Here is a 144,179-nt window from a genome sequence, read left to right as displayed (position 1 = left end):
CAAAGCCAGGGATTGAATCCATGTCTCCTGCACTGACAGGCAGATTTTTTTTTATAACTGAGCCACCTGGGAAGCCCTTAACACGAGCTATTTTACTCCAACTTTGAGTTATAAGTCCTCTGAACAGTTTTGGATTACTATTTGGCCCTTTGGCTCGAAGTTAAAAACAGTTGACCTCCACTTGGTAAAAATACATGCCAAATTGCTCTTTGGAGTAAACTTGATTAAAATTTACAAGTTAAGGCAGCCATCTGGAAGCTGATTATCATTGGGGAAATGGAGGAGGATATCATTCCCATCATACAATGGAGACGAAAAGTGTTTATTTCCTCTCATGCTGGCTTAATTTTAAAGGGAAAGGTTAAAATGGAGAATATGAAAAACAGAACTTTGTTCCCATATATTCTCATTGCCTTCTCATGTAAATCTGAAGGCATTGTATGAAAACTGGAAGCTCCTAAGACCACCAATAGCAGGAACTGAAACAATCTAAAATTAGATATTAATGGGGAAAGTCTCTGGGGATGTTCAAAAATGTTCTTTTGTTTGTTTTCTTTTGTGTCATTAAGTAAATGTTGTAAATCATAGGTCAAAGTTTCTGGAATGCTTCCAAAAAGCCAACTCCCTTTTGCACTGAGTACAAATACCAAAAGAATTACATTAAACTAATAGGAATTCACTATGAAAAACATTCATAATATAAAAATAAAGTTAAGCAAAAGGCGTGACTATTAATTAAAGAAAAACATGAGTTCTCAAACTATGGTAAGGAGTAGATAGTAATAAACAACAGGTGCAAAAGTAATGAAAAAATACTTATGTGCCATTTTGAGGAAGCACGATCTAGAGAGAGAGAGAACCAAGATTCCCAGTCAGTCCTTGCCTATGGAGAAAATCCCTTCAGTCAAACTCAACCCTGACTCGTCATCAGTTTAATGAACCCATTCCTGAAACTACTCCCCAGACCCAGGAGAAATAATAAACCCACCCACAGCAGTCCCATTGCATGGAAGATACAGCTGTATTTCATATTTATATCATTATGCTTATACTATAGGAAAGTGTACACATGCCATTCACTATTAATATTACAAATATGTATTGACCATATTCAATTTACCAGAAAAATGTACCAGAGTCTTAGTAAATTCTGGTGAGTGATCCTGCCACTTGGGGATTTTACTGGCTACTGAGGGAGACAGATAACAAACAACGAAGTAAATCTATAGAGAAATGGCTGAGAAACATAATTTGACAGATTCAGCATTTTAGGTAGCTGCTGCTGCTAAGTCGCGTCAGTCGTGTCCGACTGTGCGACCCCATAGATGGCAGCCCACCAGGCTCCCCCGTCCCTGGGATTCTCCAGGCAACAACACTGGAGTGGGTTGCCATTTCCTGCTCCAATGCATGAAAGTGAAAAGTGAAAGTGAAGTCACTCAGTCGTGTCCGACTCTTAGTGACCCCATGGACTGCAGCCTACCAGGCTCCTCCACCCTTGGGATTTTCCAGGCAAGAGTACTGGAGTAGGGTGCCATTGTAGAGCAGACACAAATACACACGTGACTGAGAGTGAAGTGGGTAGAATGAACACCACACCAAAGCCACGACCTGATACAAAAGGCCTCAAATGCCAAGCTGAGAAGTTTAGACTTGATTTTTATGTCTAGTATTTCAACTGGTAGGGGATTCAAAAATATACATTTTAACAAGCTTCCAGGATGATTCTGACTAAATCATCCAGTTTAATCAGATTAAAGTAACCTTTTTGCCATTATCAGAGATCCTCAGCATAGTTGATACATTATTTTTCCAGCATTACATACAATTACTATTTTTTCATAGTCTTAGAATGATACATTTTTAAATTTATATCAGTGATTTTTCAGTGGAAACATGGAGTTGCTGTTTTTATAGGTGAAAGATGTTCCAATGTCAGTAGTTACATATAATCCAATTCATTTACCTAAAGTTCATGAGTACTTAAGAAAATAATATCAAATATTTTAGGGCTTCTATATTTGGACCTTATTATTAACACAGAAGCTTAGAAACAAAGAAGCTTCAAAAACTGTCTTAATAAATCAATGTATCCAGTACACACTCATGTATCCCACAAATATTAGTTGAATGCCTAATATGGACCAGCATTGTTTTTGACCCTAGGGACACCACAATGAAGGCAAAATTCTTTGTTCTCAGAGTTTATATTATGAATAATTTTTGTTTATATTTACATATATTTATATTACTTATTTAAATAAATATAAACTTAATATATAAATAAATAAATAATATACATTCTTTATTTAAATAATATAAATATAAACATTATTTAATAAATAATGTGTATTATATATTTATATTATTTATATATATATATATTTTTAAGTTTATATTATTGTTGCAGGAAGGGGGACCCCTTCCAGGGCCCATAACTGGGCTCTTGTCTAACACTTGGAAATGCGTTGTCCGAGGAGACACATGTGCTGACAAAGCAAGAGATTTTACTGGGAAAGGACACCCGGGTGGAGAGCAGTAGGGTAAGGGAACCCAGGAGAACTGCTCTGCCACGTGGCTCGCAGTCTTGGGTTTTATGGTGATGGGATTAGTTTCTGGGTGGTCTTTGGCCAATCATTCTAATTCAGAGTCTTTCCTTGTGGCGCACACATCACTCAGCCAAGATGGATGCTAGCAAGAGGGATTCTGGGAAGTGGATGGACACGCGGTGTCTCCTTTCGACCTTTCCTGAACTCTTCCAGTTGATGGTAGCTTATTAGTTCCATATTCCTTATCAGGATCTCCTGTCCTAAAACAACTCATGAAAATGGTTACTATGGTGCCTGGCCAAGGTGGGCGGTTTCAATCAGTGTTATCGATGTTGGTAACAGTGTAACTCTAGATATGGGAAGAAGCAACAAGAGGGAATATTTTCCTGGACCAAGAGGCTAGTAAGACAGGTGGTCCAGAGAATTTTGGATACTGTTTTATGGCCTAGTCCAGTAACAATGCACATTAAGTGGCCTGTCAACAAAATCTTCGCCAAACCTGAGAATGGACTTTCTCAGCACCATGGGATAAAATGGTCATGAAATGCCCCCCTCAAAATCATGGTCAAGTTTATAAGCAAAAAGGGGCTCTGCCAACTGAAGACTGACACTTGCCATCTATATCTACAAAGATTAAATCATGGCTGCTGCAACTGCTGACTTTCAATGCCCCTGAAAGATGTTCAGGGTGAAAATCAAGAATGAGGCACTCTGTGCTCTAGGAAAAACTGGCAGAACAGGCCTTCAGATAGTTAGATCTTTTCAGGAGAAGACTTTATGAGTCCCAATTCTTGCATCTTCTCATGCCTAGAGAAACACTGACGTTGTTAATGGTGAAATCTGCTTTGGCTATTAAGGAAAAGTTTACAATTAAAAGTCAAAATAGAGTAGCTATGGTTCAGATATCCTGGGAAATAACCAGGTGATCTATGGGAGTACTTTCAGATTAGACCTTGTATTGCTAAACACTTGAGTTTTCTGAGTCGTGTCAGGCTTGGATGCCACCATTCTCAAAACAATGTGTGCTGGAAGCTAGTAATTGCAACCTTACTTTTTATAAAACTAGACAACAGGCTACCTGGCTACAAGTCTCCCTGAAGTGCCAGGTCCAGACTGGGTTTCAGGCCTATTCTTCTAAAAAGAAATGAGATTTATTTTGTCTACTAAATTCCAGTTATCATTCCCCCAACTACTTCTAAGTGGGTCTGTTACACCAAAATGGCAGACCAAGGGATTGAGATTTTAATCATGCAAGACTCAGATCTAGAACTTGGAACTCAGAAATACTTCCAATTCAGTGTCTATACTCCAAGCTGAGGCAGTCCTATGCTCCATTTTGACAGGGAGTTATCACAGTCATAGCTGCCTGCTGCTACTGCTGCTAAGTCACTTCAGTCATGTCCGACTCTGTGCGACCCCAGAGATGGCAGCCCACCAGGCTCCCCCGTCCCTGGATTCTCCAGGCAAGAACACTGGAGTGGGTTGCCATTTCCTTCTCCAATGCAGGAAAGTGAAAAGTGAAAGGGAAGTCGCTCAGTCGTGTCCGACTCTTAGCGACCCCATGGACTGCAGCCTACCAGGCTCCTCTGTCCATGGGATTTTACAGGCAAGAGTACTGGAGTGGAGTGCCATGGCCCTCTCCACATAGCTGCCTAGTTCCCTAAATTAAAACTGAGTAGAACTCTGTGGGGCTCTGGAGTATATCTGGAGTATAGATCAGTTCTGTGTTCTCCATTGTCTGTAGGATATAGGCTTCATTCAGCCTCCTTGACCTTCCCTGAGTTCCAAAGGGTGGATTCAAACAATTGCTAATCGGGGAAGGGAGGGATATAGAAACAGGAGAAACAATCAAAGGTTGGTACAGCCTCCAGACAGAGTCCTGGTTCCTACTCAAAGAAATATGGATAACGATGTCTTTGAGCCCCCACCCAGGTGGAGGATGGTAACTTCAGACCGAACACAAGATTCCTGGAGCACAGCTCTGTTGCCTCACCACCAACCGATCAAAAAGGGTCACAAACCCTGCAACCCTCACCCCAAATGTTGCCTTCTGTTTCCGGGGACCAGAGATGACCATCCTGTTAGGTCCCCTGTTTGGCCCTTGTCTATTTCATCTCTGAGAGGGGCCAACAGTTTCAAACTAAATTGCTGTTACTACAAGGGTGGAAGCTGGTTTCAGATGTGGAACACCCCAACTTAGATCAGGTAGAGAGAGACTTCTGCTCTGCTAGGCAGGCCTATGCCCATGCACAGCAGGAAGAAGTTACAGAAGAAAGAGACCACTGCCCCAATTCCCAAGAAGTATCTTGAGTGTGAAGTCTCTCAGGGGGGAGTTGTTAGGGGAAGCACACTGATTGAAACCACCCACCCTGGCCAGGAACCATAGTAACCATTTGCATGAGTTGTTTCATGACAGGAGATCCTGATGAGGAATATGGAACTAATAAGTCACCACCAACCGGAAGACTTCAGGATAGGTCGAAAGGAGACACCGCGTGTCCGTCCACTTCCCAGAATCCCTTTCGCTAGCATCCATCTTGGCTGAGTGATGTGTGTGCCACAAGGAAAGACTCTGAATTAGAATGATTGGCCAAAGACCACCCAGAAACTAATCCCATCACCATAAAATCCAAGACTGCGCCACGCGGCAGAGCAGTTCTCCTGGGTTCCCTTACCCTACTGCTCTCCACCCGGGTGTCCTTTCCCAGTAAAATCTCTTGCTTTGTCAGCACATGTGTCTCCTCGGACAATGCATTTCTAAGTGTTAGACAAGAGCCCAGTTTCGGGCCCTGAAAGGGGTCCCCCTTCCTGCAACATTATGAATAAATTTTTAAGACTTCATCTAGAAAAACCTGAGCTTAATTTTGTCCTGGCCCTGAACTGGCTGAATTTCTTTGAGAAAAATATCCAGGTCTCTAATTCATGACACAAAAAAATTTTAATATATAATCTGTACACATCACTTGCCATTAAATTTCAAGTTTCTGTTTTCACCCAGATTTCATAAACTCCCAAGCTTTTCTCAGATTTTTATGTCAACAATTTATTAATATCTTACTTCATAATACTCTTTAGTTTGATTTTGCTGTCTTTATAGTAAGAGTTCCATTTTTTAATTACTTTTTTCACTTTTTTATTATTGTACTTCTGACAGGTATATTTTCACTTCTTTAATTTCTTATCAGAGTCATAGAACTGATATGAGACATCAGGCAAAATAAAGTGCTTGCCCAATTGTCATTAAGGCCAACATATTCTTGACGTTACTTCTTGAAAGCCTTATAGGAAAGGATAAAGAACCATAGGAAAGCAGACTATATTCCCTCTGAGATATACCTCCTTTACTTGAACAAACTGTGCTTTCTTCGGGCTTGATGATTCCAAAATACAAAGAAAAGGAGAGAAAACAAGAAAAAGATAACAAAAATGTTGTTTCAAATATTTATAAAGGCATACTGGTTTTATGTTTTGTTTTCTTTTTAAATTTGCGGCCTTTAAAATAACAAGTAGGCTATAAATCAAAACACTGTTAAGAATTATTTTAAAATGTAAACTATAATGAAGAATAAGCTAATTACAGTGACCTCTTAAAATAACTTGGAAGAATAGGGGTGGGGAGGCAAGGTACGAAAGTATCTATATTAATAACTATGATTATTTGCTGCTACTTCTTTCAAGTATGTAGACATTTAATCAGAAAAGAAGTCAGAAAATCAATAAATAAGTTTTAAGGGTCTTTTAAGACTCAGGGACAATAGGAGAGACAAAAATAAAAAAGATAAATAAAATATGTTCCTTGCTCAGAAAGATCTTCCGGCTTGTTCTTCAGGAAATTGAAAAGGAAACAGTGAATTTCTGGTGTCTGGGGAGACAGGAGGAGCAGTAGCAGGGGAGTTATTGATGAGGATTAGAGCCTCAGGACAACATAAAGTTTCCAAATATTTAAAATCCCCTAATTTTTTTTTAAATCCACTAAATCCTCCATATTTTTATAGATGAGACTATTAACTAAAAAGAAACAAGAATACATTTGTTCATGGAAATACTTTCTCAGGAGTGCAGAAAAAGCTGAATGAGCCTTTTCACTCTGTAGGTTGTGCCTAGAAATTCCTTTTGGCTGGTTGTCAAGATGAGTCAATAGGTAGAAAGCCTTAAAACCAGGCTATAGGCAAATTGCAGATGTAATCAAGGAGATAAATTCTTTTAGAGATTCTTATTAGTCTTGTGACACCTAGACTTCTCCTCTGCACTTAAATTACCTCCAAGAGAGTAAAATGCAAGAAAATTTCTTTCTAGGAGTATTTTAAAGAATATAAATAAACATGTAGAATTTCTTTGCCAAACTTTCTAAACTCCTTATATTACTGGCAAAGGGGCTTCCCAGGTGGTGCTAGTGGTAAAGAACTTGCCTACTAATGAGGAGACTCAGGTTCGATCCCTGGGTTGGGAAGATCCCCTGGAAGAGGGCATGGCAACTAACTCCAATATTCTTGCCTGGAGAATCCCAAGAATTGTGAAGCCTGGTGAGCTACAGTCCATGGGGTCACAAAGAGTCGGATGCAACTGAAATGCTTTGACATGCACACTCAGCATAACATACAAATGACAGCAAAAATGGAAATGTTGTCACTTATTTGTCCATGACAAGTCATGTAATAACGAGAGAATAACTGACTGAAGGTAAATTTGTGTTAGGCTTTGGATTCTTTTGATGTCCTAGATCTGAATTCCAAACAGTTAATATTCTTTCCTGGGATTCCTTTGTGTTTCTTTCAGATAGGCCTGATACTAGTCTGCATAGGAAGGAATTTTTAGTTTTAATACCAGTTTTCGTAAAAATGCTTTTTTTTTATCCTTTTGAAGAAAGACTAAAAAGTATGTTTATGAGTATTCTGTATTTACAAAGACAATCTCATCCTTGTTTAAGACCCCCAAGGTTGATTAGCCCAGTATAATTAATACTACATAAAGTCATACTTGGACTTCCCTGGTGGCTTAGACAGTAAAGCGTCTGTCTACAATGCAGGAGACCTGGGTTTGGTCCCTGGGTCAAGAAGATTCCCTGGAGAAGGAAATGGCAACCCACTCTAGTACTCTTGCCTAGAAAATCCCATGGACTGAGGAGCCTGGTGTCCAAGGGGTAGCAAAGAGTCGGACACTACTGAGCGACTTCACTCACTTCTAAAGTCATATTTAAGAAACAAAATAGAGGCAGACACAAATTAAATAACATAAAAAATTCCAGGTGCATTCAGTGGAAATGTCATGAGATTCTCAGGCTACTATGATTCTCTTCAAAATGAAGCACAAAATTAACCTTATAATAATAAACAGTATTCCATACATAGTGCAGTTAATCTCAATGAGATACTGTCTATTCCAATCATTACCTATGCAGATGATGCCACATTTATGGCAGAAAGCAAAGAAGAACTAAAAAGCCTCTTGATGAAAGTGAAAGACAAGAGTGAAAAAGTTGGCTTAAAGCTCAACATTCAGAAAATGAAGATCATGGCATCTGGACCCATCACTTCATGGCAAATAGATAGGGAAACAGTGGAAACAGTGACAGACTGTATTTTGGGAGGCTCCAAAATCACTGCAGATGGTAACTGCAGCCATGAAATTAAAAGACACTTGCTCCTTGGAAGAAAAGTTATGATCTACCTAGACAGCATATTAAAAAGCACAGATATTACTTTGCCAACAACAATCCATCTAGTCAAAGCTATAGTTTTTCCAGTAGTCATGTATGGATGTGAGATTTGAACCATAAAGAAAGCTGATAACCAAAGAATTGATGCTTTTGAACTGTGGTGTTGGAGAAAACTCTTGAGAATCCCTTGGACTACAAGGAGATCCAGCCAGTCCATCCCAAAGGAAATCAGTCCTGAATATTCATTAGAAGGACTGATGTTGAAGCTGAAACTCCAATATTTGGCCACCTTATGTGAAGAACTGACTTATTTGAAAGACCCTGATGCTGGGAAAGATTGAAGGCAGGAGGAGAAGGGGACGATAGAGGATGAGATGGTTGGCTGTCATTACCAACTCAATAGACACGAGTTTGAATATACTCCGAGAGTTGGTGATGGACAGGGAGGCCTGGCGTGCTGCAGTCCATGGGGTCACAAAAAGTTGGACATGACTGAGTGACTGAACTGAACTAAATAGAGGGAATGATATATGGTTTGCTTGATGAAAGTGGACAGCAGATTGCTGCTGCTAAGTCACTTCAGTCGTGTCCGACTCTGTGTGACCCCATAGACGGCAGCCTATCAGGCTCCCCCGTCCCTGGGATTCTCCAGGTAAAAACACTGGAGTGGGTTGCCATTTCCTTCGCCAATGCATCAAAGTGAAGTCATTCAGTCATGTCCGACTCTTAGCGACCCCATGGACTGCAGCCTACCAGGCTCCTCCATCCATGGGATTTTCCAGGCAAGAGATTGGAGTGGGGTGCCATTGCCTTCTCTGGGACAGCAGATTACATGTCTTTAATGGTTGGTACATTGTGGCTTAATAAAAGCTCCTTCGGAAACATGTTTTTTAAAAGATGAAGTCATTTAGAATACATTTCCTTCCAAACACATTTGTATCATGCCTGCGTGTAGTATTTATCTACCTACAAACAGTATCAAGTAAAGTTTGATGCACAAAAACAAATAAACAAATAAAAGAATAAAAAAAAAAGTGAACTCATTTGTTAAGCACATTGTGTCTTTCACAGCAGGATACTTGACCCACACTATTTATTACTCACACCCATCTTGAGAATTCACCTGAGTATTTTAAGTGATCTGCTTACTGGAAAATCAATTTTAAATCTACTTTAAAACTACTCTAAAGAATAGACTTTCTAGTCTTTTATTCCAGAAATCTCTTCAATAATTGAATAATGTTTTGAAGTACATCCATCAATTCATTTATTCACTCATTATTCTAATGAGATTAATTGAAGGTCTAGGTACCTCAGGTACCATTGAAATTAAAAGGAAAAATGGAATCACTCTCCCCAGGAGGTCCTCAAGCCAAGGACATATAATTAAATAAGCAAGACTGGAATAAAACAGAATTTGGTGGCTTCCAAATAAGTTGAAATACTTTCAACTTAGAGAAAGTATTGGAAGATTTTGAAATAAGTGAAATAAAATTTAAGAAATATATATATTTATACATTTTTATATATTTTATATGTTATATATAAATTATATATATGAATTTATTTATATATTGTTATATATATTAAATTTATATATATATAAATATATATATTCATTTATATATATTTATATATAATATATTTACATATTTTCCTTCACAGAAGAAAAAGTGTATTCCTAACTCATGGAGACAAATAGTTTTCCTTAACCCTTTATGATCTCCTCTTAATAATTCTTATGGAACAAGAAAGGAAATCATTGCTTTGAGCTGTGCTGATCACATCTGGCCTGTGAATGAAGTCTCTTTCTTACCTTCCTTATTATTTACATTTCTAAAATAACTCACCATTTAAGATTGCTCTTTAAAACACCAAGAAATAAAATGTGAAAACAAGAAACGACAGAGAGAAGAGTTAACACACCAGTTTAAGCTGACATTATTTATGAACCAGAATAGCTACTCTTCAAAAGCCTGGCCAATGTGGGGATGTGTGACACTGGACATGATTGGTGGGGGAATTTGAAACCACTCAAGTTAGATCATACATATATCAATATATCTAGTCAACATTTGGGCAGAGTTGGTCCTTTCTTGAAAATATTGCCTACAGAAGGAAGTGATAAGCTAGAAGAAATTGGGCGACAGTAGGAAGTGATATATATTATCATTTAATAAAGTGCCATAGTCTGTTCTCTCAGTAGCAAAAGACATAAAATATAAAATTCTTAAAGTAAGACATTCTCTCTATCTGTGGGAAATAAGCTAGAGAATGCTAGCACCTCATTAGGAAAAAAAAAAAAAAAACATTCCCCAAACAACTGGAAAAATTACTAAAAACCAAGTATTTCAAAGAAATGATAAACATAATAAGGTTTTGGAAGTTGATTAGAACTAATCTAAATCATAAAATCTGGAAAAATATAGCAACATGCAAACAAGTTACAAATTGTCATTAAGGTCTTTTGTGAGAAGTTTTTCATCCTTGCTAATCCATGTATCTAATGGAAATACCCTTCCATGTGTATTTATTCTGGAATATTATTGGAAAACTTTAAAGAAACTAATTACTTTTTTAGAGAAAGATAGTGATATTCAAATTAAAAATGCCTCACTTTTATAAGAAAATTTAGTGAATTGGCTAGCTTGGATATTTAAATATGATGACTCAAATATAAACTTTATTTTTCCTCACATAGGTATGCATAAATGCAGTAGAAACTGGTACAATAGAAATAATTATTTTCATGTATAAAGCTTAAATGCAAAAAATTTTCTTCTTTATTTTACTGTAGAATAATTCCACTGGTCTATGCCCTGACCAGTAATGCTGAAGAAGCTGAACAGTTCTATGAAGACCTATAAGACTTTCTATGATGTCCAAAAAAGATGTCCTTTCCATTATAGCGGACTGGAATGCAAAAGTAGAAAGTCCAGACACACCTGGAATAACAGGCAAATTTGGCCTTGGAGTACAGAATGAAGCAGGGCAAAGGGTAATAGAGTTCTGCCAAGAGAACACACTGGTCATAGCAAACACTCTCTTCTAACAATACAAGAGAAGACTCTACACATGGACATCACCAGATGGTCAACACCGAAATCAGACTGATGATATTCTTTGCAGCCAAAGATGGAGAAGCTCTATACAGTCAGCAAAAACAAGACCGGGAGCAGACTGTGGCTCAGATCATGAACTCCTTACTGCCAAATTCAGACTGAAATTGAAGAAAGTAGGGGAAACCACTAGACCATTCAGGTATGACCTAAACCAAATCCCTTATGATTATACAATGGAAGTGAGAAATAGATTTAAGGGAGTAGATCTGATAGACAGAGTGTCTGATGAACTATGGACCAAGGTTCATGACATTGTACAGGAGACAGGGATCAAGACCATCCCCATGGAAAAGAAATGCAAAAAAGCAAAATGGCAGTCTGGGAGGCCTTACAAATAGCTGTGAAAAGAAAAGTGAAAAGCAAAGGAGAAAAGGAAAGATATACCCATTTGAATGCAGAGTTCCAAAGAATAGCAAAGAGAGATAAGAAAGCCTTCCTCAACGATCAATGCAAAGATAGAAGAAAACAACAGAATGGGAAAGACTAGAGGTCTCAAGAAAATAGAGATACCAAGGGAACATTTCATGCAAAGATGGGCTCAATAAAGGACAGAAATGGTATGGACCCAACAGAAGGAGAGATATTAAGAAGCGGTGGCAAGAATACAGAGAAGGACTATACAAAAAAGATCTTCACGACCCAGATAATCACTATGGTGTGATCACTGACCTAGAGCCAGACATTCTGGAATGTGAAGTCAAGTGGACCTTAGAAAGCATCACTACACACAAAGCTAGTGGAGGTGATGGAATTCCAGTTGAGCTATTCCAAATCCTGAAAGATGATGCTGTGAGAGTGCTGCAGTCAATATGCCAGCAAATTTGGAAATCTCAGCAGTGGTCCCAGGACTGGAAAAGGTCAGTTTTCATTCCAATCCCAAAGAAAGGCAATGCCAAAGAATACTCAAACTACCACACAATTGCACTCATCTCACACGTTAGTAAAATAATGCTCAAAATTCTCCAAGCCAGACTTCAGCAATACATGAACTGTGAACTTCCAGATGTTCAAGCTGGTTTTAGAAAAGGCAGAGGAACCAGAGATCAAATTGCCAACATACACTGGATCATCAAAAAAGCGAGAGAGTTCCAGAAAAACATCTATTTCTGCTTTATTGACTATACCAAAGCCTTTGACTGTGTGGATTACAATAAACTGCAAAATTCTTCAAGAGATGGGCATAGCAGACCACTTGACCTGCCTCTTGAGAAACCTATATGCAGGTCAGGAAGCATCAGTTAGAACTGGACATGAAACAACAGACTGATTCCAAATAGGAAAAGGAGTACATCAAGGCTGTATATTGTCACCCTGCTTATTTAACTTATATGCAGAGTACATCAGGGGAAACGCTGGGCTGGAGGAAGCACAAGCTGGAATCAAGATTGCCAGGAGAAATATCAATAACCTCAGATATGCAGATGACACCACCCTTATGGTAGAAAGCAAAGAAGAATTAAAGAGCCTCCTGATGAAAGTGAAAGAGGAGAGTGAAAAAGTTGGCTTAAAGCTCAACATTCAGAAAACTAAGATCATGGCATCTGGTCCCATCACTTCATGGCAAATAGATGGGGAAACAGTGGAAACAGCGATTGACTTTATTTTTCTGGGTTCCCAAATCACGGCAGATGGTGAATGCAGCTTTGAAATTAAAAGATGCTTACTCCTTGGAAGGAAACTTATGACCAACCTAGGCAGCATATTAAAAAGCAGAGACATTACTTTGTCAACAAAGGTCTATCTAGTCAAGGCTATGATTTTTCCAGTAGTCATGTATAGATGTGAGAGTTGGACTATAAAGAAAGCTGAGCAGTGAAGAATTGATGCTTTTGAACTGTGGTGTTGGAAAAACTCTTGAGAGTCCCTTGGATTGCCAGGAGATCCAACCAGTCCATCTTAAAGGAGATCATTCCTGGATGTTCATTGGTAGGACTGATGTTGAAGCTGAAATTCCAGTACTTTGGCCACCTGATGCGAAGAGCTGACTCATTTGAAAAGACCCTGATGCTGGGAAAGATTGAGGGCAGGAGGAGAAAGGGACGACAGAGGATGAGATGGTTGGATGGCATCACCAACTCAATGGACATGGATTTGGGTGGACTCCGGGAGTTGGTGATGGACAGGGAGGCCTGGACAGGGAGAACTGGCCTGCAGTTCATGGGGTCGCAAAGAGTCGGACAGAACTGAGTGACTGAACTGAACTGAATTCCACTGTACTCTATGCTCAGAATTCTGGTTTACTCATTCCATGAATACCATCCCCATGTTTTTTCTCTCATGTAGTATAAACACTATATGAAATTATTGTTATTCCAAGTTTCTGAGATCTTGGCATTGTTTGTTCATACAACATATCTTGTTCTAGTTTGATTAATGCTGAGACTTAATATTATATCAATACCTGTAAGAGAAAAAAATTTCCCACCAAATATCCATAGCTTAGAACTATGCCTAACCACATTCAGAACAATTTGATTCTGTCAAGTTAGCCAAAAGAATGGTCATTCTAACACAGAAATCACTCATTCTGTCAACAAATTTTGAATGCCTACCACCAATCAGGTAGTATGTCAAGATCTGAGACTAGAACAGTTAAATAATACTTATCATCTCCCCTAGTTATTTTGGAACTGCATTTGAGGAATTAAAAATGGAATGATTAAGTTTCATGTGTTGCAGAATACTATGAGCTAGAGAAGCCAAGAGTGGCAGGAAGAATACCTAGCCTCATATACTGGAATAGAAGGTATTTGGTTTTCACTTTTAAGAGGATAAGATATTAAATTTAACACTTGAAGGATTAAAGGAGCTATCCAAATTGGAGAAGTTTAAAGTAGTAAGAAAATTCAAGACAGAGGAATACATTTGTGCAAAATCTCTGAAATCCAGAGAAAGAAGGTCACATCAGTGGAGGTTAAGATGCTTAGTATGACGAGGGGTGTGGTGTGGTAACAAGAAAAGTGCCTGGAGTTCAAGGAGACGCTGCATCTTGAAGTGTCCTGTACACTGTGGAAGACTGACTGCTGCATGTTGAACTGAGTAGCCAAGTCAAGCAGGCTGTTTATCTGGCAGCCTAAATGAATGAGTGAGTGAGTGAGTGTGTGTGTTCATATTCCCTACGGTAACATATGTTGTACCTGTTACAGTTAATTTATTTCCCACCTATGATTTTCTTAGAATAATTATTATGCCAGGAAAAATCATGTATTTATTGTTCTCAAAGAATACTCAGAATGTTCCAGGTGAAGGCAGATGATAAAAAGAGTGATAATAAGGTCAAGTATGCTCAGGAACAGATGAACTTAGGAAGTCCACTCCTCACTAAACTGGAAATTTACTGTTGTCATTTGGGCTTCGAGTTTATTTATTCTGTCCAATTTCTCCCATTTGCTGTCATCCTTTCCAGACCCATCCTACACATCCAAGTCCTCATGACCTTCTACCCTAATTCGCAGCAAGATCTGGTTTAAGGAACAATCTTCAGCTCATTCCCTGCAAAGCAAAAGAGTAATACCAACCTAAATAACTTTGGTTTATGGTAATATAATCATCCTTCAAAAAAGCTAAAGTCATTTAAAAGTTTTATATTTCTGGATAATTTTATTTTGTGAAAGACCCTTTGAACAAACAATTTAAGAATCTTCTGTCTTCATATAAGTCACAAGTGTGTCCTTGTGGGACCTAGGGAAATTTATGGAATATTAAATTCATGGAATATTAAAACTCTGCACATGGATCTATACTAATACATTTAAAATGCACTGAAGAAGAATATGAGAAAAATATGGCACCAATTACTGTGCTATTACAATAAGTCAGAGAAGAGATAAGAAACAAAAGCAGAGGAAATATGAATGGAAAGGAGTCACAAGTCTGTGAGAGATTTCAGTTAAAAATGCAGATTCAACTTTCAATTTCTGGTTCTAATGTAGGGAGCTTGGAAGTCACCACTGAATCCTAACAAGTAAAAAGCTAAACAAACTGTAAAATCAACACTCTTTTTAGAACCCTAATAGAAGGAAGGTCACAGAGAAAATTGCTATCTCATCCCCAAACTGTAGAGACATAAAGACAAATACAGAGAATCACAACTTACCAGAGCAAAAACCTCTGTGGGAACCAGAGCCAGGGTAGAAATCCTGAACTGTAATTGACAAATTACCAGAGGCTCAATGTGGACAAGTCTGAGTGTTTAAAATTCCAAGGGGACTTGATCAGAGGTGGGCTCCCGTACTTTAACAACTTTTATCTCCTGGAGTTCAAGCAGGTTCTCACAGTGAAGATAAGCAAAAAATTTGCTCATGCTTCTGGCAGAGGGAAGGGAAAAGGAACTATTTTGAAACATGCCAGAGTACTCTATTGTTCTTAACAGGGTCTGCCCTCAGCAGAAACCCTTTTTTTTTTTTTTGCTGTGCACAACTTATGGGGGTCCCCTGACCAGTAATGGAGCCCTTGCCCATGCAGTGGAAGCCCAGAATCTTAACCAGAGGACCACCAGGAAAGTCCTTACCCGAAACCATTTAACCACAGCCTAATCTGCTGGGAATATATCAGAGCCTAACTGAAGTGGGAGAAGAGAAAATACCCAGCTCCAGCCCACTAGAGACATCCTGTTCCAACCTGGTGGAGGAGAGAGGACTGAGAAGCACTTGTGAAGTTCAGTCCAGAAGCACAGACTCACTAAACTGGGACCTACCTGCAGGAATGTAGAATGCTTCTCTTCCCCCAGCACACCTTATCATCACATTAGTAAAAGCCCATTACAGCAGTTCCTTTTACTTGGTAAAATTACAAGGCATACTTAGAGGTAAAAAGCCCAGTTTGAAGAGATAGAGCAAGCACCAGAAACCAGACTCAAGTATAGCAAGAATGTTATCCTACTGGGAACTGAAAGCAGCCATGATTAAGATCCTGAGGTAATGAAGTAGAAAGCATGCAAAAACAGATGGGTAACACATACAGAGATATATAAATTCTAAGAAAGAACCAAAAAGAAGTGCCAGAGGACAAAAATACTGTAACAGAAATGAACAGTGTCTTTGATGACTTAGTAGACTATACAGAGCTGAGGAAAACATTTCTGAGCTTGAAGATATAGAAACAGAAATCTTAAAAAACTGAAAAAGGAGAAAAACAATGAATAAAAGCAGAAAAGAACATTCCAGAACTGTGGGACAAGTACAAAAGGCATAATATGTGTGTGGTGGAGTGCCAGAAAGAGAAGGAACAGAAGCAATATTTGAGAAAATAATGACTGAGAATTTCCCCCAGTCAATGTCTGAAGCCAAGCCACAGATCCAGAAAGCTTGGAGACTACCAGGCAGGATAAATACAAATAGAACAAAACAAATCAAAGCAAAACAAACCTAAAAATACTGTATTCAAAGTCCAGAAAATCAGAGATAAAGGATAGATCCTGAAAAAAAGCCAGATGTGAATAACTCTTTACCTACTAAGAGAAAAAAAAAAAAAAAACAACCTAGAATTCTGTTCTCAGAGAAATTATTAAAAATTGAAGGAAATTATTAAAAATTGAAGGAAATTATTAAAAATTGAAGGAAATTATTAAAAATTGAAGGAAAAATAATAATAAAGAGACATTACATGATGATAAAGACATCAGCTCTCCCCAAAGACAATAATCCTTAAGTGGCATTTACTCAACAGTGAAATGGTGGGGCTGGGGGACTGATAAAACTCTAAGAACAAATAGATGAATCCACTATCATAGTTGGAGACTTCAATACCTCTCTATAAAAAATAGATGGAGCAGGCAGAAAATCAATAAGGATGTAGTTGAACCAATACCACCCATCAACTGGCTGTAATAGATATCTATAGGCTACTTCATCCAACAATAGCAGAATGCACAATCTTCTCATGTCGACATGGAATATTTGCCAAAATAGGCCACATTCTGTGCCATAAAACATCCCTTCATGAATATAAAAGAGTAGAAATCACACAGTATCTTCTCTCAGACCCCAATGGAATTAAAATAGAAATCAATAACAAAATGATAGTGGAAATTAGGCCAAATACTTGTATATTAAATAGCATACTTGTAAGTAACACATGGGTAATAGAGGAAAACTCAAGAGAAATTTTAAAAAATATTTTAACTAAATAAACATGAAGACACAGCTTATCAAAATGTGTGGAATGCAGTGGAAGTAGTGCTCAGAGGACAATTTGTAGCATTGAATGCATGTGTTAGAAAAAAGATATAAAATCAGTCATCTAAACTTCCACCCTGGGAAACCAGAAAAAGAAGAGAAAAATAAATACAAATAAGCAGTAGGAAATAAATTATAAAAATCATAGCATAAATCAATGCTATTGAAAATAAGAAATCAAATAGAGAAAAATCAAAAGAACTGTAAGCTGGTTCTTTCTTTAAAAACATCAGTAAAATCAATAGGCCTCTAGATAGGCTAACTAAGAAAAAAGTATACACAAATTACTAACGTTAGAAATAAAAAAAGAACATCATTACAGTTCCCCCATTGATATTAGAAGGAATAGCTCTGTGACCACGAATGTGATAACTTAGATAAAACTGAGAATCTAGACCTAATTCAAAATGATACATGCATCCTAATGTTCCTTGGAGCACTGTTTATAATTCCAAGACATGGAAGCAACCTAAACGCCTATCAACAGAGGAATGGATAAAGAAATGCATACATATACAATGGAATATTACTAATTCACAAAAAAGAACAAAATAGTGCCATTTACAGCAAAATGGATGGACCTAGAGATTGTAATAATGAGTGAGGTAAGTCAGATAGAGAAGGACAAATACTGTAAGACATTGCTTATAAGTGGAATTTTTTAAAGTGGCACCAATGAACTTATTTACAAAACAGAAATAGAGTTATAGATACAGAACTCAATCCTATGATTACTGGGGCAGGGAGAAGGGATAAACTGGAGACTGATATTGACATATCAGTTCAGTTCAGTCGCTCAGTCGTGTCCAGTTCTTTGCGACCCCATGAATCACAGCACACCAGGCCTCCCTGTCCATCACCAACTCCCGGAGTTCACTCAGACTCACGTCCATCGAGTCAGTGATGCCATCCAGCCATCTCATCCTCTGTCGCCCCCTTCTCCTGCCCCCAATCCCTCCCAGCATCAGAGTCTTTTCCAATGAGTCAACTCTTCTCATGAGGCAGCCAAAGTAGTGGAGTTTCAGCTTTAGCATCAGTCCTTCCAAAGAAATCCCAGGGCTGATCTCCTTCAGAATGGACTGGTTGGATCTCCTTGCAGTCCAAGGGACTCTCAAGAGTCTTCTCCAACACCACAGTTCAAAAGTATCAATTCTTCGGCACTCAGCCTTCTTCACAGTCCAACTCTCACATCCATACATGACCACAGGAAAAACCATAGCCTTGACTAGACGAACCTTTGTTGACAAAGTAATGTCTCTGCTTTTAAATATGCTATCTAGGTTGGTCATAACTTTTCTTCCAAGGAGTAAGCGTCTTTTAATTTCATGGCTGCAGTCACCATCTGCAGTGATTTTGGAGCCCCAAAAAATAAAGTCTGACACTGTTTCCACTGTTTCCCCATCTATTTCCCATGAAGTGATGGGACCAGATGCCATGATCTTAGTTTTTTGAATGACATATATACACTACCATATATAAAACAGGTAACTAATAAGTAGCTACTATATAACACAGGTATCTCTATTCAATACTATGTATTGACCTATATGGGAAAAAAATCTAAAGAAGAGTGGATATACTTATATACATGTAATTGATTTACTGTGCTATACAGAAGAAAGTAACACAACACTGTAAATCAACTATATTCTAGTTTATGAAAGGATATACAGATGGCTTCCCTTGTGGCTCAGCTGGTAAAGAATCTGCCCTCAGTGCAGGAGACCTGGGTTCAATCCCTGGGTTGGGAAGATCCCCTGGAGAAGGGTAAGGCTACCTGCTCCAGTATTCTGACCTGGAGAATTTCAGGGACTGTATAGTTCATGGGATCACAAAGAGTTGGACACAACTGAGCAACTTTCACTTTCTTTCTCTACAGATGGTAAACAAGTATATGAAAAGATGCTCTACATAACATGTCATCTGGCAAAGGCAAATTAAAACAATGAGATTCCATTACACACATATGAGAACAATCACAAAATCTGGAACTGACAAAACCAGATGCTAGCAAGGATATGGAGCAACAGCAACTCTCATTCATTGGTGGTGGGAATGAAAAATGGTACAGCCATTTTGGAAGACATTTTGCTGATTTCTAAAAAACTAAACATACTCATACCATATAAACCAGCAGTCATGTTCCTTGGTATTTATTCAAAGGAGTTCACAATATATGTCCACATAAAAACCAGGCATAAATGTTTATTGCAGCTTTATTTATAATTGCCACAATTTGAAAGCAACCAAGATGTCCTTCAGTGAGTGACAGAAAAGGAAACTGTGGTATAAGACAATGAGATATTTTTCAGTGCTAAAAAGCAATGCACTATTAGGCCATAAAAGACATGGAAGAAGCTTAAATATATATTGCTAAGTAAAACAAGCCAGTCTACAAAGGCTACATACTATATGATTTCAACTATACAATATTCTGGAAAAAGCAAAACTGTGGAAATAGTAAAAAGCTCAGTGGTTGCCAAGGGTTAGTGGGGAGGAAGGGATGTATAGGTGGAACACAGGATTTTCAGGGCAGTGAAACTACTCTAATATCATCAAAGCATGATGGGATACACGTCCTTATACAATTGTCCAACACCAACAATGGACCCTAATGTGAAAAATGGACTTTGGGTAACAGTGGTGTGTCAATCTAGGTTCACCAAACTATAACAAATCCTCCACTCTGGTGGGGCATGCTGATGATAATGGGTGTGGGGAGGAGGGGATAAGGAAAACATCTGTACCTTCTGTTCAATTTTGCTGCAAACCCTGAAACTTCTCTAAAAATAAAGTATATGTTTAAAAAATGAAGTGTCTGTGTTTCCTTGGATGTAGGAATAAAGTGAAATGAGTGATAACAATGCCTTCCTTGATGAAACTGAAATGGTGCTATTCTGCACACAAACTACAGTATGAATCACAGACCTGCTGGAAGGTGGGGTGATGGTGATAGCCTGTTTTATCTTGGAAAATATTATTTGGTGTGTTTCCCTGGGAGCTAACTCTGAAACAGACTATTGTAAAAAAAGCTCATTAGGGAGTGCTCCCAAGATCAACACTGGTGAGGGAAGTGAAAATAGCAGAATTAGGCAGAGAGAGAAGTTGGACTGCAGTAAATTAATAATAAGGCCTCAGATAACCCTAAAGGGATCCCGGGAAAGAACAAGGTCCTTTGGATTTGTGCTGATTTGAGGCACCAGTCATTGAATTCAGATCAGTTGTCTTGGAGCATGTGGACTTACCTGTTGTTGTTATTCAGTCGCTCAGTTGTGTCCAACTCTTTGTGACCTCATGGACTGAAGCACACCGGGCTTCCCTGTCCATCACCATCTCTAGGAGCTTGGTCAAACTCATGTCCATTGAGTCGGTGATGCCATCCAACCATTTCATGCTCTGTTGTCCTCTTCTCCTCTTACCCATCAGGGTCTTTTCCAATGAGTCAGCTCTTTGAATCAGGTGGCCAAAATATTGGAGCTTCAGCTTTTTCAGCATCAATCTTTCCAATGAATATTCAGGACTGATTTCCTTTAGGATTAACTGGTTTGATGTCCTAGCAGTCCAAGAGGCTCTCAAGAGTCTTCTCCAATACTGCAGTTCAAAAACATCAATTCTTCAGCACTCAGCCTTCTTTATGGTCCTACTCTCATATCCATATACGATGACTACTGGAAAAGCCATAGCTTTGACTATATGAACCTTTGTCAGCAAAGTGATGCCTCTGCTTTTTAATACACTGTCGAGGTTTGTCATAACTTTACATCCAAGGAGCAAGTGTTTTTTAATTTCATGACTGCAGTCACCATCTGCAGTGATTTTTAGAGCCCAAGAAAATAAAGTCTGTCACTGTTTGCATTGTTTCCCCATCTATTTGTCATGAAGTGATGAGACCAGATGCCATGATCTTAGTTTTTTGAATGGTAAGTTTTAAGCCAGCTTTTTCACTCGCCTCTTTCACTTTCACCAAGAGACTCTTTAGTTCCTTTTCGCTTTCTGCCATCAGGGTGGTGTCACCTGCATATCTGAGATTATCAATATTTCTCCCTGCAATCCTGATTCCAGCGCGTGCTTCATCCAGCCCAGTGTTTCTCATGATGTACTCTGCATATAAGTTAAATAACCAGGGTGACAATACACTGCCTTGATGTACTCCTTTCCCAATTTGGAACCAGTCTGTTGTTCCATTCCGGTTCTAACTGTTGCTTCTTGACCTGAATATAGGTTTCGCAGGAGGCAGGTGATGTGGTGTGGTACTCCCATCTCTTGAAGACTCTCCACAGTTTGTTGTGAGCCACACAGTCAAAGGCTTTTGTGTAGTCAATATAGCAGAAGTAGATGTTTTTCTGGAATCCTCTTGCTTTTTCTATGATCCAGTGGATGTTGGCAATTTGATCTCTGATTCCTCTGCCTTTTCTAAATCCAGTTTGAACATCTGAAAGTTCTCGGTTCGTATACTGTTAAAGCCTAGCTTGGAGAATTTCAAGCATTACTTTGCTAGTGTGTAAAATGAATGCAATTGTGCGGTATCTTGAACATTGTTTGGCATTGCCTTTCTTACCTGAGGTAGGTATTTTCAGCTGAGGGAAATTTTTGGAGAACTGAGAGCACTCAGTTATCAGGCAGCAATGTTCTAGTAAGTGGGAATCAGTCTGAAGGAGGGTGTAGGCGGCACCCACAGAGAATCCACAGGAGTATCTGTTACAGCCCTAGCAAACATGACCATTAGGCTGCCCACAGGATAAAAAATTATGCTAGAGATATTATCATTACTGGTTACTTAGGTGAATGCTATCACAACACCACTTTTTGGCTCAGGACCTAGAAAAATATAATTTTTTAACTGTCATATGCAAGGCACTGTTGTAATATTCTCTCATGTGTTCTTAGTTCATTCACTTGTGACAACAGATTTTAATGTCTTCATTTTTAGATAAGAAGATTTAAGCTCATTGAGTTGCTCAACTCTCTGTTTCCCTGCACTGCTTACTAAGATAGCTTTCACAACTTGCTCTTCAGAGGATAGAATAGGCCTGAATTACGATATTTTCTTTACTGGGTGGTTTTGAAGGAAATGTGACATTAGAAAAATGGGAAGTGCTGGGCAGCCTCTGAGCTTTAAAGGAAGAATGTACCAAAAGACAGAAGAAGAGAAAACTCTGAGGGGAGGTAGGATGGTGCAAATAATGTTTTCACTCACTTCAAACTAAGGCAACTCTCTTTAAAAGGACTGGCCTCAGATCAAATAAAAATAAGTTAATGATTATTCAGTAATGTCAGCTGCCCATTCTAGGTTAATACTATGGTGAGTTTAAAAAGCCTTTTCTATACTCTGTCATGGAGAAAGCAATGTCACCCCACTCCAGTACTCTTGCCTGGAAAATCCCATGGACAGAGGAGCCTGGTAGGCTGCAGTCCATGGGGTTGCTAAGAGTCGGACACGACTGAGTGACTTCACTTTGACTTTTCACTTTCATTCATTGGAGGAGGAAATGGCAACCTACTCCAGTGTTCTTGCCTGGAGAATCCCATGGACAGAGGAGCCTGGTGGGCTGCCGTCTATGGGGTCGCACAGAGTCAGACACGACTGAAGCGACTTAGCAGCAGCAGCATACTCTGTCAATTATCCATTGCTGCCCTTAATGGGAAATGTTTGGATCTGCATTATTTTTAAAGCTAAGAAAAAGGAAGGACAGCATGATTCTCACTTATTTTCACCTGACCCAAACTGTTTGAGTCAGCACATAGCAATATAAGTCCAATACCCTAACAACTAGATCTACACGCACCTTTAAGAAATTTTCTAATTTACACAGACCATATTTTGTGTTTTAAAATGAGTACAACTTTGATATCCTGGACATGTATGGGATTCATGATAACATTTCGCATAGAAAAATCTTTAGTGCACAGAGAGATAGAGCAAAGAGTTTGTTGTGAGGAAGGCTGAAAAGTCCTGGGAGACTTTACCTTGAACAAGAAAGCACTTATGGCAAGGTGGTAAGAGCTGAGACTAACTGGTTACAATGGACCCGCACAGCAGAGAGTAAAAACGTCAAGTCCCCCAAATCAGGGGAGATTTTCAAAGTGGGTTTAGGAGAATATATTTAACCATATTGTGGAAACTAGGAGAGGCAAGAGCACAGACTAGGAAAACTTTTCATGCTCATGCTCAATCACTAAGTCATGTCCAAGAATTTTATGACCCCATGGACTTTTAGCCCACCAGGCTCCTCTGTCCATGGGATTTCCCAAGCAAAAATATAAAAGTGGGTAGCCATTTCCTCAGAGAAGGTAATGCCACCCTACTCCAGTACTCTTGCCTAGAAAATCCCATGGACAGAGCGCCTGGTAGGCTGTGGTCCATGGGGTCGCTAAGAGTCAGACATGACCGAGCGACTTCACTTTCACTTTTCACTTTCATGCATTGGAGAAGGAAATGGCAACCCACTCCAGTGTTCTTGCCTGGAGAATCCCAGGAACGGGGGAGCCTGGTGGGCTGCCATCTATCGGGTCGCACAGAGTCGGACACAACTGAAGCGACTTAGCAGCAGCAGCAGCAGCAGCAGCAGCAGCCATTTCCTTCCTCAGAGGATCTTCGTGACCCAGGGACTGAACCCATGTCTCCTGCATTGGCAGGCAGATTCTTTACCAGTGAGCCACTGGAGAAGCCTATTACTACAGTCTAAATAAGATTTCATCATGATCTGAACTCAGGAATGGACAACTGTATGTTCAAAAACCTCACAAGATGGTGTCATATCAGGCCTAGATTTCTTTTCCATATTTCTAAAATATCCTCCATTTTCAAAATAAAGTCTCTTTCTTGAGTACTAATCATGAATTTTCAAATGCCTATTATATGTTCTCTAAAGGAAACCTGATTTTGGAGCAAATTAGACAAATAAAATATTAGTCTTCTTATTTTCTACTGAAAATATGTTGTCCTTTTTTGTAAATATGTTGTTCTTATTTTCTATGTCAAATCCTGTTTATACATTCTATCATAATCTCAATTCATAATTTAAAATGCTTTAGTCTCCCATCACACTAAAACTGCACAGCAAAATCACTGGTATCATTATTCTTATTTTACAGATGGACTAACTGAGGCTCAGGAAGATTGGGTATATGATTAAATTCACAAAAAGAGTGAAGGCAGGATTTTGAGCCTGACTCTGACTCCAAAAAAGGTGTTCGTTTCACTGCATCAAATTTTCATTTTTTGTTCCTCTTTTCATCAAGCACCTATTACTTTTTTCTAGGTCCTAGTTCTTGTGTTTGTACATTATTTTAAAAATTACTTTTCTACATTTAATACCCTAATTCTCATCCTTATTTTCTAATATTTTAAGTACTATAATAGACTGATTTGATAATTTATTTCTATTTCCTTTTCTTCCAAGCCAGCTGACATCATCCTACTGGGTTTCTATTCTTAAGACGTCACCTCTACTTGGCTACTCCCTTACTCAAAAATATTTGTTGGCCCCCTCCTATCTATATAGTAAGCTGTCTACCTTGAAATACAACGCCCTTCACAATCTTGTTTCAATCTATTTTTCTAAATATATCTCCCATTGTTCCTAAATACACACAATCCTTGAGCCAAACTGATCTGTTGGTGTTAACTCACCACACTGTATCTTAAACTTTTCTGTGTCTACAGAGATTCCTGCTTTTGGCTCTCAGGATATGCAGTTTCCTTCATCTGGAAAAGCCATAAAGCTAGTTTGTATTGAATTTCTCTGATCCTCCAGGAACGATGCTAGGAGTTTTACAGGTAGTATTTCTAAACTTAAAAAAACAAAAACAAATTGAGAACAAACAAACAAAAAAAAGAGAAACAACCCAAATGAAAAATAGGCCAAAGATTAAAAAAAAAAAAAACTCCAAAGAAGAAATATAGATGGCCAATAGGCATATGAAAAATGCTCAACATTGCTAATAATTAGAGAAAGGCAACTAAAAATCTCCATGAGGTACCACCTCACACCAGTCAGAATGGCCATCATCAAAGAATCTGCAAGTAGCAAATGCTAGAGAGGGTGTGGAGAAAGGGGAACCCTCCTACAACTGTTGGTGGAAAGGTAAGTTGATGCAGCCATTGTGGGCGACAGTGTTCCTCATAAAACTGTGGGAGGTTCCTCATAAAACTAAAAGACGAATTACCATATGATCCAGCAATCCCACTCCAGGGCATATCTCCAGACAAAACTACAATTCAAAAGATGAATGCACCTGCAACCCTATGTTCACAGCAGCACCATTCACAATAGCCCAAACCTGAAAACGACTTAAATGTCCATCAACAGATGAATGGATAAACAAGTGGTACATACGTACAATGGAATACTAGTGCAAGTTGCTCAGTCATGTCTGACTCTTTGTGATCCCATGGACTGTGACCTGCCAGGCCCCTCTGTCCATGGAATTCACCAGGCAATAATACTGGAGTGGGTTGCCATGCCCTCCTCCAGGAGATCTTCTCAACCCAGGGATAGAACCCAGGTCTCCCACATTGCAGGCAGATTCTTTACTGTCTGAGCCACTAGGGAAGCCCAAGAATACTGGAGTGGATAGCATATCTCTTCTCCAGGGTACCTTCCTGACCCAGGAATTGAACCAGGGTATCCTACATTGCAGGTGGCTTCTTTACCAGCTGAGCTACCAGGGGAGTCCAATTGAATACTACTCAGTCATAAAAAAGAATGAAATAATGCCACTTACAGCAATGTGAATGCAACTACAGATGATCATACTAAGTTATGTCAGAAAGAGAAAGACAAATACCATGTGGAATCTAAAATATGGCACAAATAAACCTACCTATGAAACAGTCTCACGAACACAGAGAACAGACTGGTGGTTTCCAAGGAGGAGGGAGTCAGAAGAGGGATGTGAGTAGGAGGTTGGGGGTAGCAGATTTAAGCTTTTATATAGGAAATGAATTAACGAGGCCCCACTGTATTCAATATCCTATGATAAATCATAATAGAAAGAATATTAAAGAATGTATATATATGTATAACTGAATCTTTTACAGAAGAAATTAATACAACATTGTAAATCAACTATACTTCAATTAAAAATATTAAAACTGAAAAAAGAAAGTTGTAAATCTCTTAGTCCTTTAATATTAAGAAGTTTGTACAAGATGACACAACTACCAAGAGAATGGCATGACTGTCTACAAATTACATGTACTTTCATTTTTCTACACTGTGTTCTGATGTCTTTTATTTAAAATCTTATCTATAACTGAATGGACAACTAAAATCATAACTTTTTCATATCACATTTCTTATATATAAAAGCATGTAAAAGCCATAGTTCTCTCCTCTGAGCTCCTTAAATCCTGTGTGTGGGTGTGTGTGCACACACGCAATTCTTTTGAAATTAACCATAAACCTTGTGTCCCATAGTGCTTTTTTTGTATACTTGTAGTATTGCCCTAACTATATTTTACATTCTTCAAGAGTATCATTTTCCAGTTCAGAACTTTGCTAGAAATTTAAGTAGGGTTGAATAGGCAGAGAAATCATTTAACAACTTGGCAGGGAAAGGATAATTCAGGGAAGATGCGAAATGGTTCTTTAGCTAGCACAATGAAAGGTGAGAAGAATGCACCGTCACTGAAATGAATTCATTTCTCTTCCTGTTCCCCTCAAGCAGTCAGTCATGTCCCTCTAACCCATTTGTATGTAGAAACCAGAAACGGCGACAAACAAGAGTGACAATAAAGGAACAGGGGTTAATGTTGGGAAAGTAATGACTCTGTGACTGTTTTCAGCTTTTACGTGCTTTGGGTGGTACGGGGGAAGGAGGAAATAGCCAGATTAAGATTCATGTTGCGTGAGTCACAGAAAGGGGGCCAAAGTTGATACACACAGTGAAGTTCTACCATGGCTCGGTGAGGACTGAATCTGGAAGCAGCATTTACGCAAGGGTTTGTGTGGGTTGAGATGAACGGATGTTGAAGAAGGAGGTGACCCAGGAAATTTTAGTGTTCATAGGTAGACCAAATGTGTAATGTCAAAAAGCCACTTGTGGTAATTTAAATAAAAGTGATTAAAATTTAAAGTGTAGTTCCTCGGTTGTATTAAGACTAGCCATATTTTAAGTGCTCACTGGCCATATGCAGCTAGGAGAGGCTGAATAGGGCTGTGCAGATTCAGAGCATTTCCATTCACTACGGAAGGGTTCTGACTAAAATACGAAAACACACAGTATTCTTCCAGCTTTGTCTCCAAAGCCTATAGAGTGTCAGTTAGCATGTGTAGTAAGCTGGATATATAATTTAAATTAATTGCAATAAATTCAATTAGTATTTTAAATGTGGCCAGAGTAAAATTTTCTATTTTTCAGAGAATATTACTTTCAAGTTAGGATGGAGTTGAAAGTACTCAATATAGTGACATTTGAATTGGGCATTAACAAGTTTTCTAAGTTGAAAAGGACACTGTGGCAACAAGAATAGCCCAAGGTTAGAGATGAAAGACATGAAATCTCACAAAATGTGTGGGAAATAGTAAATCATTTTGATTGCGATTTAGAATAAATATAGGAGAGAAATGTAAAATTTAGGAAAAATATAAAATTTAGAAATTGAGATCAACTAATGTAGGCTTAAAAGTTTGTCTTAAACAATGGATCTTACGAGTTGCCATTTGCTCCTTGGGAAGATAAATCTTCAGCCCCATGATGCCAGATTGAATAAATGTGCAATTAAAGAAAAGAGGAAGTGAGCTTCTTTAAGAGATTGCCCTAATAATCAGGAAGAGAGAGGAAATTATGTGCTTGGATAAGGGAGTTGGCAAAGGAAGCCTAAAGGGAGGAAAGGATTTGAAAACACTTTTGCATGCTATTAAATATATAAATACAGGGAGAAAGGAAGAATCAGAAAAGGCTCAGATTTCAAGTGAGGGATAAATACAATTATGCTGTTGCTCAAAGATAGTTGAGGGTTCATGAGGAGCTATCTTGAGTTCAGTTTCAAACACTGTCACTTTGAAGTGCTGTGGGACTTGCCACAGGCTTCCCGGGTGGCTCAGTGGTAAAGAATCCATCTGCCAGTGTAGGAGATGCAGGTTCGATCCCTGGGTAATCCCCTGGAGAAGGAAATGGCAACCCACTTCAGTATTCTTGCCTGGGAAATCCCACTACAGAGGAGCCTGGTGGGGCTACAGTCCACAGGGTTGCAAAGAGTTTGACACAACTTAGCTACTGAGCAACAAGACTCGCCACAAATTGAAGAGGATGGGGTGGTTCAGGTGGATGTAAACATTTGGGTTTACAGGGTTCATCTCCTGATCACTGAACCCTAAAAAGAAAACTAGATTGCCTGGAATAGAAGCAGGGAATTTAAAAGACAGAAACATAAAACAATCTGGCTTAAAAAAAGAGTAACAGAGAAAGAATTTAGTGAAGACAAGGTGTGAAGTCAGAAAAGGATAATAGTCACAGTGTGAAAGCCACAGTGAGAGAGGCTTCGGAGGAATGAGTGGTTAGCAATTTCCAAATTTGCAAAGAATTTAAGGACAACTCCTAAAAGCTTTCTGGTAATCTGGAGCACATGAATGGCTACTGAGACCTCTTTAATAGAGGTGGAGGGTGGCATTGCATGACTGATATAAGGGGTTATTTAGATAAGAGCTGTTAAGTAGGTCACTTCTATTTTATTCTTTTTTTCTCATATCTCCAACACATGTTCCACTCTTGATTGCTATTTCTCTGAGAAATAGAAACAACCAGAAGATACATTTAAACTCTATCACCATCACACCTAACCTCAATCTGCTTCTATATTTACTTGCTTTTCCTTCTCTCTCGTTCCTGTGAATGAACTGTCTGTTTAATAGAAAGCAACCATCCACTTATGCACTACATCCCATTTCTCTCTACCTACTCAAGGATATCATTTCAACAGTACTGTCCCTTTTCTATTATGCACTATCAAATTTTACCATTGTTCTCCACTGTAGCCTTCTCATCAGTACATACAAAAGCATTCTCTTTTGATCAGCTTCCCCTACCAATTACGATGCTAGTCCTCTCCTCTCCTTTATAAAAAGACACCAAACAGATTATATGGCATTAAAAGATTTCCTAAAAACACTGCTTATTTATACTAAACAAAATGTTGAAGGCAATCCTTTCACTCACTGTTAAATATATATTAAACAATATAGTTTAGTATATATTTTTGAGCAGCAGGAGGACATCAGAGCAGAAACTGAGCTTCTGGTGAAAAGATTTTCAAAAAGTCAGTAGAATATTATTTCAAAGTCTTTTATTTATAGTTGAACTACATCAATACAAGCTATTAATTGTATGATATTATACCAAATAAATGGAGAAGGAAATGGCAACCCACTCCAATATTCTTGCCTGGAAAATCCCATGGTTGGAGGAGCCTGATGGGTTACAGTCCATGGGGTCATAAAGAATTGGACACGACTAAGTGACTTACTTTTACCTTCATGCCAAATAAAAGTTGCTTTTAGGGGGAAAAAAAGGAAAGTAATGTCCAGCACAGTTTCTAATTTCTCTTCCCAACCACACATTCCTCCCACCCCCGCCACTCTTAACACTGCTTTGAAATCAATATTATCAAGATCAATATTTCTAAATCTTGTACCACCTCCAGATTCAGCCAACAGGGGACTCTTCCCTGGACCCCATGACTTGGAAATTCTTGCTCTGGCCCTTCATATTCTGAGCTTCTCCCCAGTGGAGCAAGGAGTTGAGGAGGCCAAGGGGAAATGCCCACTTGGCGTCTATGCTCTTCATCCAGCCCATACTCCAGGGAACCAGCACTGTGTAACTTCCTTTTAGTATCACTTAAACCCACTTCAGGATCTTCACGGGCCTCTTCTGTGAGTCTGATGACTCAAGAGTAGATCACACCACTGAATTTACTTATCCCTAGGTCAGAGAGATTGCCAAAAGTCAGCTGTTTGTCAGATGTTGCAAGAGTTCTCACACAGCAGAGCACTGAGTGGATAGTGGGAAGAGTAGGGGGCTAGGATTCTTACACTCCCACATTTCCATATTTAAAAGAAAGCAAATTGTGCTAAATTTGGACACATCTTTTTGTATCACTACAAAGTTACTTTTTTTTTTAATGTAAGAGGGAAGAATTTTTCTTGTAAGTTTGTAAGCTTGATTTATAACATAAATATTTAGATGTGTAGCATGTATGCTTTGAATGATACTCTGGCCATGGAAGTGTTAGCTGTAGGTCTGACTGGATTCAGTGATTAATTCTCAGTACATTTTTTTTTACTTGACCAGTCAGTAGCATGTGACAAAGTAAATCATTCCATTCTCTTAAGACCCTTTCTTTTCTTGGCTTCTAGGAAGACAGTGTATTCTCCAGATTCTCCTCTTTCCATGTTAGCAGCAACTTCTCAGATTTCTTTAAATGAGCTTAGACAGTCCCTGAACCTCTTTTCTCTCTTTCCATATCCCCCTCATTATTTCATCTACTTTTATAACTTTAAATGTCATTATCTGCTGATGACTCTCAAATTATATTCTAGCCTGTGTTACATGTGGAATCTGAAAAAAAAAAAAAAAAAGATACAAATGAACTTATTTACAAAACAGAAAAACATTCACAGATAGAAAACAAACTTATGGTTAACAAAGGGGATAGCAGTGGAGGGTCAGGGAAGGAGATAAATTAGGAGTTTGGGACTAACATAAACACACTGCTGTATGTAAAATAAGAAAACAGAAAGGACCTATTGTATACCACAGGAAACGAAGCCCAGTATCTTCTAATAGCCTATAATGGGAAAGAATCTGAACAAGAGTATCTATGTATGTATAACTGAATCACATTGCTATACACTTGAAACTAATACATTATGTATTAACTATGCTGCTGCTAAGTCACTTCAGTCGTGTCCGACTCTGTGTGACCCCATAGACAGCAGCCCACCAGGCTCTGCTGTCCCTGGGATTCTCCAGGCAAGAACACCAGAGTGGGTTGCCATTTCCTTCTCCAATGCATGAACGTGAAAAGTGAAAGTGAAGTTGCTCAGTCGTGTCAGACTCTGAGCGACCCCATGGACTGCAGCCTACTGGGCTCCTCCATCCATGGGATTTTCCAGGCAAGAGTACTGGAGTGGGGTGCCACTGCCTTCTCCGATATATTAACTATACATCAATTTAAATAAAAGACAGAAACAACATTCTAGCCAGAATTCTGACATTGAAACTCATATTGATAGCCTGCTTGAACACTTGATTTGGCTAATAATTTTTCAAGTATATGATATTCAATTGAGCTCCTGATCTTTCTCCCCTAACTCTCCTTACTCCACAGTATTTCTCATCTCAGCATGTAGAAACTCCGTTCCTACAACTACTCAATTTCTTTCTTTCTCTTAAGTACTGCATCTCAATCCCTGCCAGTTCTAACCGTAAGATGTATCCAAAAATCTGTCTATGTGTTACCATAGCAACAATCCAGCCTAAATCATGTTGCCTTTCACCTGGATTATTGCAAAATTTTCCTCATTTCTTGAAAATGTTATCCAGAATTCTCAGTTAACATGTTGGTTCCATCAATTTATTTCACTGCTTAAATCCCTGTATTGTTGTCCAGTCTCTCACAGGGCTGAGTCCGGAGCTGATTCAGGAGTTCCTCATTCAGCTGAAGGAGCACCCCCATGCTCACCCATTCTGCCCTCTACTACTCCTTTCCCTGCACTCACTCGCCTCCAGCCACGCTGGTTCCCTGTGATTCTTCAATCACACTAGGCAAGTGCCTGCCTCAAAACCTTCACAATTACTATTCCCTTTGCTCAGATTTATCTTTCTCTAGATGTCTGTGTTTTTCTTTCCTCATTTCTTTGATGTCTTTGCCCAAATGTTACTGAAGTGAACATTCTGCTGTACCATTAAGATCTCCTTTCATGCCTGATTCACTCATTCTTTCAGCTCTTGGCTGTGTTGGCAGATGAGTGCCTCTGCAGGGCAGGGTCCTGGACCAAAAGGACCTGCCTTGTCCAAGGTTGTAACTCCCCCCTGAAGGCAGCCCTCATGCAATGACTGGGCAACTTGGGAGTATAAAGGTTAATCTCCCTTCTCAAGACAACTTTGAAGAATCAGTCCAGTTACAGACCTCCAAAGGATCATCTGTGACCCCTATTACAACAGCATTGTGGTTCACCCTTGCCTATGGCCAAGTTCTGCCTCCCTCCTTCCATCTAGATTTATCTGCCAAAGGTGTTCCTCGCTCCTTTTTAAGCAGATCTGCCTCAGATTCTGTTTCCAGGGAAACAATCTGAGAGAGTTGATATCAAGAGTGGTCCCAAGAAGCAGACTCTAAATGGGATATTGGGACTAGATTACCAATCCCCAACCTTCAACCTTCAGCCAGCTAAGCAAATAGGGCCCAATTATTGCTGTTAGTTTTATGACCCATTGCATTCAGCTTGCAAAAGCAGGTACGTTTTTAAAATTTTCACTGGTAGTAATCTGAAATTGGATATCAGTGAAATATAATATACATGTAAGAAAAATCTCAGTATTCAGAAGAGTTAAATTTAGCAAGGAAAAATTATAAGGACTACAGCAATATGGCTGTTGCTGGGAGTTATCAATTCACTGAAGAAAAGACAATGGAAGGCCAAGGGTGATTAATTACAAATTTAATGCAAAGCACAAAATTCAAAGGATAGCCTATATAGATGAAGGTGAAGAAAGTGATGATCAGGCAGAGGACTTAATTATAAGGTACAAGAGTTCAACAGAAGATTGAATATTCAACCATGACAAGACTATTACACCAAAGTCAAGGTCTTCATGGAAAGAAATGGGACCTAGAGAATTAAAATAGTAATGCCTGGGTTGATGCATCAAAAAATCTTGAATCCTTAGACTCTACTTGGGTCCTCTGGGCTGGCAAAAGTGTTACATTCTTCCTTTTTAAAAAGTAGCACCCCCTCTTGCATGAAGACAATGCAGAATCCTTTGTCTTGTAAGATAGCTTTCAGTCTAATGCGAATCTATACCTACTGCTTCAGGAAACACAGTAACTATAGTCGACTTATGACATAACCTGACCAAGGAAGTTCTGGACCTGTAAGCAGAAGAAAGAGCCCACATAACAAAAGAGCTCCAGAAGCTAACCAACATGTACTTGCAGGAGCTATAAGTGTGTGTGTGTACACACACAAATATATTTAGATTTTAAGGGTGCTAGATCAAAGGAAAGTGGAACATAAAACTGGATAAAGGAGAGGTATCATACAGAAGCCCTCTCCTACGATACAGGATGCCAATACCCTAGGAGACAGTATTAATATGTTTCACAGGATGGCTCTTGGAAGCCTGGATAAAGTTCTGTCCCATGGCAAATGGTAGAGGAAGGCAACAAAAGGCTCAGAGAATTTTGCAACCTATATGGAAAAAATAATCAGACTTTAGGAAATGATCAAATAGATTTCCATGTATTGAAATAGTAAGGAATGCACTAGTGGAGGGAACGATTTCAGCATTATTGAGACAGTTCTTTATAGGCAGGGGTTGATGACAGAAAATACAATTGTAGACCTGGGCTTCCTCAAAGCAATGGAAATTATAAGACCCCCAAATAAAGAGACCAGGTGCGAGCATTTAATTATGAAAGTCAACACAGCTGTAATATTATAAAGAGAGTAAAGGTCAGAGTAGCAGCTGGGGGAGCCAGATATGTATAGACCTATGGAAATAATTAATAGATTAGACCATCCTTAAAACCAAAGTAAATGAACAGGCCTTCTGAGTACTGCTGAATTTAAACAACCCAAAGAGTCAAGGATAATCATTAGAAGGATAATGTCATGATCCCTTATCCTATTTCTAGAACTGAGCTATTTCTCAGAGCCTGATTCTAATTACTTAGAGATCCTCATGAAGGAGAAGTCTGCAACATCATGACAAGTATGTAGAATGAAGAGTCACTAAGCAGATTCTAGTTGCTTGGGCTTTTCTCTAGTTGTGGAGAGCAGGGGCTACTTTTTAGTTGTAGTGTGCAGGAGTCTCATTGAGGGAGCTTTTCTCATTGCGGAGCATGGGCTGTAGGGAGCACAGGCTCAGTAGTTGTGGCTCCTTGTGGGTTGTGGCGCACAGGCTCCAAGTTGTGGCATACAGTCTCAGTTGCTTTGCATCACGTGGAACCAGCGATAGAATGCATGTCCTCTGTATTGCTAGGTGGATCCCTATCCACTATACCACCAGCAAAGTCCTTTTTTTTTTTTTAACACTTGTCACCATCTATAATTCTGTATACTCAAAATATTTAGTGTGTTTATTGTCTGTGTGAATCCCTCTACACCCTCAGACAGTAGAATTTAAGCTCTGTGAGAAAGGCATCTAATTTGATTTACTGCTGAATCGCTCATGCCTGGTACACACGTAACAATTGTTAAATATATCAATTGCTGAATAAATGAATTCCTGCAATTCTAGAGGTAATATTTCACATTTGCAATCACTTGGGAAAAGGAGAATCATGCATGTTCATGATGGAACAGGACCCTTCAAACACTGTATATCTACTGATCACTCACTATTCTCTAGTGTTTTCAATAAACAAGGTTTTTTTTCTATGTACTCTGTTGAGAGCCTGCAAACAGAAGAGAAGAACTGGAGGGCATGGTCACTGCAAAATATCCCCACCTAGTTAAAGAGGATGGACCAATTGATTGGCTGCAGATTCCTCTTAGGAATTTCAAAAGTAATGAAGCATCTAACAGGAGGTAGTAGATGTGAATCATAACGGAGAATGTACAGATGAGGTTCACTCTTAAAGGATGAGAACTATGAGGAAAAGTTAGCTATGGAAGAGCAAGAAAATCCTAGTGAGGCAAAAAAGCCTGAGTGAAAGCTAAGTTGGGATACTAGCATAAAATTTTGTGAAAGTTGAACAAAATCTGTACTTTAATAATCCTATAGATACATTTGTTTTTTTAAAGACAGACATTGGGACAGGAAGAGGCCCCTTAGGAAATAATTATCTCCTTTGTCATTTAGGCTTGTAATATTTTTGTTTCCAATAATCATCACATATAATTATATCCTAATCCATAGAAAAGTAAAAGATAGAAATTAGAAAAATAAAGATAGACATTAACTTCAATGTTTGCATTACCTCCAAAGACATAAGAGCTGCTTAATGCTGGTAGTGTAAACTTATTGCACCATCTGAATGTGCTAACTTGAAACAGCAACTTTTGCCCTACTCCCTCAAGATGGAAAGACTGCTCTCAAGGAGTCCCCAAAGACATGAACTCTCAAAAGGCAATACCATGCACAGGGCTCCCAGAAGTACACATTTGAGTACCATTAGTAAAGAAGGGATAGTTTGTCTCAAATTTCATGGGAATATACAAAGATAAAGGTCATTGCTAAGGGAGCTAAGACTCAAAACACTCAGGGATCCAAAGCCTAAAGTCAACACCTCCTATAAGATATGGAAACAAATTAAAGAATAATACAGACGGCAGCTGTTTTGACAATTTCCAGAAGGGGCTGAGCCACTGAAGCCACTTATGGAAGTCAGCCATGGGTCACAGTGTCAGGGGATATCCAGCTTGATGACTCTACATGTGCTGCATGCTAAGCTGCTTCAGTCGTATCTGACACTTTATCACCCCATGAACTGTAGCCCACCAGGCTCCTCTGTCCATGGGATTCTCCAGGCAAGAATACTGGAATGGGTTGCCATTTCCCCTTCCAGGGGATCGTCCCAACCCAGGGTTTGAACACCTATCTTTTATGTCCCCTGCATTGGCAGGAAAGTTCTTTACCTCTAGCACCACCTGTAAAAACCCAACTATATAAGACTCAGTAATACTGGCAAAAGAGACCTCTCCAGAAATGTAGGTTGGAATCTCAATATTAAAAGCAAATGGGAAATAATCCCAGGATATCTCAAGCTACATGTTAAACATAAATTTAAAACAGCAATGTAAATCTAATATGCCAGTCTGAAGATTCAACAGAGAACTTGACCAAAAAGCAAGAAGAAAAATCACCACATCACTCAAGCTTGTGGTCTGTCAATGACTTTTAAAGCTGAGGACTCATTCTCTGTATTTTACACCTCCTCAGCTTTCTTTATTGCACAGCCTGTTCCCACAGAAGATATTCCTGATCAGGTTGATACTGTGATTTTTTTTAAAAGGCAACAATGTCCTTAGAAGTTATTTTGCAATGATTATTTGAAAAGACCACGATTCTCCAATACAATGTCTCTTTCTTTCTCTCTGTGTGTGGGTTGTGCACACAATGTATGTATATCTGTGTGTGTGTATATGTATATGTACAGCAATCTACCTTTTTTAGTTGGTCACTATGTAAAACTCTAATATGATAGGATACTTTGGCCACCTGATGCTAAGAGCTGACTCATTTGCAAAGACCCTGGTGCTGGCATGCTGCAGTTCATGGGGTCGCAAAGAGTCAGACACGACTGAGCGACTGAACTGAACTGAACTGGACAGCTTTATGTTTCTTCTTTTAAAGAAGAAACAAAATTTATGGCCACATAGTTCCTTAAACAAAAACATCTAATTTAGTTACCTTTTCCTGTTGTCATCTTTTATCAATTTTCCCTCACTACAGAGCAAAGCTCTGTAGAAAGGGAGTATGCTGGTGTTATTTTTAAGGCTGATTAAAAAAAAAAAAAAAAAGATGTACTTATGGGGCTAACAGTTGTAATCTAGAAATGAACACTATTTTAGACTAAAACTGGGCTTCACAGGTGGCACTAGTGGTAAAGAACCCGCCTGCCAATGCAGATAGACGTAAGAGACATGGGTTCCATCCTGGGGTTGGGATGATCCCCTGGAGGAGGGCATGGTGACCCACTCCAGTGTTCTTGCCTGGAGAATCCCAGGGACAGAGGAGCCTGACAGGCTGCAGTCCATAGTGTTGCACAGAGTCGGACATGGCTGACACGACATAGTACACATACACAGACTAAAATTGGTCTTTTTGTTGATTTTTTGAGTCACTTTAAAATTTCAAGGATGTTGAGACAGATCCATCATGACACTGAACCTTGGAAATATTCAACCATGTTGTCACCTCAACAGAGCACACACAAAAAAGGTCCCAGGTCTCTATCAATGCACTAACAAAAAATAATTTTTGAATATTTCTAATAGTTAGCACTATGTCAAATAAAATGGAGGATACCTAAGCTAATAAAATACTGTATTCACTCTAACAAAATTTACTATTTTATTTCCATAATTTTCTTAGGTCCAGAAAAGCATAGTGAGTGATAAGTGAAGCAACATGGATTAATAGCTATATTAACAACCACAGCTCATTAGTGAAGCTGAGTTTCAGGCACCCAAGGGAGAGGAATGAGAAGCCTTTCTCTTCTCTCTGGCTATCCCCAGCTTCCCTCCCCTAAATATAGATATACCTTGAATTTAATGTCAAGATTATTTTAGCGACTAATGAAAAAATCACATAACAATCTCATAAAGTTGAAGTTGCTGCTGAGTCACGCAGCAAAGTAGAATTTTGTAATTGTATACAGTGCAGAAAATATACAATTACTTCCCGGAAGAGCTTTTCATCAGTAGCCCACTTAGAAGTCTCAGTAAATTGCATACCCTTTCAAAGCCATGGAATGTCCCCAACAAAAAAAATAGGGAGTATATTTACTTGAATGCTGTTATAGGAAGTACCTTATCTATTCATAATTGCTATGGAACACATAAGAGTCTTCTATATTCAAGGTACTCTATATTCAATTTTGTAAAATTGAATATAAAACAAAATGTAAAAACAAAAAGGAAAAGATTTTAATGTTTGTGTTCTTTTGCATTGCTGTTAGTGTGGATGGACTCTGTGTTCATGAGTGAGTATAAATAAACCAGCTGGTGCAAATCTTGTTCCTTTGGGGCAGGCCCTTTGCATTTTAAAAGCAACATCACATGCTTTGCATACCTACCTTTCCACATCTTTATACTATCATAACATGGCTTGGGCAGATGAAATCCAGAAAGTTTTGACTATGCTTATGTATTGACAGTCTAATATTCTATGTGAAAAAGTAAACACAGCAGGACTATGTATTGAATTTGGCAGCCTATTTCCTTGTTCCATGAATATGCAAAAATACACCTGTTCAGAGTTTGTCCACGATCCCACAAGAACAGCACTAACATGCTGATGGACTGACTGTATTCTAATATTTCCCTGTTAGGCACGTCCACAAATCCCAAAATGTGTACTGAGAGATTTGCCTGCTGCCACAGGTAGCCAACTCTGCTTAAAAGGAAAACATCACTTGACTATCTAAGTGCTTTATGCTTCATATAAACAAACAAGCGAAAAAATTGTATAACAAAATCTCTGTCCCCAAACTTGCAGATTATCGAGAAGGACATGATGGCTGTTGGGGTAGTTGAAAGGCATGGAACATATTTAGGTATATTTACTATTCTTACCTTGCAGGAAAAACCAAATGACCTACTGTTACAAAGAATATTGCTTTTTATTCCCTCAGTACCAAATCAATAAAAGTCCTTCCAGCACAACAGCTGTTCCTTAATGGCCCCAAAGAGTTAATGCCCTGCCTGAATCAAACACATTCCAGTGTCTCCACCAAGCAGACCCTCAATTAATGGTGATGGATTAACTTTCTCACAAGCAGTAAAAGCTCAATTTATAGAAATTGATCCTATGAGACAAAAATAAATAATTTAAGAGCACTCTGTGTTGAATTCTATGTTTGGCAGCATAGCAATGTGTATAGATTTAAGAACTATGTATATTTTTTTTTTAATGAAAAGGTTTTCTAGTTAGATGACAGATACTAAGAGTGTCTCAATCATTTTGAGTCATAATCTAATCATAGCAGAACTATAAATCTGGGTGATTCAATATAAATATTCTGATAGTGATATCACAGTGATTATGAAGAATCTGAAGACTCACGTACCTAAAGATAAGACACACGTTTGTTCGTTAATAATTATAACTTTAAATCTTGCAATAAAGATTGCCTATTAGTGATAAACACTATTTGAATTGCCCATTTCAGATCTTTAGTGTACAGATTTTCATAACTTTCTACATTATTGTATGCTATTCTTTAAGGAAGATGAACAGGTTTGAAGGAGTGCCAGAAGTAACCACTTAATTTGAAAGTATAATGAATTTTCTCTTTAGCTGCCATAGAACTGTGTGGTTTTACCCTTTGTCAGGTGACAGCATCTCTTTAGTCAAAGCAGAGTCTTCAAAAATGAGGGAATGGGCTGTTGGGTACTTCAGCAGAGCATTGCTCTTACATCCTATGTCCAAACCAGAGCACCAGCTGCACTCTACATTCCAAAAAGTTTGAGCAAATAAACTGACAAGCATCTAACACTACAAGATGGGAATTGGAATTAGTTCAGAGAGCAAGGAGTCAGCCAAAAGATCAAAAGAATTGGAGAAAAAGCTTCAGGAAGATGCTGAGCGAGATGCAAGAACTGTAAAGTTGCTGTTGTTAGGTAATATCCTTTTTTCCTTTTGCCTTTAAAACCCTGCTATTTTTTCAACTGTGATGTATTTACTTTTCTCAAACTTTAATTTCAAGGGTATTACCATATGGGAGATTTATTACGAAAATGTGTTTCAAAATTGATTGTATGTGTACTCTGTAAATATTTACTTTTTTGCTTAGGATTTTATTGCATGTCTTTTATTAACCAGAGAGACAAATATTTACTAGATGACTCAATTTCTCTATGTCAGTAATCTTTTATTATTAAAAAAACTCATGGACATTTATTATTTTATTGTAATCGTCATTTTCTGAATATCAACTTTTTAATATGGAAGAAATCCTTTAATTACATGTTACAAAGATTTATGTCATTTTGTTTGGAAATATTTTGTTTGGTATCAACACTAATATGTTATTTAATTACTTATACTGTTAAAACCAATTAGTCAAGTTATTTAGAGAGTAATGATAAAGTACTTTAAAAGATACTAATATTATTCAGGCTTCTGAATACTGTCTATATAATTGAAAAATATTCCATTTAAATCCTTTTAGGATATTTAAATATTCATTGAGGTCAGGAATTACATCTCTTCTATTTTTTATTCCCTCAAAATTCAGCACACTATTTAACCACAGCTATGAATTTAATAAATGTTCAATGAACTGAAAGAATGAATATAATTCATACATCATGCATTTTTCTAAACATGTCACAGTGCCTAGAAGATAAATATGATTTTGAAACAAAATAAAGACCTATGAAAAGAATATAAAACAAGAACTTCAATTTAATCGTAGTTATATGTTCCTCCTGCTCTTCATTATACACAAAAGCAGTCCATTTTATTTCAGAATTGTGACTCTTTCACACAACAAAATATTCTCATTCGTGTCTATGTGTGCTTTTACCATGTCTGATTTGCTCCCAGTGGCAGGAGTATCTCAGAAGCCAGCTAGAAGATTCCCACCACTTGCTCTTCCAAGGAAGGAAATGTTTTCTCTCTTTATGCCCAATTCCTGAGGTCTCACACCCACAGCACTTACAAGTAACTACCAAGAGAGGTTGGTAAGTTAGAAAGATGTAGGGGTCAGCTCTTATGAAACCACCAAATGCAACTTCCCTAATGCTCCAGAGTTTTCTGAGACTTTGATCAAGAGGGAAAGTAATAAGTGGACACAGAGAAAACAAATAAAAGATGAGAGGGAACACCAAACATTCCAGCAAGTACGTTCTGTGTCCCTGTTGTACTAAGAACCATGGCACAGGACTAGTAACACAATACACAGAGAATCCCTGTGTTTGAATAAAATTTCAAAAGAATAGATATTTTCAATATACAAATTATTTTTAGATTAAAGTGACTGGCTACATAAAGAGGAAAGGGTAACGTCATAAAAGATATACAAAGAACTTTAGTGGTACTACTACAGCTTTTAATATCCTAAGACAATCACAATTGCATAAACTCATCTCCAGTGTTATCATACATTTGGATTCATTTGGTTCCAACAATATGTCACTGAACTTCTCTATCACATCTTATTTACACAGATGAATAAAATTCTCTGTAGCTTTCCCTGTTCAGTGATATTTCAAACCCTTGACTCAGTTTCCCCCTCTGGACTCTATATAAGTTCTATTTGGTAGTTTAGTCACTAAGCTGTGTCCGACTCTTGTGACCCCATGGACTATAGCCCACCAAGTTCCTCTGTCCATCGGATTTTCCAGGCAATAATACTGGAGTGGAATCTTGCGGAAACAGGGATTGAACCTGGGTCTCCTGCACTGCAGGCAGATTCTTTACTCACTGAGCTAACAAGAAAGTCATATGAGTTTTATATCTAATGATGAAGTTGTCAAAGTTCAAAACAATAAAATCTTATAATAACTCTGCTTCAATTCTCATGTTTTGAACTGAAATTATCTAACCTATTATCTTTATATTCAATTTGGCCTCATTAATATATAAAAGCATTCAGTAGAACCAAAGTAAACCTTCCCACCCTCAAATCTCCTCACTAATGAGATCTAATTTCTCCCATCATTGAAACAATGATTCTCATTCATCAGTCTTGTCTGAACAACTGTTTTTAAGCAATGAGTGTATGTCCTGTGGGACCAACCAGGAGAGCCTTGGTAGAAATCAGAACTTGAGTCTGGCTCTACTTTTATAAAAACAGAAATCTTAAATTTATAGAAATCTGAAAAAAAATTTTTTTCAACAGAATTCATTATTTATGTTGATCCTCTTGTTATTCAGTGAATTTTTTAAACACAGCACAACTTTCCAAGTTAACATGTGCTGTGGAGTAGATGTACTATTCGGTATCACTGGACATAAGATTTCACTGAATTTGAAGAGCTATCTATATCACAGTGCACTTTACAACTAAAGGATCACCTTGAAGACAGACTCCCTTTTATTCTACCTTTCAGACATTCAGTAAAATTATACAAGAGATGCCAAATCTGCTTCTATAACAAAAAGCAGCCTTCTAGTAAACACTGGAGATGACATACATTTCTGGCTTATTTGATAAAACTGCTATCAAGACAATAATGCCATGGAATGTATTGTTTTTTTAATTAGCCTGTAAAGGTGCCCCAGAAAGAGTGCATTTTAGTAAGAAAAAACAAATGCTAATGTATAAGCTGTTCTTTTTTGTAGATTTCCTATGTTACTTTATTTTTTAATTTTATTTAAATTAGAAAAAAAGAATCTTAATTTATAGATGTTTGATTACACTTCAATTCCATTCAAAAGAAATACCTGTCTTTTCATTGTGAGATCATTGTGGTTGATGTTTCTGTTTTTCCTATATCTCCTTTCTTTATATTTATTATTTCAAATTTTAGTTCAAATTTACTTATTTAACACATTACTTCTTTTTTTTACTTGTACAAATTTTCATCACATGAGCTGGATAGATTCAGAGCTCTAAAGTATAGGGGAAAAAATAGCTTTATTTTTTCATCATATCTGAAACCTTGCCTCATTCATTCTATAATGTTCAGTTATGATATTGTAATGAGCTTTTAGCCAGTGATTTCCAGCACTGTCATGGACTACTCAATACTGGCGCTCTACTCCTTTAATTCTAAACCATTTATTCTTTATTTTTCTATGTGCTATCTTGTAAACATCACAGTATCATTTTTAATGTATATGTGTATATACATTAATTTTATGTAATTATCGAGTAATGCAATGTACATACACATATGTATATCCTTTTATGTATATCAAGAGGAAAGAGGACATAAGACTCATGCTATGTCAAAGTTCTTACTTGTATTCTGTTTAAATAGGTCTTTTTATTTTTAAAAGCATTTCTATATATGAGTGGGAAAGGATGCAGAAAACTGGAGGTGTTCCTCAGTCACTGGCTAGAGTATAAATTCATCAAGTGTAGAAGCTCTATTTTATGTTTCTAATACACCAGTATAGTCAATGCTTGTCTGTGGATGTGATCACTTACACAGGTCCCCTGGAATAATTATGTTACAATTAAAACTTGCAAAGCATAATTAGAAAAAAAAAAACTTCTTTCGGATAACCAGTGATATGAATCTTGTGAACAACATGTAGAAGCAATTCCTGAGTAATGTTTCCAATTTTTTAAATTAAAATCATTCTTTGTTATATTAATATATTTTGTTTAAAATATTTTACAATATTTTATTTTTATAAAGATATCAATCTTTTGGGTGTACAATATTTTTACTATTTGTACAAATATTGTACAAATATTTAAAATTGTTTTTCAGTAAAGTGGAAAGAAACAGTCTACTTGGAGAGTTTCAAATTGTCTCCAAAGCAACTATTTGCACCATAGCAATCTGAAGCCTTCAGAGGAAAAGTCAAATATTTACAGTTATATTTTTTATAACTAATGGCATTTGGCAGCATCAAATAGCTCTCTACAGTGTCCCTTTTCTCTAACCGGCAAAAAGCACTTAGACAAACATTTTGCACTGATTTGTTTGTTTTAGATTAATATATATCTAATAATCAGGACACATTAACAGACTCATAAGTCCCTCACATGAAATATATAAACCATTCATTAAGGCATTCCATATTTAGCCAACTTATGGTATTTGTTAATGAGATTAAATATCCTGTCTTGCTGAAAATAACTCTCATTAACTGTAATACAACAGAACATCTCATGTTATATCACAGAGCATTTTTATATTCATTTTCTATATTCAAACCTTAATTATTGATTTAAGAGCAATGCTGTACTTTTAAAAATATTCAGATAAGCAACATGAGTTAACACAATTTATTTACCCCTCCATTAATTAAAAAGGAAAAAGGGTAGTGAAACATTTGATGGTGTAAAGTCTCTGTGATAAATTTTACATAAATTTTACATAAACACAATTTATTTACCCCTCCATTAATTAAAAAGGAAAGAGGGTAGTGAAACATATGATGGTATAAAGTCTCTGTGACAAATTTTACATAAAATATACTTCCAGTTAAGATTTACACTCAAATTCAGAATCCATCTCCTTATTTAACTTTCCTACAAATATATCAATGTAGAATTTGCCTCTAATGAAGTGGGATTCAAGCTGAAATTGAAGGTAATACTCATCAAGATATAAAAATATTGATTTTGTGTATTAGACTCCGATCCTAATAAACTAGAGTCAGTTCAGTGGCTTAGTCATGTCTGACTGTTTGAGACCCCATGGACTACAGCACACCAGGCTTCCCCGTGCATTACTGACTTGTGGAGCTCACTCAAACTCATGTCTATCGAGTCAGAGATGCCATCCAACCATCTCATCCTCTGTTGTCCTGTTCTCCTCCTGACTTCAATCTTTCCCAGCATCAGGGTCTTTTCCAATAAGTCATTTTTCACATCAGGTGGCCAAAGTATTGGAGTTTCAGCTTCAGCATCAGTCCTTCCAGTGAATATTTAGGACTGATTTCCTTTAGGATGGACTGGTTAGATCTCCTGGCAATCCAAGGGACTCTCAAGAGTCTTCTCCAACACCACAGTTCAAAAAAACCCAATTCTTTGGCACTCAGATTTTTTTGTAGTCCAACTCTCACATCCATACATGACTACTGGAAAAACCACAGCCTGACTAGACAGACCTTTGTTTGCAAAGTAACGTCTCTACTTTTTAGTATACTATCTAGGTTGGTCATAGCTTTTCTTCCAAGGAGCAAGCATCTTTTAATTTCATGGCTGCAGTCACCATCTGCAGTGATTTTGGAGCTCAAGAAAAGAAAGTCTATCACTGTGTCCATTATTGCCCCCTCTGTGTGCCATGAAGTGATGGGACCAGATGCCATGATCTTATTTTTTTGAATGTTGAGTTCTAAGCCAGAGTTTTCACTCTCTTCTTTCACTTTCATTAAGAGGCTCTTTAGTTCTTCTTTGCTTTCTGCCATAAGGGTGGTGTCATCTTGCATATCTGATGTTATTGATATTTTTCCCAGAAATCTTGATTCCAGCTTGTGCTTCATCCAGCCTGGCATTTCGCATGACATACTCTGCACATAAGCTAATTAAACAGGGTGACAATATACAGTCTTGACCTACTCTTTTCCCAACTTGGAACCAGTCTGTTGTTCCATGTCCAATTCTAATTGTTGCTTCTTGACTTGCATACAGATTTCTCAGGAGGCAGGTCAGGTGCTCTGTTATTCCCATCTCTTTAAGACTTGTCCACCGTTTGATGTGACCCACTCAGTCAAAGTCTTTGGCATAGACAATAGAGCAGAAGTAGATGTTTTTCTGGAACTCTCTTGCTTTCTCAATGATCTTGGCAATTTGATCTCTGGTTCCTCTACCTTTTCTAAATCCAGCTTAAACATCTGGAATATTTCACAGTTCACATACTGTAGAAGCCTGGCATGGGGAATTTTGAGCCTTGCTTTGCTAAGTGTGTGAGATGAGTGCAATTGTTCAGTAGTTTGAACATTCTTTGACACTGCCTTTCTTTGGGATTGGAATGAAAACTGACCTTTTGCAGTCCTGTGGCCACTGCTGAGTTTCCCAAATTTGCAGGCATATTGAGTGCAGCACTTTCACAGCATCATCTTTTAGGATCTGAAATATCTCAACTGGAATTCCATCACCTCCACTAGCTTTGCTCGTAGTGATGCTTCTTAAGGCTCACTTGATTTCGCATTCTGGAATGTCAGGCTCTAGGTGACTGATCACACCATCATGGTTATCTGGGTCATGAAGATCTTTTTTGTATAGTTCTTCTGTGTGTTCTTGCCACCACTTCTTAATATCTTCTGCTTCTGTTAGGTCCCTACCATTTCTGTCCTTTATTGTGCCCATCTTTGCATAAAATGTTCCCTTGGTATAGAGATTTTCTTGAGGAGATCTCTAGTCTTTCCTATTCTATTGTTTTCCTCTATTTCTTTGCACCAATCACTGAAGAAGGCTTTCTTATCTCTCCTTGCTATTCTTTGGAACTCTCCATTCAAATGGGTGTATCTTTCCTTTTCTCCTTTGTCTTTAGCTTCTCTTCTTTTCACAGCTATTTGAAAGGGCTCCTCAGACAACTATTTTGCCTTTTTTGCATTTCTTTTTCTTGGGAATGGTCCTGATCACTGCCTCCTGTACAATGTCACAAGCCTTTGTCAGTAGTTCTTTATGCACTGTTCTTTATGTCAGTAGATCTTTGTGCCTATCAGATCTAATCTCTTAAATATATTTGTCATTTCCTCAGTATAATCATAGGGGTTTGATTTAGGTCAAACCTGAATGATCTAGTGGTTTTCCCTAATTTCTTCAAGTTAAGCCTGAATTTGGCAATAAGGAGTTCATGATCTGAGCCACAGTCAGCTCCTGGTCTTGTGTTTGCTGACTGTATAGAGTTTCTCCATCTTTGGCTGCAAAGAATATAATCTATGAGCCATTCCGTGTAGTACCACCCAAGACGGATGGGTCATGGTGGAGAGTTCTGACAAAATGTATTCCACTGAAGAAGGAAATGGCAAACCACTTCAGGATTCTTGCCCTAAAAACCCCATGAACAGTATAAAAAGGCAAAATTATACAACACTGAAAGATGAACTCCCCAGGTTAGTAGGTGCCCAGCATGCTACTAGAGAACAGTGGAGAAATAATTCCAGAAAGAATGAAGAGATGGAGCCAAAGCAAAAACAACACCCAGTTGTGGATGTGACTGTTGATGGAAGTAAAGTCTGATGATGTAAAGAGTTATGTTGCATAGGAACCTGGAATGTTAGGTCCATGAATCAAGGCAAATTGGAAGTGGTCAAACAGGAGATGGCAAGAGTGAACATCGACATTTTAGGAATCAGCAAACTAAAATGGACTGGAATGGGTGAATTTAACACAGATGACCATTATATCTACTACTGTGGGCAAGAATCCCTTAGAAGAAATGGAGTAGCCCTCACAGTCAACACAAAGTCCAAAGTTCAGTACTTGGATGCAATCTCAAAAACAACAGAATGATCTCTGTTCGTTTCCAAGGCAAACCATTCAATATCACAGTAATCCAAGTCTTTGCCCCAACCAGTAATGCTGAAGAAGCTGGTTGAATGGTTTTATGAAGCCCCACAAGACTTTCTAGAACTAACACTCCAAAGAGATGTCCTTATCATTTTAGAGGACTGGAATGCAAAAGTAGGAAGTCAAGAGATACCTGGAGTAACAGGTTAATTTGGCCTTGGAAATGAAGGCCAAAATGAAGCAGGCAAAGGCTAACAGTTTTGCCAAAAGAACACACTGGTCATAGCAAACACACTCTTCCAACAACCAAAGAGAAGAATCTACACGTGGACATCACCAGATGGTCAATAAACTAGAACTCAAAGGTTTAATTCCTGCCTCAATATTTTATATTCAAATATAATTTGCTAGTTAAAATTGTTTTCTTTTAAGATATCTAGAAATGTCACTCCCTGACCAGCGTATGATTCTTTACCATCTCATACTTGTTCATACTTACTGAATTCTATCTTTGATTTCATATTGCTTCCTTTCAACGTTGACCATTTTACCTGTGTCCCTCTTAAAGTCTAAAATATTCTTTACCCTAATCCTCTATCTTAGTTGACATTCACAACTTCAAACCTGGAAAACTCCTCAAAGTTTCCACTTATTATTGTTCTAATAACACTACTCCCAACTGATTTATTCCAAAGTAACATTATTTAACATCTTTTCAACCTTTAGTGCTGATCCTGGTCCCATGTAAATACCTAATTTCCTTCGTTCCCAGGTGCTGTAGAATGAAATGATGTATCATTCTGTTTCCCGGTTGACAATTTCCTGTTTTTAACTTTCAATCAGTCGTGTCTGACTCTTTGTGACCCCATGGACTGCAGCACGCCAGGCCTCCCTGTCCATCAACAACTCTTGGAGTTTACTCAAACTCATGTCTATTGAGTCGGTGATGCCATCCAACCACCTCATCCTCTGTCGTCCCCTTCTCCTGCCTTCAATCTTTGCCAGCATCAGGGTCTTTCAAATGAGTCAGTTTTCTCATCAGGTGGCCAAAGTATTGGAGTTTCAGCTTCAGCATCAGTCCTTCCAATGAATATTCAGGACTGATTTCCTTTAGGATGGACTGGTTGGATCTCCTTGCAGTCCAAGGGACTCTCAAGAGTCTTCTCCAAAACCACAGTTCAAAAGCATAAATTCTTCAGTGCTAAGTTTTCTTTATAGTCCAAATTTTACATCCATACATGATTACTGGAAAAACCATAGCTTTGACTAGATGGACCATTGTTGGCAAAGTAATGTCTCTGCTTTTTAATATGCTGTCTAGGTTGGTCATAATTTTTCTTCCAAGGAGCAAGTGTCTTTTAATTTCATGGCTGCACTCACCATCTTCAGTGATTTTGGAACCCCCCAAAATAAAGTCTGTCACTGTTTCCACTGTTTCCCCATCTATTTGCCATGAAGTGATGGGACCAGACACCATGATCTTATTTTTTTGCATGTTGAACTTTAAGCCAACATTTTCACTCTCCTCTTTCACTTTTATCAAGAGGCTCTTTAGTTCTTCACTTTCTGCCATAAGGGTATTGTCATCTGCATATCTGATGTTATTGATATTTCTTCCAGCAATCTTGATTCCAGCTTGTGCTTCATCCTGCCTGGCAGTTTGCGTGATGTACTCTGCTGCTGCTGCTAAGTCGCTTCAGTCGTGTCCAACTCTGTGCGACCCCATAGAAAGCAGCCCACCAGGCTCCCCTGTCCCTGGGATTCTCTAAGCAAGAACACTGGAGTGGGTTGCCATTTCTTTCTCCAATGCATGAAAGTGAAAAAATAAAGTGAAGTTGCTCAGTCGTACCCGACTCCTAGCGACCCCATGGACTGCAGCCTACCAGGCTCCTCCATCCATGGAATTTTCCAGGCAAGAGTACTGGAGTGGGGTGCCATTGCCTTCTCCGGATGTACTCTGCATATAAGTTAAATAAGCAGGGTGACAATATACAGCCTTGATGTACTCCTTTCCTGATTTGGAACCAGTCTGTTGTTCCAGGTCCAGTTCTGACTGTTGCTTCTTGACCTGCCTACAGAGTCTCAGGAGGCAGGTCAGGTACTCTGGTATTTCCATCTGTTGAAGTATTTTCCACATTTGTGATAGACGCAGTCAAAGGCTTTGGCATAGTCAATAGAGCAGAAGTAGATGATTTTCTAGAACTCATTTGCTTTTTCGATGATCCAACGGATGTTGGCAATTTGATCTCTGGTTCTTCTGCCTTTTCTAAATCCAGTTTAAACATCTGGAATTTCACAGTTCACAGACTGTAGAAGCCTGGCTTAGAGAAGTTTGAGCCTTCTTTGCTAGCCTGTGAGATGAGTGCAATTGTTTGGTAGCTTGAGCATTCTTTGGCATTACCTTTCTTTGGGATTGGAATGAAAACTGACCTCTTCCAGTCCTGTGGGCACTGCTGAATTTTCCAAATTAGCTGGCATATTGACTGGAGCATTCTCACAGCATCATCTTTTACGACTTGAAAGAGCTCAACTGGAATTCCATCACCTCCACTAGCTTCGTTCATAGTGTTGCTTCCTAAGGCCCACTTGACCTCGGATGTCTGGCTCTAGGTGAGAGATCACACCACACTGTGTTCTTGTCACCTCTTCTTAGTATCTTCTGCTTCTGTTTGGTCCATATCATTTCTGTCCTTTATTGTGCCCATATTCGCATGAAATGTTCCCTTGGTGTCTCTAATTTTCTTGAAGAAATCTCTAGCGTTTCTCATTCTATTGTTTTCTTGTATTTCTTTGCACGGATCACTGAGGAAGGCTGTCTTATCTCTCCTTGCAATTCTTTGAACTCTGCATTCAAATGGGAGTTTTTAACCTTATCCAGGCTAATAATTATTTTACTTATTTGTAGTTTATTACTAAAATATTCCAAAAGGCAGCTATTTCTACATTTCCAACATCACTTTCAACTACAGTCTCCTCTCCTTCCACCTCACCCTAGATGACCACTGCTCATAAGACCGTCATCAAACATCATCTCCAAAGCTTTCTCCAAAGCATCTCTTCACTAAGCTTTCCTTCATTCTCTTCCACTTTAACTAGTTTTAAGGAGTTTGTGGTATTCCATTCTCATTTAAGGGTAACTTCAGCCTTTGTGCTATAAATTGTATCCCCTTCTATATTTTAAGAATTTTGCTTTATGAATTATCCCATTTGTCACTTTCAAACTTCTTCTCTGCTAGCTCCTTCCTCTTGGCAGATAATGATATTTCTTCCCAGTCACCTAGAGATTTTTCTTTGATTCCATAAAGCTCATTTGATTCACCGTATATAGTTATCTTTTAAAATGTGTTTATACTAAAATACTTCTCCAACTAGTCTATGGTCACTTCTTCTATTGCTATACTGTTTCCATTCTCTTCAGTTAATTGAGATCTCATTTGTATATTCATTCTCTTTACCAAAAATGATCTCTCACAGATCCCTGATAATCTGCAATTCACAAAGCTGAGACCTCAATAACTGAATTTTTCTTAACTCCTGTTACACTGCAATACTTTCTAATTTTTTATATCCCTCTACTCCTCACTTCATTCAAGCTTGCTTCTTTTTTTTCCATTTATAAGTAGTTTCATTCACCAAAATTTGTCCTTGAGCCTTTGTGTTTTTCAGTCTGTACTGTATCAGGGACCTCATATCAGGACGTAGCTATCACTTGTAGAAGAATGACTCTAACATCCTTTCTTTTGCCCGATTTCTGGATCCATATTTGTGTCAACTACAAATTAGCAGTTGCTGTGGTTACTTGCCATCTATCACTGCAAGGATTAAATCATGTGCTGCTATAGCTGCTGATCTTCAACATCCCCTTAAAGAAGTTCAGGGTAGAAAACAGAAATGAGGCACTCTGTCCTTTAGGAAAAACTGACAGAACAGGTCTTCAGATAGATGTTTTGGGGAGCCAATTTTATAAGTTCAATTCTTGTATTTCCTTATATCTAGAAAAGCACTAAAATCACTAACATCTACTCCTTATGACTAGGTGTAACCTTCGTGACACTAGAAGAAACTTTTTACAAAAAATGTGTGCTTGATTGCATGTACTCCCCCTTCTCCAAAATTACATATATAATGATCCTCCCCCTACCTCTTTGGAGCAGTTTCTCAATGCTATTTGAAATGTTATCTTCTGGGTTATAGTCCTCATTTTGCCCCCAAATAAAACTTAACTCAAACTCTCATCGTATGTTTTTTTTTTAAGTCAACAATTGTTATTTATCAATAATCTGATTATACTTTGGGGCACCTGGCAATCATCCTCCAAGTTTATCTTGCTGTCCATTCATCCTCAAACTTCATCTTTTTAATGAGGCCCTTCATTATATTCTTTTCCATTATATTCACTCTAGTATTTCAATCTTCTTTAATTCCTTTCTTTGTAATCATTCTCTATTCATTGTCCAAAGATCGATCTTTGTTACAAAGCTTAGTTCTAGCCTTATCTCTGCTAGAACGGGTCTCATGTTTCTCTTTTATTCCACTACTCTGTTATGGTTTTCAATCTACAAGGAAATGCTATGAAATAGTATTTTCATTATATAGAGAAGAAAATGAGAATTTACTGAGGTAATTCAATTTTTAAGATCACACATTAGTTTACAGGAGAACAAAGGCTTTAATGTTTATTTGTGTCATTTTTAACTTAGTATCCACATTCTAAGTTCTATAAAAACAGTGGATATGTCTGCTTTTGTCTTCACTGATATCCTAGTACAGAAAAGCATGCCTGCATAATGCATGGAAGAATGATGGAGCTGGGAACATAAAACATTTCTGTAGGCTGGTTACGGTGACTAAAGCATAGATATACATTTGGCACTTGCAAAGAACTGGGGAAAAAAAAAAAACATGTATGTCATATAATAAGGTATTTTTTTAAGTCAATGAAGATTTTGATAGATTTTTAGAAATGTAAATGAGAAGAATAATACTTGGATTTTTTTGTCTAAGACTATCCAAGCTATGCTATAAGATAAAGACTTTATGCAGGTGCTTGAGGTAGGTAGGCCAACTAGGAAATTGTTACTACTCTGCAAACACTTGATGAGATTGTAAATTAAGGCAGAAATTACAAGTTTGAAAGTGAGATTTGAGGGATCTTATGAGACAAAATAATAGAACTTGGTGACTTGACTGCCTGTGGCTGTTAAGTCAGAGGAATGATTAAGGGCAGAATAAGGAATAGTGATTATTTTATTCATCAGTATGTGAAATACAGGACAAAGTTTAGGTTGGTGAAAAAACAAAAAGAGTAGTCGTTTGAGACATTCAAATTTGTGTTGTTTGGAGAACAACCAAGTGGAGATATCTATTGAACAGATAAACATGGGTCTGGAAATCAGGAGGGGTAACTCAAGTGAGAGCTGTTAATTTGATGTATTTAATTACTGTTCTCTTTTTCCCAGATATACAGTATATAAAGACCAATTGTATAATTAACCAAGGTCTTAGTTTGAAGAATTCATACAAAATGCATAACTGTTCCCCAACTAAGGAACACTTAGATAAATTCTATCAATCCATCCTTCTATCATCTACATTTCTATCTAAAGCAAGCTTGTGTGGGAAATATCACATAATTATATATTTCATTGGTCTACCCACTTTTTAGCCTAAGAAGTACATTAAAAAGATAAGAAAAGAAAGAAAGAAAGTGAAGTCGCTCAGTCATGTCCGACTCTTTGCGACCCCATGGACTGTGGCCTACCAGTTTCCTCCGTCCATGGGATTTTCCAGGCAAGAATACTGGAGTCGGTGCCATTTCCTTCTCCAGGAGATCTTCCCTACTTAGGGATTGAACCCCGGTTTCCCGCATTGTAGGCAGACGTTTTACTGTCTGAGCCACCAGAAGGACACCATCTGAGCCACCAAAAGGATTTTGAAGTTAAAATACTTCAAAATCCTAGAAGGCATATATATATATATATGATGTTTTAAATATTATCAACTATTTTAAATTAAGTATAAAACTGGAAGTATTTAAATAAATTTTCATTAGGAAGGAAAGAGTACATAGCCACAATATTCTCACAAATGAAATACGCTTGTTTGGCTGATGACTTTTTACAGTTTCAGAATGCTCATCATTACTACATCATAGAAATAGGTACTTGATGTTACACTAGTAATTTAAATATATCTGACACCATATGACTACTAATGTGATTCACTACAAAAAGCCCTACAAAATTACTTATATTTATGCTAAGATATTTACACCACACTGGATCTAATCACCACACAAATACAGAATATTGGACATTGTATAATAAACTGTCCTAGACTTTGGAAAAATGCCAGTTATGAAAACATAATAACAACAGCAGTATAACATGGGAAACAGTCTAAATTAAGAGTTTAAATAGCATAACATACAAAGGAAATGTGTAAGACTTGATTGGATCCTGGGTCCAAGAAATAGAAAAGGTCTGAAAAACAATTTGGAACAATCAAATAAATATGAATATGGAGTATATTTTATATAACATTTTGAATTTGTATAGATATTCTTAAGCATGAAAATAGTGTTATGATTTTCTGGAACAATGACCTATTCTTAGAATGCATCTTAGAAGATGCATTCTGAATTATATACGGGTGAAGTGTGTGATTGCTTTCAAGAGGTTCAGCAAAACAAAGCATAAATATAAAGACAGATATACATGTATATATGTATGTATACACATGTATATATATGTGTGTATATGAATTTATATATATGAAAAAATGCAAAGGACAAAGTGCTAATAATTGGTAAGGTGAAGGAATAAAATATAGGTATCTAATGTACTATTTTCTCAAAATTCCATAGTTTATGAGATTATTAAAATTAAAAGTTTGAGGAAAATAAGTGTAAATTGGGATATTATTTTTCTGATAAAAGAAAATAGGCGAATATATCTGCAAATTCATCCATATTATTTTGCAAATGGATTCTTTGAAATACTTCATGAGCAGATCACTTTAAAATCATAAAAACTTTTAAAGGAAATCCTTCTCAATAGATTATTTGATAAACTTAACAATAAAATTTGACAAAAACAGGCCAACTCCTTCATGAATGCAGATCCAAACACCAAACCAAAATATCACCAAACTGATTCCAACAACGTAAAAATGTATATTAAAAGAAAAAAGCCAGAGGTAAGAGAGAACTCAAGAATGACCTGTTGAAATACTATTGGAACATTAATATTATTCACATTATCAGAGGAGAAAGAACATCATGATTATGACAGGAGATGCACACACATGTGCATGAACATACACATACACACTAAACAAACTTTTACACATTCTTGATAAAAACTTTTATCACACTAGAAATAAAGAGTAGGTACAAAAACCTGTAGTAATGGTCATACTTAATGGGGAATATTTAGCATCATTAACTACAGGTTGTGAACAAGGACTTACGATGATGAATGGACTGACAGTTTCCTGTCTTTGACCTTCTCCTTTTCAATGTTCTCATCAGGGATTTGAGTGAAAGTGGATAAGGCAAAATTTCCCACTTGAGTAAGATTCAGAATTTGGAAGAATACAGTTTAAGGTAAAGTCAGTATTCCAAGTGATCTGAACTAGCAGAAATGCTTGGCCCAAATGAACAGAATTTAGCAGATATCTTTAATTGAAGTTCAAAATCAGCTATACACATGTAGTATACCCATATAGTATGTAGGAAAATCAGTTTGCTAAGTGATGATGTAAAAAAGTAGAAACAGATTAACTGCTAAAAGTTCAATATAGGTTAAAAAAATACAGCTACCAAAAAAAAAAAAAAATAGAAGAAGAGGTAAACTAATCATAATGTCTATTAAGAAAAGTGTTCTATTTAGAAATAAGTACTAGGATTGAGGCAGATCTATTTTGTACCCCTATCTTACTAAATCAGAAAATCAGTACCCTTAATAAAATCACCTATATCTATGGCAAAATTTTAAGTCAGACAGTGTTTCAGAAGGACATTGGCTGTCTCATGGAGTGTGATTCAGAGGGTAAGGAATCTAAAAATCATGTTCCAGAAGAAAGGATGAAAGGAGTCAAACATATTATAATTGAAATATCTCTTGGAAAAGAGGTGGAGAATGTTTCAAATAATACAGAATGTTGAGAACTCATTGTAAGTTAGACTTTGTACCAACTATTTCAATCTACCCAAACCTAGGAGATAGATATCAGTAAGTCAATTTTATAAAGGAGGAAACTCTCAGAGATTAACTTCCATCAAGACACCCACATTCAGCAATGAGTACAACCTTACATTTATTCCAAAACATGAGTTTGCTTATTACATTTCACTACCCACTATCTAGGCTATATGATGGGTTGTAACATGGAAGAGACAGAGAAGTTTGTTGTTGCTCAATGAGAAAGAATAGTGAATGAAATAGAATTGCTTCTAAACAAGAAACAAAGCTAAAAATCTTTTATGTCAATAGTCTACCAAAAGATTACAACCATAAACTCATAAACTGCATACCCATATGTCTATGAAAGTTCACATCTTCCATATTAATTTTTTAAAAGTGATTTTAAATTTATGTCTTGACATCATATTGGTATTGACATTACCAGTTAATAATTTAAAATAAGGCATCATTATAAGATTAGTATTAGGCTGTATATTGTCACCCTGCTTATGTAACTTATATCTTGTGAAATGTTGGGCTGGATGAAGCATAAGCTGGAATCAAGAGTGCTGGGGAAAATATCAATAACCTCAGATATACAAATACCACTACCCTTATGGCAAAAAGTGAAGAAGAACTAAAGAGCCTCTTGATGAAAGTAAAAGAGGAGAATGAAAAGCTGGCTTAAAACTCAAGATTCAAAAAACTAAGATCATGGCACCCAGTCCCATCACTTCATGGCAAATAGATGGGGAAACAATGCAGTGACAGAGCTGATTTTTTGGGGCTCCAAAATCACTGCAGATGGTGACTGCAGCCATGAAATTAAAAGACACTGGCTCCTTGGAAGAAAAGCTATGATCAACCTAGACAACATATTAAAAAGTAGAGACATTATTTTGCCAAGCAACGTCCATCTAGGCAAAGCTATGATTTTTCCAGTAGTCATGTATGGATGTGAGAGTTGGACTATAAAGAAGGTTGAGTGCTGAGGAATTGATGCTTTTGAACTGTGGTGTTGGAGAAGACTCTTGAGAGTCCCTTGGACTGCAAGGAGATCCAACCAGTCCATTCTGAAGGAGATCAGCCCTGGATGTTCACTGGAAGGACTGATGCTGAAGCTGAAACTCCAATACTTTGGGCACCTGATGCAAAAATCTGATTTATTGGAAAAGACCCTTATGCTGAGAAAGATTGAAGGCAGGAGGAGAAGGGGGCAACAGAAGATGAGATGGTTTGATGGCATCGCCAATTCAATGGACATGAGTTTGAGCAAGCTCTGGGAGTTGTTGATGGACAGGGAGGCCTGGTGTGCTGCAGTCCACGGGGTCACAAACCGTTAGACACAACTGTGGGAGTGAAATGGCAACCCACTCCAGTGTTCTTGCCTGGAGAATCCCAGGGACGGGGGAGCCTGGAGGGCTGCTGTCTATGGGGTCGCACAGAGTCAGACATGACTGAAGAGACTTAGCAGCAGCAGTAGCAGCAGGAGCTTAATTTCATTGTTTTAAGTTAGGTCTAGGACTTTAGATGAGTATCATAATTTCTACTAGATTCAGTATTCTCATGTATAGAAAGAAGATGCATGCACAGCTGGTTGGCTTCTAAGGTTTCAGTGTTCTGCACAGTTATGTGATTTTAAGAGTACCTACAAAAGAGCTTCTGCAGGATTATAAATCAGGGTTTATTTTCATTTTGCCTATTTTAACAAGTTATGAAATGAGTGAGCAGGATTTGAAAGTGTTTAGGTGAAATTTAGTTACTGGTATAGATCTATAATGGCTTCTCTGGTGGCTCAGACAGTAAAGAACTCACCTGCAAAGCAGGAGACCTGGGTTCAATCCCTGGGTGTGGAAGATACCCTGGAGAAGGGAATGGCAACACACTCCAGTATTCTTGCCTGGAGAATTCCATGGACAGGAGCCTGGTGAGTTATGGGGTCCTGGTGACTCATGGGGTCTCAAAGAGTAGGACACGTCTGTGTCACTAACACTTTTCACTTCACACTTCATAGACTTCACAGACATCGTGTAGCCTTAAAAATTTTTGAATATATTTGCAAAGAAAAATGTGGAATAAAACCTCTAATTTATACTTATTAAGAATAAAACAATTTATGAGCATTAAAATATGAATTAAGTATAAACTTAAATATTTAATTATTTGAAACATTTTCTTCTTCGAAGAAATAAATAGCTTGTTAAAATTCCCTCATTACACTTTGACCCAGATAATGATATTAGTCACCATCACAATTAGGAAGGAACAGATTATTCCAGGATGCCCTTGGGTTGTGTAAACACACTATTTTGATGTCTATATTTGGCCATGTAGCATGATCTAATCTTACAGGAATGGAATGATTATTGTGAACTAAGACCTAGAAACATTGTGAGCATGGGACTCAATAATTTATTCCTAAAAAAACTTTGCAGCAGGGCAAATAATAAATTAGATTTTAGACAGATGGGCTTTTCTTCAGGAATTTTCATCTTATTCCTATAGCTGCCTATACTGGGCCTTCATATAGAAGCCTGAAGTCACCACATAGAGTAGGAAATTATTCAGGTAGCTATTTTAAAATCTTTCAAAGGAAAATAGTTTTCATACAGAATTTCATTAAAGAGTAATGCTGTTTTTTCAAAAGTGATTATTCTGCCTATCTGACACACATCTGAATGATCGGTTATCAACAATCCTTGTATAATAACATACCCTTTGGCATCAGAAATAGCTCTGGAAACTTGCCAGATCTTAATGAAATATAGTTGTGATTATTTAAAAAATTTTTATGTGTTCAACAGTGGTTCAAATGTATATCTGTCCATGATACATATGCTGATACAATTCTGGAAAAGTCTTTACACAGATTATTATTCTCAAGATAGATAACTGAAATTAAATGAAAATTATCTAAATTATTTTCACTTCATTTTAGAAATTATAGATATTATACCATTATGTAACTGATAGTTAAAAATGAGACATTCTCAATCTCTCAAATTTTCTCGAAAATTTTTTCATTCAGTGCTTCCACTCTAGTTGAAGAAAATGCAACATAAACTATTTCTGAATGGATAAGTCCTGGGGTTTCTATGGGGCCAATTGGTTTTCCTCCCATATCCCCAGAACCCTGCAATTTTCCATCTAGCAAAACTGAAAACATATTTAGAGAAGTAAGATATACTACAAATCTTTTAGTTGTGTAGGATGATGCTGCGATTTCTAATGTCTACGTCTACTGTTGGAGTTTTTTCAAAAACTACCAAGAACAGTTTTATAATCTTATTGAATAACTTTTCTTTCAAAGTGATGCAGTCTGGAGCAAAATAGCAAATTACATAAAGCCAGTAAACCAAGATACTGTGCAAAGCTCATTGATTTACTCTTGCCGTCCTCACAAACATAACACTTAGCCATGGAAAATAATATAGCCAGTTGTCTTCTAAAAACAAGTGAGGTGATATTTTATTGTGATTTTCACTATCTCAAATTTCTCATTCTTACACATGGAAGCCTCTATTAAATGATTGTGCCCCATCTGTGAATTTTGTTTGATTAGATTTAAAATCTATGAAAAAAGATTAGCAAATTTGCTGAGGCTGATTTTGTATTTATCAACTTCGTTGTATAATTTCACAATGAGTGGTGTGGAAAAGACTAGCATTAAACCATAAAGCAAAGTATGCTGGAGGTTTATCCAAGAGGAATAATCTATAAATCATCACCAGCAATAAAATTATTTACCATAGCTTTACTACTTTGATTCCTCAGTATCCTGTAAGGTGGGCAGTTCTTTCAGATGGCTACAGATACGTAATTTTCTTAGAAAAACATAAGAAAATTTCCTCTGAGTAAGAAAAAACCAATTTTCTGTGAAGTAGAATTAAACTGAGGTGTAGTTGTATTTGCTCATCAGAGTTTAAGAAAACATTGAGTCAGGGAGAAATTCAATGTGAAGAAACATATAAAACACAAGGACAAAATGTTACTTTTGAAGTACTGTCTGAGTTTAAATAATGCATTTGTTTCATTGAGATTCTACTATTAAGCACTCTTCTATGTGCTTTCAATATGTAAGTGAACAAAACAGACTAATTCCCTTGCCCTTGTGGAATTTACTCTGTAGTGCTTGCAGACAGACAGGAAAATTTAAAAACTATATGTGAATAATGTGTTACTTTCTAGAATGAGGTAAGTGCTAGGGAAAAAAGTGAGGCAAGGAAAGGACAATAGTGGGCAACAGTGGGTTTAGAAATTTAGATAGTGTAGTCAAGATCTTCTGATTCAATATAGATTTTCATATAATTTGAATAAAATTCTTAGATTCAGGGTTGCCAGAAGTCATGACTTTTGTTCCATAAAATTATACTAGTTTTGGTAAAACAAGGCAGTTGATTACCATGCTGGTAAGGGATATGTTTACATCTATTAATCAAGTTTCCTAACTTTGGGTTTTTCCTGGATATTTAAATTGTCTTAGTAGTGCTGCTTTGAAATTTGTCCAGAGTTAACAAGCACACAGACTTTAAAGATGTCCTATGACTCAATTTCATAATAACATATCAAAGCCTTTGCTTCTCTTAAGGATATAGAAATTAGTGTAAGGTTAAATATTCACTCATTGATCTTTTTTTATAGGCCCTTCATCAATATTATATTTCAATGTCACATTTTTATTGATAAATGTTAATTATAACCTGAGGAACATTGAGTTTTCCTCAATTTATTAAAGTTTAGTGATTCTATATAAAAACTTTATGAACAGATTTGTATTATTCAGGTTTTATCAAATCTTGATGACCCCCTGCTTTTCTCCCATGTATAAACCCAGAATTACCAAATTTCAAGAAGTTGCCTGATATCACTAAAATGTCTGCAAGTTACAAATGCTGGAGAGGATATGTGGAGAAGAGGGAACCCTCCTGCAGTGTTGGTGGTGACATAAGTTGGTGCAAGCACTATGGAAAATAGTACAGAAGTTCCTCAGAAAGCTAAAAATGGAACTGCCATACGATCTAGCAATCCCACTCTTGGGCATATATCCAGACAAAACTATAATTTGAAAAGATACACCCACCCTAATGTCCATAGCAGCACTACTCACAATAACCAAGACATAGAAACAACCTAAGTGTCCACAAACAGATGAAAGGATAAAGAAGATGTGGTGCATATACACAATGGAATACTACTCAGCCATTAAAAATGAAATAATGTCATTTGCAGCAACAGAAAAGCAACCAGAGATTATCATAAGTGAAGTTAGTCAGAAAGAGAAGGACAAACACCATATGATATCACTTATATGTGGACTCTAAAATATGACACAAACGAACCTATCTATGAAATAGAAAGAGATCAGGGACCTAGAAAATAGATTGGTGGTTGCCAGGGGAGGGAGGGGCAGGAGAAGGGTGAATTGGGAGTTTTGGATAAGCAGATATAAACTGGTATATATAGAAGGGTAAACAACAAAGTTCTTCTGTATAGCACAGAAAATTATATTTTTTTCATTAAAAGTTTATGTTTTAAAATTTTTAAATCATGTGAATTTTGTAGCTTTTTACATGTTTGCCAACAATACCAAAATACAGTTGTATATTGTATATCATCAACTAAATAGATGCCCCCAGATAAATGCAATTGGTTCTCTATGATATTACTGCCACTCCTTTCCCCTCTCTCCGGAATGTGTAATCCATTGTGAGACATTCATTCCTTTGTTATTGTTATCCCGACGGCTCTTTAGGTTTGCTTAGTATTATAGGCAGCTTTCTATTTTAAACATAAAATTTCTATGTAACAAGATAAACATGATGATGAAAACAAAAGCTCATCCTTCAATCAGAATAGGCTTTGAATAGTTCTGGAAATAAATTATTGTCTTTTTTTCCTTGCTATTTAATCACATAGGATATAGGAAGACACATTCTGGAGTGATCTAGAGACTAGTAGCTCAGACAGTAAAGCATCCTGCTGCAATGCCGGAGACCCGAGTTCGATCCCTGGGTTGGGAAGATCCCCTGGAGAAGGAAATAGCAACCCACTCCAGTGTCCTTGCCTGGAAAATCCCATGGACAGAAGAGCCCGGCGGGCTGTACAGTCCATGGGGTCACAAAGAGTTGGACACGACTAAACAACTAACACACACAGAGAAACTATAAAGTTGGAACCATTTGAGGGGAGAGTTGAAAACTTAGGAGAGAAAAGCTTTTGTAAAGTCATGTTTAAATGCAATAATATATAGATATGTCATCACCAACTCAATGGACATGAGTTTGCGTAAACTCCGGGAGCTGGTGATGGACAGGTAAGCCTAGTGTGCTGCAGTCCATGGGGTTGCAAAGAGCTGGACATGACTGAGTGACTGAACTGAACTGATGTTTTCCTGATGGTATACACTTCTTGGTTTACAAAACACATTCTACCTTGGAACCAGAACTATATCTGACTCTAGTATCAAAATAGAGGGGTTGCTACTATCTTAGAAAGTAGACAGCCAATAATACCTTTCAAGTCCTGATTGATTACTCTCCTTCTTTACATAAGAGGTGGTCTGTAAAAGATTAACCCACAAGAGAGTCACAGGTTTTAATGTCTATGAGAACTTGGTATATCAGTTGATAACACTCCCATATTTCTATTGCAGGAGCAGGAGAATCTGGAAAAAGTACCATTGTGAAACAAATGAAGTAGGTGCCCACTATTTTAAACATTTATTGTTCAGTGTCTCCATGTGGGCTTCCCCTGTGGCTCAGCTGGTAAAGAATCCACCTGCAACACGAGAGACCATGTATTTGACTATGACTTAAATAATACTTTCGGAAAAACTAATTGATAGTCTCTAAACCACAGATAGTGGCAGAGCTGTCACATTTCCTGTGCAAATATTCCTCCAATCCTTTATCTGTAAGCATAACAGATGAGTAATATTATAATTTCCATTTTTCTTTCAAATTTTGCCTCTCAACAAGATGACTACTAAAAGCAATTATGTTTTAAATATATTAATATAGGTATGATTCAGGGTCTTAATATCATGAACATAAGCCATAAACATTTCAACATATGTCAGTGATCCATTTGAAATTAGGAGGGAACAATATTTTTAACTTAATTGGCATTCCTCATGCATGGGAATGAAATGAATATTTAAAGTTTTTATCATCACGGATTTCAATTTATTTTTGTATTTTTTCTCTATGTTTTTTTCTCTTTACAATAAAATAAATAGACCTGAATTCTGAATAAGGATATTATGAGCACAAAAATGCTATAATTTAAGAATGCAATATCTAAATGAGTAAATGAAATACTAAGGGGAGATGAAAACATGAAATCTCATGACTATGTCACTGCTGGAGAATTTTAAAGGACCATCATTGCTATAGGAGAAGAAGATAATCATTTTTTTGAACTTATTTTTTACTATGCTTGAGGATCTTTTTCTTTGGAATGTATCCTGGTGATGGAATGATCCCAACTAATGATGAAATTATCTATTTGTAGTCTAATGTTGTTTGGTCACTATATCCAACTCTTGTGACCCCATGGACTGTAGCCCACCAGGCTCCTCTGTCCATGGGATTTTCCAGGCAAGAATACTGGAGTGGGTTGCCATGCCCTTCTCCAGGGGATATTCCCAACCCAGGGATCAAACCTGGGTTCCCCGCATTGGCAGGTGGCTTCTTTACCTCTGAGCCACCAGGGAAGCCCACACTTCGAGCTAGGGAAGCATATAATATCTGCCTCTATATTCTACGGATAGGTCTAAATCAGAATAAACAACACTAAACTTATCTTCCCATGTGCCCTTTTGTCCCCTGCAATGAGTTATAGCAACAGCAGCCTCTACAGAAATAAATCTATGTGTAGTTACAGTGACCCCTCACTCTCTCAACCACGTTATGCAACATCTACACAAGTTATGTCTCCAAACACGTCACCTAACTCTACTGTCACTGCCTCAGTTCAGAACCTTGGCATTGCTAACCTGGATTACAGTGGTATCACACTATGTCATTTCTCCTTCTCCTCTTCTTTCCACTGTTAGCCACACTGCCACCAGCTATCTCTGCAGAAACTATTTTATCTCTTTCATGAATTGAACTCTTCACCTGTATTAACAAGATCAAACTCCTAGAACTCTTAAACACTTCAGAATTCAACTCTTGCCTATCTCTTCATCCTAATACCCCGTAGTCCCTCCCCCTCCTCCTTTCTCCTCAGAAATGCTGAACTTACACAGTGCTATGGACTAGCATACCATGGGTGGCAATATAGCCTAGTGGCTAAGATCACAGGCTCTGAAATCAGGCTGTGTGTGTTGACCAGCTGTACCATCCATTAATGGAATAAGTCAGGGACAGCGTCTTTATGTATTAATGCCTTTGTTTCTACCTTTAAATGTAGGTGATACTTTTATAGATACCTACTTTTAAGTCAGGACTTATTGCAAGAAACAAGATGACACATAAGCACTTAAAACGTTTGGCACATACTGAAAGCTTGATAATTGTAAGCATCTGTTTGGTCACACTGATTCTCCTGCTCAAAGTGTTCTTTTTCCTTTTGACTCTCTGGAAATAACCATTTATCCCTGAAAAATTAACTGATCATCACTGCTGATGATCCTCCCTGATCCCTTACCACCTCTCCCGGTTGGGTTGATCACTTTTTCTAGTTCATTCCACCTGCCAGTATTTTTGCTATACATTATCATACTGTACAAAAATAGGATTTCATGCCCTACCTTCCTGTAATCTAGTACTCTCCAATAGCACATTCTGTGATGACAGGAATATTATTACATCTGTACTCTCCATATGTGGCTAATGTGATTGAGGAGCTAACTTTTAAATTTTATTTAATTTTAATTAACATGTCGTGTGGCTACTGTATGGGACAATAGAGCACTGGTCTATGTTTTTAGGGAAGAAGGATATTTATACTTTATTCATTCTCTTCAGTGTTTGAAATACGTTGCCGAAAATGCCTAGTAAACGCTTATTAATTTGAGCAGATCTAGGAATGAACTTGCAGACGGAGAGTTCTATCTCACAGTAATTGCAGTAATCGCAGCCCCTAGAAAAGCAGTGTTGCTCACGTCCCACTACAGCCGATTTTGTTAACTTTGCTGTTAATTTGCTTGGTGACAGGTAGTTCTCATTCCATGGAAAAAGGACAGAGATAAGAACTTGTTCCAGGAAGAAAACCTAAATGCCCCCAGGTTTATTTATAATTGCCATTTAAATTTAATAATTAAAGTAATATTCTAATTTTAATTTTTGACAGAGAACTGGGATTTCTTTCCTGAACTTATTCTTAATGTATCCATAAAAACATTTTACTGTTTTTTCACTATATAGTCTTTAATTGACTATCTTATTCACCTAGTCAGTTGTTTAATACAGTAGGACAAATATGGCCATTTGAAGTACTGAATATAAATACAGCCAGTATTGGCAATCCAATATTAAAAACAATAAATAATAGATATAGGTACTGCCTTTACTCTTTTCACTAAGAGTATTTGCATTTGGAGGTTTTAATGTCTTTGGAGGCATTTGTGTTCTTTTTACTCCCTATACTAAAGCCTCTGTGTGTATGGATGCAACACAAATCCCTAGTAATCTCTCATCTAAATGATGCCTAATGAACACGCAGTTCATTTTAAAAGCAATTAAAAAAAAAAAACAAGAATATATTATGCAATAGAAATGTAATAAAGTGATTAGCATACACAAAGAACCTTTTAATAGGTGTGTATTCCAAAACTAGTAATAAAATTGAGTTCTGATTGAATGAGTGGAAGGGAAAGAAGAGTTCAGCCAAGTTAAATGTCTAGGCATTTCAGCTTTGAGAACTCAGTGGCACGTACACACACGGAACAGTGACAAGGGATTTAACAGAAGGTGGTTACCACCATTTAAAAGGATGCCTTTGTTACTGTTATAAATAGAAAGCAGGCACTCCTATTTTTCCTGTGTGTCTTAAGTGATAGGAAAAGATGTGGATGCTATAGTAAATTACTTCATTTCCTCTAGACATCATGTTACAAACACTAAAAAACGTTTCAGAACTCTGTGTATATCTTTGTCCTGGGAATCTGGAAAGTCTTTCTCTCAGAAAGAAATAATCTTGCTCAGTAAAAAGCTCATGATTTACCCATTTTAAATTGTAGTTTATCTAGAGCAAATCATTAAGTCCTCTTTGTATTTAGCTTAGGAGCTCAGAAAGAAAATACTACATTAAATCCCAATGAAAATAAAAATTCAAACCCATAAAATGGTCTTCTGTTTTTAACAAAAATGTATACTATAATTTTATGCAAATTATTATTGATGTGTTTAATAGTAGAAAAAATCAACTATTCAACTGACAAAAGCTTTTCATGTTTAAATTATAGGATCATCCATAAGAACGGTTACAGTGAGCAAGAATGCATGGAGTTCAAAGCAGTAATTTACAGTAATACATTGCAATCCATCCTAGCTATTGTGAAAGCCATGGCAACCCTGGAGATTGATTATGTAAATCCTAGAAGTGCAGTAAGTATGCAAATAATGACAGCTGTATTGGAGTCTGAACCATAAACAGTGGGACCTAATAGATCTGTAGTATTAATCTACACCAAAATATAAGAATATAAAACATGAATTTGAAAGTATGAATTCTGTTTAGTGTAAGATTTCCTATTTTCCTTTAAATGGAACTTTCCTTTTGACTGTGCGCTCTCATCTTACTCAACAATAACTGTTTTCCTAGGACTCAATCGGCCACCAGGGAAGCCCAGTATCAAATAATACACTATATCAAATATAAATACTTATATTTGCTAAATACAAGAGTCTAGTCCATAAAATCAAACTGTAATATCTCTATATTAAGTTTAATTATGAGCCATTTCATGGAGAGTTTATTTTTAAGAACAATACTACAACTATCAATAATGTTCAATAATAATTACAAAAAATATGTGGCACAAGGAAGTGATTATTTTATAAAGTTAATTTTTTAAAAAATTCAAAATTGTATGAGAAAATGTTTGCATAATAAATATACTCAGTCATTATTTGTTTACAAGGTAGCAGATAGTTTCGTCTTTTTTATATAATATATAAGATTTTATGTTAAAATGTATAAAAATTTTACCTACTTGAAAACAATTTATGTGCCAACATATAAAACTATTTTAGTTAGCAAATTAAACCTATAGTATTATGCAAAGAGTGGTATAGTTAATCATAGCTTGAAACAGATTGTGTACAATCTATAGGAAGAACTCACCCATTTCCCTTTATTCTCTTTGGGAGCATCTGATTGCCTCTGGATAATGTCAACTAAACTGTTCCCAGTATAATTTTTAGGTACCTTGTTATACTAAAAAGTGGATCAGCTAGTAAAGAATCCGCCTGTAATGTGGGAGACCCGGGTTCGATCCCTGGGTTGGGAAAATCCCCTGGAGAAGGGAAAGGCTACTCAGCCCAGTATTCTGGCCTGGAAAATTCCATGGACTGTATAGTCCATGGGGTCACAAAGAGTCAGATACAACTGAACGAATTTCACTTTCACATACTAACAATGAATATAGAGAGGAATGATATAGTAGGTATAGAGAAGACAATGATACTTGTGCTCTCCCCTCCTCTTGAGAAGTTAAAGGTTAAACCATGTAAATGACTCTTGGCACTCATTAGGATGAAGAGAAAAATACCTTTCATGTCCCTAAATCCCCTTTGGTTCTGCCACTTTCCAGCAGAGAGCACAGAAATGCTCCGCGTGTCCTTGGGGCAGATTGTAAAGCAGAGTCAGGATTTCTGCTGGGTGTGCCTTCCATTTTTAGCTTCCCCACAACTTGGCTCCACTAAGTTAAAGATAATATTTCTCTAGGTTACCGTTTCCCTCACATGTGAAGGGCGAACTTGAAGGAGCTGAATGCTAATATCCTTTTGGTCTTTATTATTCTATGATTTAGTGTTCATTTATAGTTCAGACCCTGGCTTTTCTAAGAACCTAGGATTTTAAACTGACCATTAAGAGACAACTTGAAATAATCCCTTATTTAAAAAAATAGTAATAACAAGGGGCAAAGAGGATTAGCAATTTGGCCTGAATTAAATAACTAGAGTTTAGGGCAAAACTCAATTCTCCTGGCTTCTGTTATAGAGCTTTTCCCTATGCAAGGAGTTTTGTAAAAATATTTTTAAGAATTAGGACTATTTCTTTTCTTTTATTTCTTTTAAACAATAACAGTTCTTAGAACAGGTGTTCCTTCAACATTCCTCTGAGAATGATTTAGCAAGTTTGCATGTGTAATATTCCATATATTTGTGTCACAACCTTGCCTACTGATACTTAGTTAAATATATTTTTTGCTTCATGAAGCCCAATGTTTGCAAATCAGATAGCAGTCATCACTAAAGACCTGGAATGTGTTGGTTAAAACTCGTAAAGATCTAGCATGAAGGTGGAGTGAAAACAGACTCTGTATATTGCTGCCATTATGCTAACTACAAAATAAAAAGAAAGGTCATTTATTCAAACCATACATTAAATGGGGTAAATAGACTAACTTAAGCACCACTAAACAACTGACATAACTTCTTAGGAGGACCTATGTCCTCAAGTATCAAGCATCACAGTTGTCAGGTACTACATGGCTCATACTTTTATTTCAATTAATGTAGATTATAGCAATTTCAATCACATTCTTCTTTAGTATTTGATTTTGAGATTAATATACTCCCTACCTGACTCAGGCTATTTGTTTGACAGATTAATTGTTAAGCACTTAAGTGTGGCTTTCACAGTTCTGGTGTCCTGTGACTCTCAATAACTTAGATACACAGTATATATATTTTTACATAACCATTTATACCTCACCACACAGATTGCCATTCAAAAAGAAAAAGATTTCTAACAGAAAATATACATGAGCTTTACTGGTCACTGGTTCTGCAAGTTTGGACAAGATACTCAAGTTTCAGGTTTTTCATCCACAAAGTGTTAGCTTTCATCATTAAATTACAATGATTATTACAAGAGGAAGCAAGAATAATAAATTCATACAAACACTAATTATGAAAAAATATAAGCTCCCAGTATTAGATATTATTACTTTCTAATAATCTCAGTGAATATAGGCTCGTTACCATTTATGTATTGAAGTATACATCCAATATCATTTGAAAAGTTGTTATTCTAAACTAAACTATTATTTATTTGTGCTTCCCTTGTGGCTCAGCTGGTAAAGAATCCACCTGCAACATGGGAGACCTGGGTTCGATCCCTGGGTTGGGAAGATCCCCTGGAGAAGGGAAAGGCTACCCACTCCAGTATTCTGGCTTGGAGAATTCCAGGGACTGTATAGTCCATGGGGTCGCAAAGAGTCGGACATGACTGAGTGACTTTAGGGGCTTCCCTAGACAACTAACTGGATACTAGGAATACCCTGAAGAATCAGCCATAAATGAGATAGAAATAGTATTTGCCCTCTAGAGAAGAAAAATGGTGTTGACCAAGTAGTTATAAAGCATCAGCTATTTCAAAAGCTTTTAAAGACGGTAAAGTTGAAGAAACAAAACAGGGAAATAATAAAGGCATTTACTAATTCTCTCTCAATATTACTATATTCTATTTTAGAAATCTAAAACAGTCATTAGACTGACTAAAAGAATGCTGAAAAGTGCAACACACATTGTAGGTGTTGCGACCATCTTTGACAAAGCACCCTATGAAGTGAATCCTATAATTTGAAGTAAAGAACACTGATTACTCAAGATGTTCTATGACAAAAGTTCTATAATCAAATAAGTTTGGGATACATATGCACTGTAACAATTCTTAGGAAATTCACAAACAATATTTATAAGCAAAGCTTCTGAAAATCCTGTAATTAAAACTTGGCATTTCAAACCTGACATTTCTGCAAATTATTAGGCTATGATATCTTTTCCTTCCTTGATGTATTTTTTTCCATAATCTTTCAAAATATGATTCTAGGGTTCAGAATGAGTTACACAAGGTTCGAGATTCATCTGAGGTTCCTAATATTGATGAAGAAAGTCTGGAAAACTTATGAGCTAACCAACGTAAAGAAAATGAGTTGTTCTAGAACCACCATAATTCCCAAACTTTTCCAAATATATGATAGGGAAATAAAATTTATTTAGGATGCCACTCAAACCTGCAGTGAATTAATATTTGGAAAATGATTAAACATCCCTTAAATTTATCTAGGATATGACAGTTTCCTGTCATATCCAACGATTCTGGAGGAAGGATTTTAAAGTTCATCTTGTGTTGACACAATAAAATGACAGGTCAAAGCCTTTGATTTGGGCCAGTTAAAATTTGTGGCCTAACAGTCATCTAATCAGTTTGGCTTAGCAGTAAAATTGGATTGTGAAGAAAGATAAAATGGACTTTTTAGTCTTAACAGAGCCTTTCTTTAACAGTGTCACAGACACCCTTCATTTTTTATACAAAGAGCAGATTTTTAGAAAAATGGTGGCACAAGCCTATCATCAATTTCAAGTAATAAATTGAGTTGTATCAGAAAGGCATCAGGATCTTGTTGGACATACTTCACTGGTAGCCACCTAATTTTGCAGAAAATGTGTTTAGGCTTGATTCTTTTTCTGATACTTACATCTTTATTGATTTGGCAAATTTACCTCCAAGTTTTAGTTTCCTCATTTGTAAGATAGAGAAAATATAGTGTCTTGTAAGGACTGTGTGAGATATCACATGTGCTAAATGTCATGTGAGTTGTTATGAAAAATAGTCAGCAAAAAGAATATGGGCTTTGGAATCTGACAACTAAGATTTGAGCCTAGATTTCTCCATTTGCCTGCTCTAGCATCATGGCCAATAATTGAATTATTCTGAAACGCACATTCTTAATGAAATTTTTTTAGTCATAAACCAGTTTGGATCATTAGTTTAAGTAAACTGTGGACTGTGTTATTTATTCAAACTTCCTTTTGCCCTTGTCACCTCCAAATATTCCATCAGGAATAACACAATACTTGGTTTTCTTTTCTCCTTTTCCTCTTTTTTTTCTTTCCTTTACTTTCTTCCCTTCTTTTCCTAATGAAATCTCACCTCTGCCCTATTAATTTGCCCTAAAATAATGCTCATGACAACACCTACAGTGATGTTCAAAAACTTTATGTGGATCAAAATGTTTACCATTGGTAATTTTTATGATTACAAAGAGGTATGTGATGGTAAATAATGACAATATATTTTTAAACTATAATTTTAGAGTATTGAATTTTAATTTCCATTTGTACTCTAATTCTTACTTGGTATTTTTATTTCCTGGAAAATACATGGCCATGATCAAAGGAATACAATGTGCTCGATTAGATTAGATTTGTTGCTCTTTGATACTAGCGTTCTGGTCCTCTAGAAGCTCAGTGGCCTTACACCAAAATACTGTTATCCCTTTTTCCATCATATTTAGAAGTCAGTGATAAATACCAAATACCTTAATTTCTTCATGTAATATTTCACAGTTTTTGCAATGAAGGACTTTTGTGGACATAAGCCAGAAGTTGCATTATAAGATACTTGTGTTCTATTAACCTAAAGATACAGTGGGCTTCCCTTGTGGCTCAGCTGGTAAAGAATCTGCCTGCAATGCTGGAGACCTGGGTTTGATCCCTGGGTTGGGAGAATCCCCTGGAGAAGGAAAGGGCTATCCACTACAGTATTCCGTCCTGGAGAATTCCATGGACTGTACTAGTCCACGGGGTCGCAAAGAATCCAACATGACTGAGCTACTTTCACTTCACTTCATAGTGAATAGATTTTCAATGAAATTGTTACTAAAGTAAAAATCATCAAATTGAAGTGATCTTTTGGAAAACAGAAGAATAAGTGAGTTTAAGTAACAACACATTTTTATCCTTCTGACAAAAACAATGCTGCAGGAAGACCAACGACAGCTTTGTGCGATGGCAAATACCCTGGAAGATGGCAGCATGACACCGGAATTGGCTGAGATAATAAAACGACTGTGGAGAGATCCAGGAGTTCAGGCCTGCTTTGAAAGGGCATCTGAATATCAGCTCAACGACTCAGCTGCATAGTAAGTAAATGCATTTTAAAAGGAACTGTAGTTGAAACATTTACATTTAAAAACTGCAACTCTGTATACTCTGCATTTGTAATCACAAATGAAAAGTAAATAGGTTTACATTTTTATCATGCTAAATAACAAGTAAATGAAAGGAAAGAAAAAAGAGCAAGATTATATAAATAAGATGTAAAAGACATAACCATGGAAGCATTATAAATAACTAATTTTGAAACTATTAATATATGTCTGAAAAGATATATATGTTGTAAATATTTTCTCCCAATTAAAAAGATTTAATCATTATATGGGTTTCTCAGGTGGCTCAGTGATAAAGAATCTGCCTGCTAAGCAGGAAATGCGGGTTTGATATCTGGGTCAGGAATGTCCCCTGGAGGAGGAAATGGCAACCCCCTCCAGGATTCTTGCCTGGAAAATCCTATGGAGAGGAGCCTGGCTAAAGTCCATGAGGTTGCAAAGGGTCAGACATGACTTAGTAACTGAGCATACATGTGCACCCATGCACAAACACACACATAATCATTATGCACCAAGCTCAGTTCAGTTCAGTTCAGTCCAGTCACTCAGTTGTGTCTGGCTCTTTGCAACCCCATGAACTGCAAGCACGCCAGGCCTCCCTGTCCATCAACAACTCCTAGAGTTTACTCAAACTCATGTCCATTGAGTCGGTGATGCCATCATACTACCTCATGCTCTGTCGTTCCCTTCTCTCACCTTCAATCTTTCCCAGCATCAGGGTTTTTCAAATAAGTCAGCTCTTTGCATCAGGTAGCCAAGGTATTGGAGTTTCAGTTTCAGCATCAGTCCTTCCGATGAATATTCAGGACTGATTTACTTTAGGATGGACTGGTTGGATCTCCTTGCAGTCCAAGGGACTCTCAAGAGTCTTCTCCAACACCACAGCTCAAAAGCATCAATTCTTCAGCACTCAGCTTCCTTTATATTCCAACTCTCAAATCCATACATGACTACTGGAAAAACCATAGCCTTGACTAGACAGACCTTTGTTGACAAAGTAATGTCTCTGCTTTTTAATATGCTATCTAGGTTGGTCATAATTTTTCTTCCAAGGAGCAAGCGTCTTTTAATTTCATGGCTGCAATCACCATCTGCAGTGATTTTGGAGCCCAAAAAAATAAGTCTACCACTTTTTCCCCATCTATTTGCCATGAAGTGATGGGACCAGATGCCATGATCTTAGTTTTTTGAATATTGAGTTTTAAGCCAACTTCTTCACTCTCCTCTTTCATTAAGAGGCTCTTTAGTTCTTCTTCACTTTCTGCCATAAGGGTGGTGTCATCTGCATATCTGAGGTTATTGATATTTCTCCCGGCAATCTTGATTCCAGCTTGTGTTTTATCCAACCCAGCGTTTCTCATGATGTATTCTGCATAGAAGTTAAATAAGCATGGTGACAATATACAGCCTTGACGTACTCCTTTTCCTATTTGGAACCAGTCTGTTATTCCATGTCCAGTTCTAACTGTTGCTTCCTGACCTGCATACAGATTTCTCAAGAGGCAGGTCAGGTGGTCTGGTATTCCCAAAAGGCTTTGGCATAGTCAATAAAGCAGAAATATATGTTTTTCTGGAACTCTCTTACTTTTTTGATTATCCAATAAATGTTGGCAATTTGATCTCTGGTTCCTCTGCCTTTTCTAAAACCAGCTTGAACATCTGGAAGTTCATGGTTCACATATTGTTGAAGTCTGGCTTGGAGAATTTGGAGCATTACTTTACTAGCATGTGAGATGAGTGCAATTGTGCGGTAGTTTGAGCATTCTTTGGCATTGCCTTTCTTTGGGATTGGAATGAAAACTGACCTTTTCCAGTCCTGTGGCCACTGCTGAGTTTTCCAAATTTGCTGGCATACTGAGTGCAGCACTTTCACAGCGTCATCTTTTAGGATTTGAAATAGCTCAACTGGAATTCCATCACCTCCACTAGCTTTGTTCGTAGTGATGCTTTCTAAGGCCCACTTGACTTCACATTCCAGGATGTCTGGCTCTAGGTGAGTGATCACACCATTGTGATTATCTGGGTCATGAAGATCTTTTTTGTATAGTTCTTTTGAGTATTCTTGCCACCAGGCTCTAGATGAACACAAACTGGTGACATGCATGTTGAAGTGTGGACTATTCACTTCATTTCTAATCAAGTTACCAAAATCTTCTTCTAAAATAATCTTATTAATGACATGTGCTTTGGCTCCCCTGGTTTGATAGGCATGATATAGAATTTCAGAAGAAAGTAATGTATTGATTTGAGGAATGTTTATATATAGTGGGATTCTTTTGGAATCTCAAGCAAGATTATCTAATTTTCACAATAATATCAACCAGTTAGAAATTTTTAGCCATAAGCAATAGGAGGTTGTAACAGTATTTATAACTTCATTATTAAAATGATTTGAAATATCCATTTTAGTAAATGGTTCCTGACCTGTCCCACAGTCACATGTCCGTAAGCATGTGTGCACATGCATACAAATATAATGTAAGTACTTATTCTATATTTCTGTCCCTGCAAATGACTGTGTGAATGGGTATATATGCAGTTCTTCTGATGGACTCCCAACAGAACATACTAGATGTACTTAAAAAATAAAACAGTAAAGATTAAACAAATGAAAAATTATTTCAGGACAGAATTAAAAAAAAACTTGCATGATACTTCAGATTTTAAGCATAATAAGAAGAAGGATTATGGAGAGAAAACAAACCATATAAATTCTAGGAAAACATAACAGAAACAAAAGTCCTCTGTGATTGCTCATTCATGTCAATTTAAAATTCCAAAATCCAATGGACATATTGCCCTTGGAGGAAAGTCCTGTTCTTATCTCTCTGATGATGTAGAGAATGGGTATCACCCTTTGATTACATAAACAATGGTTTAATATTACTTTATGGTATAGAAAACATTGCTTTTGATATGAATCATTGAAAAAGGCAGTCACAATTAATCAGAAACTGAATTGTGGGATATTCCTATAAAATGTTGCTTAGCAAAGTTGTGGAGAAGGAGGAAGAGGAAGATATGTCGATACTTGTAATTTCAATATATTTCATTTTAGATACACATTATTGGTTAGACATTTCCCTTAAAATAACGTAAGAAATATGTTTGCAATTATATTATATTATGTTTACCAAATTCTTTGCTCTTTGATATCAAAAATAATTATGTACTGCATACCACAAATGGGCAAAAAAATGACATTTTACTGTTTTTCTTAGACTTCCCTTCTAGTTTTTTTTCTTTGTTTTGACAAAATATATTTTATAGTGAGACTATCACATTTCAGATTCATATTAAAAATATTTGTCCGTTCTTCAAGTTAAACAAATCTATAAATCTCTGCACCAATTTTGTGAATGTTGCCAGTAATGCAGTGATTTTTAACTACCCAGATCAATTTGCAAAGAGCAGTAGAAAATAAGAAGAAAGTTGACTTCCTCCCTTTGTGTCTAAGAAAGTTTTCTTACAACATTTTTTAAAAACAAATCAATTTGCAAAGAGCAGTAGAAAATAAGAAGAAAGTTGACTTCCTCCCTTTGTGTCTAAGAAAGTTTTCTTACAACATTTTTTAAAAACAATGTAAATGTTAACTTTTTTGCCATTATGGATTCTTAAAGTGAAAATTAAGTGACACCTTACTAAATTAGCTGAACCTCCATTGCTTTCTTCCAAAATTTAACAGGTTTTTTTAAAAAAAAAATACTTAATTACATTAACATTTTAAACTAAAATTAATGTCAGATTGATACCACATCCAGTTTACTTCATATACATTCTGTAATGCAATGGTGGAGAAGGCAATGGCACCCCACTCCAGTACTCTTGCCTGGAAAATCCCATGGACAGAGGAGCCTGGTAGGCTGCAGTCCATGGGGTCGCTAAGAGTCAGGCACAACTGAGCGACTTCATTTTCACTTTTCACTTTCATGCATTGGAGAAGGAAATGGCAACCCACTCCAGTGTTCTTGCCTGGAGAATCCCAGGGACGGCAGAGCCTGGTGGGCTGCCGTCTATGGGGTCGCACAGATTCGGACACGACTGAAGCGACTTAGCAGCAGCAGCAGCAGCAGCAGTGCAATGGTATTTCTTTTCATTCTTCTCTCTTTCTCTTTCTTCCCCCTCTCTTCCTTTCCTTCCTTCATTCCATCTATCCATTCATGTACCTGTCTATTAATCTATTCATCCAATTTTTCTGGAAATGAGATATTTGATTTTCTCTCAAACCTAAAGACTCTTTAATTTGAGGTCAATAAAGAGATGAGTCCTAATCAGGGAATGTTGGGACCTCACCCTCCACAATCAGTACTAGCAAACTTACAGAAAAGCATCACGAGAGCAGGCAAGATTTTTATCAATATTTTGCAGTTTGCTGATTGGGGCTGTCTAGTTTGCAACAAACTCCACATACTTTAAGATTCAACATGGACTTCACTGAAAAAGATACTATTTTTACATAATTAGAAAAAGAATAATATTTTTTAAGTGATTTGAACTATAGGTATTTTAGGCCTCTGGCTTGTTTTAAGTTTTAGACCACAGGCTTGAGCACCAAAATTCTATATTTGTTTATTAAAATGAGTATTTTAGATGCAAATTTGTCACTCTGCCAATGCTTCTGCTTTGTTTGACATCATTTATTTATGCAAATAAAAAGTACATTAAAGCGTGTCTTTACCAAAGCATTCATTTACCCATAACGAAAATGGATTTAATCTCTGTCACAGCAGGTATGTTTCTGTTTGGATTGCTTTTAGTTTTGCTCCTGCATGAACCAACTGACCAACAGTATACTACCACATATGCAGCCTGAGTTAAGAAATTCACCAAAGACCTTGCTTCAGAAATAGAAAATAGATAAAACAAAATATCTTCTAACATTTTTTTCTGATGTATTTATACCCTGATTTGTCTTTTTATCATAAAATTAAACTATTATAAAAAACATGGTGATCAATTTTCACATTATACACATATGTTTTTCTGAAGACTGACTATCTATTTGTCCTTGACCAAAATCCCTTTGGGACACTTGACCATTCTTAGTTTATTTCAGCTTAAAATCAGAAATACCCTTCAAGAATAATTATCTACATTGCTACTGAATTTATTTTCAAAAACAAACAGCATTAACTTTTAAAGCATTGTGCTAGACTTTGAGGTATAACAGCTCTTCAACTTAGTCTCTGAAAAATTGAACTGTTGAACAATAACTAATACTCAGTTATATTCTACCTCTCAAATTCTGTCTAGATGAATGCATGTCCATTATAATCTTTTTATTTAGGTTGTAAGTATAAACTTGGTTCAATATAAAGGCCAATTTGAGCATAAAAACTTTACTAGGCTATTGGTATCTCTATTTAATATTTTTATAGAAATAGCCATATTGCTAAGCTCCTAAAACCTTAGTATCAAAAGTATAGAACAGGTGATTTTCAACTGTTTTTAAAGCAATAAAGCACTTTGTTTTACTCCAGCGACATGATCTGGCTTGAAGGATGAAGCTAAAAGCGGTTTATTTCCTCTAATCTAATAGACTCTTCCAGAGCACACAGCTTAATCATGCTCATTCCAGCCTCCCACCACCCCTAGATCCTGTGGGCAGAAAGAGGACAGTACTTTGGCTGATGATAGTAGGCTTTTTAAATGTGGCCTCTGGAGAAGAGCAGAGGACATGCTGAGGCACTCTTGGAAGAGAAGAGGAGGCAGGAAAGTATACAGTGTATAAATTCAGCTTTCTGTCCTCAGGAGCACTGACTCAGGAGTGGGTCAGCAACGTAACTAAGTAGTTCCAGCATGAACCAGAAAGAAAGTGAAAAGCTTCTTCTATTACTGACCTAACTGGATAAAATCATGGCACTTAATAAAGACAGTTCCAATTCCTAAACTAGATGATCCAGGAGAAACAACACAAAACCGACAGACCACAATACTAAAACAAGTCACTCTCTTAAAATTCCAACTGCCTAAATACAAACTACAGCATTTTGAGACTAGTCTAGTGACCATCATTACAAGAAAGCATTTTTGGCGGAGGGATGATCTAAGTCCTGTAAGGAGAGCTTTCCTCTCAAATGCCTATTCAGACACCAGTGAATCCATCATATCAGCCTTGTAAGATAAAGCTAAGGCAGCATTCACCCAGCTGCCTTTACAAAAGGACCCGCAGGTCAGTTGTGCGTCACACCCAGCACTCTGCCACATCCTAGCCACTGAGCTCTTATAATTTTGAGAAGCAGAGTTTGAAAAGCATCAGTCTGGAGGTTAACCAGTTTAATGGACTCTAAACGAAAAATTCATTTGTACTGAATCCTGGTATCTTCTAACACAAAATTAAAACTATATATTCTTTTTTTTATTATTATTATTAGCTACCTTAATGATTTGGACAGAATAGCAGCGCCTGGCTATGTCCCGAATGAACAAGATGTTCTACATTCTCGAGTGAAAACAACTGGAATCATTGAAACTCAATTCTCCTTTAAAGACTTGCATTTCAGGTATGAGCAAATGTCTTTTTAAACTCTCAACAGAAATATGCATCAAGCACATATTCTTTATGGAGAAGAGCTCTAACCCATGATCAAGTACAATGAGTCCTTGGGCATGTTCATGAGGCCTTGTTTACTTCAGTTCCATGATCTTTCACTGCCCTCCTGTAGCTCTCAATGCCAATCCTGATCCTGAGCCTCATCCTCCTCTTCAAGAAAAAAATACCTCTTCTTGAGCAGGTGGGAGCTAGATTTTAGTTTCCTCATACTTGAAACTGATATCCTACTTTGAAAAAAACAAAAGGAAATACATTTAAATAACACTGAAGCAACAGGTGCCAAGGATCTTATTTCTGTACCTTCCTACTCTCCCATTTGCTTGAAATGTTATTTTGTTTCCTTAATTTAAAAATGCAAATAATTTAGAAGAGAATTATTTGAATGTGATGCTATCTACTGGAATAACAAGACCTATTTCATAAGCATAATTTGGGTATGAGTCGATTATTTTCATTGCTGTTGCATTATCAAGACCCTCCTAGCAATTTTGTTGTAAAATTACCCATTTACTATACCAAGAAATAGAAATCCATACTATAGTGTTAGAAAATGTCCCTTGACACTTAAGTACCTCTCCCTACGATTGTGGATGAGATAGAATGCTGCTGCTGCTGCTGCTAAGTCATGTCAGTCGTGTCCAACTCTGTGCAACCCCATAGACGGCAGCACACCAGACTCCCCCGTCCCTGGGATTCTCCAGGCAACAATACTGGAGTGGGTTGCCATTTCCTTCTCCAATGCATGAAACTGAAAAGTGAAAGTGAAGTCGCTCAGTCATGTACGACTCTTTGTGACCTCGTGAACTGCAGCCTACCAGGCTCCTCCACCCTTGGGATTTTCCAGGCAAGAGTACTGGAGTGGGCCGCCATTGCCTTCTCCCTGAGATAGAATATTAGATATTAAAACCATGTTCTAGATGTACCCTTAAAGCATAATTAAGGGTATATAACATAAACATAATTATTTAATTAATAAAAACATAATTAAATCATTCATGCATTCAATAATGGGAATCTTTTAAAAGTAGAAAAAAATGGGAAAAGGTGACATGAATTGTTTGTATCCATTGAGGAAAGATTGTTTCAGTGGGATCAAAGTTTAATTGCTTTAAAACTATTGTAATTACTGACATATAGTATTTAATTAGAATATTATTACACAGATGGCCAAGATACTTTCAATTAATATGGAAGAAAGCCCTGAAAACTGCCCATTAATGTCAAGCACACAAATAATTAATTTTCTGAAAGATGAATGAAAGCCCAAACAGGATAAGGAACTGCAAAGGTTGGGATCAACATCTCTTGGCAAACATAAGCAGCTCGTCTTCAGGCCTGTCATCACTGTGGTACAGTTCCTCTTTGGCAACTACTTTCTCCAGACTCCTGATCATTGATCCAGTTTTCAGGGTTGTACTTTGAGAGCCCAAATCCAATTGCTCCTCTGTTCTACCCCTCCTAAGCCTCTCAAAGCAATTTTGGCACACTCACATTTCTTTGACTCTTTCTCCTCTCCAAATTTTTCCCTGAAACAGGCTAGAAGCTGACTACAGGCCTTGGGGCTAATCCTACCAAGGTTCCAATCAGAGTCTCCATTAATTAGCAGTAACTGTTGAGAAATAAAATTATCTCTTCTTTGCTTGTCTAATGTGGCTGTTGTAAAAAATTAGTTGAAGTCCCAGCAGAGAATTATAACTTGGTGTTAGCTTATCTTACATAAAGCTAATGGAATTTTCTGGATCCTAGACTGTCTTATTATTAAAACTGGCTGATAAGCCAGTTTTAAAAATTAATGTCACATCTTGAACATCTAGAAACTTCCAAGCCTGGTCTTTCTTTACCCCATCAAACAATCAAGTATCTTGTCAGAAACGCTCACTAGCATAAATTATCTTTTTTATATCTCTGTTCCTTGAACGTCTAAGTCTGAGTCTTTGCACTTACTGTTCTTCTTAACTAAAATGCTCTGACACTAGATCTCTGCAAGAACTGGCCCCTTCTTATTAAGTTTCCCAATCAAACACTGTCCCCTCATAGAGTCTTGACCACCTTACCTATTAACCATCCCTAAATGTCCCTGTTAAAACTATATCCTGCAGAGTGTGGGTAAATATGTAACAACAAGCCCCCAGGGATGGAGGGGGGTCAGACTGATTTTTGGCCCTTGAGGATTTCTTGAGTGTCAATACCCTAACAATAGCCATTTTCAACTTACAAACATGATGACACTAAATGTAGAACTGGGAAGATATACAAACAGTTCTTTCCAGCCACAGCAACGTGAGCCAGTATCATTACACAATTGATGTTACAGCATTTTTCTCTTTTTGAAATTACCACTATATGAAACTGCCTTGTTTCTTTATCAGTTTGCTCCTTTTGTTTCATGTGATCTGAGGTCCAGAAGGCCAGGGGCCACGTTTGCTTACAGCTCTATCTCCTGTGATCACCACAGTGACTAACTCCGAGCAGGCACTCAGTCAGCCTTAATCCTGCCTGGAGGAGTGAATGTACTGTGCCAAGCAGCTAGGAACATGGTCTTTACACCCCTACTGTGATATGATGATTGGGTGTTGCTGTCCTTACGTAAGACAAAGAGTCAAAAGTGAAGGCTGAAAACAGGTAGAAGCTTTCTGCAAGATCACACACAGAAATGCTAGAAATGTGATTAAAATGGCTATCTTTCTAACTTCGAAAACCACACTTCTTACACTGCTCAACCCTGATGGGCCATAAGGTAAACTGGGCTGGAAACCACTCTTGTCCTGTAGAGTAAGTGCTTCTTCCAATGTTGTTGGTCATCCATAATTCCCTTCAGAGAGAAGAGGGAAGAGGGATAAAAAGACAGCCTACTGGGGAGAGAAAGTCCTGTTGTTAGGGCTCTTTGGCACCTCACAAGTCTGTGCTCCTAAAAGGAGGGTATGTGTAAAACTGCCAACAAACACACAAAAGCTCAGGAAATCATCATCATTTCCTGAAACATCAAGTTCACTCAGTAGTGAACTTCATATCATTATCCATAATTTTGTAATATCGTTATCCATACATTTTAAAAAACCAAGTAGAATACAGCATTTGCACTAGGACACTAGACTCATTGGTGCATCATCATTTTCCTTTCCTTTTCTAATTCTGTGGTTAGTTCTGTAAAGCATTTTAAGTTGTATAAGTAATCTTTCGTGTATATATACATATGTACATATATGAAAATATACTTTCTTATATTGTTGGCTCATATGAAGGAATGAGAAAGGTCTTGCTAATTCTTTATACAGTAGCAATGCTAAAATGTAAGATAATTGTGAATTGGACTGAAGCTCAGTTAAGACTCATTTTGACATAACATTTCCTATGGTATGTAACCACTACCTCTTTCCCACCCACTAAAACTAGGTTTCGAGCTCTTTTGTTTTCTTAACTTTAAAAAACTAGCTTTTGCTTTCTCTCTGGCTCAAGAGGGTATGTAATTAAGAACATCATTTATGAGGAAGAGCATATAGGAAATTCCTCTAGAAACAATATTTAAGCAATGAAATTTTGAAAATACTCAATTTTTACTATAAAGTATAAAAAACACAGTTATACATGCTTGTAAGGAACTATTTCAAATCATTAAAAAAAAATTTCAAATCATTTAAATAGTCACAGCAATTGAGATAATTAATCCCTTAATAAATTCTCACAGCTAAATCACTTTTTTTTTTGAAGTACTAAATAGGATTATCCAAAAGTACACTGGCATTCACAGTGTAAAATTTCATAGTATTTAAAATAGGAAGTATAAAAATAAGGTACCTTCCAACTTCATTTCAGTAAGTGCCGAGGTACTTACATTAGTACTGATTTGTATTCACATAGCATAAATCATCCTAAAACTTTTAAAGATAAAGTCAATTTACATATTAAATTCAAGACTGTAGAATTTTAAACAGGAACATCAAAATGAAAAAATTCTGTCGATGCACTGTATCATCTTCATGTATCACCTGCTGCTGCTGCTGCTGCTGCTAAGTCCCTTCAGTCGTGTCCGACTTTAATGCAAATTACCTTGGAGTTTCTTTTATCATACCAGAACCTTCAACTGTCAAACTGGTAGAATTATTTCTCTTTACAGAAGTTACTATGTAAATAGAAAATGCAATGCAAATGTTAACCCTTTTATTATTATAAAATAATTCCTCAGGGCAAACAACTTACAGATCATAAGAGTTATCAGTTATAGAGAAGTCCTTTCTTCCTAGAGCTCTATGATTAAAATAATTGAAAGGAGATAAAACTATATGGAAGCTAGGGAAAAGAGGTCAGCAACTATTACAATGTAGAGCTTTAGATTTTGTAATTGTAATGTAACTATTTTCAACAGTATCATAGATTTACCCAATCTATGATACAAAATAAATTATAATTGTTTTGAATTTGAAGTTAAATCATGCCCACTATGTTCATTTCTGTTGGAACATGAGACAGCTTAGGAGTGTCTGGTTTTTATTCTCTATTAGATCTCACAGAGCAATAAATCATGTATAACTATACTTTTGTTACAGGTATGTTCATGGTTAATGTTTTCAAAATTATAAGTTATATAACATGATATTTGGGCTACAGTCCATGGGGTCGCTGAGAGTTGGATATGACTGAGTGACTTCCCTTTCACTTTTCACTCTTATGCATTGGAGAAGGAATTGGCAACCTACTCCAGTGTTCTTGCCTTGAGAATCCCAGGGACAGGGGAGCCTGGTGGACTGCCACCTATGGGGTCGCACAGAGTTGGACACGACTGAAGCAACTTAGCAGCAGCAGCAGCATAACATGATATCTAATTTATTCTCATGATAGAATTTACTTTAATGACTTTAAGCATTATATTATTCAATAATCAAATAACTCTTCCGTAGGCATTTTAAGTTACACACAAATTTAGTAGAAAATATATAATGATATTAACAATTACAGGAGTTTAGCAACCCCAGGCTACCTTATGATGGTTAATCCTTTTGATTCTGTTTTTTAATAACAGTCAAGGGATTTAGAATGACCTCGGTGCATATTCTTTCTATCTGCAGCATCTGCCCTAATTTATTTTCAGAACTGGGCACAGGGAAAGACTTAGTGAAGCTACTTTGCTAAGACTGTGCAGTGGTAACACAGATACACACGTTGGCCCTGACACAGGCAGCCACCTTAGGACCTTATACCTAGCTTTTTTGTGGGGATCAATTTACAACATATATAAATGTCAAATCACTAGGTTGTAAATTGCAATAATATAATTTTGTATATCAACTATATGTCAATAAAAAGATAAAATTCTAAAAAGTTATACCAATTCTGATACAGTCAAATATGTTGACTACATCCCATTCAACACAAGAGCTTAAAATAAATTTCTACTCAGATTAGATCTTATTTTTCTGTGGTCAAATACATAAAGGATGTCAGAAATTGTTATTTTTCCAAGACAGTCACATGCTTATAGGATGAGCAAAGACATCTTACAAAAAATTAGCTGCAATAGCACTATTTTTAGCTATCCTAGACTATGCAACGACTTTGAAAGTATATAAAGGGCCTATTATTTCATAATAACCTATTCTAATATGAAGTATGAATAATCTTATGTGGTTAAATATTTGTGTGTTTAAGTCCCTTCAGTCATGTCCAACTCTTTGCAATCCTATGGACTGTAGCCCACCTCTATCCATGGGATTCTCCACACAAAAACACTGGAGTGGGTTGCCATGCCCTCCTCCATATTTAGCCAATTGTTTAACATAAATTAGTAAAATTTAATACCTTTTCCAACTGTTTAAAATGGACTATAAAACTCAACTGCTTAGTCAACTGTTTAACATAAAGCCATAAAACTTTGATGGCTTGCCCTATATTAATACCATGGGCAGTTTAACAAATAATTGATGTTCAATTGTTGCTTAAAAGCCTGACCTGTGAATTTTTAGTTACATCATACCTGTCAGGCATTTAAACACATTTTAATATTTAAGAATCCTTTCTTAAATATCACAGTTAAGGAAACATGCATTAAGTCAATCAAGCAATCAAAAAAAAGAAAAAAAAACTTTTCAAAATGAGAACTGAAAGTTCCATCTAATGTCATTAAAGCTCTAATTATCTTAACTATTCAGGCAATTAAGGATATTCGAGCCACATCGCATATCCATTCACCTCATTAATTGTCCCAGTATATTTAACCAATCCAGATATTCAGTCAGCAAAAAACAGGTTGTGCTCTGATTTCTATTATTGTTTTTCTCAGAAAAGTGATGATGAAGTGTGTATTTATATTTCTTACATGTTCCACTTTGGGAATCTCCACATTTTTTTCAATGATTATAATGCTTTAGTGTTATCTGCTCAGTCATGTTTGACTCTTTGCAGCCCCATGTAGTATAGCCCACCAGGCTCCTCTGTCCATGAAATTCTCCAGGCCAAGAACACTGGAATGGGTAGCCATTCCCTTCTCTAAAGTAAGCCCCAATTAAAATTTAGAGGAGATAAACATGAAAAGACATGTAAAAAATAAATTACTACAACAGCAGCAAAATAAAATGTAATATCCAAGAGAATCAACATAAAAGCAAAACTGCAGCCACTGATCTGCTTTGCCAATGAGCATTTCAGTTCAGTAATAGCAGATGGCATTAGAAAAAAGGTCAATGCTCCCTGGACCTGTGTCTCTAACATCACTCTGCATAGGGAAAAAAAAAAAAAAAAAAACTGTTTATCAAGTGAGTCATAAAATGAGAGGATTATTAGCATGCAATCTAAGATTTTTCAGAAGCCATTTTATCAATATGAATAAAACCTTAAGACTAAGTAATCTTTGTCCTCCCTTCCCTGGGAGGCTGTAAGATATGCTGAGAGAGAGAACAGTGGGCTAAGGATCACTTACATAACTTATACCTCGTATCAGAAAAGGAAAGATATAAGCATCTGAATGCAAAGTTCCAAAGAATAGCAAGAAGAGATAAGAAGGCCTTCCTCAATGATCAGTGCAAAGAAATAGAGGAAAACAACAGAATGGGAAAGACTAGAGATCTCTTCAAGAAAATTAGAGATACCAAGGTAACATTTCATGCAAAGATGGGCTCGATAAAGGACAGAAATGGTATGGACCTAATAGAAGCAGTAGATATTAAGAAGAGGTGGCAGGAATACACAAAACACCTGTACAAAAAAGATCTTCACGACTAAGATAATCACGATGGTGTGATCATTCACCTAGAGCCAGACATACTGGAATGTGAAGTTAAGTGGGCCTTAGAAAGCATCACTACGAACAAAGCTAGTGGAGGTGATGGAATTCCAGTTGAGCTATTTCAAATCCTGAAAGATGATGCTGTGAAAGTGCTGCACTCAGTATGCCAGCAAATTTGGAAAACTCAGCAGTGGCCACAGGACTGGAAAAGGTCAGTTTTCATTCCAGTCCCAAAGAAAGGCAATGCCAAAGAATGCTCAAACTACCACACAATTGCACTCATCTCACATACTAGTAAAGTAATGTTCAAAAGTCTCCAAGCCAGGCTTTCAGCAATACATGAATCATGTACTTCCGGATGTTCCAGCTGGTTTTAGAAAAGGCAGAGGAACCAGAGATCAAATTGCCAACATCCGCTGGATCATGGAAAAAGCAAGAGAGTTCCAGAAAAACATCTTTTTCCGCTTTATTGACTATGCCAAAGCCTTTGACTGTGTGGATCACAATAAACTGTGGAAAATTCTTCAAGAGAGGGGAATACTAGATCACCTGACCTGTCTCTTGAGAAATCTGTATGCAAGTCAGGAAGCAACAGTTAGAACTGGACATGGAACAACAGACTGGTTCCAAATAGGAAAAGGAGTACGTCAAGGCTGTATATTGTCACCCTGCTTATTTAACTTATAGGCAGAGTATACATCATAAAAAACACTGGGCTGGAAGAAGCACAAGCTGGAATCAAGATTGTCGGGAGAAATATCAATAACCTCAGATATGCAAATGACACCACCCTTATGGCAGAAAGTGAAGAGGAACTAAAAAGCCTCTTGACTGATGAGAGTAAACGAGGAGAGTGAAAAAGTTGGCTTAAAGCTCAGCATTCAGAAAACAAATATCATGGCATCTGACCCCATCACTTCATGGGAAATAGATGGGGAAACAGTGTCAGACTTTATCTTTTTGGCCTCCAAAATCACTGCAGATGGTGAACGCAGCCATGAAATTAAAAGACGCTTACTCCTTGGAAGGAAAGTTATGACCAACCTAGATAGTGTATTCAAGAGCAGAGACTTTACTTTGCCAACAAAGGTTCATCTAGTCAAGGCTGTGGTTTTTCCAGTGGTCATGTATGGATGTGAAAGTTGGACTGTGAAGAAAGCTGAGCACTGAAGAATTGATTCTTTTGAACTGTGGTGTTGGAGAAGACTCTTGAGAGTCCCTTGGACTGCAAGGAGATCCAACTAGTCCATTCTGAAGGAGATCAGTCCTGGGTGTTCTTTGGAAGGACTGATGCTAAAGCTGAAACTCCAGTACTTTGGCCACCTCATGCAAAGAGTTGACTCATGGAAAAGACTGATGCTGGGAGGGATTGGGGGCAGGAGGAGAAGGAGACAACAGAGGACGAGATGGCTGGATGACATCACTGACTTGATGGACATCTGAGTGAACTCCGGGAGTTGGTGATGGACAGGGAGGCCTGGCGTGCTGCGATTCATGGGGTCACAAAGAGTCGGACATGACTGAGCGACTGAACTGAACTGAACTGAACGTTTTATCAACTAAATATTTGACTAAAAAGGAGAATAGTTACTTTTCACACATATGTGTTAATATCAATAGCAGAGTTCAGAGAAGATAAGTGATCAAAGTCAGGACATAACCACATGGCCCATTAAAAGAATGCAATACAACCCTTGGGAAGGGGAAAGTTTTAAAGTTTTACACAGTTATTGGTTTGACAACACAAAAAGCTATTTTCTGACCTGGGGAAAGAAGGCTCCACAACAAATATGCTTCTACTCTACTTGGTGAGGATTTGACAACTAACAGTAGATAGATGTACTTGTTAGGACCTGTAGTCTAAGGAAGCAAACCTAATGAACTTCGCAACAAAGCTTAACATTCACAACACAGCTGTCATACATAAAGAACCTAACATGGCACCTGCTACACAGCAGCCTCAAGTATCAACTGGATTAATGAGCCTTGTTTAGAGAGATAATTGTATCTATCTGATAACTTTATGGTGGAGTTTAAATAACTGTTGACTAAAAGTTTTAAAGTCTGAATGCATATTTATCATCCTTGCTTCCATAAGGATGTTTACTAAATTTTAAAAATTAAATTTGTTGGCTAATTTTTACATATTATAACCTTTAAGTCAAAACTGTCCTCTTCCTCCATTTATATTGCAAGTCTGAAACTGTAGAGGGTTTGGTAATTAGCAGCACTTAGAATAGTCTTTGAAAGTGAAACTGAAAGTCCCTCAGTCGTGTCCAACTCTTTGCGACCCCATGGACTGTATAGACCATGGAATTCTCCAGGCCAGAATACTAGTGGGTAGCCGTCCCCTTCTCCAGGGGATCTTCCCAACCCAGGAATTGAATCAGGGTCTCCTGCATTGCAGGAGGATAGGATTCTTTAATAATCCTAAAGAATAATAGGATTCTTTACCAACTGAGCTACCAGGGAACCCCATAATAGTCTTTATTGACACCAAATTTGAATTTCTAAACCACACAACTATCGAACTCCTAAACATCATCTTCAATAATATGAGCAACTTCTCTTTCAATATACTACTAAATGGAGTGATTTTGCATTGGTACACATATTTGAGGAATTTTAGTTCTATATGTCTGTTCTTTACTGGATTAATATGTGAAATATTAAGCACTAGAGAAGTACAATGTGTGGTACTTCTGATTATCTTCAATAAGTCTGCTGACCGATATTTAATACTCCAATATTGTTATTACCTTTGAAATATCTGTACAGGTTGGGTGTTCCTTGGTATTGAATATTTAATATTTTGGGATCAAGATATTATAAAAGCCCTGTAATTTTTCCTTTGCCTCTAATCTCTTCCTCATCAAATCTGTCTTCAGATTTGAACTCAGATCAAAGTGACCTAACAATAAGCACACAAGCAAATGTTAATACCCCAGTTCAAAATCACCTATGGATTGCCATTGACCACGATATAAAAACTGGTCTTCTCATGTAATAGAAAAGACAGAAAATCTATTTCTGGTCTAACACCTCAGGCTTACTCTTGGGTGCTCAAATCCTTTGCTCTTGCTTTTGCTCTTATTGCCTCTATCTGGAACATTCTTTTTACACACTGTCTTCTCTGCAGTTTCTGATACACACACAGACCACACACACAACTACCACCACTACAACCAGATCAGAAGATTCTCAAGACTGAAACTCTGACACTTAGAATGTAATAAATGCTCAATAAATATTTGCTGACTCAGGCCATAAATTTCAATATTTTACCGTAATCTTTACATCCTCCAAAATATAACTATTTGTCCCAAGCATGCCGTGTTCTCTCATTCCTTGATGACTTTGGGTAAAAATCCTCCTTCCATTTCATTAACATGGAAACTATTCATTTATTTGCAAGTATTTACTGCATGTTTATTATGTTATAGGCACAGTGCCTGGCACGGGGAATATAACCATCTCCAGTGTAGATAAGGTCCCTGCCCTCATGAGACCACTATTCTATTAGGGAGATGATAACTACTAAACATATGAAAAAAACACAGTTATTGATTGTGACAATTACTATAAAAGAAATGGAGTGATACAACAGAAAATAAATGGGCAGCAGAAAGAGTTAACAATTTACAAAGGATGCTCTAGGTGGCTATCTGCAAAGTCTCGATATTGATATTAAAACCTGAACATTGAGGGAAAAAACAGTCTTATGGAAGGAAGAACTGAACCATGTTGCCTGGAAGGGAGATGCACTGTGCAAAAGTCCTAAAATAGCAAAAAGTTAGATTTATATTAAAGGAACTGAATGAATAGCATTGTGATTGGATTGCATTGAAAAGAAGAATGGTAGGAAAATGGCATCTGGTCCCATCATTTCATGGGAAATAGATGGGGAAACAGTGGAAACAGTGTCAGACTTTATTTTTGGGGGCTCCAAAATCACTGCAGATGGTGACTGCAGCCATGAAATTAAAAGACGCTTATTCCTTGGAAGGAAAGTTATGACCACCTATTCAAGCATATTCAAGAGCAGAGACATTACTTTGCCAACAAAGGTCCGTCTAGTCAAGGCTATGGTTTTTCCAGTGGTCATGAATGGATGTGGGAGTTGGACTGTGAAAAAGGCTGAGCGCCAAAGAATTGATGCTTTTGAACTGTGGTGTTGGAGAAAACTCTTGAGAGTCCCTTGGACTGCAAGGAAATCCAACCAATCCATTCTGAAGGAGATCAGCCCTGGGATTTCTTTGGAAGGACTGATGCTAAAGCTGAAACTCCAGTACTTTGGCCACCTCATGCGAAGAGTTGACTCATTGGAAAAGACTCTGATGCTGGGAGGGGTTGGGGGCGGGAGGAGAAGGGGACGACAGAGGATGAGATGGCTGGATGGCATCACTGACTCGATGGACGTGAGTTTGGGTGAACTGCGGGAGTTGGTGATGGACACCGAGGCCTGGCGTGCTGCAACTCATGGGGTCGCAAAGAGTCGGACATGACTGAGTGAACTGAACTGAACTGAACTGAAGCTTGCAAAGGTAGGAATGAACAAAAACAACTAGAACCTTAGAGGTCATCAAAAAAAAAAAAAAAAAAAAAATTTGTGTTTGATTCTAAGGGCTTCCCTGGTGGCTCAGTAGTAAAGAATTTGCCTGTAATGCAGGAAATCCAGGAGACTTGGATTCAATCCCTGGGTCAGAAGATTCTCTGGTAGAGGGCATGGCAACCCACTTTAGTATTCTTGTCAAGAAAGTCCTATGGACAGAAGAGTCTGGTGAGTTACAATCCATAGGGTCACAAAGAGTCAGACATGACTGAAGTGACTGAGCATACATTAACGGGAAAAGAAGCCTTTGAAAAATTGTAAGCAGGAAAGTGGTATAATAAGATTTACTTTAGGATAAAATTCTGAGTGCTGTGAGAATTTGTTTTTAGAGCTTTTAGAAACAGGGAGACCAATTAGAACATTTCTATAGTGTCCCTGGTGAGAAACTGTAGTGGCTTGTACAAGAGAGGAGTTTCAAAGGAGTGGATGAATTAGAAACTGCATTTCACATGTGCCCTATATGTAAGATAAGGGAAAGAGGGGGATTACAAAGGATTCCTAGCTTCTTTATTGAGTTTCTCTGTCCACATTGGTGCTTTTTACCAAAATACAAAACCAGAGGGAGGGCCAAATTTTCAAACATCTCTTTTAAGTTTCATGATCACTCAGGGTGACTTAAATCTTCCTCTGGGCTCATATTTTACCTTCTATGTTAGAATATATATATATATATATTGAATCTGAGCAAACTCCGAGACAGTGAAGGACTGGGGAGCCTGGCATGCTGCAGTCTGCAGGGTCACAGAGAGTCAGACGTGACTTAAAGACTGAATAACAACAACAAATTAGAATATTTATTATAAAATATTATAATAATTTATTTTTCTCTTTACAAGACAGCAAGCTCATTGAAGACAGTGACTATATCTTTTTATCTTTGTGTCAGTAGGTTTAGCACAGTGTTGAGTACATAGTAGGCAGATAACTGTTCAAATGAATGAATGAATGAATGAATGTAGGAGGAGCTCAGTGAACAAGCAAGACTTGTAGCATCAGAATTATGACAACTTTCAATCTTCTCTGGGCTCTAGTAATTTAAGAATACAGATAGTCTTTGATCAAAATCTCTAAGGCCAACAGATATCTTACTAAAACTTCAAACTACTGTAAATTTCCCAGTTGCTCAAAGTCAGTATGTGAATTATTTTACTCTACCCCGTGTAAATACATGCTAAGTTGCCTCAGTCTGACTCTCTGCGACCCTATGGACTGTAGCCCTTCAGGCTCCTCTGTCCAAGGGGATTCTCCAGGCAAGAATGCTGGAATGGGTTGTCATTCCCTCCTCCAGGGGATCTTTCCAACCCAGGGGTCAAACCCACATCTCTTACGTCTCCAGCATTGACAGGTGGGTTCTTTACCACTAGCGCCACCTGGGACGCCTGCATGAAAACCAAAAAATAAATAAAAGTTCTCTTTTTCTATAGTCCTTGAGCTGCAAGTTGCCCAAATAAGTCTTACTTCATAATCAGTAAAAATTAAAAGACTACCTTTAAACAAGCATTCATTTATAATTCCAAATGTTCGTCTTCATGTAAATTTTGGTGGATATTTGTAAGATTCATTTTTCTGTTATCCTTACTTTTTTAAAGAATGTTTGATGTAGGTGGACAGAGATCTGAAAGAAAGAAATGGATTCACTGCTTTGAAGGAGTTACATGCATTATATTTTGTGCTGCACTCAGTGCCTATGACATGGTTCTGGTGGAAGATGAAGAAGTGGTAAGTCTAAAAGGAAGACAAGATCGAGGTAAAAAATAAGCATTTGTGATTTCCAATATGACTACCCCATTCCCCAACTCAATTAAGAACTTCCAAAGACAGATGCTATTTCTAGATCCTTGTTCATAATCCCCACCATTAATATCTTGCAACAATCCTACACATTTTCATCTTTTATATCTAACAGAACAGAATGCATGAAAGCCTTCACCTGTTCAACAGTATCTGTAATCACAAGTACTTTGCAACCACCTCCATTGTCCTGTTTCTCAATAAAAAAGATCTCTTTCAAGAAAAAGTTACCAAAGTGCATCTTAGTATCTGCTTTCCAGAGTATACTGGTAAGATTCTCTTCCTTTAATTCCAAAGTAGTAAATTCTTGTATAGAGATACACTTTTCTATCTGGACCTTGATGTATAATATTTAGGAGGTTTGAGGCTATGATACTTCTTGAGTCATGTGTATGATCCACATTGGAAAGAATTTTACAAATAAAAGAGGAAACCCTCTCTACACTGCCTGCAATAAAACAAAGCTCTAATGAATAAAGGGGATGTGGTTAGACCAAACAGGGCTGAGACTCCATATAATGTATCAAATGGCATTGCAAACTACATTATCTTAAAAATTATGATGAGTATAAATTTTATTTCAAATTGGCATTTTTTAGATATTTCCCAATGAAACCTTGTAACGCTGTACTAGATCTTAGTGACTCTTCAAAGTCAGAATTAACTTTCCAGAGGATGATCTTGAATCAATTTGAGAATAGTGTCAGCTTTTTTCCAGTTTTCCTACCTCCTAGAGTTTTAGTAGGAGAAGGCAATGGCACCCCACTCCAATACTCTTGCCTGGAGAGTCCCATGGACAGAGGAGCCTGGTAGGCTGCAGTCCATGGTGTCGCTAAGAGTTGGACACGACTGAGCGACTTCACTTTCACTTTTCACTTTCATGCATTGGAGAAGGAAATGGCAACCCACTCCAGTGTTCTTGCCTGGAGATTCCCAGGGACGGGGGAGCCTGGTGGGCTGCCATCTATGGGGTTGCACAGAGTCGGATACGACTGAAGTGACTTAGTAGCAGCAGCAGCAGAGTTTTAGTACTGACACTGTTTGCTATTGACTATAAATGTCAGGTTCTCTAGAAGAGTTGTATTTCTTTTGGAGACTGTTGTTTTTTGTAAACAGTTATATGCTCTGTTGTTAATGAAACTGTGTTAGATGGAGATATTTATGGTTTAAACATAAATATGGACTTCCCTGGTGGCTGAGTTGGTAAAGAATCTGCCTGCAATGCAAGAGACCTGAGTTTGATCCCTGGGTTGGGAAGATCCCTTGGAGGAAGACATGGCAACCCATTCAGTATTCTTGCCTGGAGAATCCCCAAGGACAGAGGAACCTGATGGGTTACAGTCCATGGGGTTGCAAAGAATTGGACACAACTGAGCAACTTAGCTCAAGCATAAATATAAACCTAGTTTACCACTTAGATATGTGGGTAGCCCAAATGTGCTAGGGCTGTGGCACTTTGTCAAAATAGCTACTTAGGCTAATCTATAATGACTGCTTATAGCTTTTTTATTTATAAATATTAATTATATGCTTATACATTTGTCATGTAATTAAGTATAGTTACATGAATGTTGTATTGAATGTTACAAATTAAATATAGAATCATAATTAAGCACCTTATGTGTTCCAATAGGTTATAATCTTTATTTCTTAAAGCAATTTTTAGTTGGTATAAAAAGTGAACAGAAAATAGAGAGTTTTCATATATTTCCTCTCTGGTCAGCTCCCACCGTTTGCCCTATTATTAACATCTTGACTTGGTGTCATTCATTTATTTTGTTACAACTGATGAGCAGATATTGATACATTATTAACCAAAGTCCATGATGATATTTTACATCAGAAAAAACTCTGTGTTACACAGTCTGATGGGTAATACCAAACGCACGTCAGGTACCCAGCATTTTAGTGTTACACAGAATAGTGTCACTACACTAAAACTCCCTGTGATCTACCTATTCATGTCTTTTGCCTCACCTCCAACCCTTACAACTAATGTTCTTTTTACTATTACTATACTTTTGCCCTCCCCAGAATGTCATATAGCTGGAATCTTACAGTACATGCCTATCACTTTTTAGCTTTCCTTCACACAGATTTTTTTCTCTCTCCTACCTACCCTCAAAGTCCAGCTCAAACACTACCTCATTATGTATTCCACTCATCTTCAATTTCCATTCTTTTCTTTTAGTTTATATTAACACGCATGCACACAAGCATGCACATATTTACAAGCACAGTCTTTGACATACATCCAGGCTTTCTTACTCACTCTGTTGTATAAATACATCAGTTGTTGCTGTTGTTTAGTCACTATGTTATGTCTGACACTTTTGCAACCACAGGAACTATAGCCTGCCGATCTCCTCTGTCCTTGGGAATTCCCAGGCAAGAATTCTGGAGTGGGTTGCCATTTCCTTCTCTAGAGGATCTTCTCAACTCAGGGATCAAAGCCATGTCTTCTGTATTGGTGGGTGGGTTCTTTTTCACTGAGCCATCAGGGGAGCCCCAAATATGTTAGTAGTTCTACTATATTTTGATGTTTTCATGCAGAGATTACATTTTAACCACTTGAAATCCCCAGTAGGGTAAGCATAGTTTCCAACACAAAGTAGATGTTATATAAATCCCTGATAATTAACTATTGCCATTTTGATTTTTTAATCCTGAGCACATCAAACAGCACACAAAGTAAAATTCTAAAGATTATTTATAATTGTATGCTTTTTAAATGCAATTACGGTTTACTTCTTTAACTTTTTTTTTAACAAGGTCCAAATACATTTGAAGATGCAGGGAATTACATCAAGAACCAGTTTCTAGACCTGAATTTAAAAAAAGAAGATAAGGAAATTTATTCCCACATGACCTGTGCCACAGATACTCAAAATGTCAAGTTCGTGTTTGATGCAGTTACAGATATAATAATCAAAGAGAATCTGAAAGACTGTGGGCTTTTCTAACAGATGCTTTTTTCTTCCACTCTTGCTCATGTATACTTTTCAAGATATAAAAGGTCCTGTGTGATGTATTCAGTTTTAATAGATACTAACTTGTATAACTAGTGTTGTAAGGCAAAATTTTTCACACAAACATTTTAATGTATTATCACCTTTCTTTGGTAAGCTTTGATTTATTTGAATTAGCAAGGATTGGGGTGTCTTATGTCTTCAGTTCTGAAAACTGATACATTTTGGTAGTGCTCTTACTGTACATATCAGTGACACTGAATTTTCTTGGAAGTAAATTCTGCATTGTGGCCTATTTTAAAATCATAGAACAATGGGGAAAAAAACAATGTATTCTATATTATTTCCATTGGCCAGAATTTGAGAGGCATTCATTTTTGCTGATAATATATCTGTGCTTATACCATAGAAACATTCAAAGATGATACATGTGGCATTTTATTGGTCAATTACTCCTTTTCAGCCAGTGCAAATGAAATGTTCACTATACATGTGCCTGTTGATGGAAATTACACATGCCAAAGAAATGCATACAATTTTCTCTGCTACTTTTCCATAGGAAGAAAAAAGTATTAATGCTGAATTTACCTTTAGAATTGAGGATTTCAATAATGTATTTTTGTACCAATCCAACTGAAAACTGGGGACCATGTGTGATCAAGACAGTGTAAGACTGCTCAGGCTGAAGAGTCATCCTCAATGGAGTACTCCTTTCCCCCATTTTATTTCGGAGCAGTGTGGAACATTATTACAATTAATGGTTTGAGGACAATACATCGTGACCGCAAGAGAAAAAAAAATAATTAAATATCTTAGCACTAGTGTGTTTTAGCTTTGTGAATAAGAAGTAGGAAGTAAGAGTAAATAATTAGGAGATTTTTTTAGAAGAGAAACATTGAGCTTCTTGTTTGTAGCATATGCTCCTTTCTAATGTTATATGGTATGCTAATGGTCAAAGCCTACTCTTTAAAAGATTATTTGGTGCATTACCAACACAATCATTATTTATGAACAGAAAAGATGACTTTTTTTCCTTTTTTAAAGTGCCATCACTTACAACATTTATTTTTAAAACATGTCTGATATCATTTAACTTATCCACTTGTCGAAGGTGATATATAGGTCAGAATAGGAGATCAGTGCATAAGATCTATAATTACTCTGAAAAGAGAGCTAATTAGATTAGATAATTAGATGAGATGAAAGGAATATAAATTAAGCAATTTGCCAATCGGTAGCTCTGGTGGATTTAGGTAGCCCTGTCTCAGTGTCACGGCTTCACTGTTCTGTAATACATTTCCAGCCTAAGCATGTAAGAATGATCCCCATTCAGTGAGTAACCTTGACAAGAGCATTTCTGGCTTTATTTTCAAAAACACAAGGAGTTATCAATAAATAGGATCGAATAAAAATGTTATATTAAGAGCAATTAATTTGAAATTTCTTTGCGAAATACAAGTTATTAAGGAGCCTAAGATAACAAAGACAAACGATGCACAAGAAATCATTCAGTTCAGGCGCTCAATACATTTTTCTGGCTGAAAACCATTATCTATTAAACAAGTCCACATTTTACTAGGAGCTATATAATGCTTTGAGATTTTAAATTAAGATTACAAATACTATCATTTTATCCATTACTTTGTCTTTTTGTTCTCCTATTCTACTTTAATCTATTTTTCTCTATCAGTGTGAAGAGAATGTTCCAGAAAGTAATTTTTTGAAATAGTATTACTATTATAATTTATATTTTGACTCTGATTTACGCTTAGAGTTCCTATTTTAGATAACATAGGTAGAAAGGGTAAGGTCAGAAATGGTCTTTTAAAAATATATAACTCATTTTGATCTTAGCAAAAAATTAATAGACATCATTTATTTATGAAATCTTGTTCTGAGAACTTTAAAAATATATGTTAAACTACCAAACTAAAATTAAAGGTCAGTTGGGATTATCTTTTTAAAAACTGTTCGATTCCTTCCAATTCTGTAATTAAATTTTAAAAAAACTTTTCTTCACAATCAAGAACAATTACTATGCTAAACAATTTTAATTAAGAGAAATTTTTAGTAGGGAAATATAAATGTTTGTATTATTTCTTCAATGATTGTACACATTAAAACTGAATTTATGATTTTACTTTTTAAATTTTTCAATTAAAAAAAAGGTTGGAGTGGATACAAAGAATTTGAGATTAAACAAAGTAACAGAATGGGAAACATAGGAAGTTATACTTCAGCTAGAAGAAACTCACCTTGAGACTAGAAATGTTACAACTGATAAGACTCAAAACTTCTATTTCAACTGAAAATTCAATCTTTTAGTAATATTTGTCATTCAAAAATTCAAAAGTGATTATAATGATATTTTCCTTTTCTGTTATTTGAGGCTTTTCTTCCTGACTCAGAATGTTTTATAACCCTCTTGTCTTAGATTTTTAATATCCCCAACTCATAACTGTCTAACATATGTCCAATTGTAGACACACTGTGCTGCCTCAGAAATCTGGTGTGGGCTTACATCTAACAGGGTCACTAATAACCAGTTCTTGCAGAGTTCTTTCAGAAGCATGAGCTGAGCAACAAATAAGTTTTGCCTCTTGGAACTAGTGACTGGAGAGTTAAATGAAGAAGAGTATTAATTGGGTAATATCTTTGTGTCAAAATGCAAAAGTTGACAACTTTATGAAGAAGGTCTATGGAAAGGGGGTTTCAAATTCTGTTGAATCTACAACATAACTTATAGATATCCAATATCCTACTGATTAACAACATTTATAAATAATTAACAATTTTCATGTATATCACAAAAATAGGCTCACTACTTTTATAGGCCGTGAGCCTGTCCTAATACACATTTTCTTACTCAATCCAATATCCTATTTTAAACACAAAAGGTATTTTTAAATACTTGACAGAGAATTACTCAGACTTAAAATAATCAAACACTATGTATACGAGGGAAAAAAATATTTTCTGTTGTCTTAATATGTTTTCACAGCGCTACACCACATGTAGAAAGGTGATTAATGTGTATCTACTAAAAACAAAATAGTTGTAAAAACTATAGGAGAGTTATACATTCTCTAACTTGGAATAACTTTACAAATAGGAGAGATAACAATCTGCCTAAGCGGAGGGTTATAACCATCACTCCTCTGCCTAAGGTGGAGCCAGGATTTACTGGAGAATATAACCAGCTAAGGCCCTCATTCAAAACATTTAGGTATTTTTCTATATTTTTACAAACTAGCCTATAGCCACTTGGGGGCACACTTATATTATGTGTTTTTCTACTCAAATGTTGCAAACATAATGAATTTGGATTATTGGTAACATTAATGACACAGATAATAAAATCCTATTAGGAATCACGGATCATTTTGTGTTTCTAGCTCAGTAGTACATCATAATTTTCTGATAATCATAATATGCACGATCTTAATCAAATTTTTGAGTAATGGCTATTAAAACAGCTTGAAATTTGTTTGATATTATACAGATATTTAGTTTCTTTGCATGCTTTTATTTTCTGCAATTTTCAAACTATTATTAAATCTAAGTAACCATTAATTTTGCAAAGTGTATTTTTCCATTAATTTGAATTGTTTCTAAAATCTTGATTAGCTTATAGTGAAAGAATAATTTGAAGCCTAACAATTATGTTTTGTGAATAGTTATTAATTAGATGCTTATTAGTGTGTTATCTTTTCAATAAATCAAAGTAAAATTCCACTCTTCTAATAATATTAGCCATTCCATTATTCTTTTTATTACAACTTTTTCTGTAACCACCACTGCACTAAATCAAGAGGAAAATGAGTGCTCTGTGACATTTTTCTATCAACAACACTGCCACTAACAGCACATTTTTCACTAGTAATAGTACAATTGTTATTTTAAACCACATTTGTCACACTAATTAAGAAATAAATAGAGTCACAAGAAAGAAAAAAGGAAGAAAAAGACCCTAATTTACTTCACAAGGACAGTAATAATCCTCTAATTATTATACCTTTCAGGTAAAGAATAATATGTGACGCACAAATATAGTGATTGTTTGAAAGACATTCACATTTTCTAAATTGGTCAGATTAAAACAAACAGCACACATATGGAATGGAAAATCTTTTTTTCAATGCATATTGCTGTGAGTTTCCTGAAAAACAAAAGTGGTCAAATATGAAATGCCAGTATAATATCAAAACCAATGCAAACTGTCTTTTAACATATTAAAAGTCTTACATTGGAGAAAATTCTGGATGACTGTACATATAGTTAGCACATGAAAGTTCAACACGAAAAGCACCCCATGTAAAACACCAAAGAAAAAGATGATCTATGCTGTAATGATCTTACTCAGTTAAAATCTGAATATTTAATGACATTTTTGAAATACTGATGGACAAGTGTACATTTGGGGCTTCCCTGGTAGCTCAGCTGGTAAAGAATCTGCCTGCAGTGTAGGAGACCTGGGTTCAATCTCTGGGTTGGGAAGATCCCCTGGAGAAGGGAAAGGCACCCACTCCAGTATTCTGGCCTGGAGAATTCCATGGACTGTATGGTCCATGGGGTCACAAAGAGTCTGACACAAATGAGCGACTTTCAGTTTCTTTCAAGTGTACATTTATATACAGCACAAATTAGGGAAGACAATTCACCAACAAATGAAGTGCTTTGATTTCCCTTGGAGTTAAACTCAAAGTCATTCATCACAGTGAGTCCACTAGTGTTTACTTTCTAGCGTATCTGAGAAAGAACAACAAAGAGTAACTTTGTGTTGTTACTCACACATACCATGTGCTCCCCTATAATACCTTCATAATCATCTGTACCTTTTGAACCAAAAGGTAGAAAATTTTATAAAAAACATACAAACCACACGGATTACATCTAAAACAGACAAAAGTGCATGTTCATTTTGATAATTCTGTTTTTTTGGTAAATATAAAAAGAAGCATTGCTTCATCATCTAAAGCAGCAGCCACACTGTTTTGCTCGAAAGCAGGAGAGGAAGTATCTGGGCAGTTATATTCTAGACCACCACACATGAAGGCTCATTAAACTCAGATTTCATGAGCAAGTTACTCATCAGGCATTTTATCCTGAATCTGAGGCAAGAAGTCCTCTTGAACTACATTTTTCCCTCAAGGACAGGTGATATGGTCACGGTAGGAAACTCTTGGCTGTGCTTGAGAATTGGCATTTAAATCTCAGTTTTGTCACCAATCATGCCCCTGTGAGACATTGAACACAGTCTTTTTCCACGTGGCTGCTTTTCTTATCTACAGATGAACAGAATACATTAAACAATCACCACAAACCAATACACTCTGAGCTCCTGAATCAGCAACATCTTTGAACACTGATACCAGAGTAAGACTGTCTTAATTGTGTATTGAAAGAAAACAACAGCAGGAAGAGGAATGATATGTAAAGAGTCTTTAATTAGCACTTAAAATGTGACTTAATAAAATATGTGACTTTCTCCTCTTTTCACTGCTCAGTTGAGCACTAGACATGTTATTTCTTCCTGGAAAGAATAGTCTAGCACCTGGCATTGCCCCTAGTTAAGACTTCACCAGGAGGACAACTCATAGTTCAGCCAGGTATAATAGAGCATCCATTACCATCCAAAGAAGTAAAACTGCACTGATTCATGTTTAAAAAAAATGTTAAAGACCAATGTAACAACTTATGTTGCCAAACACTCAATTATATGCTTAAAATGAATGAACATATAAGTTATACCTCAAAACAATAATAATGATAACTTAAAAAGAATAATATGGCACCCGTTCTCCCCCATAGTATCTCATATATGTAATGGCATTAATACGTTTTTAACAAATTAATAAACAATAAGGTCATATCCCCCATAATGACCTCTCTAACTGAAACAGATGAGTACTAAACTCCAATATCTACCCTAGGATATAGGTCTGCCCTCCCCACAAACTGGGTTGCCCAAGAGTAATAAATCAGTTCTACTTTTTTAAAATTCCTGAAAGCTTAGATCACTCTCATGCTAAAATATAGTTTCAGGTTAAATCTAGTAGTCAGGGCACAGGCCCTGGTCCTTCACACAGTAGGTCCTTAGCTCTTGCTGTTTTATTGTCAGGACTGCCCGCTCCCACTCCAGGCCTTATGGGCTCCTGCTTATTCTTCAGATTTTAAATCAGTGTTGACATCTTGAGACGGCGGTTCCCAGACCTCACAGATACAAGTTCACCTGCTTCATACTTTTATAGCTTTTTATAACAAATTTACTCTTTATACCTTGCTAACATTTACAATGAAATATTTATGTGTAGGTTTGATATTTGTACACAGATACGGATGCGTATTTGTTTCTCCACTTTACTGTTAGTTTCCTGAGGGTGGAGCCAATATGTGGGTTTTCCACAGTTGTGTTTGAGGCAAGCAGTAGTTGTTCAGTCGTGTCCAATTCTGCGGGACCCCGTGGATTGTAGCCTGCCGGTCTCCTCTGTCCATGAAATTTTCCAGGCAAGAATGCTGGAGTGGGTTGCCATTTCCTCCTCCAGAGGGTCTTCCCAAGGCACAGATCAAACCCGGGTATCCTGCATTGCAGGCAGAGTCTTTACCATCTGAGCCACTGTCTTAAAGAATATTTGTGAATTACTCAACCAAAAACCAATGATTGTTCACCAGTTCTCCTTGAAAGCTGCTTTTCATTTAGCTTCCAGAATGCCACACTTTCCTGAATTTTCTCCTGTCTCTCTGCTTCTTTCTCAAACTCCTGACTATCCTGTAAATGTTACTATTACTGAAAATACTTACCTAGACTGGGTTTTCCGCAGTTGTGTTTGATGCAAATGGTAGCTGTTCAGTCGTGTCCAACTCTGCGCGACCCCGTGGATTGTAGCCTGCCGGTCTCCTCTGTCCATGAAGACAGACAAATTTACTATAAAAAGCTATAAAAGTATGAAGCAGGTGAACTTGTATCTGTAAGATCTGGGAACCCCTGTCTCGAGATGTCAACACTGATTTAAAATCTGAAGAATAAGCAGGAGCCCATAAGGCCTGGAGTGGGAGCGGGCAGTCCTGACAATAAAACAGCAAGAGCTATTCTTATCTAGAAATCAGAAGTACTTTTACACCTTTATTTTTCTTTAACTAAGATCAGTTTCCTGATCCTTGGATGTATATTTTAACTGCCTTTGGGGACATGATCAGACAAGTAAAATGCAACACTTAAAAAATTAAACTCAGGATTTAGTAAGTTTAATTAATCTCAAAAATCTATCCCTCCTCCTGTGATCTCTCAGTTGATTATTCCAGACCTCAGGTTCTACCCTACTTTCTCTCATCTGTTACCTATCTTAAATTATTCAACAAGTTCTATTATTGCTCTACACCTTAAATATTTCTTTATTTGCTTTTTTTCTATCATCACCACCCCTGTCTAGTTCAAGTCTCTCTCTTGCAGAGATTCCTGGCACAGTTCCTTAAACTCTCTGCCCAACATCCATTCTTGCCACTCCCTGTCTATTCTCCACCCAGCTGACAGGATGGACTTTCTGAAGTGCAGAACAATTACATTACAGGGCTTCAGATGCTTCCATGGCTCTCCATTGTCATAAAGTCCAGCTGCCATAACATCTAGATAGTCTCCCTGACCTGGTACCTTTTTTCCTCTCTAGCCTATCTTTTGCCATTCTTCAGTCTAAATCCACTTGCAAATGTGTTCCCTCCTAAAACACTGTCCTTCTCATCCATTGATTAATTAACGCAACCTGTAGGTTTTGACTTTTTTCAGTTCTCTCCTCACCTGCCAGGTCTTGGCTAACTACCGTTCTATGTGCTTGTTCACCCTGTATCTCCTTCTCTGTGAGCCTTATCGTGATAAGGAAGGCAAGTAAATTCATGCTCTATTACTCTGTGTGTGTATTTTACAGTTTTTAACTCTATCTTAATGTTCCTGGTGGGGCAGAAAGAAATAAAAATGTCTAAAGAAAATGATGTATCATAGTAAAAGAACATCATTTGTTTCTCCTCAATTCAGACTTACAAAAAGTCTTGAATGCATTTGGCAAAATTTCCAATTGGTAAATCAATATACCAATTTAATATTCTAAACAAGTTTACATAAATATGTCAGTAATCTGTTTCCCAAAGCCATTTACCACATCCTATTGGTATCAGTAGGAAGAGACAAGTTTATAGAGAAGTCAAACACATTACTGTTGAGAGAAGTTTTAGCTAATCCTATACTAAAGACAACTGAAAGAAAACAATACCAGTCTTGCTTTTCCTGCCAGTCTGACACCTCTATAAACAGAGATACATCTAAACGTCCCAGAGATTTGAAATGAGATTTTTGATCCAGAGAAGCCATATAAGACATATAGATTTTTTTTTCTTTTTGAAGTTTTGGGTAATGAATAGCTGAACATTACAAAATCCTTAATAATTAGTCCATTTATATAAAAAAATAAGCTTTAAAGTGTGAGCATTGCCTTAATTGTTCACAAAGGGAGAATTACATCACATAAAGCACAATCTTAGAACAGCAAAGTCTGTATTAGTTGTTCAGTCATGTCCAACTCTTTCGACCCCTTGGACTGTAGCCCACTAGGTTCCTCTGTCCATGGGATTCTCCAGGCAAGCATACTGGAGTGGGTTGCCATTCCCTTCTCCAAGGGATCTTCCCAACCCAGGGATTGAACCTGGGTCTCCTGCATTGCAGGCAGATTCTTTACCGACTGAGTCACCAGGGAAGTCTAAAAATAGCAAAACCCAACAATAAAAGAATTAATGTTTAGAATTTTTAAACATTTGTTTCATAACTTTTTATGATATTTTTTATATAATTAGAAGATTTAAATTTACTGCTAATATTTTTCTATTCTTTTTGTTTTTGTTGTTAAGTCTCCTCAAGTCTTTCAAAAGCAACTTTTATCTCCTTAGCAGGACTGAACTTGCTCTGTACACAACCACCTTACAAACAAATTGTATTTTCATCAAAGTATCAGTCCCTTTTAAAGTTAGTTCTCTCTATACTATAAATAACCCTTACCTGGAACATTCCAGAAGATTATCAAACATACTTGATCAAAGTTCTATTACAGCTTTTCAGAAAATGCTTACACTTCAAAACTTGCAATGTAACTTGGAGAATTTATAAACAGATCAATGACCCTTTAATATCTATAAATATAAGTAGATAATCTCTGTTAGTCATCAGTCGTGTCCAACTCTTTGCAACACCTTGGAATGTAGCCTACCAGGCTCCTCTGTCCATGGAATTCTCCAGGCAAGAATACTGGAGTGGATTGCCATTCCCTTCTTCCAGGGATCTTCCTGACCCAGGGATTGAACCTGGGTCTCCTGCTTTGATTCTTTACCAACTGAGCCACCAGGGAAACCAATAAGTAGATAATAGTGGAACTCTTATTAGTGTGTTTTCCATAACTTGAATCTATTATTTTCCTTAAAATTTCTCACATTTAAAAATATTACATAAAAGATACTTCCTTCACTGAGATGCATAAGAATGTTGGTGATAGATTTCAATGGGAAGTCAATAAAAACTTAATCTTGATGAGGTTAGTAACTGTGAGCTTTAGGTTTAGGTGTTTGGTAATTTCCATTAATCATATGAGTGTGTATGTGTGTATGTTTAACAGGAAGAAAGACCATAGGCCTCTCATGGAGTAATAATTGATTTAACTTACGGGGGAAAAAAAAGACTTTCAAAGTGAAAATATTACTTTTTAGATTTCTTCTAATGTCCTTTCTTAAATTTTTAAATCTATCAAATCTAGTAAATCTTAATATTTTTTTTTTTGCTGTAAATTAATAGAGCCAAGTTGCTAAATACAATTGCCTTCATCACCTCATGCTTCATGAAGACCTAACATACCTTTGCTAAACATTGTTTTTAAAATGTGTTTTAAACTATTGAAACCTACCTGTCCTTCTTGAACTCACAATTTAAGCCAACCAGTTGGGAATTTTAAATTTTTCCGATATAATTCATGAGACTTTTTAAATGATTACATAGAAAAAAAGCTTAAAGAATCGATAAATTTCTACTGTCTATGGACTGTGCTATCTCTCAGTTGTATTTCAATTCTAAAAATGTAACCTTTGAAATTTAAAGAGATTTGAAAAAGCAAATTCTCCTTCATGCATGATCAGACAAAATGACAAGCAGCTTGCCATCTATTAAACTCACACAATGTGGATGGTGAGTGCAGGCAATTTGACTTTCTGATGATCAGGTAGCAGTGTAAAAAATGTGTTGTGATATTTACCTTCTGAAAGTAATATTTTCACTTTGAAAGTCTTTTTTTTCCCCCGTAAGTTAAATCAAGGCCTCCATGAGAGGCCTATCTTCAAACCCCATCTCAGCAGAGGCCCATCAGATTATTTATATTACATTTGTGAGCTCGGGCCACAAAAAGCCCAGCTGAGCCCACAGCATTTTACAAGTGTTCTAAACCCAGGAGGCAGGCATATCAAACATCCACATACTAATTGTGACATTAATCTCTAGCCATCAGCTGACTAAGGATATTAGAGCTGTAATAAAAACATGCTGCAGTTTTAAATCACTTCACCGAGTAACCCATGTGGTGCCATATCTTATTTCCATACCAACAAGGAGTGGCAAGAAGCAGGAATAGTATAGCTGAGCACAAATTTTGAAAGAGAATCTTATGTTTAGATGTGTAAGTTGTATAAGCAGGGTATGAAAAACTGCCAATCTAGAGTTCAAACAGCGTTTAATTTTGATCACCTGTCTGTACAGGAAACTTCCTACTAAACATGATATTTTCAGATCAGTAGAGGATTTGCTCCTTTCAAATTCTGGTATCTTAAACCATAACGAATAATTCAACTATATTATAAATTATTCTGTCTTCTGAGATTGAATATATTCAATATATTTTACCCTTTCCTTAAAGTTCCATAATTAATATGATACATAATTACTATATTGTACTGCAATAATACTCAGTTACAATTTCGGCATGTGGATTTCTTTTTATTCATTGTCACAGGGACTCATATGTGTGAGAAGATGCTATGAGTCACCAAGAGAAAAGGCGCTTGCTTTTAAAGGCAAACACCCAAACGAAACCTGCTCTCTAGTGTGGACAGAATATAATAGACAATAATAGTGCCTGAGGGTTCTTTGTCATCTGGGCTGATAACTTAGTTTTGTCCCTGATGACTTGCATAGTCTGGAATAAGGTTCTTAACTACTTAGTATCCACATTCACACAATGAGGGAAATAATAACAGTTATAGGTCAGAGCCCAGGAATAAATGAGATAATACCTGTGAAGTGCTTAGAAGAGATGATTGTTTATTAGTAGAAGGGGTAGAAAGCTTAACATGGAGTTGTGAAGTTGCATAGTGATCTATAAAGATGACTCATGGCATAACAGAGCCCTTGGCTGAGAGGGAGGAAGGGATTTGAGGGAGGTGGAAGTTTAGAAAATATTTAGAAGTGTATCCTGTGAAATGAAAATATCTCCTGCCATATCGATAAGCAAGAAATGTCATAGTCGTCAGCAGTTTCTGCCCCTCAAATGTGAACAAGGGCTCCGGAAACTGTAGCACAGCAGATGCTGCCACCTCCACGAGGTGACTGCTGAAAAGCTAGGGGAATGTGAGTAGCAACCATCTGCCACTCCTTAAGGTCAACAAGGAAACAGGATTTGGCCCCAGATAGCTGAGCGAAGGGAAAGTCACTCAGTCCTGTCTGACTCTTTGCAACCCCATGGATTATACAGTCCGTGGAATTCTCCAGGCCAGAATACTGGAATGGATAACCTTTTCCTTCTCCAAGGGATCTTCCTAACCCAGGAATTGAACTCAAGTCTCTGACATTGCAGGCTGATTCTTTACCACCTGAGCCACAAGGGAAGCCCAAGAATAATGGAGTGGGTAGCCTATTCCTTCTCCAGGGAATCTTCCTAACCCAGGAATCACCCCAGGGTCGCATTCTTTACCAACTGAGCTATGAGGGAGATAGCTCAGATAGCTGAGATGCATATGAAAGGAATGAATTCAGTGAGGCCAGAGGCTTGCACCTTCCTATCTATACAATGCTAAATTCCTTAATTTGAAACCTGATCTTTGATGTTCAGACTTCCTGCTCCCTTTGCTGCAAACTTGTGTATAGCCTGACTACCCCTCCTGCTTCCCTGGAGCCGTTTTCTCAGAGCTACAGAGATGCTGTCCCCTGGGCCCTGAGTCCTAAATATTCTGTCAACTACGAACTGGCACTTGCCAAGAGCACTGCCAAAGACTGAACGAAAAGGACATTTGCCATCTGCCTCTGAGGAGATTGAACCCTGTGCTGTTGCAGCTGCTGACATTCAACACCCTTGAGGGAGTTCAGGGTGGAGCGAGGCACTCTGTGCTCCAGGCAATCTGGTGAGACAGTTCTTTAGATAGTTAGATGTTTTTAGGAACTGATTTTATGATCTCAACCCCCTGTATCTCCTCATATCTAGAAAAGCACTAAATCCCTTCATGGTGACATCAGATCCTCAGAACTAGCAGAAAACCTTTTGTAAAATGAATGCTTAATGGTATTGAACTTCCTCCTTTCACCAAAATCTTGTATATTGACCTTCCCCTGCTTCCTCTCTGGAGCAGTGTCTCAGAGCTCTCTGGGGTGCTGCCTCCTGGGCTGCAGTCCTCATTTTGCCCCAAATAAAATTTAACTCACAACTGTCAAGTTGTGTATCTTTTTTTAGTTGACACCACCCAATAAAATAACTCTCTATTTTCAGGTTGTGACTCTATTTTTTAGTCGACAGGATTAAAAGGATGATATTAGGATTTTTTCTTTATCTTTTGCAAATGTTTTCTTTATCTTTTTCAAATGTTTTCTTTATCTTTTGCAAATATTTTCTTTATCTTTTGCAAAGATAGTAACTTCCCTGGTGGCTCAGAGGTAAAGCATCTGCCTGCAATGTGGGAGACCCGGGTTTGAACACTGGGTTGGGAAGATTCCCTGGAGAAGGAAATGGCAATCCACTCCAGTACTCTTGCTTGGAAAATTCCATGGATGGAGGAGCCTGGTTAGGTGATAGTCCATGGGGCCACAAAGAGTCGGACACGACTGAGTGGCTTCACTCTCTCTCTTTGCAAGTATTGGTTCATCTGACTGATATCACCTGACATGTCATCTTAAATTTAACTATAATAATTATATCCATTGTGTTAGACCTAAGAATTATTGTTACTTCTTTGCTTGTTCATTCTTCCATCTATATATCCATCCCTACACTAAACTATGCATTCAGTTTTTCAACAAGGAACCATCATGAAAAGGTACTTTGAAAGTTACTGTGAAATCCTTAAAGTTCAATTTGAGGTCTCTATCATCAAGACACTTTCAAATTAACAGAACAGAATTTCCTACATTAAACAGCTTCAAAAATAAGTGTTGAGGGATTAGCTTTGTCAAACACACTTTTGTGTTAACAAAAAGAACAGTGTCACTCACCATCCAGTTACACAAGGGTTAAGTGGTAACCACTGCAGCTGCCCACCCTGAGAAGGACTAAGGATGAAGAAAACTGAGATCCTCCAGTTATCTTTTTTATATATAGTAGTGTATATATGTTAATCCCAATATCCCAGTTCATAACCTACTGTTTAGCACAGAAAACTACTCAATGTCTGTGGTAAAAATGAGGGGTTTTATATACACGTATAACTGATTCACTTTATTGTATAGCAGAAACTAGCTCAGCTGGTAAAGAATCCACCTGCAATGCAGGAGACCCAGTTTGATTCCTGGGTTGGAAAGTTCCCCTGGAGAAGAGATAGGCTACCCACTCCAGTATTCTTGGGCTTCCCCAATGGCTTAGATGATAAAGAATCCACCTGCAATGTGGGAGACCTGGGTTCGATCCCTGGATAGGGAAGATCCCCTGGAAGACAGTATGGCAACCCACTCTAGTATTCTTGGCTGGATAATCCCCTTGGACAGAGGAGCCTGGTGGGCTACAGTCCATGTGGTTGCAAAGCATCCAGTACAACTGAGTGACTAAGCACAGCCTAAATTAACAACATTGTAAAGCAACTAAACTCCAATTTTAAAAAAGAAAACCAGGATTAAAGGGCCCTCCAGATAGCTAAGATGCATGTCTCCAGAACTATTTCAATGAACCCAGATTCATGCATCTTCCCATACATCACAGAAAAACACTAAAATCATTAAGTTGAGATCTCTGGTCTTTGTGCTTGGCAGTAATATATTTAACCAAGATGTATGCTTGACTACATGTATTTCCTAGTCAAAAATTTAACTAGGTATTGGTTCCTCTCTTATCTCTTCAGAGCAGTTCCTCAGAGCTGTCTGAGAGGCTGTTTTCCCAGCTATGGTCCTTAGTAAGATCCCTGAATAAAACTGAAACTCAAAACACGACTCTGACATTGTGTATTTTCCTTTCAGTTGACAAGTTAAATAAAGTTAAAAGTTTCTTTAACACTGTGCATCTTTGAGAAGGAGACACAGTGTAAGAACTCTTTTTGGAACCATTATTTTTACAGCTAATATTTTGAGAAATACTGTGTGTGTGTTAATCATTCAGTCGTGTCCAATTCTTTATGACCCCATGGATTGCAGTCCACCAGGCTCCTCTGTTCATGGAATTCTCCAGGCAAGAATACTAGAGTGGGTTGCCATCTCCTTCTCCAGGGAATCTTCCGGACCCAGGGATCGAACCTGGGTCTCCTGCATTGCAGATGGATGATTTACTGTCTGAACTACCAGAGAAGCCCCTTGGGAAATATTAGGTAATAAATATAGCAATAGCTTTATCGCAAAGACTTTGTGATAGGTCCTTGGGACAAAAGTCTTCTCTACTTACTTTCTAGTTTTCAATTCTGTTCAGCATATCATGCTGTGTTCACACAGTTTCAATGAAATAAGGGTGCTGTTTGTATTCCTTTAGATCATGGACACAGGGAACAGACTCCAGCACCATAAAGGGCAGTTTTAATAACTGACAGTGTGAAGATTGCAGGAGAGAGAGCAATGAACCGAGCCTGGTGAGGCCATATTGTGGATGATGGTTTTATGCCAGGAGCCAGTGCTGCTGCTTTTTTTCTGAATGAGACTATTTGGTACAGTAGTTTGCTTTTTATTTTTATTTTTTTTTAAAAAGGGCCTGAATAAAGAGAAGTCCTGGGAGTTCTCCAGATATCTGGCTTTCATCCTGAGTATCTGAAGTGAATTGAACACCATTTTTAAGTTATGAAATTGTAATGCCGAAACACAAATCCTACCCTGACAGAAATCTTAATTGTTCCAAAACTGGAACCATCAGAATGTCATTTATCTGATTTCTCATCATTGTAAAATGCTGAACCAAACACAAGATTCTCTGTTTCTCTAAGAAATCATTTGTTCCTTTGCATAAAATCAATATGAGGTCACTCATCTGCATACAAATCTTCCTTGAAACTAATTTTTCATGAAAACACTGTTGAAATAATCTCAATGTGGCTTTCTCAGCCTAGCTATTTTCCAGATGATTTAACCTCCAGAGTTGAACCTAGAAAAATGTTATTGCTCAGGTTGAGACTTCCCAAAAAATAGGCAATAAAATGTATGAGACATCATTAGGATATAATACACATCATTAGGTACAAACACACATTCAGCATCTAATTTTAACTAGTGAATCACTGACCTCAAGTCACAAGTAACAATTTCTTTATCACACAGTACAAAGGTGTTTCTGCCCTTAGCAAAAATTGGTCAGATGAAATCCAAAGTGTACTTATGAATCAGGGGATGAGAAAGGCAAGATTTGTAAGTCTACTGTAAATAAACTTGACTCTGATTTGGGGCTATATCAATATTAACACATGGATGAAGAAAGAAGGAAAGTAAGAAGACTGTAAGAAAGATTTATTTTTTCCTTAGACATGTGTGCATGATGTCATTGGTTTTTCCTTATCACTATATCTATTGTAAATATAGACATATCACTGCAGATGGTGATTGCAACCACGAAATTAAAAGACGCTTACTCCTTGGAAGGAAAGTTATGACCAACCTAGATAGCATTTTTTTTTTCTAGATAGCATATTAAAAAGCAGATATTACTTTGCCAACAAAGGTCCGTCTAGTCAAGGCTATGGTTTTTCCAGTCGTCATGTATGGATGTGAGAGTTGGACTGTGAAGAAAGCTGAGCGCCGAAGAATTGATGCTTTTGAACTGTGGTGTTGGAGAAGACTCTTGAGAGTCCCTTGGACTGCAAGGAGATCCAACCAATCCATTCTAAAGGAGATCAGTCCTGGGTGTTCATTGGAAGGACTGATGCTGAGGCTGAAACTCCAATACTTTGGCCACCTCATGCTAAGAGTTGACTCACTGGAAAAGACTCTGATGCTGGGAGGGATTGGGGGCAGGAGGAGAAGGGGACGACAGAGGATGAGATGGCTTGATGGTATTACTGACTCAATGCACATGAGTTTGGATGAACTCCAGGAGCTGGTGATGCCTGGCGTGCTGCAATTCATGGGGTCACAAAGAGTCAGACACAACTGAGTGACTGAACTGAACTGAACTGCATTAAATTGATGTTTCATAAACTTTTCTTGCTAACACCAATGGCAATTGTTTAAAAACATAGATTAACGGATTCCTATTCCAATTCTGTTGGTTTGAAGAACACCAAAGAATTTCTGATATCTATGAGTAGGCAGTAGGAGAAACATGGCTTAAAACACCAAAACTAAAACACTGATTTGAATTAAGTTTTATTTTCACTTGTATTTTTTTCAGTTTCAATGTTAATGAAGCTTACTTACTATATATTAGTTATTATATTCCAACTTAGACAGTTGAGAAAATTGTGAGTGGGTAAGATTAGTGTCCACGTTCAAAACAGACTATTCTAGTAAGGTAGATAAGCTATGTATATCCAAAAGAATTATATAACAAAGGTAGGATTGCCAATCTTAAATTTATTAAACCATTCACTTATTAATTTACTTAGTAAACGTATATATATCATCCACCTATTAACGAATGGCATTCTATCAAATTAGACAGCTCCAATGATGAGCAAAAACAAGCACAAGTCCTGTCTTCTTGGAACTTCTAGTTTAGGAGGGGGAAATTCGCTACACAAATTAATAACATTGCAAGTATAAAATGCAGCATATGTTATGAAAACAGTGAATAAGACACAATTAGCCAATAGCATGCCAATAGTGATCTAGTCAGAGGGGCTAAGAAGATTTTTCTTAGTAAATAAACTTGAACTGAGGATGAGGAATCAGTAACAAGATGAAGGGAGGAAAGGAATGCTTCCAGGCCACAGTAAGTGCATGAACCAAGGCCCTGAGGTAAAAGAAATTCTGTGCATGTAAAAGGCTCTGGTGGCTAGAGCTCTAAGAGGAAGAGGGGGAAAGGCTAAAAAGATCAGATCGCATAGGGTCTTTTAAGATTTCTGTCTATATTTTAAAAACAAGTGTTCAAAAATAGAATGGTATAAGATTTGCAATTTGAAAAGATGACCTTGGGTGTGGTATGGAAAAATGACTAGAGGAAGGAAGGCTAGGTTAGTACAATAGGTGGGCAGCTACTCAAAATATTCCAAAAGGAGATTAACAACAACCTAAACTAGGACAATGGAAATGGAGAATAAAAGGGCAGACAGACTTCTAATGTAGTCCGGAGGCCAAACCAAAGAACTTGGTGATGAAGTCACTGCTGGCAGATAACGGTAGGGCCTAGTGGGCAGTCAGGGGGAGGAAATTTCAGGGGTGGTGGAGACATACTGAGGTAGGAGATGGTAGAAGAAGAACAGATCTGAGGCAGGAAGAGGGAATAGATGAAAATGATTTTAAAATAAAATGAATTTGAGATGTTTTGTATATATCCCCTTTGAACTGAGTAGGTAATTAGAAATTCTTACCCAGAGGTTAGAGAAGTATCAACTGCAGACAGACATTTGTGAAGCATCAGGAAAAATAGAAAATATAGGTTCAAGCAAGATTAAGGACATACAGTAGAAAGAAAAAAGAGCTTGGGATACAGCCTATAAGAACTGTAGAAGTTGTTTGTTTGTTTGTTTGTTTTTGGCCAGGAAGAGAAGATTGCAAAGTACACTGAAAAGGAAAGGAAAATAAAAGAAGTAGGATTCAGACCAGGGAGTGTGCAAGAGCAAGACAACGTGGGAGAAATTTTCAAAAATGGAGAAAAAGTATCAATACTTTTACATGTTGTTGTTTAGTCACTAAGTCACATCCAACCCTTTTGTGACCTCATGGAGGAGACTAGACTCCTCTGTCCATGGGATTTTCCAGGCAAGAATACTGGACCAGGTTGCCATGCCTTCCTCTGGGGGGTTCTTCCCAACCCAGGGATCAAACCTGTATTTCCTTCTTTGGCAGGTGGGTTCTTTACCACTGAGTCACTAGGGAAGTCTCAGTTTTAATGTATACCAAAAAAAAGTAATCTGGGAAGGAATGTCTGAAACATGAAGAATGATTAAATAAATGATAAACATGGGTAAATCTAAATTATTTTAAAAATTAGTTTTATGTATATATCCATTGGATTTAGGGACACTGGTGTCACTGACAACATTTTGGCAAAGTGACATTTGACAAAGTCAGATAGTCATGACTCAAGGAATGAAAGGATAATGGTGACAGTAAGTAATGAATTGGTTTTTTTTTTTTTTTTAGAAGTCTGACCATAAAGAGGACAGGTAAGGTAGCATTGATTTCAGTTTTTCCTAATAAAAACATCATCTTTATTTTATTACTCACCCTTTTAATATCCTTTCATATTTCTCTTCTATGAAATATGCCACTGAAGCATGTAAGTCTGTTCTAACACACACCATCTAACAAGCCTTCAGTGGTCATGTCTCATTCTTCTGTAAGTTTAAAAGATCTCTAGTACCCTGAACTCTTTTCCCTCTACTCGAATGAACATGTGGCTTAATTTCATGAGCAGATCCACCCTAGTTCTATTATTTAGCTAACCTAAGCTTCAGTAAATGATATAACATTTTTAGAACTTAGTTTGCTTGACTAAAAGGGCAGAATCATCTGCATATCATGGTGTCCATGAAAGTAGAATGAGATAGTGAGTCCAAATTGCTTATTACATTTTCCGGTCCCTGTAGATCTCAGTGATTACCAGTTGAATTTGAATTTGATTCATCTGTGCATGATGTCTTTTATTCAGTACTAAAAAGAAGAGAACAAGCTTAAAATGGAGTCACTTATGTTAAAGTCCCATTTCACCAAACTGAGACTTGACTTAGTTACAGTTTTGGCTTTCTCAGAAACGGAAACTGAAACCAGTCAAACAGTAATCACCTGGTAAGCACTGGTGAGGTCATTTGTCTGATAGACCCTCAGCATCCTCTAAAGGAAAGAAACCTTGCTATAGGCAACCTGCTTTTTTGCCTAATACAACTTACTTGTTTCTGCTCCTTTCTTCCTGTAAAGGTCCTTCAAAGCTCCTCAGAGCCCCTTTCTCTCTGCTAGAATGAATACCGCCTGATTCATGAATCACTGAATAAAGCCAATAAGATCTTTAAAATTTACTCAGTTGAATTTTGTTTGTAACATGATTTTCACTCGTGTTTCACACGAGTTTTCACACGAGTTTCCAGTAACTACATGTAAAAATGAACAAGAATCATATAAAATGTTGTTGAGAAAATTAACATTTAAATAGCAATTCAGATTAGGTTGACTCATGAAGACACACTCCTCTAAAGTTTATTATTATCACATTACTTTAAAATAGTTACTTAATGTGCTATGCTGCTGCTGCTGCAGCTGCTAAGTCACTTCAGTTGTGTCCAACTCTGTGTGACCCCCTAGACGGCAGCCCACCAGGCTCCCCTGTCCTTGGGATTCTCCAGGCAAGAATACTGGAGTGGGTTGCCATTTCCTTCTCCAGTGCATGAAAGTGAAAAGTCAAAGTGAAGTCGCTCAGTCTACTTGGATCCAAGTATTTAAAAAAACTATAAAGTGAAGGTAGGTTAGTTCAAGTCATGAGCAAGAACATTCATATCATTCCTCCTTACTCTCTCAGGCCGCAGCCTTTCAAGGCAATGATGCCATGTGACTGTAGTCTAATGCTTAGAACAGTAAGAACTCAAGTTCAAATGTAAGATTCAGACTCTGAGTTCAAACCCCAGCTTTGCTATGTGAGTTCAACTATGGTCTTCAGATTCTCTGTCCTTAATGTCTATTCAGGTTGCTATAAGAGAATACCACAGATCAAGTGGCTTATAAGAAACAGAATTTTATTTCTCATGGTTGTGGAGGCTAGGACATCCAGGATCAAGGTGCCAGCAAATCTGATGTCTCATGAGAACAAATTCCTAGTTCATAGAAGCTTGTCTCCTCACAAGTTCTCACACAGTAAAAGGAAGAAAGGGCACTAATCTGATTCTTCAGTGCTCCACCCTCATATAATCACCTACCAAACACTTCACCACCTAATACCATCACACTGAGGGTTAAGATTTCAACATGTGGATTTACGGGGGCACAAGCATTCAGTCTGTAACAGTGGTGATGATAATGGTTTCCTAATTCAATGAGTTAATGTAAGAAGTAAGTAATGTATATAAAGCACACAGCATAGTGTATGTGGAGTATTAAACAGATAAAGGCTAGCTGTTACTATTGTGATTGTAGCCTTCTAAGAAATACAGAAGTGACGAGATATAAATTTCACTTTGTTAAAATACAATATCTAAGTTTTATCAGAGGCTACGAGGACCTGTATCCACTTCAGCTAATTCACAAAGAAAATATAAAATTTTATCATATATCAATACACAAGCACAATGGACATGGCCTAGAGGATTTATACATAAAACTGCATTGATCAGTCTCTGAAATAGCACAGGAAGCCAGAAGGGACTCAGTATACATGCAGCACAATGAGAAATGACAGGAATTGATATGGGTAATAAGCTGGAGTCAATGGGATGCTACTAGAGAAAAAGTGAAAGAATGTGCCAGTTGGGGTGTAACAAAGGACAGTGGTGGGGAGTCATGGGGATAGTAGGTGAGAAGATGAATATCATGAGCAAGTCATCTGGGCAAGAGTCAGGGAAGTCAGGGAGGCAAGGTGGAGAGGCCTGGGGTTGACGTTATGAGGAATTCTTTTTCCTCATTTTGCTAAAGATTTTACAATGTTGCTATTGCTCTTATAGTTTAAGTTGTACTTTAAAGTAATTATCTGGATTAGCATGTCTATAATCAATATGATTTTCAGTGAATGAAAATAGGTAGTTCTTTGGCAATTTTTATTCAACATCTTAAGACATTTCAAATTCATGTGAAAAATAAGGCAATTATCCTTAACATTCATGTAACTTGTTGAAATGCTTACGTGCTTATTTTTAAATTGTTTGTCCTCTACTTCATTTTAAACATTGATCTACTGACCCAAGTATTGTACCTATAGAATACATTATTTTATGTCTCAAAGTTAGCTCAGTGTAGTAGGTAGAAATATAAAATGACCCCAAGATTTCTCTCTCTGGTGTACACATCTTATAAAATGTGGGCATTTGAGTGTGGGCAGGGCTATGAATATGATGGGATATAACTCCTGTGATTAGGCAGAGTTAATCAAAAGAGGCAGATCCTGTGTGGGCCTGTCCTAGTCAGGTGAGCCCTTTAAAAGATGATTGGCAGAGAGATGCTCTCCTGCGTTGTGAGAGGACCTATGTGTGGGTTGGGGACCTATGGTCTCTAGGAGCTGACAGCCAGCAAGAAATCAGGGGTCTCAGTCACACAACCATTAGCCTTACAGGAAATTGGACTCCTGATCCAGAGAAAATATAAGATAACAAATTTGTATTGTTTCAAGTCACTAAGTCTGTTGTTATTCATAGGAATAAAGAACTTATACAATGAGAAAAGTAAAATAAAAAAACTCTGTAATATTCAAAGATGTGAAATGTAAATACATAAGGTATAATATGTCAAGATGGGTGAATGGATAAAAAAAGATGTGGTACAACTTATGCAATGGGATCTTAGCCATAAAAAAGAATAAAATAATGCCATTTTCAGCGACATGAATGGACACAGAGATTGTCATACTGAGCGAAGTCAGACAGAGACAGACAAATATCATATAATATCACTTATATGTGGATTCTAAAAAAATTGTACAAATGAACTGATTTACAAAACATAAGTAGTCACAGGGTTAGCAAACAAACTTTTTGTTACCAAGGGGGACAGGAGAGGGAAGGGATAAATTGGGAGATCAGGACTGGCATACACACACTACTATATGTAGAGTAGATAATAAGGGTCTACCCTACAGCACAGGGAACACTGCTCAGTGCTCCGCAATGACCTATATGGGGAAAGAACCTAAAAACGAGTGAATATATATATAATTCACTTTGCTGTATGGCAGAAACTACGCAACACAGTAAGTCAACTATACTCCAATAAAAATTAATTAAAAAACCAAAAATAAGTTAAGAATTCTTATCAGCTGTTAATTCAACAACAATTAGAAATAACTTCTCATGCTTAATATGAGCATAGTAAAATGTGCTAGTATAAAGGCTGGAAGGCTGTATTTACGCATTTAGGAGATCTGGTAAGGTGCTTCAATTTCTACACCAGATGAAATCTCACTAATGTCATTATAGTATTAGTTATTTAATAAATAAAATGTTAAGGAATCAGTATTTTTGGAACCATCTGACATTTGATTCACATTTTGGGAAAAAGCAGGAAAATGGCAGACTGAATCTGGTGGCCTTGAGATTTGACTAATTAAATGTACAAAGTTCCTACAAACTAGCTTAATATTATAATCACTTACCAGCAATTCTACCTTTGAGCATTTACATTTTAGGTGAACAGCTGTTAAATCCCACTATCTGCTAACACTGCTAACGCTGACATTGACATCAGTGGCTGCATATCACCTCCCCGCACATCTCTTGGCCTCCTCTCTTACTTCAGCCAGTGTTTCAACATCACCACACAAGTAAATTTCTGCAGAGCCTTGTCTGGTTCATGCAGCATCCTTTCCCTGAGCGGAGGCTCCTCCAATCCTATGGTGAAGGGATACCCTCAGAAACCCACTGGGCATTCAGACAAGTGCAACCAGTAAGTAGGGGTAGTTAACACACCCATAGAGCCAAGTATCAGAGGAGATCAGAAGCTTATCGATAATGCTTTCTGATTTTGTCCTCTCTGGATAGATGAAACAGATGTAAAGTGTTTAGTCTGCAGTACATCTGATTTGATCACAGATATTTTAAAACTTAATTATGTTTTGAATTCTAAGTCACAATTTTGTGAGAGTACCTTTTGTTTGAACAAAAGTAAATAAGTATAAATCAGATGAAAAGTGTTTATAATATTAAAAAGAATTCAGGATATAATTAAATTCCTATCAACTGGAAAGTTTGTGGTGCTATTTTCCTTCTACTTTTAGTAAAAATTTCACAGGTACTAACATATTTCAGTTTGTGACAGGTAAAGGCTGATCGTCTTTATGAATCATTTGTCTTCTCTAAGTCTGGATGAAGATTCTGATCCTCTTATCTAGGAGTCTTTCCCCTACCACGTGTTGGTATAGCTGATCCTAGTAGAAGATGCCTTTCAATTAATATGATGGTGTCTTCCTTTGCAAGAGAAGAGAGTGAAAACAATTACAAAACTGGAGAAAAGAAAAATGTAGATACTGGCATGTAGGCTGCATGCAAATGTAACAAATCAATATGAAGGAAAGTGATCCTGGCCAGGGTCATGTCTAGAGATATGGGATTCATCGAATATGCACCACTCTATCAGCTTGAGAGAGAAGCATATGCTTTGTCTATTAGAACAAAGCAAGAAGAAATTTAACAGAAAAGGAAGTGAAAGGGTAAAGAAAAAACTAAGCTTTTTGCAATGGCTCTAACTAAAAACCTGAGAGAGGAGCAGAGGATTGATCTTAAGAAGAACAAATAAATGTCCATTGCACATGAGCCAATTGGAAGCCTCTAGACAACCAGACCATACCAAAATCCACATGAAGAATAAGAATTTTTTTAATAATAACATGGAAAGCAGCCACTTGATTCAGTATGAATAATATAAAGAGAATTTATGGCTGAACACAATGTCTGAGGTTATCAAACAAGAAGAACTTTATGAAGGGACAACAAACTATAAAGTAAATTAGGCTATGGGGAAGTAAGAGTCTTAAAAGGAGTAAAGTGGTTTTGCTAATCTTTTATGGCCCCATGGACTGTAGCCCACCAGGCTCCTCTGCCCATGGAATTTTCCCGGCAAGAATACTGGAGTGGGTTGCCATTTCATCCTCTGGGAGTCATCCAACCCAGGGATTGAACCAGGTCTCCTGTGTCTCCTGCATTGGTCAGCAGATTCTTTACCACTAGCTCCACCTGGGAAGCCCGTTGATGAGGAAGTAAAATCTTAAAAGGGATAGAGTGGTTTAGTTAATCTCTTACATAAAGAGTGGAATAAATCTGAAGTAATACTACTTAAATAAAATGTACCCTTGCTCTCAGGATTTTGCTGGGTCTTCACCTGAGCCTTGAAAATTCAAGTAGATCTAAATGCTACAGAGACTTTGCTTATATGTCTCTCATTTCTCACAAACCTATGTCTTTTCATAGGTTGTTGGGGGAGGACTTTAAAATATTTTCACACTGTTAATATCTGGAGCTAACTCTGCCTGAGAAAATCTGAGGCTATGTAGTCTGACTAAAAATATGTTATGTTGCATGCATGTTAAGTCTTTTCAGTCATATCTGACTATTTGGGACCCTATGGATTATAGCCTGCCAGGCTCCTCTGTCCATGGGATTCTCCAAGCAAGAATACTGGGGTGGGTTGCCATGCCCTCCTCCAAGGGATCTCCCAACCCATGGATCAAAGCCACCTCTCTTATGTCTCCTGCATTAGCAGGAGAGTTCTTTACCAATTGTACCACAAGCAAGTTCAATACTATCATGTTTGAAATTCCCCAAAAGAAGGGACACAGGGAAAGGGGTTGCAAACAATCTAAATTAGGGGAGCTATCTCAGGAAGACATTTTGGGGTGGGGAAAGTCTTCAAATGATTAAATTAAAGCCAGATCTCTCTTCTCTCTTCTTCTCTTTTACTGAGAATCCCTCAAAGGCAGACAGTGGCTCTAAACATGTGATCCCATGTAAATGCCATGTTGTTTCATGTATCAATAGTTCACTCTTTTTGGCTGAGTGATATTCCATATTTTGTTTTTCTACTCACATAGTGAGGGTTATTGGAGTGGTTTTTCAAGTTTGAGGTTGTTACAAATAAAACTGATCTGAGCGTCTATGTACAAATCCTGGTATCAGTTCTCCTGGGTAGATACATAGAGGTAGAATGGCTGGATCATATAGTTCAAACTCTAAAAAACTGCCAAGCTGCTTTTCCAATGTAGTTGTACCATTTTACATCCCTGGGCCAGAGTAAATAGTTGTAGTTTCTTACTCGAATAAGTCAGTTTTCTTCACGAGCTAAATAAATATGTATCAATACCTCAGTGAAGTTTTCATTTACTTTTATCATACTTTTACTGATCATTCATATAGTATCTACAACAGCATGATTCCATTCATATAAATTTAAGATTTCGTAAACAAATATCTATTAACCAAAAGTAGATTAATGGTTGCTGGGGGACAGGAATGGAGTAACAGATGGATTGCAAGGGAATAAAAATCAACTCCTGTTTTCTGTCTACCACTATTACTATTCTCAATATGTCACTTCTGACACCAGATATGTTTTTGCCACATCAAGCAATTCTCTGGTTCGCTGGATACCAACTGAGTGTCATATAACTTAATTCAATTCTGACAATACTTACCTAGAAAAAGCATCAGAGAGATGCCACAGGTTAAGGGCTCAGTCGGAGAAGGCAATGGCACCCCACCCTAGTACTCTTGCCTGGAAAATCCCATGGATGGAGGAGCCTGGTAGGCTTCAGTCCATAGGGTCGCTAAGAGTCAGACACGACTCAGCAACTTCACTTTCCCTTTTCACTTTCATGCATTGGAGAAGGAAATGGCAACCCACTCCAGTGTTCTTGCCTGGAGAATCCCAGGGATGGGGGAGCCTGGTGGGCTGCCGTCTCTGGGGTCGCACAGAGTCGGACATGACTGAAGCAACTTAGCAAGGGCTCAGTCCCTTAAGACTGCCCTTGCTTCAGATGCCAACTGAAACTCAGGCTGTGACCTGGGCTTCTGACCAACCCAGCATAAATCAGAGATTCCTGATCCTCTTTCTCCAGTTCCATCAATTGTTAGAATGCCTCACATAGTTCAGGAAAACACTTATTGGATTATCAGGTTATCACAAAAGAATACAACTCAAGAATAGTCATATGGAAGAGATGCCTAGGGTGAGAGGTGTGGGAAGGCGTGCAGTCTCCAGACACACTACGGCCCCCATACCTCTCCCCATACATGTTCACAACCCCAGAATCTCTCTTGCTCTCATCCTTTTGGCTTTTTATAAAGGCTTTATTACATAGGAATAATTGACTGAATCATTGATCATTGGTGATTCATTCAACCTCTAGTCCCTCTCCTCAATCTGAAGGTAGGGACAGGGCTGAAAGTTTCAACCCTCTAATTACATGGTTGGTTCCCTTGATAACCAGCTTCTATCCTGTAGTTATCTAGAGGCTTTATAAAAAATCATTTTATTTATTTATTTTTGTCTGTGCTGAGTCTTTGCAGCTGTGTGGGCTTTTCTCTAGTGGCGGAGAACAGGGGCTACTCTCTAACTGTGGTGCACAGGCATCTCTGGTGGCTTCTCTTATTGTGGAGCACGGGCTCTAGGATGTGTGGGCTTCAGTCGTCGTGGCTTCCAGGCTCTAGAGCACAGGTTTAATAGTTATGGAGCATGGGCTCAGTTGTTCCTTGGCGTGTGGAACCTTCCCAGAGCACATATCGACCCCTTGTCTCCTGCATTGGCAGGCAGACTCTTTACCACTGAGCCATCAGGGAAGCCCCATCTAGAGGCTTTTGAGAAAAATCACTCAGTGACAAATTCAAGTGACTGGAATGGCTTTTTATGAAAAAACAAAAGACATCTTTATCACTCTTATTATTTAGTAAATTCCAAGGATTTTAGAAAGGGAAAGATATACCCAACTGAATGCAGAGTTTCAGAGACGAGCAAGGAGAGATAAGAAGGCCTTCTTCAATGAACAATGCAAAGAAATAGAGGAAACAATAGAGTGGGGAAAGCTAGAGATGTCTTCAAGAAAATTGGAGATATCAAGGGAACATTTCATGAAAGGATGGGCTTGATAAAGGACAGAAATGGCAGAAGAGATTAAGAAGAGGTGGCAAGAATACACAGAAGAATTATACTATAAACTCTTAAAGACCTGGATAATCATAATGGTGTGGTTTCTCACCTACAGCCAGACATCCTGGAGTGTGAAGTCAAGTGGGCCTTAGGAAGCATTACTATGAACAAAGATAGTGGAGGTGATGGAATTTCAGCTGAGCTATTTCAAATCCTAAAAGATGATGCTACTAAAGTGTGCACTCAGTATGTCAGCAAATTTGGAAAACTCAGTGGCCGCAGGACTGGAAAAGGACAGTTTTCATACTAATTGCAAAGAAAGGAATGCCAAAGAATATTCAAGCTACAGACAAATGTGCTCATTTTCCATGCTAGTAAGGTTATGCTCAAGATCCTTCAAGCTAGGCTTCAGCAGTACATGAACCAAGAACTTCCAGATGTACAAACTGGGTTTAGAAAAGGCAGAGGAGAAAATTGTCAACATTCATCAGATCATAGCCAAAGCAAGGAAATTCCAGAGGAACATCTACTTCTGCTTCATTGACTACGAGAAAGCCTTTGATTGTGTGGCTCACAACAAACTGGAAAATTCTTAAAGAGACAGAAATACCAAACCACATTACCTGCCTCCAGAGAAACCTGTATGTGGGTCAAGAAGTAACAGTTAGAAACTGTTTGACTGGTTCCAAATGGAATCAAAATTGAAACAAATGACTGGTTCAAAATTGGGAAAGGAGTACAACAAGACTGTACATTGTCACCCTGCTTATTTAACTTATATGCAGAGTACATCATGTGAAATGCCGGACTGGATGAAACACAAGCTGGAATCAAGATTGCTGGGAGAAATATCAACAACCTTAGATATGCAGATGATACCACTCTAATGGCAGAAAGTGAAGAAGAACTAAAGAGCCTCTTGATGAAAGAGGAGAGGGAAAAAGTTGGCTTAAAACTCAACATTCAAAAAACTAAGATCATGGCATCCAGTCCCTTCATTTCATGGCAAATAGATAGGGAAAATGTGGTAACAGTGACAGATTTTATTTTCTGGGGCTCCAAAATCACTGCTGATGGTGAATGCAGCCATGAAATTAGAAGACACTTGCTCCTTGGAAGGGAAGCTATGACAAACCTAGGCAGCATATTAAAAAAGCAGAGACATCACTTTGCTGAGAAAGGTCAGTACAGTCAAAGCTATGGTTTTACCAGTAGTCATGTACAGATGTGAGAGTAAGGACCATAAGGAAAGCTGAGCACCAAAGAATTGATGCTTTTGAACGGTGGTGTTGGAGAAGACTCTTGAGAGTCCCTTGGGCTGCAAGGAGATCAAACCAGTCAATCCTGAAGGAAACCAACCTGAAATATTGATTGGAAGGACTGATGTTGAAGCTGAAGCTCCAATATTTTGGCCATCTGATGGGAAGGACCAATCCATTGGAAAAGACCCTGATGCTTGGAAAGATTGAAGGCAAAAGGAGAAGAGGGCAGCAGAGGATAACATGTTTAGATAGCACCACTGAATCACTGGACAGGAACTTGAGCAAGCTGCAGGAGATAATGGAGGACAGGGAAGCCTGGCTTGCTGCAGTCCTTAGGGTGGCAAATAGTTGGACACAATTTAGCAACTGAACAACAAGGATTTTAGGAGCTCTGTAACAGAAATAGGACGAAAGCCAAGTATTTATTACTTACTATAAATCACAATATCACAAAGCGGCATAAGGAAACATTTTGGATTTATGGAAGTATTTGTTATGTGTTTCTTGGTGGCTCAGAGGATAAAGCATCTGCCTGCCATGCGGGAGACTCGGGTTCGATCCCTGGGTTGGGAAGATCTCCTGGAGAAGGAAATGGCAATCCACTCCAGTATTCTTGCCTGGAGAATCCCATGGACAGAGGAGCCTGGCGGGCTTCAGTCCACGGGGTTGCAAAGAGTCAGACACGACAGTGAGTTCACTTCTTATGCCCATTAAAGTGATGGTGTTAGAGGTATACATAAATGTCAAAGCTAACCAAACTGTATACGTTAAATATGTACAGCTGACTGTATGCAATTAAGCTTCAATTAGGTTGTTAAAAAAAAAAAAAGAAATGCAAAAACTCGATTACAAAGTATGCTGCTGCTAAGTTGCTTCAGTTGTGACCAACTCTGTGAGACCCCATAGACGGCAGCCCACCAGGCTCCCTCGTCCCTGAGATTCTCCAGGCAAGAACACTGGAGTGGGTTGCCATTTCCTTCTCCAGTGCATGAAAGTGAAAAGTAAAAGTGAAATCGCTCAGTCGTGTCTTACTCTTAGCGACCCCATGGACTGCAGTCCACCAGGCTCCTCCATCCGTGGGATTTTCCAGGCAAGAGTACCGGAGTGGGGTGCCATTGCCTTCTCCTTTACAAAGTATAGCCATTATTAAATATACTTCCCAGATTGATTCTTAGCCTGCCTTGCAGAACCTTGTATTTTGATGGTATGTAGTTGGTCTAAAAGGTTAGGAATGGACTATGGGAAAGAAAAGGAAGCCGAGCCCAGCCCGTCAAAGGCAGTGTGATCCAGAAGAAGAGAATGGAAGGAAACTGCCCACAGCAGCAGCAGCAGCAGGAAGAGGAGAGACACAGGAATTAAGAGAGGAGGCTGTTCCTTCAGGACAGGGCCAGTGTAACATCTTTCTGAATGATAGATACTGTCTGTATGTAGAGCTCCTCCTACTCTGGCCTTGTGTGTAGATTTGAGGAATGTCTTCTACAGTAAGGGCTTCCTAGGTGGCTCAGTGGTTAAGAATGTGGGCAGCAGATGTGGATTTGATCCCCTGGAGGAGGGCATAGCAACCCACTCCAGTATTCTTGCTGGAGCCACAAAGATTTACTCCATGGGGTCACAAAGAATAGACATGATTTAGCATCCACACCACTTACATTTCTGAAGTAGAGTCATACAAGAGTAGAAAAGGAAGCTGGGAAGGCAATCTACTTTGTTACCACTTGTTCTGAGCCATCTTGGTATAAATTCTTTTTATGATTCCTAACTCATGAGAAATCATTCTTTATGGTAGATTCAAATACTTTTATTTGTGGAATCAGGGGAATGGGGTGTTGTAGTTTGGGGAAAGATCATGAGATCTAGGGTTAGGCCTACATAGGCCTGTGTTTGAAGTCCAGCTTTACCAGTTATGTGACACTTGATAAAGTGCATAATCTATTAAAGACTCTTTTTCCTTCAACTGTAAAATCATACTAATTAAATGATATAATACACACAAAGTTCCTGCTAGACTAAGTAGAGAAATTTAGCTTATTTCCTATTAGTAGCTCTGAACACTCAAAAGCTAGAATTAATGTGTTCTAGATTTTTATGTTTGTGTTTATTAAGGTAACTATAAAAGATTGCCTTGAAACATAATATTTCTTTTTTCTTTAACCATAAAGCTTAGTTACTAGGCGGTTTGAATTAAGCTTCTATTTCTAAAATTCCTGTCTGTGTCCTTAACAAACAATGATTTTTCTTCTTTACATTTAATAATTATACTAAACTCACAAAACAACTTTTTAAAACAAAGCATCTCATGAAATAGCAGTGATTTGAACCCAATTAATAGCAAACAAAGGATATGTCATAGACAGAAACCCAACTATTTAAGTGGCCTTTTAAATATAGAAATTAATTTCATCTTATAGTAGCATCATGCTCACTTTTATGTAAGTAATAACTGATATTACTTTCTTACTCATACCCCACAATTTTAGGTACTGGAAAACCTAAAATTCATCAATTTCTAAGCATTGATTTTGTAAAAATTCCTATGATTCTGAGTTTTAAGGATTCATTTATGTTTGATATTAAACTTTATTTGGTCTAGAGATTAATTTATAATCTGTTCAGTTTCTAAGAAGCTTCCTCATGACTCTCAAACAGAATTGACAATACAGCTCTTTTAACTAATGAATATATACTATAATAAGTAGCAAAACTGTAATCTATGTACTTCCCAAACTGCTTTCTGAAGGTAGGACCCTATTGGAGTAGGTCCAGCTTTTCACTGCCTTTATGCAATGGACTCTCCAGAATTCTTTCTTGCACTGTTTTCAGGGACAGTGAGTGGCAGTGTGCACTGGTGTGTGCTGCTCCCTACTGGACGAGCGTAAAGCTATGTATTCAAGCTTTACCCTTGAACGGTGTGAGAGCTGGGCCATAGAGAAGGCAGAGCTTCAAAGAACTGATGCTTTCAAACTGTGGTACTGGAGAAGACTCTTGTGAGTCCCTAGACAGCAAGGAGATCAAACCAGTCAATCCTAAAGGAAACCAACCCTGAATATTTATTGGAAGGACTGATACTGAAGCTGAAACTCCAATACTTTGGCTAGTGATATGAAGAGCCTACTGACTGGAAAATACCCTGATGCTGGGAAAGATTGAGGGCAAGAGGGGGCGGGGGTGACAGAGGATGAGATGGTTGGATAGCTTCACCGACTGAACAGACATCAATTTGAGCAAACTCTGGGAGACAGAGAAGGACAGGGAAGCCTGGCGTGCTACAGTCCATGGGGTCGCAAAGAGTTGGACACAATTTAGCAACTGAACAACAGTAAATATATTCAGGAGTGGGGCACTGCCTCAAGAAGCCTACATATCATTTTTTTCCTGAGCTCTGATAAAGATAATGAAAGCAGATTTTTTGCCCCTTTCCTTTTTGGTCATTTCTATTCCCCTCTAACCGTAAAAGAACCTAATTGTAGGAATGAGGTCACTAAGTAATTGAAACTAACTCTTGACTTATGTTCCCTTGAAAGCACACACTTTGCCTGTTGTGTTGCTTCTTTTCCTGGGTGAAAAGAAGAATGAATAATTATCAATTAAAAGACGTGCGTCTCTCTACTACCAACAGCCCCCTTAGCAACCCTACAGGCAGATCACATAGTCAATTTAATGTCTAAAGACAGAGTCAGCTTGTCTGTACTCAGTAGAGAATGATGCAGACAGACCCCAACTTCCTGCCTTGATGATTCACTTGCATCTCTGCACTCTTTTTTTCCCTTTAAAAATTGTCGTAGTTGAGAAGAATCTTTGGAGTTGGTCCTTGGACATGAGTTTACCTAATCCCAGGTTACCAATTTTCCTAATCAAAGCACGTTTTTTTTCTACTGACACTTGCCTCTCCAATTATTGGCTTGTGAACAATAGTCAATCCTGGGTTCAATAAAAATAGAAATTTAGGAATCAAATGCTTAATTTAGGCTTTCATGTTTTATGTCCCCTCTAGATTTACATTCTAGTCATTAAAAAATTTAAAGTCGCTCAGTCATGTCCGACTCTTTGCGACCCCGTGGACTGTAGCCTACCAGGCTCCTCAATCCACTGAATTCTCCTGGCAAGAACAATGGAGTGGGTTGCCACTTCCTTCTCCAAAACAGGTCACACATCTAGTCAAACATAGATCACACTCCAAACATCAACAATTGACAGCCTCTTCTAATTTATGGAAATGATTATGGTTAACATAATAGAAAAACTGATACTTGTTAAAAGCAAAGTTATACAAGCCTGGGTCTAAATCATACCTTCATTGTTCTGCCTGATCCTACATGTTAAGCCTCAGTTTTGTCATCTGTTAATTGTGATTAATAATGTTACCCCAACAATTCCTTGAAATTTTGCCCTTGTATCTGAATATCTATTAGCTACTTGGCACAGATGACCCTAAGTTTCTGATCTACAGGTCTAATTATCATTAAAATAATTGTGAATTTAAATGCTTAATGTCTAATTGTCATAGAAATTCATTGTAGTAAAATATTCCTTTAAGAACATTGTAATGTATCAAATATACTGTAGTGTAAGGACTTTAAAAAATAATAATAATGTTACCCCATAAAATCACTGTGAGAATTAAATTCCATACACAAAGCACCTAACAAAGTTTCTGAAAAAAAATACATGCTCAATAAATGTTAAAAATGATTATGATTTTTAACATTTATTGAGCTATTCATTTTTTTGCAATTAAAATAAATATTTATCCTAAAGCAGCTTCCTTCCCTACCTCAAATTCTTTTAGAAAAGTGTTTCCTTCTCACAGAGGTTCCAGCCTATGCTTGTATTCTGTGTCTTATGCTCTATCACCTCACTTGCTACTTTTCTCCATTAACCATTCCCTCACAATTAGGGTTTCTTTTCTTTGTACTGACTTTTTTTCTCCAATTATAAACACACTTTCCTACTTTGACCTATAGCCTTACCACAGTCTTCCCTTTCAAAATTAAAATTGCTAAACATTGTTTTACACTGGCTACCTCCCTGTCTCTTACTCCTTAAACCTTTTTGTATAGTACCACTCTTCTCAGTCTACCAAAACTCTTTTCTGCAAGGTCACCAATGTTTGATCTGCGTTTCTCCACATTTAGTATCCAAGTATCCATGTCCCTATTCTTGCTCTGCATGAACTATTTATAGCATTGACATAGTTTCTTCTTCAGTTCCAGAACACAGCTCTCTTTTACTCCCTTCAATTTAACCTTCCCATCAACTGCTTAAACGTGGCCATCCCCTGAAATTCACGTTTTGTCTCTTTCCTTCATCACATGTACCATATAACTCTATGATTCCACCCTTAGTTGTATACCCAAGAGAAAACATGCTTCCACACAAAAATTGGAACATAAATGGTCACAGCAGCATTATTCATAATAGCCAAAAAGTATAAGCAACCCAAATATCCAACAACTGATGAATTGATAAATAAAATACGGTACATTCATACAATGAAGTATTACTTTACAATAGAAAGAACTGAAGTTATTGATACATGCAACAACATAGACAAACATTGAAAACATTATGCTAAATGCAAGAAGCCAGTCACAAAAACCACATGTTATATGATTCCTTATATATGACAGATTTAGACTTAGAAAATCTATGGAGACAGAATGCAGATTAACTGTTGATCAGAGCTGGAGAATTAGAGAGTTGATTAACTGCTAATGAGTCCATAGTTTTGGATGTCTATGACTATATACTTATGACAGAGTATCCATATGTCTTCCAGCAGGGTGATGTATCTAGTAGTTGAGGAAATGATGATATCAAGGGTTGATTTATTTTTAGCTGTGGATGCCAATTATTCTGCAGAAAACTTGTCCTCTAGGGAAGCAATGTCAGGTTTGTGTGTTTGTGGGGTTTTTTCCAATTTTATGCCATATATGACCTTTGTTTCACCAACCTTCTAACTCCTGCAAAAAAATGAAGGTAACTGACAGGAAAATGGGACCCCTTTTTTCGGAGTGAATTATCTGTCAAACACAGTGAAGCTGCTCAACATCAAACTTAACTTGTTCTTAATATCTTACTATAACCACTGCTAAAATTAATTCAGCATCATTCAAAATATAGAGAACACGCTTGGGGATTTTTGGCTTTTTTAATGTGCATATTATTTTTCATTGGCAAATCCAGAGTATTGTTTTCTGTCAATAGGTCCTACTGAACCTGATGAAGAGCCACTGATCTTGACTAATCTCATTTGATCAGATCTAACAATGTTAGCTCTATTTTCTGAAATATACACTGAAAAACTTAAAAGCAGAGAAATTCAAAAGGAGAAAGATAAGCTTAGCAGACAGAGAATAACTGAATACTGCCATAAATAAAGATAAGAAGCGTATCACTGGAGACATGTGACATCTCAGAACAGTAAAGTGCTCTTTGTTCCCAAATATGGTTGTTGATGGGAATGGTTTCAATTTTCACTCCTTTTCGAATGACTGAATAACTTAAAAAAAAAAAAAAAGCATCTTTGTATATTACTAATTCTCAAAGTTCCATGTCTGGACATTTTTATTTTTTCTTATCCAGAAATATGTTTTCTTAACGTATTTAATTGACAAAGTTATGATATACTGTATATATGAAAAGTGTCTTTATGGTTTCTGAAAGATTTCCTGTTTTATCTGTTTACACACTACCAATATTTCCATAGGCAAATATTGCTATACATAATTTACAAATGAAGGGATTGAAGTTTAGAAAGTTTGAGTAAGCAGAATGCTTGCCTAAGGTATGTGCTTAAAAACTAACATAATCAGGAAAAGTATCAATCCTTTTGATCCTAAACTACAGCATTCCTCCTAAAATTTTAATTTCAATTTACTTTTTAAATGAGTATCTTTTTATTTTTTCACATCAGAATAACACAAAAACATTAGAAAATAGTTATATAATGTACATATTTATATAGTGAAAAGTGGGAAGCCCTGAATTTTAAATTTCAGTGCTAGCTACTGTTAAGTATTTGCTGCCTTCCATTTGCTTCTTCCATTTTCTTCCCTTATACACAAATTAGGATTTTTAACAAAGTAGGTTTATATAACTGTTTTAGCTCAGGATGCCATAACAAAATACCATCGACTAGGTGGCTTAAACAATATAAATTTATTTCTCACATGTTTGGTGGATGGAGAGTCTAAGATTAAGATGCCTGCAAGTCAGGTTTGTTCTGAGGTCTCCTGTCTTGATTTATAGGCAGCCACCATCTCCCTATGAGCTCCTCGTGACCTCTTCTTCCAAAACCCATGGGGGGAGAGAGCAAGCTCTCTCATGTCTCCTCTTATTAGGGCACTAACTCCACCATAAGGACCCCACCTTCATAAACTTCTCTAACCCTGATTCAGAGAAGGCAATGGCACCCCGCTCCAGTACTCTTGCCTGGAAAATTCCATGGATGGAGGAGCCTGTTAGGCTGCAGTCCATGGGTTCGCTAGGAGTTGGACATGACTGAGCGACTTCAATTTCACTTTTCACTTTCATGCACTGGAGAAGGAAATGGCAACCCACTCCAGTGTTCTTACTTGGAGAATCCCAGGGATGGGGGAGTCTGGTGGGCTGCCGTCTCTGGGGTCCCACAGAGTCGGACACGACTGAAGCAACTTAGCAGCAGCAGCAGCAGCAGCAACCCTGATTACCTAGCAAAGGCCCCATCTTCAAGTACTACCACGTTGGGGGTTAGGTCTTCAACATATGAATTTTGGGGAGACACATTCAGTCCATAACAACAACATATACTTTTATGCAAACTATTTTCACAAACTGTATTTGTAAAATACTCCTTGTTAGTATAAGCACACTATTACATTAACAGAATAGCTCTATATTAATCTATGAAATAGATTCAGTAAGTCATTGAGTCAATGACTTATTGAATTATTACTAAATTTATTACTAAAATGAATATTCTTATATATATCATTTGTGCTTGAGTTGGCAGTTGCTATTGCTATAGAAAACCATATGTCAAGTATGAACATTTATCAGTTCCAGTATTATTGTTATTAATATTTGTCTCATGAAAGACATTCTATTAAGAAATGACAACGTTGGCCTGAAACAAGTTAATAGCATAAAGAAACTTAATATCTACTGTGCTACTTGATTTTTTCAAAGACCATGTAAAATCAAGAGTAGACATATTTAATTCTATTTTTATACACTTGGAAATCAAGGCACAGAGAGTTAGAAATTACTCATCCAAATTCACATTTGACTAAGGACCAGAATTAGAATCCAGGCCCAGGTCTGTAGGAGTCAGTGGTTAGTCTTCAGTGATTGCTTGGATGCATTCACAGGAACAAGAAGGGCCCATGTGGGAAAAGTGTACTATTTACCTCAGGCCTAGAGCTCTCTGCTGCTGGGATTCTCCTCAGACTGCTTCCATCATCTTTGCCCACTCTCACTTTTCCTCTAGAGGATTCTTTTTCCTAGATGCATTTCAAACTCAGAAAATGGCAACTTTCCAATTTTTTTCCCTTTCCTTGCACTTGACACTCTAGATTGTGCTTTAGAGACACAAGAGAAACTTGGAGAATGAGAAATATCAGTGAAAAATATCCAAAGCTCTGTATCACAGTGGTGCTACCTACACAGTTTCTTCATAGCTTAGTGGGAGATGTTCAAGTTTACGGAAAAGTCGATGGATAAATACGTGTATTAGATACCTGTATGTCTAACCTTTAGTTAAGTGAAGATATATAAGCAAACCTCTTTCTGACTACACTGACAGCTCTGTTAATTTTTTGTCATTGCTTTATCTACAGAGGTCACTTTGCCTCTGTTTATAGTATCTTTTCAACAAAACAGAACGTGTTCTACCAAAAATAAAAATTCACTATTCTAATGAACAGAAATTCAATTATCATGGCCTGGAAAGAAACTGGAGCATGACAAGGATTATGCTTATAAATGTGTGCTGCCAACAAACACCAGAAATTTCATCAAGGAAATAACCAAGATAAATCTTGTGCCTAAAACACTATATGAATTAATATATGCAAAAGTGAAAACAATCACAGAAAACGTGATCAGGCACTAATTAGCAAATACCAGTGTTTCACAATGGTCATGCACTTTATGCCCAAATTCCAAATTATATCGTGAGACTTATAGAAGTCATTAAATATGCTCCTCCTGCCCAAAGCTTCTCACAGTCCCATTTCCTTCCTTTTTCACTTTCTCATGGTGACTGAATTATCATCAACTGAATATTTATTAGGGTTAAAGTGTCTTATTTTAAAATGTAAATTCTTCTCAAAGGATTTAGAAGTGGGTGTGGGGTTATCAGCTATTCATACTTTGGGTAACAATTAGTATAATCTAATTGCTTTCTTTTCAGATTCAGCTGCCATCAGATTCAACATAAGATTGCCAATCTGAATGCAGCTAAAAGGTTCAGTACAGAGTACTTTAAAGGGAGCTAAGAAGGTGGTTGTACATGGGTTCTTGGTGCATCAGGAGGTGTTGGATAGTACAAAGATGCTGAGCCAAGAGCAGGGAGAGTATGCCCCCAGCTAGCCTGAGACAAGGGAGAACAGACAGGGAGGAACCCAAAGCCAAACTCTGTCCTCACGGATGTCTAAGGGGCTTGTCTTTGAGGGGACACGTAAGGTATAAAATACGTATCTTAATCCACAATCTTTTTACTTCTTAGGACAATATTAAAGTTTCCCAATGACACTACCCAGATCTACGTATCTCATCTTTCAGGCATCTTCTCATCCGTTGCCCTTCATAAGAGCCCAGAGCTGCTTCCCATGTGCCTCAACCCACTATTCCCTTTCCTGTCTCTCCTCTGGTTTCAACTCTATTTTGTATGGACAATCTCATGTAGGCATCACTAGGACTAAGTTCAGTTCAGTTCAGTCGCTCAGTCGTGTCCAACTCTTTGCGACCCCATGAACCGCAGCACGCCAGGCCTCCCTGTCCATCACCATCTCCCGGAGTTTACTCAGACTCATGTCCATCGAGTCGGTGATGCAATCCAGCCATCTCATCCTCTGTCGTCCCCTTTTCTTCCTGCCCCCAATCCCTCCCAGCATCAGAGTCTTTTCCAATGAGTCAACTCTTCGCATGAGGTGGCCAAAGTACTGGAGTTTCAGCTTTAGCATCATTCTTTCCAAAGAACACCCAGGGCTGATCTCCTTTAGAATGGACTGGTTGGATCTCCTTGCAGTCCAAGGGACTCTCAAGAGTCTTCTCCAACACTAGGACTCACAGCCTGATTATACACTGCCTCAGGGTACTTTGCCACATCATCCTTTACTAGTGAACTACAAACAAAAGGAAGGCTAAATACGGGATTCAAAAATTACCAAGCAAGTCTATTTATTCTTCATGAAGAAGAGTATCACATCAGTATCAATACCAAACAGACTTTAAAAGGCCATCTCTTAAAATCACTCATCTGTCTGACTCAGAGTTCATTATTTTGTTTCTTAAATATTATCCTTGGATTCCAAAGCAGATTCACAAAGAAACATGCCCAACCTAACAGCCTATCTTGACATGAATAATCATACATATGTACTTCAGTTTTTATAATAAAATGGAAATGTTTTCCTTTCACCTAGCAGAAAAGTTCATAAAGTGTCTTCTGTGTAGTCCGAAATGCTCATCTCTAAAATATAGACTTGTAAGTGTATTGTGATAGGTGTAGGCTAGTTTCTTTTAACATAGGCTTATTAATTTCTGCTATGAATAACTTTTGACTGCCATATTAAACTCATGCCATTCATATCAGAACATCGGCAAAGCTTCATGCTTTGCTGGAATTTAGGTCAATATCTTGATATCTTTTTAGTCATTGTCTTGATTTATGATGTTTTTGTACAACTTTTAAATTTTATTATCTCATTGTCTAATCATTGTTAGGGCTTCTCTTGTAGCTCAGTTGATAAAGAATCTGCCTGCAATGCAGGATACCCTGGTTTGATCCCTGGGTCACAAAAATCCCCTGGAGAAAGGATAGGCTACCTATTCTAGTATTCTTGGGCTTCCCTTGTGGCTCAGCTGGTAAAGAATCTGCCTGCAATGCAGGAGACCTGTGTTCAATCCCTGGGTTGGGAAGATCCCCTGGAGAAGGAAGGGCTACCCACTCCAGTATTCTGGCCTGGAGAATTCCATGGACTTATAGTCCATGTTTTTCTTGACTGTCTTCATTGTCCTAATTTCTGTAAACTACACTCAATATCTTTAGGTCTTTTTACTCTCACTCTACAATCCAAAATATTTGTATGTTTATAACATTTTATGTGATGTTTCATGTACGTTTTTATACAGGATAAATGTTTATCTTCCAACATTATTTATACTGCATTAATGTATCTCTATCTTTACAAATTAATTTTTCTGATTTCATTTCTTTTATTTTTAAAGCACATATTATTTCTTTGTGTGTTAGCTGCTCAGTCATGTCTGATTCTTTTTGACCCCATGGGCTGTATCCTGCCAGACTCCTCTGTCCACGGAATTCTCCAGGCAAGAATGCTGGAGTGGATTGCCATTCCCTTTTCAGGAGATCTTTCCAACCCAGGGATCAAACCCAGGTCTCCCACACTGCAGGCAGAGTCTTTTCTATCTGAACCATCTGGGAAGCCCTATTGCTTCTTTAAGTACTTTTATTATTTGTACCTATTTCAGTTTTAGTCACTTGGTACTATCTGCTTTCCATTTGTTAATTTAGTTTGATTTTCCATATTTAATTTTTCTTCAAGTTTTTTTGAATAAATTTTTTTCTGATAGTGACAATGATTATGGCCGCGGGTTAGGTAAATGGATAAAATACACACTGCAAGTAAGGAAATTGAGAGCCTCCTCTGACTCACCTGTCCACACAGCTACGCTCTAAATCTCTAAATGGATTTCCTATCCTCTCAAGGAATGCTTTCCCCAAGTCCTTATCATAACCAGCCTTAACTATCACAGGTTATTTCTCACAGGAAAACTCATTCCCTTGATGTAGATGTTTTATTATCAGACGTCATACATCTGTTTTGTTACATGACAAGCTTTTATTTGTTTAATGCCAGTTTTGTGACACACCCAAATATTAAACTTTGAGAAATGTAACAGCCTGTTTTGCTGAAGAAACTGATATCTGGCTACAAAAGGACTCGGTGGTATTGGTCCTCCCAGTAGACATTAGACATTTATGGCAAGAAGCACAGGAAGGTGCTACCATTTCAGCCTTGGCTTCTTGCTACTATATTATTAACAAGTTGACCCTCCTTCCTTTTTGTCAGGTCCATGGGGAAATTTTCTAAGCACATGAGCCATTTCCATCCCTTCATTTTGATGGTCTAGGGAAAGCTGGATAGATAGGAAATTATCCCAATAAACATTTGTATACATCATTGGTGTGCCTTTTGGTGGCTTCCATCAGTTTTCAGAAACTTTCTTTGGGCCTGGATCAATGGAGAAAGAGAAGCTGAGGTTAAAAAATATATGATTCATTCTGTATATTTCTTGAAGTAGGGAGAGGCAGATGGATCTCTCCCTGTTTTTTTGTTGTTTTTGGGATAGGGCGGGCACATTTTTTTTTTTTTTTCTTTATATGTAGGGATAAGAATCGGAGAAGGTCAATGGCAACCCACTCCAGTACTCTTGCTTGGAAAATCCCATGGACGGAGGAGCCTGGTAGGCTACAGTCCATGGGGTCGCTAAGAGTCGGGCACAACTGAGCGATTTCACTTTCACTTTTCATTTTCATGCATTGGAGAAGGAAATGGCAACCCACTCCAGTATTATTGCCTGGATAATCCCAGGGACAGAGGAGCCTAGTGGGCTGCCATCTATGGGGTCGCACAGAGTTGGACATGACTGAAGAGACTTAGCAGCAGCAGCAGCAAAGATAAGAATAAGGTACTTTCAAAACTGAAATTATGGATACTGTCAGGAATACATTAGACGGATTCAACATGTAAAAAATGTTTAGCCTTTTCCAAGAGATGACAAGAGCTCAATCAAACTAATTCTGAGTAAGCTCAAGGATACAAGACTGAAAAGTGATTATAAATGGAAAAGCTCTTATCTTGGTAAACTCTTTTTTTCTCTGAAGAAGTGTGTTGATGAAAGAAAATTTTTCTAAAAAACATCTACAAAAAGAGAAAGAAAAGTGGCATGATACAGCCAGCATTTTTCAGGGGTGCCTTGTCCCATAGACACATATCCCATATGGCAAGTGTGTGTGTGTGTGTGTGTGTGTGTGTGTGTGTGTGTGTGGTGAAAGTGCAGCACTGGGTACCATGGTTTAATGAAGCATTAACACCATCCAATAAAACCCCTGTGTTCTCATTATTTACATGCCTGTGGTCAATTTCATCATCTGTGAAATGGGAAAAGTAACAGTATCTACCCTATACTGTGAAGTTTAAATGATGTAATATAACTACATCTCTTGTAACATAATAAATGCTCAAAAAACAGAAGATCTCTTTAGTATTATTATATATAGTCAAACTTAAGGATTTGTAACCACTGTTACAAGTACTACAAGATTCCTGTAGACAAACATATAGTAAGTGTAGTATTTTACAGCCTTTATTAAATATAGCCATGACATTATAGAAGATTTTTTGGTTCTATAATTCCAAGAAAAAGTTTTGATTTTTGTCTGAGACTATTGTCCAATTAAATCCGTAAGTAATCAGTTTCTTTTAAAATGTGTGGTGCAGTTTGTTCAACATGCCAGCAGACCTCCTATCAGCTCATTAATTGTAAACTGTTGTATTAGTCAGCTTAGGCTACCTAAACAAAATACGGATTGTGTAGTTAAAACAGACACTTACTTTCTCACAGAGAGGCTGGAAAGCCAAGATCAAGGTGTTCAGCTTCTGATGAGAGAGGTCTTTCTGGTTTGCAGAGAGCCACCTTCTAAGGCCACTGTCCTATTGGATAAGGGCCCCACTCTTATGACCTCAGTGTGGGTGCTCAGTTGCTTCAGTCATGTCTGACTCTTTGCAACCTTATGGACTGTAGCCTGCCAGGCTCCTCTGTCTCTGGGATTTTCCAGGCAAGAATACTGGAGTGGGTTACCATGCCCTCCTCCAGGGGATCTTCCCCACCCAGGGATCAAACCTCAGTCTCCAACATTGCAGGTGGATCCTTTACTGCTGAGCCACTGGAGAAGTTCCTCTTATGAGCTCATTTAACCTTAATTATGTCCTAAAGACTGAGTCTTTAATATAGTCATACTCAGTGTTAGGGCTTTAGCATAAGAATTTTTCAGGTATAGTTCATAGCAACTGTCCAGTCCAATTGAGAAGATTTGTCATCATATTTGGAAGACTATACATCACACTTTCAGAGTGCTCAAGTGAGCAGAAGTCTAGGAATAATACATATGGAAACTTTATTTATGAAAATAGTTATATCCTTAAATTAACATGAGAAAACATCCAATTTCATAGACAAAGATCTTTGTTTTCAAACTATGAAAGGAACAGATTGGAGGAGGAGGGCTATCTGTTATGCTGGGATGTTTACTATTGGGGATCTACTTAAAAGATTTATAAGGAAAGTTTCTTCATTTTTAATAATTGTAGTAAGTACAATCTGCTTATAAATAGTGGGTTGGCCAAAACATTCATTTGGGTTTTTCCATAAGATGTCACAGTAAAACCTAAATGAACTGTTTGGCAAACCCAACACTATTCCCAAGGACAGGCAACCAGGAAGGTGAGTAAAATGTATTTCATCATAGAAGGATGATGCTAATCCTTTTATAAAGTAACCTTATCTCCATTTTACCTGGGATCTTTATGTCTAAGATGAGATGTGTTAATTGAAGTTAAGTTCTCATTTGGTCACTGAATATGTGAAAACCCATGTTAAATTCCTTATTCCTTTGCTGATCAATGTTGATCATTACAGGTAATTACTTATACAGTATTCCTCTCATATCAACACAGAAGCCAATATAAACAGTTGCTTCATCTGTAATGTAGTCATTTCATACTCATGGAGTAATTTATCAAGTCATAAAATCTAATACATAGTCAATGTGAGATACTGTGTAAGAAAATGTACATAACATATATAAAACATGCATGAACTCTGTGGACAAAATGCAAGCAGAAATCCTTTTGGGAAATCCAGGCCTTTCTAATATTATTTTCTATGTAAGGGAAGATTTTGTATTAGTATACATTAGGAAGGATTTAATAATAATACAAAATTTAGATAGAATTAGCGAGCTATCCTGATCACGTTACCTGTAAATTCTGTTTTTAAGAAAAAGGTTAATGTTCCAAATAGTGAGGATCAGTATTTTACTGGATGAGAGATGTGCTGTTACTGCAAGTAAGGAATGACACTCCAGATCAGTGTAATGTATATCGAAATGAAGCACTAATCACGTAGCAAATACATTTTCCTTCAAGTCTGAGAAACAGTGCTGGGTTTTGACCTTTTATCTGAGTGTCTCTAGGGTGTTATTAAACATTAACTTAAAGGCTAATTGATTTTATTAGTGTCACATATAACAGACATTTAAAAATAAAGCTTATAAAACAACAATCTTTTTTTTTCTGGGACTGCTGCTCATTGTTATATTGCATGACTTATGTTTTTCCTTTACATATTCTTAATTCAATCATACTGTATAATACTTTGCCCTTATTTTTTTAAGAATTTGGAAAATAATTCATAAAAGAATTGCTCTTAAACAACTTATTTAACTAATGACCAAAGTTATAATGATTTGTGGAATTTTATAGATTGGTCTGCATCTTGCCTCCATTCTATGTAAAGGATGACTGACCATGAAGGTAAAATAGTAACTTTGCACTGGGTGTCATTTTTGGTTACAATGAAACAGTCATTTAAAAAATCTTAACAACTCAACTCTTTCAGAACACAATGCTAAACATTTTTTATAAGTGAAAAATAAGCAAATCTGATGCCAAAACTTGGATCTCTTGATTTAGAAGCAATTTTAGAGATGCGAAAAATAATTTGCCTAGTTACAGATGTCTAGCACAATTGAATCTTTCTATATTAAAAAGTGAATAAAACTATACATCCCACAAGTTTTTCTGGAAGTGAGTAGAACATTCCAGAATCAGTCATAAGGCACAGCCTGAACTAATAATGGACACTTAGGATTATCTGACTAAGCAGCTCATTTGGGACTAAGACAAGCAGTTCCTATTTCTATTCTCCTGGGCCGTCATTCAAATGCATTATTATTCAAATAGCTAATGAGACAGGAAGAGCTGGAACCATAATTGACTTGCATCCTCTTGGGAAGTCAGCTCTGAGAGTAGATTTAAATAAATTACCCAAGTGTGCTACAGACAGAAAATATTGTAATTAATTTACTAGTCAGGCCCAAAGCATTGTGACTGAAAGGATTACCCAGTTCTTCCTTTACCAACTCCTAGATTCCAACCTCTCTAAAAAGAAAAAAAAAAAAAAATTAAAACCTACTTCCACATATTCTGAAATACAATGTGATTTGAAACATGAAATGTGATATAATGTACATATGTCTCTACTTTTCCAAAGAATATGGTGCAAAGAAAAATAAAAGCACTCATATATAGTACAGGACAGTTCTGGATATAACAGAAGTTCCATTATATCAAGTATAGCATATTTATATTACTATCAGTTCAGTTCACTCACTCAGTCGTGTCCGACTCTTCCCAACCCCATGAACTGCAGCACGTCAGGCCTCCCTGTCCATCACCAACTCCTGGAGTTCAAACTCATGTCCATCGAGTTGGTGACGCCATCCAACCATCTCATCCTCTGTCATCCCCTTCTCCTGACCTCAATCTTTCCCAGCATCAGGGTCTTTCCAAATGAATCAGCTCTTCACATCAGGTGGCCAAAATATTGGAGTTTCAGCTTCAACATCAGTCCTTCCAATGAACACCCAAGACTGATCTCCTTTAGGATGGACTGGTTGGATCTCCTTGCAGTCCAAGGGACTCTCAAGAGTCTTCAACAACACAGTTCAAAAGCATCAATTCTTTGGCGCTCAGCTTTCTTTATAGTCCAACTCTCACATCCATACATGACCACTGGAAAAACCATAGCCTTGACTAGACAGACCTTTGTTGACAAAGTAATGTCTCTGGTTTTCAATATGCTGTCTAGGTAGATCATAACTTTCCTTCCAAGGAGTAAGCGTCTTTTAATTTCATGGCTGCAATCACCATCTGCAGTGATTTTGTAGCCCAGAAAAATAAACAATCATTATTACTGTTACATATGTTCTAAACATAATTAATTTTCTTTAAATTTTATGGTTTTAAACATAACCCCTTTATGGGTCACAGCCTTGTCCTGGCAAAGGGACTTGTGTCACTCAATTAAGCTACGAGCCATGCTGTGCAGGGCCATCCAAGATGGACGGGTCATAGTGAAGAGTTCTGGCAAAACGTGGTCCACTGGAGGAGGGAATGGAAAAGCACTTCAGTATTCTTGCTGCAAGAACCCCATGAACAATATAAAAAGGCAGAAAGATATGATGCTGGGAGATGAGCCCCTCAGGCCTGAAAATGTCCAATATGCTACTGGGAAAGAGAGGGGGGCAATTACTAATAGCTCCAGAAAGAATGAAGCAGCTGGGCCAAAGCAGAAATGACACTTAGTTGTGGATGTGTCTGGTGCTATAAAGTCCAATGCTGTAGAGTCCAATGGTGTAAAGTCCAGTGCTGTAAAGTCCAATGCTGTAAAGAATGATATTGCATAGAAGCCTGAAATGTTAGGTCCATAAATTAAGGTAAATTGAACGTGGTCAAGCAGGAGATGACAAGAGTGAACACTGACATCTTAGGAATCAGTGAACGAAAATGGATGGGAATGGAAAAGTTCAGTTTTCATTTCAATCCCAAAGAAGGGAATGCCAAAAAATGTACAAACTACTGTACAGCTCTGCTCATTTTGCATGCTAGTAAGGTTATGCTCAAAATCCTTCAAGCTAGGATTCAACAGTATGTGAACCGAGAACTTCCAGATGTATAAACTGGGTTTAGAAAAGGCAAAGGAACCAGAGATCAAGTTGCACATCCATTGGATCATAGAGAAAGCCAGGGAATTCCAGAAAAACATCTGCTTCATTGACTACACTAAAGCCTTTGACTGTCTGGATCACAATAAACTGTGGAAAATTCTGAAAGAAATAGGAATACCAGACCACCTTGCCTGTCTCCTGAGAAATCTGTATGCAAGTCAAGAAGCAACAGAACATTACATGGAACAACTAACTAGTTCAAAATTGGGAAAGGAGTAAGACAAGGCTGTACACTGTCATCCAGTTGATTTAACTTACATGCGGAGTACATCATGTGAAATGCTGGGCTGGATGAAACACAGGCTGGAATCAAGATTGCCAGAAGAAATATCAATAACCTCAGATATGCAGTTGACACCACCCTAATGGCAGAAAGCAAAAAGAAACTAAAGAACCTCTTGATGCAGGTAAAAGAAGAGAGTGAAAAACCTGGCTTAAAATCAACATTCAAAAAACTAAGATCATAGCATCTGGTCTCATCACTTAATGGCAAATAGGAGAGGAAAAATGGGAGCAGTGACATATTTTATTTTGGGGGCCTCCAAAGTCACTGCTGATGGTGACTGCAGCCATGAAATTAGAAGACTCTTGCTTCTTGGAAGGAAAGCTATGACAAACCTACACAGTGTATTATAAAAGCAGGGACATCACTTTGTCGACAAAGGTCCATCTAGTCAAAGCTATGTTTTTCCAGTAGTCATGCACAGATGTGAGAGTTGTGTGTGTGTGTGTGTGTGTGTGTGTGTGTGTATGTATGTATAAACACAGCAATCACAGAAAGAAAGGCTGAGTGTGAAAGAACTTATGCTTTTGAATTGTGGTGCTGGAGAAGACTCGAGAGTCCCTTGGATAGCAAGGAGATCAGACCAGTCAATCCTAAAGGAAATCAACCCTGAATGTTCATTGGAAGGACTGATGCTGAAGCTCCAATACCTTGGCCACCTGACGCAAAGAGCTGACTCATTAGAAAATATCCTGATACTGGGAAAGATTGAAGGCAAGAGAAGAGGAGGATGAGATGGTTAGATTGCATCATTGACTCAATGAATCCAAGTTTAAGCAAACTCAGGGAGATAGTGAAGTACACTGAAGGACAGGGAAGCCTGCATGCTGCAGTCTATGTGGTCACAGAGTTGGACATAACTTAGCGACTGAACAACAGCAACAAAACATGGCTAAAACAATTTCTTCCCAAACTCTAGTAAAATAAGTGTAAAAACATAAAATATTTGTGTGTGTGTGTTTATAAACACAACAATCACAAAGAGGAAAGAAAAGGAAGCAGAGATGAGAAATTCAACCCATTTTGGAAGACTGAAAGCATGCACTTGAGTCAGAAACTGACATTTTAGAGTAGAAAAAGATAAAACCAGGCACTTTTAGAGAAATGTCCTGGTGAAAAGTATAATTTTTTCACAGAGCTTAGGAGTGTAAAATATTGAAAAAAGGTAATGTGAAAAATATGGATAGATACAAAGGGATTTATTGAAAGTTCATATTAATGTAGTTAGTCTCCAAATCTGGTCCTCAAATGACTACCTGCCTTCAATGACCCTAAACAAGTTTAAAGTTTCATTGTTCAGAGAAAGTGAATCAGATATTTTCTATACTAATGTAGGAGAAATAGGGGAGTAGCAGGAGCTAAGAGCTTAAAATTAGGAGAACTAATTGAATGGTGAAACTCTTAGGGCTCCAGCAAAGTAGATACTTCCTGAACCTCTTCTATAGGCAGGGGATCATAGCTTCTTCTCTAGGAAAATGAGATGGCCCCAGAAAACATAATATATGAATATTAGGATTAGATAGTACCTGAATAGCAACATTATCTAATAAGTCCAGAAGTCAGCAAACATTAATAATGCAAATGTAGCTTCAGATTCACTAAATATAAATAGATGGCTAAGGATCACCAGGAATTTGAAGACTACTTTCAACACACATGAAAAAAAGGATCAAACTGATGCTAAAGCTGAAACTCCAATACTTTGGCCACCTCATGAGAAGAGTTGACTCATTGGAAAAGACTCTGATGCTGGGAGGGATTGCGGGCAGGAGGAGAAGGGGATGACAGAGGATGAGATGGCTGGATGGCATCACCGACTCGACAGACATGAGTTTGAGTGAACTCCGGGAGTTGGTGATGGACAGGGAGGCCTGGCGTGCTGTGATTCATGGGGTTGCAAAGAGTCGGACACGACTGAGAGACCAAACTGAACTGAACTGAAACAAGTGAAGAAAAGGAACTGAAAAACCCAGAGAGAATTTTAAAGCTCCAAACTTCCAAAACTATGTTGAATAGTAGTGGTGGAAGTGGGCACCCTTGTCTTGTTCCTGACTTTAGGGGAAGTGCTTTCTATTTTTCACCATTGAGGATAATGTTTGCTGTGGGTTTGTCATATATGGCTTTTATTATGTTGAGGTATGTTCCTTCTATTCCTGCTTTCTGGAGAGTTTTTATCATAAATGGATGTTGAATTTTGTCAAAGGCTTTTTCTGCATCTATTGAGATAATCATATGGCTTTTATTTTTCAATTTGTTAAAGTGGTATATTACATAGATTGATTTGCAGACGTTGAAGA

At 37.4% G+C, this 144,179-nt stretch overlaps 1 protein-coding gene across 2 annotated transcripts; it reads left to right on the top strand.

Annotated features, from left to right (window-relative positions):
- Positions 1 to 39,762: 39,762 nt before the first annotated feature.
- On the top strand, positions 39,763 to 98,893 carry GNAT3 (G protein subunit alpha transducin 3). Of its 2 annotated transcripts, XM_005900847.2 has the most exons (8): positions 39,763 to 40,011; positions 62,313 to 62,355; positions 66,072 to 66,213; positions 71,605 to 71,762; positions 78,164 to 78,292; positions 91,760 to 91,889; positions 92,077 to 92,230; positions 94,734 to 98,893. In XM_005900847.2, exons 1-8 carry the CDS (start codon positions 39,894 to 39,896, stop codon positions 94,922 to 94,924), a joined length of 1,065 nt encoding a protein of 354 aa, XP_005900909.2. In that variant the 5' UTR covers positions 39,763 to 39,893; the 3' UTR covers positions 94,925 to 98,893. The 2 variants fall into 2 exon arrangements, with proteins under 2 accessions (XP_005900909.2, XP_070225789.1); XM_070369688.1 differs by lacking the exon at positions 62,313 to 62,355 and having other exon boundaries at positions 39,926 to 40,011.
- Positions 98,894 to 144,179: the final 45,286 nt, after the last annotated feature.

The sequence above is a fragment of the Bos mutus genome, chromosome 4, assembly GCF_027580195.1.
Source record: "Bos mutus isolate GX-2022 chromosome 4, NWIPB_WYAK_1.1, whole genome shotgun sequence".
Taxonomy (NCBI): Eukaryota; Metazoa; Chordata; class Mammalia; order Artiodactyla; family Bovidae; genus Bos; species Bos mutus.
This window is presented reverse-complemented; position numbering and strand designations above follow the sequence as displayed.

What these genes read in the sequence shown, in the direction of transcription:
- GNAT3 (XM_005900847.2), top strand. Translation starts at nt 39,894, where the DNA reads ATGGGAATTGGAATTAGTTCAGAGAGCAAGGAGTCAGCCAAAAGATCA. An exon ending in ACCATTGTGAAACAAATGAA is followed by an intron (nt 62,356 to 66,071) that starts GTAGGTGCCCAC and finishes TTTAAATTATAG; the next exon opens with GATCATCCATAAGAACGGTT. An exon ending in TGGTGGAAGATGAAGAAGTG is followed by an intron (nt 91,890 to 92,076) that starts GTAAGTCTAAAA and finishes TATATCTAACAG; the next exon opens with AACAGAATGCATGAAAGCCT.